Source organism: Paralichthys olivaceus, chromosome 9, assembly GCF_024713975.1.
Source record: "Paralichthys olivaceus isolate ysfri-2021 chromosome 9, ASM2471397v2, whole genome shotgun sequence".
Lineage (NCBI taxonomy): Eukaryota > Metazoa > Chordata > Actinopteri > Pleuronectiformes > Paralichthyidae > Paralichthys > Paralichthys olivaceus.
The window spans coordinates 11449737-11571632 of NC_091101.1; the positions used below are offsets into that span (position 1 = coordinate 11449737).

At 40.8% G+C, this 121896-nt stretch overlaps 8 protein-coding genes across 11 annotated transcripts; 3 read left to right on the forward strand and 5 right to left on the reverse strand.

The window, feature by feature from the left end:
* Window positions 1-70709: 70709 nt before the first annotated feature.
* atoh1b (atonal bHLH transcription factor 1b) lies at window positions 70710-72102 on the forward strand. Its single transcript, XM_020079222.2, has one exon. The coding sequence runs from the start codon at window positions 71333-71335 to the stop codon at window positions 71999-72001; it is 669 nt and encodes a 222-aa protein (XP_019934781.1). The 5' UTR covers window positions 70710-71332; the 3' UTR covers window positions 72002-72102.
* A 68-nt stretch (window positions 72103-72170) lies between these two features.
* On the reverse strand, window positions 72171-76857 carry dok3 (docking protein 3). 2 transcript variants are annotated; one of them, XM_069532074.1, is made up of 5 exons: window positions 76593-76857; window positions 75801-76103; window positions 75430-75520; window positions 74185-74372; window positions 72171-73806 (listed from the first exon to the last, which is right to left on the reverse strand). In XM_069532074.1, the coding sequence occupies exons 1-5, from the start codon at window positions 76647-76649 to the stop codon at window positions 72973-72975; spliced, it is 1473 nt and encodes a 490-aa protein (XP_069388175.1). In that variant the 5' UTR covers window positions 76650-76857; the 3' UTR covers window positions 72171-72972. The 2 variants fall into 2 exon arrangements, with proteins under 2 accessions (XP_069388175.1, XP_069388176.1); XM_069532075.1 differs by having other exon boundaries at window positions 75430-75517; window positions 76593-76826.
* Window positions 76858-76972: 115 nt separating this feature from the next.
* On the reverse strand, window positions 76973-82766 carry ddx41 (DEAD-box helicase 41). Its single transcript, XM_020080176.2, has 17 exons — window positions 82548-82766; window positions 81484-81579; window positions 81028-81178; window positions 80851-80925; window positions 80697-80757; window positions 80449-80585; window positions 80264-80336; window positions 80031-80184; window positions 79713-79849; window positions 79267-79429; window positions 78736-78867; window positions 78533-78604; window positions 78344-78440; window positions 77947-78096; window positions 77775-77846; window positions 77526-77636; window positions 76973-77350 (listed from the first exon to the last, which is right to left on the reverse strand). Exons 1-17 carry the CDS (start codon window positions 82572-82574, stop codon window positions 77214-77216), a joined length of 1845 nt encoding a protein of 614 aa, XP_019935735.1. The 5' UTR covers window positions 82575-82766; the 3' UTR covers window positions 76973-77213.
* Window positions 82767-82847: 81 nt separating this feature from the next.
* fam193b (family with sequence similarity 193 member B) lies at window positions 82848-93713 on the reverse strand. 2 transcript variants are annotated; one of them, XM_020080163.2, is made up of 10 exons: window positions 93413-93713; window positions 91594-91872; window positions 90612-90798; window positions 88299-88517; window positions 87416-87836; window positions 87103-87286; window positions 86780-87013; window positions 84900-85968; window positions 84733-84808; window positions 82848-84591 (listed from the first exon to the last, which is right to left on the reverse strand). In XM_020080163.2, exons 1-10 carry the CDS (start codon window positions 93569-93571, stop codon window positions 84495-84497), a joined length of 2925 nt encoding a protein of 974 aa, XP_019935722.1. In that variant the 5' UTR covers window positions 93572-93713; the 3' UTR covers window positions 82848-84494. The 2 variants fall into 2 exon arrangements, with proteins under 2 accessions (XP_019935722.1, XP_069388174.1); XM_069532073.1 differs by lacking the exon at window positions 93413-93713 and adding an exon at window positions 92828-92845.
* Window positions 93714-95825: 2112 nt separating this feature from the next.
* Window positions 95826-99927, forward strand: mxd3 (MAX dimerization protein 3). The gene is made up of 6 exons (XM_020080152.2): window positions 95826-96023; window positions 97028-97127; window positions 97275-97304; window positions 97421-97535; window positions 97706-97871; window positions 98553-99927. Exons 1-6 carry the CDS (start codon window positions 95954-95956, stop codon window positions 98669-98671), a joined length of 600 nt encoding a protein of 199 aa, XP_019935711.1. The 5' UTR covers window positions 95826-95953; the 3' UTR covers window positions 98672-99927.
* Window positions 99928-100603: 676 nt separating this feature from the next.
* Window positions 100604-104747, reverse strand: prelid1a (PRELI domain containing 1a). 2 transcript variants are annotated; one of them, XM_020080140.2, is made up of 7 exons: window positions 104592-104735; window positions 104184-104296; window positions 103962-104093; window positions 102974-103199; window positions 102764-102877; window positions 102414-102492; window positions 100604-101544 (listed from the first exon to the last, which is right to left on the reverse strand). In XM_020080140.2, exons 3-7 carry the CDS (start codon window positions 104051-104053, stop codon window positions 101423-101425), a joined length of 633 nt encoding a protein of 210 aa, XP_019935699.1. In that variant the 5' UTR covers window positions 104054-104093; window positions 104184-104296; window positions 104592-104735; the 3' UTR covers window positions 100604-101422. The 2 variants fall into 2 exon arrangements, with proteins under 2 accessions (XP_019935699.1, XP_019935689.1); XM_020080130.2 differs by lacking the exon at window positions 104184-104296 and having other exon boundaries at window positions 104592-104747.
* Window positions 104748-105332: 585 nt separating this feature from the next.
* Window positions 105333-111170, reverse strand: npy7r (neuropeptide Y receptor Y7). The gene is made up of 2 exons (XM_020080116.2): window positions 111009-111170; window positions 105333-107938 (listed from the first exon to the last, which is right to left on the reverse strand). Exon 2 carries the CDS (start codon window positions 107899-107901, stop codon window positions 106786-106788), a length of 1116 nt encoding a protein of 371 aa, XP_019935675.1. The 5' UTR covers window positions 107902-107938; window positions 111009-111170; the 3' UTR covers window positions 105333-106785.
* A 3436-nt stretch (window positions 111171-114606) lies between these two features.
* Window positions 114607-120801, forward strand: trim105 (tripartite motif containing 105). The gene is made up of 7 exons (XM_020081246.2): window positions 114607-114739; window positions 115143-115501; window positions 117141-117236; window positions 118517-118750; window positions 118916-118929; window positions 119057-119172; window positions 119367-120801. Exons 2-7 carry the CDS (start codon window positions 115199-115201, stop codon window positions 119924-119926), a joined length of 1323 nt encoding a protein of 440 aa, XP_019936805.1. The 5' UTR covers window positions 114607-114739; window positions 115143-115198; the 3' UTR covers window positions 119927-120801.
* Window positions 120802-121896: the final 1095 nt, after the last annotated feature.

Consider the following 121896-nt stretch of genomic DNA (forward strand, 5'->3'; position numbering starts at 1 on the left):
TTAGTGATGGAATGTCAGGGCTTCACACAAACCCAACAACCTGAAAAAAAGATCTTAATCTTGATATTATATAATTACAAATGAATCAACTATTTATAAAACTTGTAAATTAAATATATCGAAATATGTACATGGAATATAAACTTTTGCTTGAATTTAGTTAGATTTGTGTATTTCAATTGGATTTTTAAAAAATTTGTATTGTTCCACTAACATGGCGACAGTTGCTACAATGTAGTCTTATGAGGCAAGTGTCAAATTTCATAAAATGTCGACTAGAAGGGTTTTTTTCCTCGCTAAAATGTTATTCTGGGTTTTTGCTACGAGTACTTATCTCACTTAACAAGAAGTCTCACTTTAAAGTCCTGTGACAGTTGGGTTGTTGCAGTAAGACGGAGGTGAAACCAGAGTGAGTATTGAAGAGAGGAGTTTGGATTTATCTGAGAGAGAAGCTATTATAGTTGAATCTTTTTCTGATGTGGACAATGTAGATGAAGAATTTGACCTCGATGTATACAAGTATACAAAGTAAGAGCTCCAACTAATTAAAAAGTGAATGAAGAGAAAGGCAACAAGCAGATGTGGGACAATGAGGTGCTGTATGGGTCCGAACCTCTGGAATCTGGCAATTGTAGTTTCCAATCTCTTAGCAAAGACCCAGAATAACAATATGAACATTTTATTGGTGAAAAAAGCACGATAAGTGGACATTCGTGGACTGTCACAATTGCCCTGTAAGATTACATTATCACCACCATTGCTGTGTCTACCAGTCAAGGCAAAAAAAATTTGCACCATTCATTTACACGCATCCACATCTATAAACATAGGGCCCAGGTTGAAGAATAACGGGAAACCCTTTTAAATATCTTTATAACTTCTGGCCATTAGTTTTTATGTAGATGTTCATGGTACCCAGAGGATGACTCCCTCTTACTTTGGTGATCCCCTGATCTCTCCACAGGTGCCACCATAAGGTTGACATTTCGAAACTAGCAGTGTACCAGGACTCTTTATATTTTAAGAACAGCTCCTTTTTTAATGGTCACACTCCTGAATGTGATTAATCAAAGCTTAAAATTACAAAAAGAGGAATTTAAATATCCAAAATGTAACTTCGGCTACTAGGAGTCTCTCATTCAAAACAATATCCAAAGACCTAGTTTGATGACATGGTGAAGCAACGTGGAATCATGGGAGTTGAGGTCTACCTGATGTGACTCAGGTGTAAGTCATGTTCACTGATGAGGTCATATGATGTTTTATTCACGTAACTGGGCAAATTATGAGTGACCAATACAAACACTGGAAGGGAAAGACTAAGATCGATTAATCAAGTAACTGATCAGCTCAGGATCAATAAAATGTTTTGTTTTCCAGGAGTCCAGAGAAAACATGGTGAAGAGCAGCTGAGAGCAGAGCAGCCAAACATGAATCTGAACCCGACACGTTCTCAGTCAAGTCATCTGTTTAATACCAGAAAGCATTGTTTTAGTCAATGGTTGTTCGTCCAAACAGGATTTGCGCACACACACCCACACACGTCTGAAAATGGGTTTAGATTTGACCAGTGATTTCAGTGATTAACTCGCCTTTAACCACAGAGGAGGAGCTCAACAGTGAGATCACAATGTAGTTGTGTAGTGTAGTTTTTGTAGACATGTTTTTTCATTTATGGTCACTGTGACCATCAAAGTCATATAAATTACTCTGTGAGTCCATGTAAGTAGGTGGGACAAAGAATTCCTGATAAAAACAACAATCTCCAGTGGCAGCCATGTACTTTAATCCTTTGATATAAATAACGGGAAACGCCCAGTGGCAGCCTTGTACTTTAGTCCTTTGATATAAATAACCATAGATCTTTATAGTTCACTTTGTTCCTTTGATCCTGCAGTTAGGGTTAGGGTTAGACTGTAGGAGTGATGGCACAGTTTCTGAAACCTTCGACTGAGAAGACAGCAGCTTTCATTTACGAAGACACCAGCTTACCAAATCTGCTTCCTTTACAAAAATGGCCACTGTGGTAAGATTCTTTTACCAAATTTTTCAGGCTTGTGAACAAATGCAGCTCCAGAAGACAAGAGAAGACCTTATTAAAGCCATAGCTGAGACTAAGGCTATCAAACTTGATGCCCAGGCCAAACTGGCTGCAGAACACCAGAAGCTCAAGAACACTGAGGCCAGGTGTACAACTCTGGAGGCATACCTGCACCACGAGACAGCAAAGGCTGATAACTGCTGGAGCAGGGCAGAGGCTCTGGAAGAGGCAAATATTGCTCTGAAGGAGGAGGTGGAACTTTTTAAAAGTGAGAGGAGCCAGCTTCAAGACGAGCTCAAACACAAAGATGAGCTCATAATATATGCAGTTGAGACAAGGAAAGCTCGCAAAAGATCCCAGATTGACCTCATGGCCAAGCTGGCATCAAAAGAAGATGAGCTCAAGAGCACTGAGGCCAGGTGTGCAGCTCTGGAGGCAAACCTGCACCACGAGACAGCAAAGGCTGAAAGCTGCTGGAGCAGGGCAGAGGCTCTGGAAGAGGCCAATATTGCTCTGAAGAAGGAGGTGGAACTTTTTAAAAGAGAGAGGAGCCAGCTTCAAACCGAGCTCAAACGCAAGGATGAGCATGAGGACAGCGTGAGGTGGACCCAGCTTCAAGACGAGCTCAAACGCAAGGATGAGCTCATCATATATGCAGTTGAGACAAGAAAAGCTCGCAAAAGATCCCAGGTTGACCTCATGACAAAGCTGGCATCAAAAGAAGATGAGCTCAAGAGCACTGAGGCTAGGTGTGCAGCTCTGGAGGCAAACCTGCACCAGGAGTTGACCCAGGCTCAGGAAACCTGGAAAAGAAGCCTGGAGGCTCTGGAAAAGGATAATGTTGCTCTGAAGGAGAAGGTGCACCTTTTAAAAAGTGCACAGAGCCAGCTTGAGCTTGTGACAAAAAAGATTGAGGGAAGGCAAGCTCACAGCAACCAAAGTGACTCCCTGACTGAGGTAACTTCAAACAAAGAGCTGCAGAGCACAGAGGATGAGCGTGAGATCACCCTTGAAACACCAGAGGCAAGTCAGGAGCTGGCTCAGTCGGAGGAAGAGTGTGGCAGTGAGGTGGAGCTGCCTCAGTCTGAGGGAGGATGCAGCAGTGAGATGCAACAGTTGGTAAAAGTGAAGAATGTGAAGGTGGAGCACGAGACAGAGGAGAGTAAATACAAATTTTCAAACAAGAAAGCAAAGAACGATAAGCAGCTGCATCAGAAGAAGAAGAAGAGGAGTCGAAGGCCTCACAGTTTTTACTGAAAAACGTTTACCCCTTCTTACCTTACCTACTTCTTCCTTCCCCCTTCCTACCCTTTATCCACTGCCCAGTCTTACCCCTTTCTCTCCCACCCCTTACCCTTCACCTACTCCCCAAAACAAACCCTCTAACCCTCATCCCTCTGTGTGCTTTTGTAAGTAAAGATTGTGAATAAATGTAAAAAAACACATCAACCTGTGTACATATGTTTCTGAATACACAGAGACACAGGATTCATGGCTCTGATCAATTACTACACTATTACAGAGTTGTTGATGTCAAGTCAACAATACATGTCAACATTTCCTTGTGAATCATTTTGTACGCGATTCATTTTGGTGATGAAACAAATCTTAATGCTCTCAAAGATCTATAGGTCAGCACGGTTCACTCTGACAACTGAGAGGGACACAATATAAACATCATTTAGATGGTACTGTGAGTAAATTCTGTTTTAAATTAAATCAAATTTGCCAAATTGCAGAGTGAATTAGTAAAATAACTAATTGATCTCTCATCTTGTTACTTAACAACAATAAGTAGGAGTATGACACACTTAAGAAATAGAACAGTGAAATAGAGCATGGTGTGTTCTTTTATTGAACGTAGAAGCTTAAATGTTGAACTTAAATGTATGTGCACTATTGTGCTGTGTGGTGATGCAGTGACTTGAAGCCAATGACAAGTTTCCCTTTGGGACAATAACATTACATTACCTGACCTTAAATGTACTATTTCACATCTCCTCTTCATCTGGTAAATGGAAAAAGAAAACATTGCCAAATAAGATCTCTCCTTTCTCTCCGATAGTTGAACTGTTTGCTTCTGTGTATAAAATCTGCGGTGCTTGCACTGTTCAGATTCCACCTGATCTGACAGACTTTTGGTTGGATCACCTCCCCTGACAGCACCAACTCTCCCAGTCATAACTCATATAGAGGTGAATTTTATCTTAGTCAAACCGACCGAGATCTTTGCTTTCAGCTCGATATCATCTGGTTATTTCAAACACATGGGAAGTATTTGTGATTCTTTTCAATATTGTCTCTAAATCCAAAAGGAGTCATATAAATGAGTTTTTGATGCTTTTTACTGCAAACTCATACCAAGTGTGGCGTTGGTTTCTGACCTCTGACGGTGTCAGTAAACACAGCATTTAAATGATTTTCTCAGAGCTTGAATGTCACCTTTCCAGACAATGAGATGCTGCACCTTTCTTTAACATAAACATTTTGTATCTGCGGAGGAAGATGTGTTTTTTCTCAACATATGCACAATATTTGCATAGTGATCCCGCACCAAATTAAACGTAGATGATAAGCAAAAACAACCAGCAGAACATTTTTTCAGTCTGTGAAATACCAACGGCCATGAGATGTCAAAAGTTCCTAATTAACACCAAAACAAAAGGTCATACTTTCCTTTCAGAGCACAACAGTGGTACTCATTTATTAACAGTCCATTTAAATTCAAATCACAGTTCTTCCAAATTAACTTCCTTCTCTTTAACCATCTGAGATTTAATTTTGCTATTGCAAAGACAATCAGCGAGGCAGTGAAATCTAATCTATAGCATCCACAACCTGTATTAGATTTAAATGTAATATGCTGTTTGAATGTTTTAGATGGAGCCATAAGCATTTTTATAGGTTTTAAATGCCAATCTGATACTTGATTCACAATGCCATTTGTTAAACACAAACACCTAAATTATCCTCCACATCTCCGGAGAGAACAGCTCTATGCCATAAAAGATCCTGACAATAAAAGACAATGGTGCGCTGTTGTCATAATAACCTCTTAAAGTAGCCCGTCCCCTCATCACTCACCTTCCATCTTGATTTAGAGAGTCGTGATGACGCTCACCAAAGGTCAAGTGAGGAACATGGCAGAGTCCACATCGGCAGTTTGTCACATGTAAGCGCTGTAATCTGCCCATTATCTTAATGACGTTGTCAGTGGCCCCTAATGACCTGGCTTAGACGTCGCCTGCTGCACTGTATTAATTTGAGCAGGCCCCACACTGGGGAGGTTATTTTTTATTGTGTCTGTCAGAGTCAGATAAACCCCTGCACATCATCCATCCTTCGGCGAGGAAGAGAGGGGGAGGATGGAGAGACACAAGCATCTTACAACACTTTTCTCTTCCCACTCTGTTTTCTTCCTTCTCTCTGTATTTTTTCCCCTTTGTCTTTATTCCTTATGTCTCCCTCTCCTTGCCATCAGCTTATCTACCTTTTCACCCACCTCACACCAACACCCATCACATTTTCCTTTTTTTCTTCCCCTGCTCCACATGGAGGTCCTAATATTTTCCCGTGGGGCGCCTACCTCTCTCAAACGGTGATGAATGGCTCTGGCTCCCATATCGATTTCCAAACCGAAACAATTTAGGGACAAAACAAGTAGCAGTTTATCATATTGATTTTACTCTGAATTCAGTTTCTCGCTTTAAGGTGACACCGCCCATCTGAATGAATACATGAGTAAAAGCACAGATGAATGCTTAACACTCCTTTGCTGAGCAGCGACTTAAGGCCAGTTTCACACACGCCTGCAAGACTGAGCTTTCTCAAAGTGCTTTTTAAGTGAGCAGTCGATGTGGCAGCGGGAATATGTATGAAGACAGGTTGCCAAATCAGGAGTGAAGCCTCCCTTTAAGACAAATCGTTGACTGGGGCATTTGTTCCGTTCAATGTGAAATGGAGGCGTTAGAATGTGTAGTGTTGGATTTTATTCAACAGTTAAAATCAAACATCAACAAATCACACCGAGCATGCTCCCTGTGCTGTGATGCGGATTAAAAAAAGAAAGAGGATCATTTGAGGCTCCATTGAAAAGGGCTAAATTCAGTTCATGAGGTTCATGAGGTGAGCAGAGGCAGGAAAAATGTGGACTTGTCCACGGTCACATTATACACGGCAACATTCCCTGTTTTCTTTTGATGGAGTCAAGTGTCAAGATCGTCTTTTAATACCAGATTGGATTTGATTACAATCTGCTGACGCCGCAGCCTGTGACACACCTGAAAAAGCATGTGGCTCTGCCCTGAATGCATTATCGCTGACAGTGGAGACACAGGCGAGCGGACGTGCCCTTGGCCACAACGATCTTAGCCTCGCCCCAAACGGTGACCAGCACCGACAGCCACCGCTGAGCACGGAAATTGCCTCGGAATGAAAAGGCCCATTAGAGAACTTATACGACAAACAAACAAAACGACAACAAGACGAAGCCAACGACAGCTTGGTATTGCATGCACATCATGTGTTTAACCTTGTGTCCTTTCCTCATGCTGGTTCTTTCTCTCCAGCTGCTTAAATTAGCTTGACTCCTAGGAAGTCTGAAATAGAAATTGCTTTTACATGGAACGTCTGCAGGTTGGTGACAGTGGGTAGCACACGTATTCAGTCGTACATGTAGCTTAGGAGAATCTATTCCCAAAGTAATGCTCATGAAGAAAGCACATTATCGCCCTAATGATAAAAATCGCTGTGAAATCAATATCAAAGAAATGAGAAGAGGATATTGCTAAAATAGGAAACCCTCACTGTGGTATGTAAATCCCAATTAATTACACATTTTCACAATGATTAATATATATTGTACAATAGGAAAAAAATTTTTTTTTTTAAATAGACCCACATTCATTATATTGTCAGATATATTAGGCAATATAAAGCTAAAGGTTAATTAACTTATAGTACACAAAGTTATACCAAGTTTTTATTCCTGTTCTTTATTTCGCTTAATGAAATGCAGACTTTTTTTTTTCTATAAGGATGTTTGTTCAACCTTTTGCACACAAATGAATCTCAAGCAGGTGTAATGGCAGTAATAATCCTTGGCCAGAAGGCAGCACTATTAATGATTAAAATAATAATAAATCCACTGCTTTTAATAGGAGCATCATTTTCACGGTGTACCAAAAGTTCAGAGGTGGGTGATAAAACAAGAATGGAGCCAATCGGAGTTTTGGTTTATAATAGATCATCACATGTTACTGTATTAGTATAATCATATTAAAGCAGGGGGTTGTGATGTTTGTTTATGTGTGCAGTATTTTGGTATACAGTAAAATAACCCAATAACAAAATGAAAAGAAACTCTTTAGAGATGTTCATGATCCCCAGAGGATGATCCCTGCATGTTTTGACACTTAATCCTATGTTTTCTTCATCTAGCAGCAGTGGCATTGCCATTAAATTTACTGTGGATAACACAGAAGGTTCATGACTGTTCCAGTGCCATCCTTTCGATCCAGAAATTGATATCAACCACACATCAGCAGGGCTTTGGGTGCTGACATCGATATGTTATTCAGTATATATCAAACACGTTTCAAATTATACATTGGAGCCTCAGGGGTGACTGATAACACTTTTAGTCTTGCTATAAGACCCTGCAACAGAGAACAAAATATAAGTTGAAAAAATATATAATATGTTAGATTCCTCCTTGTTTGTAAATGTCTATTGACTTCGGCTGAGACAATGATCTCCAGACACATAATGGTCTGAACTATGGGATGTTCAGTGTTATGTTGCTGCTGCAACAAGTGTTTGTTGCCGTTGAAGAAAGTAATTTATGACTATTTGGTTTATTGTGCACCATCAGCATTAAATCAACCATACAGGCCCCGAGTGAAGCATCATTTCCTCAGAAGGTCTGCATACCTTGTGGTCCATTAGAAATGTCACGCAGGCATTACTCCACAGTATGTCATAGTTAGAGCTGTGCCCTGTAGGTGGCTAGCTCATCTGGAGAAGACCCTGTGCTCATTTTATAGCGTTGGACATTATCAATCTGTAATGTTCACTGCTTTCCAGTAGTTATTTAGTGTTGTAATTTACTTTTCTGTTGACCTTTTTATTTCCCTCAACATGTCATCTGCTTTAACTACAGGTACTTCTAACCTCAATATATTTCCCAGAATGCATTTCGGCTAACCCCCAATGGACAAGGTTGTCTCTGCACTGTATACTGTATGTGCAGCTGAGACACAGATAGCTTAGTGTATTACAGCCATTTGTCCACTCATGTGTGTGGAGGGAGAATGGAGGAATAGATAGTGAACAAAAGACAAAATAAATTGTTATGTATATAATAACAGATAATAGATGTATTCAAATGTATTAAAGTAAGTGAATTTAAAAAGAAATATACAATAGTACAGCAGGCTAAATAGGCACTTAAATAAATAAAATTCATCTGAAGGCCAGAGCATAAAGGGAAGTCTTGAGTTTGCTCTGATAAAAGAATAATATATAAATAAATCTAGAAATTTCAGAAATTAACACAAAGCAGAATAAAAAGTAACCATAGAAAGATGGAGCAACACTGGAAACTTGTGACCTCGGCTACAGGAGTGAAGTCAGAGCTTTGGAAGAAAGTTTTAATAGTAACATAAAGGGTTGGTTTAAAGCATAAAACATAGCTGCAACATCACGCACTAGTTTATGCGCAGTGTTCATTGATGGAGTGTGATGGCTGCACGGTCAGTACGGGATGACCTTTAGAGGAGCGCCTACAGCTGTGCCTACAGGCTGTTGTCAGGCTACTGTTGACCCAGTCTGACCTCTCAGCGCTCAGCCGCACCTCCCCACACCAATATCTCCAGGCCTCGCACCTCTGCAAGTCTTAGACCCAACGAACCATTTCTGTCATCATGAGATCAAACTGAGCAGCCAGCAAGCAGGCAGAGGAAGTCAAATGGAGCAGCCAGTGCTCTTAAGGTGCACTTTGAATGCTGAATGGGGGTTTTTGAACAGCAGCTCAATTAAGGGCTTATTTCCGGAAAGAAAATATATTTTATTTTTCAAAGCAGCTGAATGTCACTGAGGTAGCCTATGGAGTCACATAAGGGTTGAGAACATTTTTTTGAGCTTGTAAAATGGAATAATTTCACAGCTTGTAATTGTATATCACCTTTTGTGTGCAAAAATACAGCCCATATTTCATTCTTTATTCAACTGTGTAACTGAGAGATGTTTAATAAGAAATATTAAGTAATATATTCATTCACTGAGTGACATGCAGCACTGATGTCTGTGTTAAGTACACAGTAAGATGGTAAGAGCTGTATCACATCAAGTTTTGGTGGTTATGGTGGCAAAAGTTGAAAAAAAAATAACTTTCTTGGTGTAGGACAAATTATATATTGAGAATGAAACAAAAGCTGCACTGTTTGATGAAATACTGTTAATATGTTTACAATTGTCCAACAGCTAAACACTCAACAATGGGCAAATCAGGCCAAAGTTGCTTCTGACCATTTCCAGAGAACAGGGATTTGTGTGCTGGAATTCAGTCGACCTGCCTGCTTAAAAACATGCAACATACAGAGCCTAGCATGTCTGCTAATGACAACATTGTTTTGATTAATTTGTTGTCTTTAAAGGACACATTATATTTCAGTGTTTCCCCTTTACTCTTATGTGTTATCACATTTTTTGTGTATGTAAAAGGTCAACACAGTTAAAAAGCTCAAGGTCTGTGCTAAGGGCAGCTCCTCTCTCACTGCTACTAAAGCTGCTGAACCGCCTCATTAATAGCCCGACTGATACTTTCAAACCATCATTCTATCTTATGACATCACAATGCCGCGCTTGCACGATGCACACCTAACAGCTAGTCTGCATCCCCCTCATAAAAAGACATTCCCTACCCAAGGCTGTGTATAAAGATGGACAATGTGTCTCCCCTTCATTCCACTATCCAGACATGAAGCCAAGAGATCCCACATATGAATGCTGCCATTGTATGCATTTAGAGCCAGAGTATGTATAATCAAGGTTAGTAGTGAGGTCCTGCGAATAAAGGCACTTGACTTCAGTCTCAACTGTCAATCATGATATTTCCCCTTGTTTTTATAGCATCATAAAAAGAATTAAAACCAAACGTATGAGGAAAATAACACTTGAACAAACATCAGTGGGAAAAGATTAATAATAAAAATATCAGAAATATTAGAAATGACAGAAACCATTTTCGAAAAAATGTATTTGACTTGGTCTTTGACTTTTAAACCTGGACCATGTCCCGTCTGATAATATGGAGGAGGTGGGGCTTGTGTGTTATACTGTAGAGAGCCACCAGGTGGCTATTGAGATTCTTTGGCTTCATTTTTGCAGGAAACAATTGACCATCACAACAGAGTGGGCCAGCTGGCCAATCAGAACAGACTGGGCTTCATCAGGAGGAGGGTCTTAAAGAGACAGGAGTTAAAACTAAGCGCTTCAGACAGACGCTGAAAAGAGGAGCTGCAGCAATGGACAGCTTGAGGAAAGTGTTGTGATCACTGAAGATTAGAGCAGAGTAAACCTCTTCACAGAATAAAAACCTGAACCTGATCCTGAATATGAGCAAGTCTCATTTAAAGTTCTTCATGAATCCATTTGACTGCACTTTCTCCTCTGTTTTTAATTCACGTCTGATGTGTGCTGACACTATGAGTTGGATAAGCATATGTGAATGTGCCTTATAGTGTAAAATGCATTGAGCGGTTGTTAAGACTAGTGCTGTATAAATGCAGTCTATTTACTCCACTTAAAAAGTGCTGTATGTCTTCATGAGTATAAAGAAGACAAGCACAGTGTGTGGCTGTTGCAGTCAGCTAGTTGTATATAATGATCCCAGTCTAAGCTCTGGTGTCTAACTAGCTGCTTCACTGGTCTAATAATGTCAGTCCGCTGACCAGTTGGAATCGATCTGGAGTCTGAGAGTAGCCCAGCTGTAAACAGTTCTGCTCAGGGGAAAGACTTTGTTTGTCTTGGTTTTGCTGCCATGTTGACCTCTCTAGTCACAGTTTGTAGCACAGACGCCCTTCATGGCTGTGAAACGACATTAAACTTTCCAAATAAGCACTTTATAATCATTCATCCACACACAAGCACTGCGATTGCTGAGATTTAATAAGACAGATTCCCTTGATATGATATGTGCATGAACCAAACTGCCATACTTAGATATGTATCATTAAAATATCACTCTGATACAGAAAACTAGCAAAACAACCTTTTGCACATTAACAAACCTTTAAAGAGTGTTTCCAGCCTAATATTTATTTGCACTTAGTCTACTGCCAGCTTAATAGATTTGTATTCCCAGCTTTTTAGGTTTGAACCATGGGTTTAATTTCCAATCCTGAAGAACCTTTTCATTCATTACTGTGAAAGCAAATTATAATCAAACCAAACACATTGCTCAGGGAACATTTAAAGCTATGATAATGAAAAACATAAAAAAAACTGCAGCTGGTAATTTAAACATACAATACGTAACTTCGGCCTCTAGGATTCTCAATAAAAACAAAAGACCATGTTTGATGATATCGTGAAGCAGCGTGGGATCATGGGAGTTGTTGTCTTCTCCACCATTAGAGATGAAAATCTAAAGTGACCCAGGCTTAAATCGTGTTCACAGATGAGATGATGTATTAAAGTTTTATTCATGTTACACAACAAATGAATAATCATAAAAAGTGACCAATACAAACAGGGGGAGGAGAAAACAGCCAACTGGCTGGCAGTGTTTTTTTCCTTCCAGATCTCTCTGGGTTTAAACATGATGGATCAGTACACAAGTCACGTCTAGGTCTAGTTATTTTTATACATTATATCGAAGAACTGTCACATATTATATTTTTAAAGGGATTTATGTGTACCATCTTCATTTATTAATTGTTGCTTCAAAGCCAATGTTATCATTAACAGCTCATTACTTCTATCAGCAGAAATGTTATGAGTTCAGCATCAAACCTCTTTCTTTTACTCACCTGGGGTTATCTCCGGCAGTTGAAAGCAACACAATTGTTTACTCCTGATTTGCCTCTATCTTTATCTCTTCTTAAGTTCGAGTGTTGTTAGCTAACCAGGGAGCACAGCTGTCCTGTGGTCGAAGCTCCTGGCAAACCACCATCACCACCTGCTACCAGCGAGAAACCTCTTCAGGCAGCAGAGAAAAATTGCTAGTTTTCAATTTTGAGCTGCAGTGCAACATCCCCATGCAGCACAGTAAAGAAAATGACTTTTCACTCAACTCTAAATACATTTATCTAAGGATTTACTGACTGAATTTGTTCCTCTCACCTGTTTGTTGTAATCCATTTAGATGGAAATGCAGGTGGCTCATGTTCCGTGATGTGTTTCAAGTTTAAGGTGCAGCATGTGTATCCCTCACAGAGACAGAGATGGATTCCCTATGTTGCAGTGTTCGACCCCTTTGTGTCAGCCGCTGCTCAGTACCACACACACACACACACACACACACACACACACACACACACACACACACACACACACACACACACGCACTCCCTGCAGGCAGCACATACATCCTGCTGGCCTCTGTGGCCATGGGTCTGAGGTGCAGCACTGAGCTTTAAACTGAAACAATAGATTATTGTCACCTCGGCCATGTTAGAGCCAACAGTGAAGAGAGCCTTCTAAAAAGGACAATAGGGTATGAATTGATTTATGAGGGTCCAGGGGACCATAATGTGCAGTAGTAACAAGGAATCAATGGGCTAGAAAAATGCTAACAGAAGCCCTTTATGTCCTAAGCCTTTGTCTCATCCAGAATTTAATTAATTTCACTCCTTTTTGGGAGCGAGTGGAGTGGTGATGGAGAGGTGGAGCGGTCTCCTCTCATGCTGCTGCTTCAGCGCAGTTTATAAACCAGCTCAGGCTGGCCCCATGAAAAGTGAATATGACAGATGTGACGGCATTCATATGAAAATAGCTCATCCTATAAGGACTAAATAGATTTTTTTCCACTTTTGACTGCGAAGACAAAGTATAAAGGTGAGAGAGATTTCGCTGGATTTTTTTCCCTCCTCTTCCAATTGCTAACATGACCTGAGGGACCTTGCAGAAAAATCATGCTCCAGATGCTCCAGACTGCTAATTTACAGGTTCTTCGTGCGAAGCTGTGTTTTCACATTCCCTGACTCCTTTTGTTTTCAGTGGAGGACACTCATCAGTGTGTCAGGATCATTAGCCTTTATTTCATTTTGAGCAGATACTGGAGGGTAAAAAGGCACTTCAGCTGAAATTGGATATGCAGTGGTTAATCTCTGACAGTGTACAAATAGATTTTGACAGCTGAATTCCAAAACTAATAATAAACATGTTATATTTTAAAACTAAAATTTGCTTCCAGTTAATAACAAAGGGAGGTGACATAAAAACACATTATTCTGCCATGACAGCATTATAGAATAAATTCAGCTACCATTTCTCAAGAATATGCATGAGCCATAAACTCTTTGACAGTAGCTCATATTTTAACCCACAAGACAAGGAGGAGACTCAGAGGAGAAAAGAATGCACTGGTACAGTTACTTTACAATAAAAACTTTTTTTCGACAGCAAAGTGTTCGAAGCGCAGTGCAGCAATCTGCTTCACACTAATAGCACAGACTGTACAACTATGTAATACGAACAAACTGCGACTATAATAAACATTATATGCTATAGGAGTTCACTGTCATAATTAACCCAGACACTTATTTGTTCCTGCGTCTAGACATGTAGGCAACGTGACAACCACAGTTACATTTAGCAATACAAATCTCCAGCCTCACGCTTTACATAAAAAAACTATGGCTGAAGTATTGGCTTTCTGTCTGGAAGTGTTAGAGTGAAGAAGATGTGCTGTACATTAGATGATGTCCCGTATGTTGAATTAGTCGCTGAGCTGTCTGTGAATAATACACAGTATAGCCCCTGGGAAGTCATGTGATTCAGTCACAAGCGATTGTCTGAATTTCGTGACTAGTTAAAGGTGAAAATGGAAATCAAAGTTTGTGGAGCAGGCTTTGCTCTAAGTGCTCATGGCAGAACAACTAATGACTGAGTTGGACCCGCTGTCATGGCGACTTCACAGCGTGCCTATTATGTCTGGAAATCCAATAATCCTCAGCCCAGTATCCACATACAGAGCTGAGTCTTTTTTACAGATCACACAGGGAGAATTCACTTTGAACTTCTTGTCTGAGTGTGGTTACTGAGCCTCGTCCCCCTGGTTATCAGCTCACTACCTTCCTGGATGACAGTGCTAATCAAGTCTGCTCAAATAACAAAAGGTCACATTGCAAGTAATGCATTCATGGATTTGCCACCAGGCATACAAATCCTAGCTTTAGTCACTACTGTACATACTAATTTAAAGCAGGTTTAGTGTAGTGTGTTCAACAGGAAGTTGCACAGGTTCAAAAATATCAGTCCTCTAAATATGCTTAATATTTTTAATCAAGATCCATGTAATATTTCCTTGGTAAATGGAACAGATTGTCACAAAAAAACGCAAATATCTGTTTTCTGTGTCATGAAATCCTTTGGACAAGTTTTGCGTAGTTCTGCGGACAAACAAACAGACAAGGGCGAAAGCTTAAGTTTCTTAGTGTAGTTAAAAAAGAGAGAGATTTTTATTTGTTATACTTTATTATGTTTTACCCTTTTGCTAAAATGCAATAGAAAAGCAACAGCTACTCAAAGCTACAAAACATTAGACTCATGGTGGTGAGACTGCGCAAGGAAAAAAACACATTATTATATGTCATATATATAATAATCCAAATTCATTTTGTAGTTTAACCTTCTTTACCACTCAGTTGCCTTCATTTTCTGTGTTCTGGACCATTGTGATTTGATAGTGCAGTGCCTGTTTGTTAGTAATGGGCATCTGTTTGTTAGTAATGGGCGGTTTGTTTGGCCTGTGGTGATGCTGGTGAAGCTTTGTTTCTGAAACTCTAAAAGTGACTTGCAGTAAATAAGCGGTGGAAAGAAAAGACCGACTGCAGGACTGGAGAATCAAATTTGACACTGCACTTCTCTGGGCCTTTAACAATACACATGTGTGGAGCTGTTAGGATGAACAGTTCTCAAGATATGCATTCCACAGACAGATATTTAGGTTGTCAAATGCAAACTTCAGAAGTCATTATTGTTGCTTCAACATTATGAAGAAAAAGTGTGACAAACAGTATGATTATATCTTTAGTCTTGGTTCCAAAATTACTACAGTAATCACAGATGTTGCTGAGAATATATAGCTGGTGCAGGTAGTATTTGAAGTGTTCATGGAGTATTTATATTTATGTTTTTTATTACCGCACATAGACGCATCATTAAATATCATATCCCACATATAATAAAACTGTCTTTAGTGTAACAACCCCCCATTTGGCAATTGTGACATGCTGTTACTACAGACAGATACTGTCAATGCACTTTCACACGTTCTTTTCTCTGTGAGTGCAAGTTCAGTTTCCATGGAAATATGTTCGTACAGTCGAAGGGTAGAAACGCACACAGACAGCATCTCTCACCTACATCAGACCCTAAGTATATGAGGTCACAGTTGGAAAATGTGCAAATGCATTCAATATTGGAACAGACTTTAAATCAACAAGAAATGATGAAGTGAATGTTTGTCCCTAAGATTAAACTTTAAAACAGAGAATTTTTTTTCATGCTCAACTCCCATCTAACTCACGAAGGCCAGAGCAGCCCTTGATTCCCTCAAAAGATTCCCGTGCACATGTACAAACACACTTTAAAAAGGCTGATGAGCTTCGGAGGAGGGCAGATATTTGAGAACAAGGTACGGAAAATAAACATAAACAATAACAACACTTTCACTTTCTTCTCTCAAGCTGCCGCTCGACTAATGAGGATTCTCTCAGGAGAGCAATAAAGCAGGATGAAATGCAATAGTACCATTTGATACTTAACAGAGCACTATGAATTGAAAATATATGGACTGCTTGCTGTCTGATGTATGTCAGTATGTGTAATGATGCGCACCACCTGGCCTCAGAGTTGCCAAGAGCATTACCCCCCAATAGTATCCAGATATTTGTGGAAGACAGTCTGTGGGGCCATGAAACAACAGCACTGTACTGGGAAACAATTATTGTACTGGCTAATGTAATGAAAGGTGTAGCTTAATGAGGCAAACAACTGGACCCAGAAGACAATAAAATGTACTAATTTGATTTGTTTACTGATTTAAATGAGTTTTATAATGTGATATGTTACAGTTTCCTGATACATGAATGAATCAGTCTTGATGACCACTCAAAGCGCTTTGCAGGACATTTTTCACATTCACCCATTCACACACAATAATACAGTGCATCTATGTGCAGAACCTTTCTCTATCAGACGGGGCAATTTGGGTTCACTATCTTGCCCAAGCATTCAGAACGGGGAAGACTTGGATCGACCTGCCAACCTTCTGGTAAGAGGACGACCGCCCTAACCCCTGAGCCATGTAATTATTGTTCTGATTGTAACCACCAATCAGAACAATAACAAATTACTTTATTTGATCACGGGAGTTGTATTGACCACAATGGACTCAGACACACATCATGTTCATAAGGTAATGCATTTAAGTTTTATTCACGTTATGCAGCAAACAAAAATAACCAATCATGATCTATCATGTGTGACTGGCTAACTGGCTAGCAGTTTGTTTTTCCTTAATGACACATTGTTACCTGTTTACCCAGAGACACAGGTAAAGAGAATAAGATGCAATTAAAAGTTGAACAAAATGAAACGTCCTGTTTGAATACAATTGGGGATTTCACTGTTTGAACATTGTTGGAAAAGTTGTGGATAATATAAGTAAATGAGTCAACAATCACTTTAAGACATCTGAATAAGGAGTTGTTACATATTGCATCTTTAAATACATCAATTTCAGGGATGATATAGTACAAATACAGTACACGCTATTACCTAAAGAGAAGTGCTGGATGAAAATGTCTGGCCTGAAAGAGCGAAGAGAGAAAAGCTGGATGAATTTTTAAAGTATTATCCAACTGAACCAATATGCATGAGAGCAAAGCATCTAACCAGCCAGGGTTTGTTGTGGCAGGAAGACAGAGCAGCAGAGCATGTGCCCTGATCTCCCCTTCTGCTTCCATGCGGTCGCCCCTTCCTGAGGTAAATCCCACCGGGCTACCTCAAATCAAAACATGTGTGGGTAAACAACCACCAAGTCGGTTTAACAGGTGAGATCGGCCACAATTCCATTCTCATAACCACACACACACACACACACACACACACACACACACTCACAAACACACACACGTACACACACGCACACACACAAACACACACGAACACACAGAGCTACATAAACCCTGTGCTCTAGGTAGCAGGTAACCAGCCAGCCAGACAGCTAAACCATCCAGGCATGTGGAGAGGGAAGTGGTGCAGTGAGAGTGGAGATATTTCTCCTCTATTTTAGGCAGCTTCCTAATGAGCATCCTCAGACAGGGCTGTAGGGGAGCAGGGCAACTGCTGAGCCTGGCACCACTCAAAGCCCAAAACAGAGCAGCCAGCAGGGCTAACAACCATCAGCAGCCCAACCAGCTGCTGCTGAGTGCCCCAGTCCAGGCACCAACACTCCTGGGAGGACAGCGATCAATAAAACCCACAGCCCTGGAAGATATGCGGGAAGAAATGTGTTGAGGCAAAACAGGCTCATTTAAAGCTAAACTGTCTTATCAATGGGGTTGGAGGAGCATGCTGAATATCCGTCCGCAGAGCAGGGATGGATGGGATGATGCATTCACTGTATGAGGGCTTTGGATGGTCTGCGCTTTGGAAGGTCAGAGTAATTGGCCAAATGAGGGTTTGCTCAAAACCCTGAGTGGTGCCCACACGTATGTCTGTATCAGAGGACAAGAAGGAGAGAGAGGCAGAGGAGAAGTAAAGGAAGGCGCAAACATCTGTTCAGTCACATGGGTAATTTCACAACGAGAATGATAAGTCTTGCTCCCTGATGCTAAAGCATGTTGGAGAATTTCAATGTTTCAATGTGAATTGGCTGATGAATGAGCAGACTTTTAATGACTGGCCCAGAAATCTTTTCTTTATTCGTGGGCTGTTTTGCTAAACATGAAGAGCTCCTTTAGTCTATTTCTCAGCTCTGAAAAGATCAACTTTCTGCAATGTTGTAATCAGAGCTTTGCAATGTGATTACAACAAAGAAAGAACCTTTGACTAATTCTTAAAGGGTCAGATGTGATTTGGACAAAGAAGGAACCTTTGACTAATTCTTAAAGGGTCAATTCAATTATAGACTTAGAAAATATTTCAGAGTTTTCATTCATTAATCTGTCTCTGAGATGTCTGCCACCACCCCAGGACAAAGGCGAAGTACTGAGGTGAAAAAAGCAACATCTCTCTACCAACCAAGTTAATTCTGCCACAGAAATTTTTCCACAAATAAATTTCTATGAAACCTTTTGGCAGTGTTATGATGGCAAACTCCTTTTAGAAGGACATGCTGTTGATGTATTTCAGGTGTTTAAGCAGCCAAATCCATTTGCCAAATTCAAATATTGCTGTTGGAAGATCCTGCAAAGACTTACATTACATCCAGTCATTTTGTAAAAAAGAAACCTTGTTTTCTAAAATAATTGATAAAGGTAGCTATAGCAAAGAGTGTACATCTAATGATCATGGTTTAGATATGATCAGGGTTAAATAGTCAAAGCACTTGATTGAGTCATGTTAAAGATAATAGTTATGAATAATATTATGGATAATATTTAAAAAAAACATTTCAGTTTCCTGCAGGAGGGTCACATGTAATATTGGAATCGGTCCGAACCTCAAGGAAAACTGACCAAACCTGACCCAAGCCCGAAGCAGTTAATGTAAGCTGCAGTCAGTTTGTGTTATACTGCAACATTTTTTCCTGATTACAGAAATATGCAGAGCGGGCTAAATATTCTCATATATACAGTATATATATATATATATATATATTGTATATCCAGCACGGAGCTGGAGTTATATCCAGACAGTTCTAATGCATACACACTATGAAATGTTATCAGTGGTTATAAAGTTTTCCTCTTGACGATCTTCATGAATTCTTCTTGAACTCATCTTTAATAGTTGTTAAAAGAAATACAAAGTATTTACATAATCCAACCATCGTGGTTTATTTGGAGTTGCTGCATTAAGGAGTTGTCATTTCAAATAGACTAGCCCAGCTAATGTGACCAAACCCGACTGAACCCAGGTATCATTAACAATTTTGGTCTGAACTTGGCCCACTTCATGCTCTAATACACACCCACCAACTACCCTGCTCTTTACACCTTTCTCCTACTTGTTAAAAGACGCTCAAAGGTAAAGCTGCAGGACTGTCTAAGATTGAAATAATTCTCCGTGATACAAAGCTCAAGTAGCATGATTACACTCATTCACCACTATCTGCTGTTTTTAATGAGCCTGCCATGTTTTTCCCCAAGCCTTCTATTTTGTCACATAGACACTTGAAAATTTAAGCAGCCTGCTGGAACAAAAGAGTCAGACGTCCCTTGTGTTGTGAGTGTAATAAGACGACATATGGTTCTCTTTGGGTAAAAAATCGTCATGTTTGCGACTGTGTGGAGAGACTCACAAGTGTGTGTGTGTGTGTGAGATGCCACGCTCTCTTGGCACGTCTGGCAGACCACAGACCTTGTGCTGTCAGCCTCTGTTGAGGAGGCTCAACTGAGGTGGCATTCACGTCCCTGGTAATTATCAGGACTATGATGTGGGAACATTAATGATGTATGAGGGCCCAGCGAGGGGTGTGAGCCGCTGCTTCACAGGGCCTCATTACTAAGAAATACCATCAGCGAGCGAGGCTGCACAACCACACCCTTGCATGGCCTCGGCTGAGCATTCTCCCACAATTCATTGTCTCTCAGTTTTGCTCTGATTTTTTTTCCATGTTTGTCACTGTTCTTTTCACCAACATGATTCTGTGAACACATCCCACTTCTTCATCTCGAAGAGTAATCATGTGTAGTTTGTCAATACTGATTTATCTGCTCCGTACATGGAAACATATTTTGGATTAATAATGTTGTCAAATTACAGAAGTTGGAGTCAAAGTGTCAAATGGAGAACTTTGATCTAAGCAGACCTGGAGTTTGCCCTCTTGTAACTGGAATGGACAAGATGTCTGATTATCTCTAATTAAAAATGATTAAGCACCTACTTGCTGCAGTCAATGACCATTGATTGAGGGGAATGCTGATGTGGTTAGTGTGGCCCTGCTTTGGATGGTTTCCAACAGGCTTTCAAATTTCTCATTTCAAATCAGAGAAGGTGCTCATTGACAAGATTTAAATCATTAAAGCCATCCACTTCTCTCCTGTAGGGGGATTATGGATCTCTGGGCTCCCTGTGCTGTCCGCTGCATGCATGCTGAGTAGAGGGAATAGGGAATGGAGTTGGTGAATAAAGGATTTAGAAGGAGAATAAAGACAGAGGGGGGAAAGTTGATTACATCTGTAGGTTGTCAAACATTTGATCATGAAGTGAAGTCGGAGATCAACGGGAAACAAAGAAAAGTCAACATCTCCATACATCGTTGGGTGGCTGAGAGAATTAAACAGGATGAGAGGTGATTACATGTTTGCAGCCTTAAACAGAACAGTTGTCTTGATTTTCTTGTTGATGTCTTCTGAGTAGCGCCGGTTCTCAGGGAGATTCAGCTCTTCGGTCTTGTTGTCACAGTCTAGAGGGCACGTGCATGACTTCATGTCTAATCAGGTGTTGTATCCATGGAAACTGAGGTAGCGGAATGTCATGTGCTGCATGAATGCCTTGTGTTGTAACACTCTTGCCAAACAGCGAGGCTGTGGGACAGTAGCCACAGAGCTTGTTAGCTAGAACAACCAGAACAACACATCCCAACATAAACACCCCAGCAGACCCAGTTTCACATAAACTCCTAGAGACTCACATCAAATAAGAGATTCTGTATTCTTAACTACACTTTTATACCTGGCAGTGCAAGTCATCATACTAACGTCTCTTCAAATTTTGACCTGATGTCAGGGAACCATATCTGTATCAGATTTTGTGCAAATGCATCCAGTTTGCAAAACACCCTAAAGACCAGGGATCACCAGAGACAACATGAGTCATCCTCTGGGGAACATGAATATCTGTAATGAATTCCTTATCAATCCATCCTATTGTTGTGAAGATTTGGTACTTCATTATGGACCAGAGACTAGGTATAAAGACGGAGGACATGACAGCCTCACTACAGTAAAGCCTGTATAGGTCATACACGCCAAATACATATTCCCCATTTTCTGTAATTCTTATTAGTGATGTATGTCTGTGTCTGTGGCTCCACTCCACAATTACTACTGCGCTGACTCTGGTTCCAAATGATGTCACAAGCCTAACATGGCGTATCCAGGATATTTGCTTCATTTTTGTACAGTAGGAGGAAGTGGTAATTTGTCGTCCATCTTCATTTACATTCCATGTTATGGAATAAAGTGATGGACCATCTGTTTGATTGATAATGTCATCAATAAAGTCACGCAGCTAGCACCCCTTAAAGTTTGATAATTAACCAAGAAATATCAAAAATCTAAACAAGAAAAATACAAACTGAGTTTTCTTATCTGCTAAAAAATTTCAGAAAAGTTTAATTGACATGTTGGGGGATGTCGTGACCTCCTGCTGTGCTGTATATGAACAGGATCATCCCATCCTGAAGCCAGCAGCAGCTATGAGATGGGAAATATGAAATAGCCATTACCATTCACTTTTGTTTTCCGAACTTCAAACGATTGCTTTTGATATCTGGGTAAGAACTGAAATGATCAAAGACTCATCTTTCCTTGATAATTTCCCTGTCTCCACTGGTTGGTTTGTGTCCACAAACAATAATAATAACAATATTCTTCAGTTTTTTTGTAAGCAGCCATATGCAAAAGTGGTGTATTTGGATATTCATATTTGAAAAACACTTAAGAAGACATTGTCATTGTTAAAAGAACACACATTACAGAAGTGGTACCACTTTGGGTGGAATATTAGCTTTAATCTGAATGTGATCAATGCCCACGACAAATTTACTCCCAGCAACATCCAACTGTTTCATTCCACAGTCGAGTACAATTGCTTTCTGATTGTTTGTATCTGCCCAAATGAGCCAGACAAAGGTGGAAACCACAGCAGGGTTTCATTCATAAACAAAACGAGTTCTCTCTGAACACAAAATAACACCCCACTGTTCCATTTCACCAGCAAAGACTGTAAAGATAAAAGAAAAAAAAATGTAAACCTATCTTTGTACACAAGGTTATAATGGTTTTACTCTCTGTTGACACATGCGACCGAAATATAGATATTTCACACTGAAAACAATCTAGGAATAAAGGTAGTAAATGTTTCCATGTTAGCTTTCACAAAGTATTGATGATTGAAATATGAAGATTTTCATAGATATGATCATTTTAATATTCATCAGAAATAGATCTATGATTTATGCATATACACAGAACAAGTCTACGTCTTATGACTTTGCCAAAATGATGAGAAGATTCAGTGGAGTTAATTCAAATGCACTGCATGCTGGGAGATACGCCAGTGAGCATAATTAAGACGTTCTTTCAACTTACAATTACTCTCACAGCAGCTCTGAAGCTGATAACCAGCAAGGTGAAACTGGCAAAAGCAAGACGAAGAAATGAGTCATTGATTAAAGGTCAATCTTTTCTTTTCTCTATTGTTTCAGCAGCGCTTGTTGAGATTAACACAAACATACACTCACACACTTTTTTAAATCCCTCCACCATGAAATTGTGCCTGGCCAAGTGAAAAACTGTTCATTAGAGTGAAAACATGTTCATCAACCCTTTATGAAGTGCACCGTGAAAGGTAATGCCTATTCTTACAAACAACACCTTAGTGTTCCTTTTTCTGACTATCCGGTGAATGAGAGCTCAGTGGTGCACATTCAACCATGCAGCAGACAATATTGTAGACTCAAGTTAAGTTGTGTTGTAATATTTAATACACTTGTCACTTGGCATGTGTCAGTAGTATTTCAGCTTTTTTTCCCCAGCCCATACACTTCCGTTCCTCTCAATATGGAAGGTGCATTGCTGTTGTAAAATACGTATTCTGGTACCTCAAGCATAGCTATGTGCATGATTAGTATCTTCCATTGTGGGATCTGCCAATCGGGTTTGGTTGTTGTTGCCAGATCCTTCCCTCTGCATTGTTACAATAGGCCCTATCTAGCAGGAATATACTGGGAAGTAATGTCATTTTGATAGATATTTAAACTCAAGCTCAAGCTCTTCACGCAATTATGAATATTTCTCAAATAAAAAATTGTTTGTGAACTATTTTTTCTGTTGAGTGCTTACTTTATTTTCTGTTTACTGTCAGTGTCATAAATTCTGCTGAGACAACACTGCAAACTAGTCAGTCAGACTAACTTTTTTTAAAGTTAATTTGCCATGACTAGGTAAATACAACAACATTTAAGTGACATTAACAAGAAGATATAAATGAAATATGACAGTTTCCTAGACTTTTACCTCTGCTGAGGTGATGTTTTCGTCTGCATTTGTCTGTTTATGCAAAGACTACACACATTACCACAAAACTGGTGCTGATCCAGGAATGCTTTTTTTTCACTTTCTTTAGCATTGTGAGATAAAGCTTTTTTTTCAATTCTGTTGATTCCTCATAGAATAATTTAATGATTCTTTATATTAAAAAGAATCTGTCATTTTCAGAGGACTGATATTTATGAGTGTGCGCAATTTGGTGCAGATCCAAATATCTAATGAATTTAAATGTGGTTTCATATGGGGACTGTTGTGCCCTCTGAGTGCACTTCAAATTTTTAAGTAATATCAATTTGTCAGAGTGCACAGTGTGGATATATGTGCACATGAATAAGCAATGTCGATTTTCACTTAAAATTATTTTTCTTACTACTTCATGTGGATGTAATTTGCAGTAATCATGCTCAGTCTTCTTTACTTCAGAGGAATATGTTGTTGTCTCTGATCTGCTGACTGTACATTTGCTCCCTCCACTGCATCTTCTTACCCCTCCCCCCCTTCTTCCTCCCCCTCCTCTCTCTGCAGGTGTGGACTTTGCGGTTAAACGTCCTGCACCGGAGCCTCAGAATATCTAATGTAAATCACCAAGACATAACCTTGGAGAGGAAGGAAGCCTGAGCCAAATGAGTTCTAGCCCACATTTACTCTTGATTGTATCTGTTTGGACAGTATGTAAAGCCTATGGTTGGTAATGAGTCCAGTGCTACTATCAATTAGCATGCAATATCAATTAGCTACCAATCTCACAGCACATTAGTAGGGATAATGGGTTGACCCCTAATGCCACGCGTCCACTTCACTTCAGTGGGTCTTTCCAGGCTACTCCCTCACAACACTACATGCTACAATACATTAATTATTGAAATCATCTTCTCCTCGAAATTCAGGTATCAGAGAGCATCACTACAATATGGAGTGTTGCCATTCCTAATCCCCAGCTCGCTGCAGAGCCACGGTTTCGGCCCGTATAGCGTCTGAAGGGTCTATAAATGTTCTATGCTCTGCCTCATGTGAGTTACAATGCTCAGGGCAGGCAATAACTCACACCATTAAACATAACGAGGGCTTAGGCATCAGCAACAACAAAAAATAATGTCTAATCCCACAATGATATGGTATAATATTCCTCTCCGTAGTGTTATCCACCAACAGCGAATCCAGACAACCACAGAAGATGGCTGTGCCGTGCAGTGACTGATAGGTACCCTGCGAGGATGATCCATCTTGCAAGGTCAATTAATCTGATTTGTACCGAAAACAAATGCTATTATCTTAAATGATCTGCATTAGCCTGACACCATATGGTGCTACTTTTATCAATACAATTCTTGCAACAAGTGAAAATTCATCAGGAACAAAAGAAATGGCTCGATCAGATTTAAAAGTTGTGCAGTTAGTCAGCTCTTTTTGATCCAATGATCTTCAGAAACCAGATAGCATTGAGAAAAAACTGTTGAGATGAGGATTGCAAGTACTCAAGACAAAATACTGAACCTATTCTTTAAGCTTGAACTGAAAGTGTTACAAGAAATGTCAGTTCTTAAATAGTTTAAATAGTTTAGGTTTGCATGGATAAAAAGAGGTTCAGTGGTAGATGGGCATGTAACACAGGCAGGTCTTCAAAAGCCTTTAAGTTCAAATTCTTCGATTTGTTGCAACATACAGTGTAAAATGTGTTTCTTAAATCTCTGATTCATATTTTGGAGTGGGCGCTTTAAATCCCACTCGCTCACAAATATGGCAGCTGGTTTAAATTCAACATCACAAGATGAGGATGATGCGGCTCATTGACATATAAAATGCATGCAGAGTATTTGTTCAGCCAGGAGTTCATCTACTATTTTTACTCATAGATTTATGTCATTACAAACCTTTGTGATTAAACCTTCTTCACTCTTAACACAGTGGGCTGCTGAGAGCAAGACACATGCAGTCTGTTATCTAACTGTCCTGTCTGCTCCACATTTCATTCACTCTGGTACGACAATCAAAATTCAACAATTAACCTGTTCCGTCACCCCACACTGAGATGGACTGCTGGACTGAGGCTGAACTTCAGAGGTGGCAAATGAATTTAAAAAGGGATGAGGGAGTGGCGGGTGAGCTCACAAATGAAAGCTGACATCCTATGCTCAGGAGAGACGGTACATATTTTATCAGTACATGGCCGATATTTCAAAGAGGCTGTTGGATAAGAGACATCACTTCTGCTTCTTGTGCAAAACATTAATTTCATGAGTCAGAATTGTACCATAATATTTATTATCATCTACAAACAAGGTATGTCTTGATCACTTAATATTAAATTTAATGAGATCTGTCTGTCTATCCCCTTAATAGAGTAAAGTTAGAGCTTTTAATCACAGAAACTAAACGCAATGATGCATACCCAGCTTGCATCCTGCACACCAAAATAAATTGTGGTAACACACAAAGTTTGTATAACTAAAAGTTAAAATTAAATTAACGCAATTGCGAGATTTGAGAAAACAATCAATTTGTGTGATAAAAATTGAAGTACTTTTTTACGTTTATTTGTATATAATTTTCTTTATTGTAATAATGCTATTTATAATGATATCTCAATGAAATTGCAATAGAATTATGTCTATTTAATGCTACGGTCGTGTCTATATGCAGATACCCCGAACAATAAACTTAAGTTATAAATATAAATATAAGCTTTGGATCATCTCTCTGTTATTTGTAGAGATATCTTGGAAAAACTGTTTTCTGACCATTTTTTTGTTGACCTTTGACCAATCAGCCGCTGAAAGTTAATCATCTAGAGACGTCCTGCCAAGTACTATTTTCACCAAGTTTAGTGAATATTTTACACACACACACACACACATACTAACAGGTGGAGAAAATAATATTTTGCTTTATGCAGCTACTGACAGGACTTGTAGCAGCAGTTGGACAGTGTTCGAAATATGGCCGTTCCTTCTTCGAGGCTGAGTCAAATACTTCTGTGGTCTCAACATCACATTTGTTACTTCTACAATCCTGTACTCTTCATGGAACTGCAGAGCAATGCTAAGCTTGCTGCAAAAATGTAGCCTCATTGTGTTGGCAGCTTTCTTAACGTTTGCATTTGAAAAAAAATTCTACTGAATGCTCACAGATGCTTACAGTTACCAGGTGCATTGTCGAGTAAACTGTTATCTAATTAAATTGAACTAAAAAGTTGGACATCCAACATAAGGAGATCCAGCTAATGCAAGTGAAAGCAGACAGGAGCAGGCAAACATCCAAAAAACTAACAGGACAAAGCAACAAACCATCGGAGCAAAGGCTGGACAGTGATGCAAGAGATTCAATATAGCAAGAAACAAAAGAAGCAGTACAAGTGTATACACATTATTATTATTATTATATTATTATTATAATTTCTGTGTGTCTGTGTGTAACATCCATACATGTATATGCTGGTGCATTTCACCATCTCTATAATGCGCCCTTTATATAAAATAACTCCAGACCAGGTCGGTTGGTTAAAAAGTATAATCCCTTTCCTCTGTCTCAAGAAAGCAATGCATCAAAAATGTGCCTGACCACACCTCATATTTAGACCAACATGCCAGTAGACACTCAGAAGGGTTATTTAAACAATGAGGGCAAAGTCACTTGCCTTTGCTTTTCACCGGGTGTATGATCGGGCCCAAAGTTGCAATTCATTAAATCAAAACAATGACCCCAGAGACAGTAAAAATGTCTGTGGGGCCAAGAGGAATGAGATGGGTCACAATTATCTGAAGGTTCACCACTATAACATAGTCATAGTGTTGTACATTTTATTTTTATGTCTTTTGTTAGATGGTTGTTTCAGCGTGTTTCTTGAAACAAGTACAGCAGGTAAACCGTTGTCTTTTTCTGTCTTTTGCTCTAACATCGCAGCATGCAGCTGTGATGTTAACGCAGTGGATCAGCTTTCTGTCTGTGTCACAGCAGGGACTTTTTTTGTGGCTTCTTCATAACCCTGCCGGGTGGAGAGCAGTCAAGGAGGAACCTGAGACTCCAGCTTGTTCTCCAAGCAGCGTTTGAATTACATAATGTGGGTGAAATCCAATTGTCTCCAGTCATCTCAGGCTCCTGTGTTATCCATCATTTTTATTAGTGCGGCAGTGAGATAAGACTTTGTTATGTTTCACAGAGAATCCATTTTCACATGAGAAAGAAGAGAGATTAAATATGTTTTAACTGCGAGGTTACTTGAATAGCAAAGCGACTGGACCTCTGTCTAAGTTGCTTCTTCTGGCGCAGGGAAATAAAGGAAAATGCTGATTTCTTAAAGTTTGTATGTTCAAGTAACAAATCTCCCTGCATGGGAGAAATTGGGATGACTTAAAGTGCAGAGCAGGCCTGGCAAAGAGTCTGCTGTACAGCACAGGGATTTATGAAATTGAATTTCAATGGCACATTGAGCAGTTCATTGAGAGTGTGCCAAAAGTGAGAATCCTATGACGGATTGAGACAAATCACTGCCCAAATGAGCTGACAACAAGATGCCTGAGGCATTGCATTACTATTCAATTAGCATTAAAGAGTGCTTTGGGGAGAATTGTTTTGTTCTATTTTGCAGATAAAATATGAGCATCTCCCACAGATTTCTCATTAGGGCCACTTTGAGGGTAACTCTCGTCCCATTTATCTTCTCCAATGTGGACCCCTTGTGAATTGCAAAGCTTCAGATGCAGACAAGAGGAGACACTATTGAGTTATGCTCATTGAACCGCAGTGTGGTAAGTAGTTAACTACTTTCCTTTCGGTTCCTATCTGGATTGGGTGATGTTGAATGCATCGTGGGCGTCTGCAAACATGATTGTCGCAATAACAACATCCTACCGTATTCAATTTGTTGCGGTTTTGATGAGTAATCATACCTGTGTCTCTCGGTCTCCTATGAAACTCTCTGTGACATCCCAGGCTTCATCATACCATCACATTCAATTTAGACTAATATCTACCGTCTGTCATTTTGTAACATGGTTTTTTCACTTAGCCATGAAAGCGAGAACTCCATTCTGCATAAATACCCACTTTCACTTTGACATATTTCATCAATCCCCCCTCATAGTCATCAGCTAATGCCACTCAAATTGTATTTTTTCTTTATCCATTACGGAGACCTATAATGCGTGAGAAACCTTTTCTCCAGTCTCATGGTGCATTAATCACTGGCGTTCTAATATGCTTTTGTTCTGATTATGGCAGTGGCTAGCCCAGAGCTGATAAACACCCATGATGTCTGGTGAGTGTTCCTCCTGCGCTTCTGTGTGACCGAGAAGCCAAACAACAAAAGAGCCTCAATGGCGAAAAGGCCAGTTTCAAGCCTGTGACGGAGGGAGGCTACAAAGAACACAGCTCTATTCAATCTCTACCTGCATGCACCTTTTTTTCCCCTCACAATCAATTTGATTTTCTCTTTTTAATTATGGCAGGATGATGATGTATGCTGCGCTAATAAGACATGAATGGGAAATGAAAGGTCGGTGAGACCTAGATAAATGACTCCCATTATTTCACCAATCGGATAGGAGCCCCTCTATATGTTCTAATTTGAATGATAATAAAATTCTGAATTGCTTTGTCCTAGCAGGCCACTTTCTCCATGATAAGCAGCCTGGCAAGGTAACCTTGTCCTGTAACCCAGACTCCCATCGCCTTCTGAGACCTGTAATTGCTTTAAATTAAGGAACAGAAAAAAACCAGCCTGCATCTGATCCAAACATCAGGTGACTAAATTCTCTCTGGATTTAAAATGTTCCTTTTTAAACAGTAACAAAACAAAACTTTTTTGCAATAATGTGCTTTTTATTTTCAAGGGAGAGAGGAAATAGATCTGCAGTTCTCAATCAATTCTAATACAATAGATCTGGTTTAGTGTATAGCTAAAAAATATACATGCATTGCACTTCAAAGGACATTATGTCTCAGATGACAACGTCAGACTGAATAAAGCACAAAGCATCCATTATATCTGTTTAGAAGTACTAAATGAATTGTTTATTTTTAGACGGCCCATTGGCAGAGATGGATAAGGTGGCTTTGGGAGTATAAATAATAAATCACATTGTCCTTGTCTTGGAATACGTTTGAAAAGCAATGAAATGTGATAAAGTGTCTCATCCGGGTTGTCTGATATTTGTGGCAGTCACTTGTGAGTTGACATGCGGTGCTGTATAGGTTACTGATGGCACAGCAGAGCGAGTCTCAGCGGGTCTATAGCACAGGAAAGACGAAGGCAAAACAAGTCGATGTCAGTCTGTAAGTGTGGAGCACGGCTGCTTCTTGGGTTTAACACATCAAATGCCACATCACACACTTCATACAGCTTCTTGTACTACAAAGACTACTAATACTACTACTACTGCTGCTGCAGCTGCTGCTGCTCTGGAAGGACTTGCCCAATGAAATTTGACTGAGTCAGTTAAAACGTACTTCTATCAGTAAGTTTTTCCTTTTCTATCTGTTTTGAAAAGTGCTGTATAAATAAAGTTTAAGATATTGTTACTACGACTACTACTGTTACTAATCCTACTAGTTATAATAACATAATTCATCAGGATAGAAACATAATAAAGATGGATAAATGGATCCCTATCTGACTTTGACTTTTGAGGTATACTATCTATCAGTAAATCAATCAATTCACAAATAGGGTTTGTTTCATAGAGCATAACGAGGTGGGACATCCTCTGTCTCCCTGAGATGTAGTGAGGAAAAATGACCACAATGACATTTGAACTAATGTTTGTATTTTCATTTGATTTACTCTGCTACAATTACTGACGTTTGTACATTGGTTGTAAGTTAGGGACAGTATGAAAAACATCAGGATTTGAAAGGGCAGAATCTTTATTTTCGTTTGAGCCTCAATTTGTTAAGGTGAAGCCGGGTCCAACATCAGAACTTAATACAATTGCATTATATGACTATTTTGATTTTAGCCACAAAACTGGACGTTTTTAACTGGAGTATTTTTACTTTTACCTAAAGTAATTGATCTATTTTAACAATCCACAGTGAAGTGGGTACACGTACAGTAAGTAATACTGGCCTTTAGAGTATGTTACCATAGATCCAACAAATATAATGAGTCACTGTACTCACCATGTAAGATTACACAAATTAACAAATGATGCGACGCAAATTACAGCTATGCAAATAACAGCACTGTCAAAATATTTATCAATATATGACTTGGCATTTCTGCAGCATTTAGTGCAGCTGTGGAAATGACAGTGAACGCTCACATTGTTCTTCTGGAACTTGCCATTAAAAGGTTTTTGGATCAGTGTTTCAACAAGTCGTTGTTGGTTCTTTTCTTTCTCTCTCATGACATTTTTCTGTTGCTGTAGAAGTGGATTTGATATCTGCTTTAGATTAATAAAAGTGAACTAACTCTACAGGATCTAAGGCATTAGCTGCAGCCAGATTTGCGTCATGCCTGTTTAACTTGCTGTAAGAGCAGCCTGGCTGTGCGAGGTCTCAGCCAATTGGAAGGCTAAGTTGAGCATAGCTTGGTATGTCTTTTAATTAACTGGGAGTAACCGGTCAGCCCAAGGATATTGGAAAGCATTACACTGAATTGGAGAAATGTGTTTTTGTAATAAATAGCAATGATGTGGTTTTGTGGATTCATTTATTTTGATTAGGTCCAGTATTGTTCCACTTTATGAAATTAATTGAATTTCTCATGCGTTTAAGTAAACGGACAAACAAATTTATCAAGAACGGAGAAAATGGCTTTCCGTTCTGCTGTGCCTGTGTGTAGGTAGGTGTGTGTGTGTGTGTGTGTGTGTGTGTGTGTGTGTGTATGTATTGTGGAGGATGTATGGTTTTATGAGGATGTGCTTGTTTTCCTGACCCTGTCTGAAAACTTGCAGAGCTGGACTGAGTTCAGTGACAGTAGCATCAGAGAGATTATCCCACAGCAAAAATTCTTCATGTTTCTCAGACGCTGTCTTTTGAACATTTGTCATCTTTACAATATAACGGCATTTACCATGTTTAATATATTCTCTTTTTAAAGAAAGCATACTCAAGAAAAATACAGACAACAATCAAGTACCGAACATAGAGCAAAATGCTGAAAACATATAGAAGGAAAACAAATCAATAAAGAAGTCAAGAGAACACTTGTAAGTACTGACTTCACTTGATCTTCTCGAAGTGTGTATTGAAGTTATCTGCAACCATGGAATCAGCATGTTAAAAGTGAAGTAAATCCAACTCTGTCATTCTCCAACACTGTTAGCACACAGTGAACTGCAGTGAGCTGTATGTGTTTGTCTGTTTGCAGCACATCTTTGTATTTCTACTTTGCGTTATTTCTCTATTTGCAGTGAGTCACTGTGTTTTGTTTTTTTGTGTGTTTTCTGTGCTTGCTGTGCATTTCTGTGTCTGCTTGTATTGTCTGTGTTGTCAGTGTGCGTTTCCATGGTGCACATTGTGTTGTCAGATGTTAATTTGTATTTTTTTTTATTTATGTGCATAATTTTTTTAAATGCTGCGCATGTATTGTCAAATGTATGACAATATTTTTTCATCCTCTGTTATGTCTATTTGAACATGTTTTCTTATGTGACAGTGTGTTGAGCTCTCACGACCACTCTAATAGGTTGTGAACCTGTCTGAATTTTCTGAATTTTTGCAGAGCAAAACAGTTTTGCCCTAGATTTGCCCCACTAGAAACGCTTTCATCTGGCCCACATACCATGTGGAATGATGGGTCTTGGGTGGTTCATACCTGTTTGCCAGATGTAGGCCACAAAAAAGCTTCAGCATTACCGGATGTCAACCGAGAAGCTGCCACATAAACTATCAAATCTTGGCATCACTGTGTTTTAGTCTGGCCTTGATTTGGTCCACATTTTATTTTCTTATCCAGCCAACGTACTGTGTGGAATGATGGCACTGGGCGGTCTGCTCCTGTTTGCCAGACCTGGGCCACAAGTAAACCACAGCAATGCTGCATGCATCAAAAGCTTCTACCTTCCACATCTGTATATCTAATACCAGCAATATCTGAGAACCCTGCATCTTATCAGCTTAATACTTGCGTATTGTTCTGAGCCCAGTAAATTTGATGTGATCTTGACACATGACAAGTTCAATAATAATAAAATCCAAATAACAGGCAGCCAGTGCTCTGTAGCAGCAGTTACTGGAGCTCATCAACGTAAGTGACGTTGTCAGCAACGGTAACAAAAGCTGATTCTCTTGTTCGGGGTTCTGCATACTGAATTGACCTCCACTCAACTTTGAATAAACAGCTGAACAGTTCTTTGTCTAGCAGTGGTGGTTTCTGTGGTCCGAGCCCTGAAGCAGGACTTTACTCGCTGCGGCTCAATTACTACAGGTCACTTTTACATTTTCAGGAAGAAAAGCTCCAACAAGCATCACCATAGGCCAAACAAACAGCATATCCCAAACAGACAGGTTTAGTTCTGCCACTGCTCTAGCATTGTTAATGGTAATAAACTCAATGGAACAATCGAATGTCATCCATACATGTTCTGCAGCTTATTTCTGACAGAAATAGCAACAAATAAAGTCAGTGGGAAGGAAAGAAGAGGGAGAAGTGCTGTTGGAGACATCAGTGGATTTTTAACAACATCAAAGCAGGGTTGCTCTGAGGACATGATAGGGTGCTATACCTGTTTTTATCTCTGATCGCTTCCCTGATGTTTTTCTGAAGCCTGCCTACCACTGACACAGCCTTCAAACTATTATCTCTCACTGCTTCCTTCCTCTTCATCCCCCACTCCACCTCCTCCGCCCCAGATCATAAAAACACTCTCTGCAAGTCCCTGTCTCAGCAGAAAATGCTGTGAGTTCTAATGATCGTGCAACACAGCGCAGAAAGTGGTAAAAACAAAAACAAAAAAAGTATTACACTTTGTACTCCGTTGTGTATAATTTGTTAAAAACACAGATTTAAAGAAGTTTTTGTTGCTTTACTACCAATCTAAAAATAGAAACACACACTGTATGTGAGACGACGTCACCATCTCATCTCAAGTGAAGAGGAGCAGAGGTACGTTTTAATGGAGCTAAATTTAATCTCAGTAAAGTAGTGATTATGTAAATTCCTCTGCACAACAATGGGATCATCAATAAAAGCAGGATGTTCATTAAGCTCAGCAAGCTTTAATATATGGATGTTATGGCTAATACACAGAGCAGATTGGTAAGCAAGCCCACTCATGCATGATTTCTCTGTTAATCGCTCGACTCTGTATTCCAACGTGTCAGCCGCAGAGGGATGTCACATCTTCTGCTCCTCTCACAAATGATGTTAGCAGCCACAGCTTACAGAGGCAGCAAATGTCGTCGCTGCAAAAATGTACTTGGAACCTATTTTGCCCTTGTAGCCTGATGTTTTTCTTTAAGTGTTAATTTTTATGGATAAGATAAAGAACAGAAGCAATTTATCTACCTTGAAGGAAACAAAGCACCTGCTAAGCACCGTGACATTCAAGAAGTAATTGGACTAAAATTATGTCTCATTTTGTTGATGAATGCAGGATGAGGCCGGAGTCATTAAGAGATCAACATTCAAATTGCAGAAACTTACTTAACCATTGTGTTTTGGTTCAGATGTTTGTGCCACGAGGGGAAATGAGAAATTAATGTCTGTTTTCTTCCACCTCAATGGATGTTTACACAAAACTCACATATGGACACACACAAGAGGATGTGATGAATATATATAAGAGCAGGGGTTTTGTTTCTGAAGTATGGGAGGGACACAATGAATATCTTCAAAAAGGAAAAAACTGGTGAATGCTATTATTCTGTATTTGTTTGCACTTATATCAATCTGGCAAAAAACAGATTGTGATTAAAGTGGTTGTTTTTGTGACAATAAAAACTCACAATACCTGGATGCATTTATTTCAACTTAGAAAGATTGATGGCAAAGAGCCTCTTTCAGGAAAATAAAAACAGCCAACCTTCATGGTTTTTATATGAAATCGGACAGGTGTCACAACGTTTTTATGATATTTACAACAAATACAAATGCTTTGTAATTTGCTTCATTACTACGACAACAAACCCTATATTTATCTGTTCATCATGAAAAATGTTGTTGTGTTGGTATTTTTTTTACAAAGAGCATTATCTTTAACTGCGTGACAAGGAGAGTATTACCTAAAACCATTGAAAACATTAATCCATCTATTACCTGCACAGCCTATCCTCTGGGAGCCAATCCCAGCTAACCCTGGGGGCGAGGGGCGGGGCACACCGTGGACATTAAATCTCATATTCACACCTACTGTCTCCAGTAACCCCAATCTGCATGTGTTTGGACTGTGGGAGGAACCTGGGGAACCTGGAGAGAACCAACGCAGACATGGGGAGATCATGCAAACTCCACATGACAACAACAACGGCGAAATGGGATTCGACCAGTAACTTTTTTTCACTGTGAGGAACACATTATCTTTTTTAGATAATAAAAAACACACTGATGTAATCTTTCTCTGTAATCTGAAATCTTTCTCTTCATATGGCTCCAACAGCTGGCACTAATAAGACTGGGTTGGCAGTCTGAGGTGGATTAAGTCCTCACTGCTTCTCTTTTCTCATCTTGATTTCGTTTAGAGATATTTCTTACGAGCAAATCAATCAAAGGGAAACAGTAAAGCAGGATTTTGAAGTGTGAGGCTGATGCTGTATATGTCCCCCCCCCCATCTCCTCAGAGAGGAAATTGCACCCTTGAGTCAGTGTCATAAGAACTTCAATAAAATGTTAATGTCATCCATTTTTTTCTCTCCACGATAATTGATCCCTATAGGAAAATTCTACAGCTGGCAATGAACAACATTTTTATTAATCACACAATATACACTAATCAGCCATAACATCAAAACCAGTAAGTGCTGGGGCTGTATTAGATGTTACCAAAAAGTACCTAGGTAACATGATTAGAAGATGCAATACGTAACAATTCATCCTAAAAATGTCCAGACCTATGTAATTGACTTGTGTACTTACATGACAATGTGCAAAAATCCCAGCTTTATACAAGGTAACAGGACGTTTCATTTTGGTCATCTTTTATTTGTCCATCTCTGCTGTAACTTTCAGGGCAAATGATGTATGACAAAGGAAAAACACACTGCTAGCCAGTTAACCAGTCGGCTGTTCATTCCTTCCTCTGTTTGTATTGGTCACTCATAATTGATCACGATTATTTACATTCATTTGCTGCCTTACGTGAATAAAACGTTTATTATCTCATCAGCAAACAGGATTTGCGACAGGTAGATTTTCATGATCCCACACTGCATCACGATGTTATAGGTCTTTTGTTATTGTTTTGATTGAGGGACCCCTAGTGGCAGAAGTTACACATTGTGTGTATAAATATAGTAGCAGTGATTTTCATATTGAGATTAAAAGTACCCTGAAAAACTGCAGCACTAAGAGCTTTTGACAATGTGTATTACATATCTGTAGCAATTCTGAAAGTGACACAACTTTTAGGTTTATCTGTCTCCTCCATTGTTTGATGGCTGAATGCAGCAGAAAATAAAGAAGTAGCTGCCTCTTCTCGGTCAGAAGTCACTGTAGAGGCAGAAGTAAAGCAGGCAGGCTGAGGGGAAGTGGTGCACCACAAAAGTAAATTACAACACTTCGGTCATGTAGCAGTGAGAGTATCCAAGCTGGGTTTTTTGTCCTCATCCAATGTATTGGTTTTACTCACCAAGTCAATGATTTTTTTAGTAGTGTGAAGTCTGTGCACTTGAACCGTGGATGATTTTCAAGCTAGGATACATCCTGTAGTGTCCAGGCTGTGTTTTTGAGAGGAGGGAGAAAGATACTTGTGCACGGTGAGAGCATGATACAGTATGTTTCTGAAGTTGTTCAAACACATCTAAAAATTCCCTCACAGTTAACGGAGTCTGAGGGTGCACTGTCAACGGCAACTTATCACCGAGTGTCACTAACTACTGTCTAATGAGACCGCTGACCCCACTGGCTGGAGGCAGCTCACCCAGCAGAGCGTGAGCAGTAATTCAAAACTGAGACAGTAATCGGTTAATGGGGAAAAAAAATCAATACGGACAATTTGGGAGGGCTTTAAGAGACAAGAGTGCAGAGTGCTCTGGTGGCTCAACGGTTACAGCACATGCCACATAACCACAATATCCACATTTTTTTCCAATCATGGACCTTTGTTGCTTGTCATATTCCTTCTCCCACTGCTGCTTGTTTCCTGTCTGCTTCTCCACCGTCAGAGATGCCAACATAACTAATTTTAAATAAAAAAGAATAAACATGAGATTGAGGAAATCTGTTCTTGAGTTTCTGTTCTAAGTTTATTAAAGCTTGCTACAGGGCATATTTTATTTTTTCACTCGTGAGATGATCAGCAGTGTCATTGCAAAATTACCCCTCTGCGTTGTCTCACTGACCTCTCTCTAAACTCAACAGCGGTGGTGACGCGTCCTCTGTTTATTTATTGTCACAAACGGCAACAGATCTCTCTCCGGTGGCATTTGAGATCTTTTGAGGAAAAAACGGGTGGGATGAAAGAGACAAGTGAATTCATCGAGTGGCCCGCAGCATCCAGCAGCGCCTCCGCTGCTGTCTTCATTTCTGACTAGCGTCTGACGGTCACGTGTGCAAATAAGCAGCGAGTAAAAGTACAGCGAGGGGGGTTGTGAACTTTCTCACTCTGTTTTTGAGTGGCAGTACGTCCCCCCTCCAATGAATACCAAGGGCAATCTGCTTCCATAATTCATAACCCAGCTGTTCTAAGGTGCCTATATTTACACTTATATTGCAGAACCAGCAAGTGGCCCTTTTCCCTTTTTAATACTGTGGCTGCCAGCCTCTCTCCGACTTCTGCAGCAGGAGGCCCAGTCCGAGTCGCTCTGGGGCAAAAAGAGCGCACTGATGGGTGGCAGGCTGGCGAATTTATAAACAATGCCTGGTAAGATCATATTTGCTCTGTGAATTATTGAACAGAGTTTTATGATGCTTTTTAAACTCCATGAGAATTTGATTATAATTTGATTATAAGCCAGCTAGTTCCTGAGGATGTCGACTTGATTAGGTTATTCATATGGTTTAAACCGCAGCTCTGTGCCTCGCTCGGGGACGTCTGAGGAATAATGAACAGCAGAATTTACCAGGGCAAAAATCTCAATGCAGTATACAACTGCAGTGATCAACAGTCATTACGTGGCCACCGGCCAGCAGCCCAGGCAAATGAATAACACATGAATCCCTGTTGATGAAACATTGGAGAGTAGTTACCAGTACCCAGCTGTCTCATTGAGATTGTACTCATCGCCAAGTGGAGCAGATCTGGTCAGAATACAAGCTAAGCAGGTGGTATGGAGGCCTCATGACACCATGGGGGCGACTGCTAACAGGTTTGAAAATGACCCGGCCCGGCAGCTACAGGCAGATTGTTTCACTTTCTCCATTTCCCTAATAATCCCTCACAAGGACACAGGCAGTTTGCCGGTGTCTCTTACACAGAGCGAGTCGGCTGATCACAGATATGAACCAGATACGCTCACGCTGGATGACTCCAGAGGATGCTGTTGCAGAGCTAGTCCCAGATGGCTTCAAAAATCTATGGCCGGCCACTGCAGCTGAAGCTAGTTTGTCATCTGCAACGGTCAGCCTGCCCGTGACTTTGGATTACACCTCCCCAATCCTGTTCCACCTTCCTCCCCCCACCCCCGGGATGAGAACACGGTCGAGAGCGGAGACAGGATGAAGTTACTGAGCGAGACACAAATCTTGTTTATTGTATGTGGTCAGACTGCACAGGAGGTTTGGGCTTAGCTGGAAATAGCCATTTGTTGCTGTTGTTTTTCATCATTTTCCACCAGGGACACCTTCAGCTGACACCATCTGAGAGACTGTAAACACATTTTGATGTGAATTATACACCTATAACACAGGGAAGGATCCTGCGCTCCCTGTTACATTAGGTTTATATGTTACGTGGAAACAGCACTTTTGACGTCAAAGTGAGCAGCATGCAGGGACTAATAAGGCAATTTTTATAGACTGTTTGGAAGTTGTAACAAATGTGATGCATTGTCTGAAGTTGCAACTAATATAATCTTTATAGATCAGTCTTCTGCTTATTACTCATCTTAATAAGACAACATGTGGATTGTGAACACTCCCTTCCACTCTGTGGGTCTGTGTTTTTTTTTAGGAAACAAATTTGGACCAGAATTCATAAATAAAAAACATCTTATTAACATTCATAGCTGTAGGCTTGATGATTTATCATAAAGTGAGAAACTCATGAGCATTTATTTGTGGATTTCCAACATTTCATCACTGTCCTGTATCTCTGAAACTTCTTCTGAGCCTAGATTTGTGACACTGCATTTTTCATCTAATTTTTTTCATTATTTATTTAATTAGTGGAACATATTTATCATCCCATAAAAGAAAACTCCCACAAAACATTCAGAACTTTCAATTAATAAATTATGAGTTTATGATTTGATGACTGCAGGATTACAAAACAAAAGGATAAGTGTATGTGATCTTTCCAACATGGCAACCCGATCTTTGTCTTTATCATTGGTTTATGAAGCTTTTGGAAACTTGTCAACAACTGAATTATTACATTAGATATTTACTGTTACAAAAGGCTTCTAATTAGAAAGTAGCAGCTCAATGTTATTTACATATTTAAAACATATCCAGCCAGAGTGGCACTCAGTGCATATCTCCGCCAAGGAACCATATTTAAATTTACAAGATTTGTTTTTTTATTTGGATCCGGACCTCATAAATATCAGTTCCCTACATTTTCTTGAGTTATTCTCGGAGAAATCAATAAAAATGTTGAAAGCCGTCTGTTTCGCAATGTTAAAGAGAGTGAAATTTTTTTTCCTGGATCCGCCCCTGATCTGGATCTGCACCAAAATGTAATTGCTTCTTCCTTGGGTCATGTCCCACCCCTCCACTAAATGTCATGGAAATCGATTGAGTAATTTTAGCATTTTCCTGCTCAATAACAAACAAACAGACAAAATCATAACCTCCTTGGCTGAGGTAAAAATTCATGCTTTGATGTCAATGCTTTTCTTCCTTTGCAGAAGTTGCTGCAGTGCTAACAGATCTCCTGTGGGAGTAGACAGCTGTGCATCAACACTGCACAGGTAAAACCAAGATTCTGATACATCAGAGGTAAAATGGGTCACGACTTCTCAGGGGGTGAGACGGAGAAACAGACAAAGATGCAGAGATGGGGGTACAGTGGGGGAAAGGAGGCGTTGGGAAGGTGCAGCACATCATTTGCATGGTGCTGGCTTAAGTTCTGTAGTTGTAATTGTTGTTGTCAGTGCTGTTGAGTCACAAGAGAGCGGTGTAGGTGATAATGTCACGGATGCTGGCTGGCATGTCGGGCAGCAGCTGCCTCATTTCTGAGGTGTTCCACATTTTTGCACATCGTTGTGAAGGAGATGTCATCTGAGCAGAAACCTATCCGACAGCTGAGAGTGAAATGAGGTGAGAAATCAAAGTCATATTCTATTTGGGAACGTCTCCGCTACGCCTATCTGCAGGCTGAGATCACCAACAGCATCCTCGTCTCCCACTCCCCCCCACACTGCCTTCTCTCTCTTCCACTCTGTCCCTGTGGTTCCACTCAGGATGGGCCCCTATTCCAGCTCTGTGAAATAACATGTTATTACAGATCTGTACACATGCAGCACGTACAGGCACTTACCCTGAGATAATGTATATGTGGGAAATACGTACATTTTCCAATGTCTGGTGAAAATACAAGAAAAACAATGTAGTCTAACAAAGCAGGTAAAGTTATTATTTCTCACTCCTCAGGCCGCCTCTCCACAATATGATAAGTAGATAGTAAATCTCATTATTAATTAACACTGGCTGTTATCTATGTCTATATTTAGGTGACGTTAATAGTTAAAGAAGCTTCGTTTTGAGCTTGTTTACTTTTAACATGACTTCGCCCCAGAGGAACTTGCATGTAAACACATTACAGCACCAATGGGGAAGTAACGCGTTGTTGGGCGGGGAAACCAGCAGGATGGATAGCTCCTTTCACAGTCTGACTATTAGTTTTCATTAGGCGACCCAGGAAACCCCGAGATTTATAGTGCACATTTGCTTTAAATTCAGCCCTGCAGGGTTTCACCTGATTGCTGCATGGAACAGACAATGATCATCTCCCATCCATCTCAACACTTCGCCTCCATTTCCATAAATTCTCACTGTCTGTGGGAGAACAGGAGCCTGTCACAGTCTACAATGTCACAGCGAAAGACATCCGCCCCAGCTGGACTTCTAGTTGCTCCAATCCCCCAGTTTATTCTGCCGGGGCTTAGCATGGAACACCGATGACAGATCTGCACCTCGAGTTGTTCACATCCAAAGACATGTCGATCACGACCGTTCAAGGACCTCGTTGAAACAAAAAGGACTTATTTTTTTCTCAGCCCTTATTCCTTTGGTCCAGGCAATATCCGGACAATTTTCTAACATCAATGTTGCAAGCCATTGATTTGCTGGATGGCCAAGCCAGCGGGTCAATCAGAGATGTTTGTCACAGAGGAAAAAGGGTCATTTTCTCTGAATAAAAATAATCAAGCCCCTCGCTGCATTCGCAGGAACATATTACACATTGTTCCAGCCACCATCGACACCGATTGGCCATTATTCAATGGTGAGATGAAATAGAGGTGAGAAACTCTTGGAATAATGTGATTAGATTTCTCTTCTTCACAGTGACCAGTTAACATGTTTTCATCGATATATATGTTGTTTTCCGACGTTGAGTAATCATTCCACTCATCGTTATTCAAAAGTTTTCTCAGATGGGGTGTGATTCTTGCTGTTATGCAAAGCGATGTCATACAGCAAGTCCAGTGATTAATTTGAACTGGCATGGCGATATAGGATTTCCTCCCCCACAGTGGGATCAATAGCTTCTTCCTCAGCTGGGTAAAGTCAGAGATTTCATTAACCCATTTAGAAAGACTTGAACATCTTCTGTGAGTTATTATGAAAGGGTAAGAAGGCCAAACGCATTCTTTAGCCGAGACGACGTCCTCGCAGGCATTTTTTCCTCATTGGCTTCTACAGAATAGAAATGATGACCAAGATTTATATGCATTTCAGTCAATGGCAGATAAATCCCTGTGTTTAACCGATCAATAACGTTGCAATCCATCAATTGTATTTCACTATTCCTGTCAGAGACGCTCTCCTCCCTTAAACAATATTTTGTATTCACCGCACAGGCCATGAATAAATGTTTTGCTTAGAAATTCCAAACCTCCCGTTTGGTTGGTAGCCATGTTGCCTCTGACCATCTGCATGTTTTATTCATACTTCCTTCGTCCACACAGCCAAACTTAAAAGCAGCAGACGTGATGTATCTGATTCCTCTGATCACTGATACTCCAAAGCATGTTTTCCACATCTCCTTCTACTGTTTCATTCAACCCTGATGACTGGACTCCATCTTTTTCCACAACATTAGGCTATAGCCCATTAGCATCAGAGGGATCTGTGCATTGGAGCCAAGCAGCCTGTTGTGGCTGTGAATGAGGCAGGCTGCAGCCGTCATCACGTGTGTCTGAATGGCCTTGTCTTTGAGTCATTCCGCCCAGTGAGCTGCTTTTTACAGCCTGTTTTCGGGGTGAGCAGCTCTGCTTCTCCGTCTGATTGTTGCTCCTCTGGAGCTGAACCGCCTGCTGTTCCCATTCCTGAGGGACAGCCTGCTTCATCCAAGAAAATAGGAGAGAGTCAGAGATGGAGAAGGAGTGGAAATCAATTTCTCATTAAACAAATTTGTAAAAGCTGCATCAAAAGGTGGTCAACATTTGCTTTGGCGGAGCTGTCGGTTTGATGTGACCTTGAGAATCCGATGCATCGCCTGACAAATAGCATGCACGCCTGTTGAGGATGAATGTGTTGCTTTTGTCTCATTCCTATAGCTGGGTCAAGCACCCCCTTCATTCTCCAACATGCTAGACCAACAGCTCGGCGGCTCACAAGTCAGACGCCAAGTCGATAGGAGGGCGTGTTTCCATGTGACTCAAATCGGATGTGAATTAAATCCAAAGAGTGAAAAAGAAATAGGAAGTGTAAGGAAGGAAAATCCAGGGGAAACTCTGAAGTCCTGTCACAGGCCAGAGGAGGGAATGTCATCTTCTCCACGTCCTCTCTTGGCAGAGGAGTGAAATTATCCATCCCAATGTGCTCATACATCTTTTCTTTTACAGATGACCAGCTTTCCCCTTTGGAATTGACAACCTCAATTTATACTCATTTCACTTTCTCTCCACAGGCCACACAAGGGCTCCCTCCTGAGGTGTACCTGCCACGGCTATCAATAGAGTGAGTCGTCATGGGCTAGCTAATGCAGCCCACTCCCACTGAGGTAATCCTTCAGAGGCGTCCCGCGGCCTGAGAGAAATGTCAGAGCGCTGCTGCAAAGATCCGTCTACCCTTGCATACAGAGACGTAGATATATCTTATTTAAGCCTGATTTAATTTGGGCTTCTTGGCACCGGCGAGGGGAAGTGTTGTGTGTGTGGAACAGAGGGTGGGCGCTGGGGATGCAAAAAGTCTGTCTTTATTTAGAGGCACGGGCCAGATGCACCACAAACTGGACTGACAGATGTAGTGGCCACAGATATTTCCGTACCAGAGTGTCGGCCATAACGCAGCTTCCACGACTGACTTTATTCCGCCATGTTGTATAGAGGTAGCTGGCAGTGTTTGAAAGTGTTACATTGATAATTCATCATGCTCAGTGGGGGCTCGGCTCTAAACTTATGAATAAAACTTTGTGAAACATCTACTTTCGTAACCTGTAATTTCTGGTTTCCTGTGGTGAGAAGGTTCCAGGGGGATCCAAAGCTCTTTCACATTACAGTAGAGTCGTTTCTTGGGTTGAACAACCCGCTGGTGGAAAACAAAACGGATACCAAGGGTTTTAAATCTTTTACCTCATTAACTCCAAATTGAGATGATCCTAACTATATATTCGTATGCATGAATCAGGTTGTTGGATGTATTTGTTTTACCTGTTGAGCAGCCAGATGGTTTCCATTTATTAGACGTAAACTATCAGAGCGAACAATGTCTCACCTAAACATTGTTGTTACTGTTGTACTGAGGAGGAATTTTTCTTGGTGATGCCACAAGAGAACACAAATGCGTAATCAGCTGCCAAAAACTATTGAGCTGTCAGTAAATGAATCCCCATACCAGTGAACATGGCTCTGGCCATATTTGTCTGTTACCACTGAAGAGAGATTATCATTTCAACTTTTTTTTAGATTACATTAAGTATATTATTAAACACTCTATGTTGGATGGATTGGCTGTCTTCAAGGTTGTCAATTTAAAAACTCCAACCCACATATAAGTGGTTTGTGTCCATATCAGCAGCAGGCTTAGAGGACCTCCATCGTCATAGTAACGATAACAGGACCTGTAGGGGCTTACCACCAGCAGGCACATCAGTTATCAGGTATCATTTATCACCATGGTAACAATAATAAACACAAAGTTAAGGCTTGGGAACTATCTTGTCAAGGTTCAGGAAGAAAATTAGTTTGCATTATGTTGCAAAATAAATACTTCATTAGCTCTAAATGGCCTTTGTTGCCATGGTTACGGTGATGAACTATAATGACACTGAATGCTGATGCAGGTAGGGCTTGAAAACACTCAAGGGAAATGAACAATGGTCCCCTGTGTGTCCATCCTGTGTTTTGTTAGTCAATCAATCTCAACCATCATATACACTACACTCACTATAGGTCGCCAGACAAGAAAAACCTTGCGTCGTAATAAGCTTTTTGCACCACAGAGTGTATATTAAGATGAACGCAGTACCGGTTCACCCAATATGCACACTACGCACGTTGCGTAGGGCCCCGTGAAAAAATAAAAAATAAAAATGGCGACGTGACCGTCAACTATTCTGTTGTCGCAAGAAAAGCTGTATTTTCGTTTCAAAATATACATATTATTTTAAAATGGTCCCGAACACCTGCTACCCCTATCAAGTCTTTTTATTTTGTTAGATTTTTTTTGTTGTTTATGTTGTACTTTTTACTATTCTTAAACTGCATTTGTGATGCTGGAACATTACACAAGAAGCCTGCAGTTTGATAGTACGACTTTGTACAATACACACATTGCTTTCATCTACTTAACAGCACACCTTGTTCCATCTGGTGGTAACACTAAGATACCAAATTTCACACATCAATAACAAGAAAGCTAATCCATCTGTGTTAATTCAACTTTTTTCCTAAACACTTCTTCACTTTTTTGTCTATACATTTTCAGTCTCTTCTTCAGGCTTGACAAATCAGGTTAAACCATTTGTCTTGCGCCGACACCGATTTTAACAGAAACCTTCAAAACACAATTCACATATCAGTGCACACCTCAGTGTCATTAAATATGTATAACTAATATCGAAAGTAAAGTTTTATCTGTTGCACGCATGGCTGCGGACACTTCATGAGTTGGGAGAGGAATGGGGAGGTGTTGTTTGGTTTCTGATGTTTTCACAGCTCACTACTTTCTAATCCATACTGACAGAGGAAGCTCGGCAGGAAGGCAGCACAACAGAAGCTCAGTCCTCTGTACTCTGCAGAGCAAGGATCTTCCCTCGAACATTATAATGCCTCAGCAAAGAAAAGAAATCTTTCTTACTGAAAGAATACGTCAATCAAATAAACAAATTAATTCTTTGCTGATCCCTACTTTCCTTGTTATGTATTTATGCAGTGGGATGTGTAGTGTTAATGCTCAGAGGTCACTAAGAGCTTGATCTGTCTATGTCTCATGTCCTCTTAATGAAAGTGCAAAGGCATTCACCCTCTCTATTGACCTCTCTGTCTGGCAGATGGCTTCATAGCTGCTCACACACGTCTGCTGGGAGGAGAGATGATGCCTCAACGCAAACAACACTCACAATCAGCTCTTTAATAGCTTTTTTTTCCCTCCACTGAGTCGGCCATAGTAACAATCCTGTGTAATAACTAAAGATACGTTAGAGAGAGCAGGAGGGGGAGAAAATTTCCAGCAAAACAAAGAGACCCTGTCGGCTGATACAGTCATCTACAGGAGGGAGCGTGGGTCAATAACAGACGGACAGATGAATTGTTGGCCCTGTTAACCGTGAGTGGATCTCAGAGAGGGATGAGCGTTCTCAGCGATGGTAACACATTCCGGTCCACATCTCGCAAAAATACTATTTGTATCTCACAGTGAGTGCTGCATGGTGGGGATGAAAAGGATCCAGTGTGAATGCTCTGGCATGTTCCTCCTCCTGGAGAGGATCAGCGATTCAGAGCAGGCAGAGCCTTGACTAAACAGAAAATCGCATTATTCTATTACATCTCCATTGTGAGTGTGTGCGTAATGTACAGAGAGGTAAATAGATCAATCGACACATGCAGTTGTGGTCTCGCAGGAACAAAATTCAACAGGAGAAGAAGGAGAAGAAGAAACATGAAATAATCTTTTCCTCTCACCTCATTGCTCACACACACACACTGAGATATTTGCGGTACTTTCAGACGTGTTGTCTGGGAGACCATTCCTTGTTTAGATGTGTTGTCAAGGAAACAAAGATGGAGAGAAAAGCTGTTCGGAGAATTTTTTTAAAAATCCATCTGCTCAGTTGGAACAGGGAGAAAAGTAACGCTGCAGCCTAGTTGAACGAGTGCTTCTAATAAAATACAACTTCCAAAGAGAGCAGGTTTTTTTGTTATTGATTTTGCTCCTGTGTTATTAATATAAAAATTGAGCCTTATTGTAAATAATCCCAGCGACTTCCTTTTATTGCAGTCCAACTGAACCTTTTACATATTGAGCTGAAAACTGCATGGGACCAAAAATCTACTGCACAGGTCAGGTATCCCTCTGTAGTATAATTACTGTCTTACTGGCCACCCCTCTCTGTAATTCTGAATAACAGGACGTCCAAATGTTTATAATTGCCGATGATTACCAGTGAAAGGTTAAACTGCTTCAATCCCTCAGTCCGCTTTACAACAAAACCCGAGAAAATACTACAGAGACTGGGGGATTTGTGAGCCAGCTCGTTAGGGAGGCTGAATGATCAGATAGTTGCTTTGGGAGAATAATAGCATGTTCTGCATAAGGACTCACAGCGCTGCTTTATTCCAGTTGTATTACCCAGGAGAGTGACAGCAGCTGGACATCTGAGGTAGAGACATAGCACATATTGTTCAAGCAATAAAAAAAATAAAAAACTCGGTGTGGCCTAAATATCCTCTGCAGCCTGGTTTCCTCTCTTTTCACACTTCCCCTGATTCTGTCACATCTTCACTGTTCTACTCCACTGCCTCGATCCCCTCCCTCGCTCTCTATCTCCCCATTCCACAGTGTATGTTCAGATATGTATGATGCAGTCATTCAATAATCATATCCTTCCGCTGATAAACCTGGCAAACACAAGTTTCCATCTTCCTCCTACAATCACAAGTTTTTACCGTGGATGAATCATTCATTCAACATGAGAATTGACTGGCCCCGGGGTTCAGGAGGTTGCATGCTTGGGATTCGGGCACCGCCGGGACTCCCTGGTGTCACCCGGCGCTGATCTTTGCCGATCGGGGCTGACAGCGGCAATCAGATGTAGAGAAACCTGCACACGGGGGATCTTAGACTAAATCACAGTGCTCTGGTATGAACACATCCCACCTCATCAACACAGCAGCAGTAATTGTGCAGGTATTATTTGAGGAGCCTCTCCAGAGGTTTCTGTTGGGAGCAAGAGGCTGAGGTGCCATCACGTGCCGTCATGCCTCAGCGTGGACCGGGACATCTCGCCTTCCCCGCAGGTAGCATTCGTGTGAGAACGCCCTGTCAACACGCCCAACACGAGGGGCTCGTCTTAAGGGGGTAGAGGGAGACAGAGCAGAGAGGTGGAGGATGACAGAGGGAGGAAGGAGGCAGGAAGCAGCAGACGTCCAGGTCATAGTGGGTTCTGACAGTGGAGGGCAATGCTAAGCCTCATTTAGAATTCACTCCCTGAGAAGCAGCTGATGCATCTTTTATTAAAGGAACAAAGGAATGGCGTGCTATGTTCATACGAATGTTTTTAAGAGTTGCATCTAAGGGACAAAAGGGAAACAGGACTGTGTGTGGGAAAAACAAAATCCTCATTTCAGGGCCACAAAGATTTTTTCTTTTCTTTCATTATTCACTGCTTGCTGCTCGCTGCTTGTTGTCTCCAGTGCAGGTTCTCACCCTGTCATCGTTTGGGTCAAAAGCCACCTCAGATGGATGGCCAGGAGAGTTGTCTCCAACACTTCCAGACAAATCAATACCTGAGATCCTGTTTTATTTCTGCTGTAGCCCTCTCTCTTTGAAAATACATACTTTTGCCACTTTTGTTCAATCTTAGATTCACTTGATTAAAACAAGAATTTGCTCAAGTGTTAATTCTAATAACTGTGAAACAATATCTTAGATGCACACACCAAATGCATATAAGTGTAAAGCAGAGAGGTCCTTTATCTCAGTCCCTGGGAATGAAAATGGAAATTGCAGTTGCAGCCTCCCATTTTTAGGCAGCCACCGTGATTCAAAATCTCATTATGATTTCCTTGCTTGGCATTTTAATGCACTGTAAGGGTAAATAACAAGATGGACCACCACTATTCAGAAGGCTTGTGAGCAAATGTGCCTCTTTAGAGCCGGGCAGATTCACACAAAATCAAACAACAAATGAATAAAAGAGAGGAAATCAAGGAGCTGCCAGTTTCTGTATCCAGCAACAAGCTGTTACAACTTACTGTGCTGATCACAGTAATAATGCTGCAGTTTTTCACTAGATTCAGACTGAAGTTGAATAAACTAAAACTCTACTCAGTCTTGTTGCCTGGTTCTGAATCATGTTTACATGCTGCATTGTCAATGAGCTTTTTAATAGAAGCTGTTTAATCTTGTTGCTGTGTCTTGGTTCGACACTTTACTCACGTGTTAATTCTAAAAGGTACAATGCATGCTAAACAAAATATTTTATCATTAGTATTTGAGAGCTGTATTTCACAACTGTCTCCTTTATTTTACGCACATGAAGAATCCTAAAGAGAAAGATATACGAGAGGGAAAAATGTAGGAAAGGGCTTCTTTCCCTCAGGGGAAGTATTTTGACTTTTTGGGTTCATGAAGGAAGAGGATGAGAAATATAATAAAAAAAGCACCACATTCCCCTAGCATGGGTCTAGACATTTTAATGACTAATTGTTACATGTTATATCCTTCAATGATCAAAATTTAAAAACATTGCTCCTACATTACCCACAATGCAACTTTGCCACTAACAGGTATAGTTTGGTCAGCGATGGAGGTGTGTTCCTCTATAGCAGCTAATGTACCCTAGAATTTAGCCTCAAGCTGAAATCAAAAGGAGGCTGCAGATATGTGGTGAACCACCCATCAACTGTTAACAGATTTCATGATTTAAACTGATGTAGAAAATGAGTGGAGATCCCCTCGAGTCTACTTATTCTATTTAAAGTTTTCTCTTCAGTCTTGGAGATATTAAAATGGGATTTACATTAGATTTTTCCACAAAAACAAAAAGACTGTGTCTGTTTTGTAGATGCATTGTTAATGTGTGAGCATGGTTATCTCTAACTGCAGTGACTACAACATTGAATTTGACTGCTGCAAAATTAAATCCACCCTGTGTTTCACCACCTGCCCTTTTAATATGAACAATGTGTGTAGTGGGAAACGTTCAGTTTGCATTAGCAATAATTTAATACAGCTCTGAGACGGCATTAGACGAGAGGCTGGTATCAGTAAGATAACATTAAAAGACAGTGACGCTGGATTACATTCATGTATAACAATTCCTCGTGTGTAGGTGGTTATAATTTGAACCTCGCAATGGACATGATGGTGGACAAAGACACTGCTATACAGAATGCAAATGTGTCGCATGGCTTTTGCAGGAAAGTTTGATTTCATGTAAATCAATTTTAAAGAGAGAGATATTTTTAATTTTGTTTGTAAAGTGTCTTTCAAAAGTTTGATAGGAGTATCACGTAACAAGCGTAATACTTCACTCAGGGAGCAATTCATTAAATCGAAACAGCCAATAAGTATTTCACAAGTTTCTTTCACTGACGGTATCAAGCTTAATGCTAATGCTGCTGCAAAACACACAAACACACACACACACACACTTAATGAGATGTGTTCTTGTTGGCTCAGTCTTTACAGAGTGGCAAAGCCTGCGGATGTCCACAGGTTCAAAGGCAAAGCTAGTTAGCCTTTCTCACAGTAGGACGAGCAAGATCAATAGGAAAGTAATCTGAGAAATGTCAACCTCCTATTTTGTTTTGACCCAACAAAGGCTGCGCAGAGAGGAGAGGAATCATCACCGTTAATTATGAGGCCCATTAAGTTTTGATCCGTGTGAAAGCCCTGTCAGTAGAAAGGTGCTATTATCACCCACCCATAGCCTGTTTCTCTTGAATTAATTTCTTGGAATCTGTTATAGTCGGTGAATAACAACCACCATGACAACAGCGGTGCCGCTGCCACACATATGGCAGAGGAATAAACAAATATTAAAGGACACTTTAGGCCGTTGTCATTGTTTGTTTTGTGGCTGATGATAGAATAGAAATAGCTGCCTGTCAGGCAGTGTGATTACAGAGGGCTGTTGGTTAGAACATCTCCACAGGGCATATTTCAGACATGTTTCATGTTTCATTCCAACAGTAAATCATAATTTAAGCAGCATCACTGGTATTATATAGTTTTCTTCAGTTGCGCTGAAGGATGAAATATGTTCCTGAGACTGGAACACAGAAGAAATTATTCACAGGAAATGGAAATTGAGTGTTAATGTGATAATATTTCTCCTCCTCTCACAACTAAAAGATACGGCGATACATCACCCTCATCCGTGCGGCACCTTGAATCTTCTGCTAGGTCAGAAAAACAGAGCGGAGAGTGATGATTTTCTTTGTTTGTGCGGCAGAGGAAAGGGGGATTTACATTTGTCACCTAGTGCAATAACAAGATTATGTTTTATGATTAGATTTTTCCCAAGTGGTGTCAACTGCTTCCATGATCATGATGAAAAATAGGTGGATTAGTACATTTGGACTCTGGAGAGGTGGCGAGTTGGCAGGGAGGTAAAGAGGTCACCCAATTACCAGTGTTGTCAGTTTGATCCCTGCCATTTGGAGCTGAGAGCTCTCCAGCTGCCTGCTAGTTACTGGAGGTTAGCTGGAGTCAAATCTGTAGCTACAGCACGCTCACCCCATCACCACAGCAGGAAGGTCCTTGGGCAAGGCACCAGACTCCACAGTGCCCTCTGAAGCAGAGTAAATAGTGTCTGGCAAGTATGAACGCAGCTGAGACATAAACAAGACTGGAACTGAGATGACTCAGTAAATGGACTCAGCCTGCAGTTTATTAGGAACAGCTACCTAACTGTAGCTTAAGTCTAATAAAACAGTCCTACACAAGTTCGACCTTAATGATGAAGGTTCATTTTTTAAAGGAAGCATATTTTTTCATTTTTTCTTTCGTATATAGTGTATTTTACATTGTTTGTGGATATAAAAGTTCTGCAAAATTAAAAAAGTTAAAAGTGAATACTTACTAATACATGCTATGATACAATACTTCCAGGGTATCGTGATGTCATGATGACATCACAACAACCCACATTTGCATATTGCACGCCTAGTGGCTAGTCCGACACGCACCCCCAAACAAAGCCAGGCAAAACGAGGCCAGAGGTCGACATTTCCTACATGTGGGCCACTAATCACAACAGAGTGAACCAGCTGGCTTTATCAAACAGTGTTTCAGTCAGAGCCTGAAAAGAGGAGCTGCAGCAGTGAACAGTGTGAGGAGACTGATGTGATTTCTGAACATTACAGCATGGAAATCTTTTCTAGTAATGACCCAAATTAAAATTAGGAATCTGACTATGAGCTCAATATGTCTCCTTTTAATTCATTTTAGATAGTTGTTGATTAAACTGTATAATTTTAGAGGATATAGCTTGTAGAGCTGTTGTTGCATTTAGCCCTCGATGATACAAATGAGTGTGTTTTAAGAATATCTGTGCCAAGGCCGGCAGTGTGAGCAGTTTCTTTCCCACCATTTGTACACATAATTTGTACCTGTCATTGTGTTGTATTTTTTTCACCAGCACTGGAAAAATGTCCATTTGAAGAGTCTCTTCGAGTTTTGAGGGAAGGTAGCAGTGCTAATGGCTACATTGTTCTCCATTTCGACTCATATCTCAAAAACCATTGGATGCCATACACTCATACCCCTCTGGATGTATTGTTATTTGGTATTACCTGTAAAACTATTGACATTTTAAGACTATGTTAATATTGTCACAGTAAACATTGTAAAAGCCACTCTAATGTGTAAAATAATATTTGTCTGGTAATATAGGCGATGTTGTGCTGACAAAAAGGTATCAAATAATGGCATAGTATATGTGATGTATAAAGGCAAATTCAAAAGCATTTAAAAAACGTCAAAAAGAATCAGGTCTTTTAAGGGTTGATGAACACACGATTCTTGGTGGAGCTCACATGCAGGCAGCCATACCAAAAAGCTTGAAGTAGAACAGAAACATCTCAGTGTTACACCATACGGGAGGGAACTGATGATAAGTTTAGGTCACTACAATTCATGTCAGGATTGTCATTATCTCTGTGAGAGCAGAGTCTCTCTCAAGGTTCATCTTATCTCCATCACACTAAACATAAAACATCCTAATCTAAAGTGTTCCTGCTGAGGCCTTATGAGCTCTCAGGTCAGCCACCTGTGAAACCACTCTAACCCTGCTCAGGCAGAATAAAAAAGATGCATTAAGTCACAAAGTCCCTGACACCTTTTACACTCTGTTGTTACTTTATTGGTTTGGCCTCTGGCACCTCTGTTGAACTCAAACATGTCTGATCATTCTCTTGTAATTTGTCACTTGGTACCTGTTGGATGATTTTGGTTTAACTGCATCTTTCTTTGCTGTCATAATGCAACACTTCCCTGCTTCAAGTAACACAAATACCATTGTGTGTACTCTCATAGTAACATGAAGATATACTGTTTTTAATCAGAGAGGCTAAGCAAACCCATGGTCCTGAAAAAACTTTTATATTAAGCAGAATCCAGACTTGGTTGCGTATCAACAATTGTATGAAGCAACAGTGAAATACGGTTTATTAACTGATGATCTGTTAAGTGTAAACTGATCACATAAAGTCATGGGAACTTGATTCATTGTTGAGCAACAAGGAATTCATGATGCATCTTGTAATAATAAAAGCATTAAATCCTTATGAGTTAGGCATTAACTTGAGTAAGATTACCCCGGCAGATTATTACACTAAATAAAATTCTTCTTTGTTTCTCAAACTTACATATTCAAAATATTTGTCTTGAAACCAAAAAATCCCCTCAATGCTTTAAAATTACTTAAACATAACTCTCCTTCCTGCTGGGGAGCCCACTGAGCCCCAGAGGATTGGTTTCTTAGGTTTATGGGATCACAAACCCTGGCTGTCTGAATCATAGGCTGTAGATAAGGAACACATCTCCTCTTCTTCCCAGATACAAACACCACTATCTTCTGCATTTGGGGCCAGAGTCTGCACCGTAGCAATCAGGGGATGGACTGCGGTAGTGCGGCACTCCCGATACATGCGCTCGACCAATCACAAGTCAGTTTCAACTGTCAATCAAGATGATTCACCCTTTATCCATTAACATGCAGGAAGCAGGATTTATGACCTATACTGCTGCCAGCCACTAGGTGGCTATGAAGAGGTTATATCCTCAGTTTTGGGGAGTCGTCATGTCGTCCATTTTTGTATACAATCTGGTCAGAATACTTTTTTGTTTGTTAGTTTTTTGTTTACTGCAGTGTTAGGGTGGAAATACTCAACCATGGTGCTGTCGTACAAGGGGGATGTTAACATGGACGTTTTTAAAAATGTCACTGGAGGGGTACTTTAAACTGTATTACTAAACATGAGAACTGGGGGAATGAGGGCCTTGTAAAAAGTTGAAGACCTCCAGGTGGTATATGGCCCACAAGGTGATTCATAAATCAGATATATGGAAAAACTTCTTCCATATGTCTGACTCATTTTTTTCTGCAATAAAAAGATAATCGCATAACATAGTGGAGTACCATGTCCTTCAGGGGGGTCCCATCTGGCTGTGTGACTGTCAGGTCACAGTCAGGGTGAAGGAAATGCATCAACACTGACAAGCATCATGGCAACTGTCAAGAAAAGTAGATTAGAAATGCTGCACTTTCCAAGAGAAATGGACAAACAATTTATTTTGTTGGAGTAACAGATAAACCAGTGTTTGTAGTTTGTAATGATGAAAAAGGCAAATCTTAAGTGTCATTCCAGCTGGAAACATGCAGCTAACCTGGATGAGTTAAAAGAACAAATGCTCTTAAGCTTTCATAAGACTGACTCTGACAGGGACTATGATAAGCATATCATAGTTGTTTTGGTGAGTGAACTGATAGCGAAAACGTGAAGAGTTTGTGAAGGAGCTGCTGCACCCAAAACATTGTTCATTGTGTGCAAATACAAAATCTTCTCTGCATGACCAAAAGCCTGCTATGACAACTGACTATTATGCCGGTGAGTTTGCAGGACTCCTTCAGGCATTCAGGGGAAATTTCAGGACATGAAAAGTAAATAAAAGCAACTGGACACATTTGCTGAACCATTTAATGATGTGTCTGAAAACCTACAACATGAAATCACTGAGTTATAGCAACAATGAGCTCAAAGCTACAACAACCTTCCCCTGCTGGAGCTCTATAAACTTTTTGTTCTGAGGAGACATCGCTGGAGTTTGATTTTCTGTTTGGGAAAACTTGCAACTGTGAGCAGCTCATTTCAAAAGTGAGAGAAGAGAAGCAGATCCAGTCATGGCAATATTAATTTTGTAAGCCTATGGCCCTCATAGGATGTTGTAAGAATTTAAATGGCTCTGGTTCCTCACCCCTGTTGCAGCCCCGGGGCCCATGGTTCTTTCATGGGACTTTGAGTATGCTTGCATTTTTCTGATGTTACAGGTCAATTGACTTTTGTCACACACACCTAAAAACATTTTTTGACATATAAAAATTGACTTTAATGAAAAACCTTTAAACTCATTTACAGCAGCTGTTATTGACATGAGAGATTTAGAGTGTTTTCAACTCAAAATGTAAGACTCAGCCTCTGCAGCCCAGGGAGGAGTGGTTCAGGGAGGAAAGGCTCAGAGCGCTGATCATAAAAGGCCTTTTCACAAAAATGTTGTACATGATGAACACAGCAGAGCTTCATCTACATTTGAATGCTGTTGTTGAAGGTCTCTCTCATCCCAGATGAGCAGACAACAACATCTGGAGTCTTATGAAAAGGAAAAGCTCTGAGGACCAAGAGCCCTTCTCCGCACACGCACACATGAGTATAATGTGTCTGAGGTCATTAAAAGGTAAAGCCCTCTCCATCTCAGACCATGTACACATCACAGCACATCCCCATCACTGTCTGACGAGAAAGTTTTCTGCTGCTCCCGTATTAAACTGATAATCAGATTCGGAAAAAAGAAAGAAAAATCATTTAAAACAAATCACTTTTCAGACCGACAGGATATTATACTGCATGAGTACTCAGACAGCGTTATGCAAAGGCAGAGGGTCAGAATGACACTCCATTATACCCCCAGTCTGAGCAAACTGTTGAGAAACACAAATGTTTATGGTTCACGGCACAGGCAAATAGAAACGCAGACCACGCTCTTTGTCTTTTAAGTGCATTACAATTCAAAGCTGTTCAAATGAAAGGGTCTTTAAAATGTTATCTCTTCATTGCGCCGTTCACGAAGAGACTACAGAAAGTGTTTATCTCATCCGCTGTATCTAATTAAACTGCATTTCCCCTGTGAGTAAAATGTATAAAATGTCAAGTTGTTTGATTATGATGTCTCATATTACAGAATACATACATACACACACACACACACACTGGTTGGGAATTGTGATTTGGAGTTGTAAAGACAAAAGGCAATATAAGTAGATACTTTAGGGGAGTTATTGGTGTAACTTTATGGCTATAGTGGTTTCAGGGCTGTTTAAAGGGACCTGGGGGGTCATTACTGTAGTTCTTATAACTGGATTATGTTTTCGATTCATTAATTCAATGAGAATATATTAGTTTACATATTTAATGAGTTGCAAATATGTTCATACTGAATGTGAAAGTGAAATATTCACAGAAAGTATATTGCTGTTTTTATGGTTATGTGTGGTTAAGGTTGTAGAGAGATCGTGGTCTGATTTGCTAAAGAAAAAAAGTCCTCATTGACAAAAACCATGATCTTGCCAGATTAGATCTTTGTACAGCTGACATCCACTTCTTAGGCTGTTTTCAGACATGCACTCCAGGAAATGTCCATCAAATTGGGTGAAGACATTTTCTGGAGTTTGCCCTTCATATATGAAGAATGCAGCAGATTGTCCAGATCAGATGTGCTGGTTCACATCAACAGGAATGTCAAGTGAGGAGTGGCGCCTGGGTAAAACATGGAGGACATGACATGTTAATTCTGCTTTGGAAAACACAGACATCTGCTTCAGCGCCCTCTACATGTGCAGCAGGGCTATTTCATCCTGAGATGTTTGTATTCTTTGGGGACTGTTTTCAGTTTGAGATCTTTTATGTGTCAGAAATGTCATCAACATGGCCACTTGCTCCCTGTGAATCTTCCTGCTGCATTCTCACAAGTGTTCACAAGGACTGGGGCTGGCAGAAAAAAATCCTGTGCAACTAACTCGGACATTTATGTTCTCACCCCTTTGGAAAAATGCAAGAAAATATCCGGACTTCAGTGCATGTCTGAAAACTTTAGTGACTCAGCTGTATCACGTATTTGTCTTTGCTTGTAATTAAACCAGTGGTTGGTTGCTTTATCTACAAAATGAATTCAGTGTTGTAATTTGCATGCTGTGCAGAAATGACACCCTTTCGGCTTTCGACTAAACATCACCACTGAACATAACCCAGCCACTATTACAGTTCTTGCAAAATGTATTGCAGCAAACCTACAGGCAGAACACATGTTGGAGATAGAGGATTGTCTTGTCTAACACTCACACAAGACGCAAATGGGAAGATTTCCAAAAAATGTCTGACTCTTATTTTGACCATATGTTGAGGGGGCCTCATTTAATGTTGGGCAAAAGGTGTTTATGGTTTCCTGTCACTTAAATGTCATGTTGACTCAGTTTATTTATATCTTGATCAGTTTGTGTGTGTGTGTGTGTGTGTGTGTGTGTGTGTAGGAGAGAGAGGTAGAGAGGGTGAGTGAGAGCTACCATGATGACAGCCAATTAATTCAGCTCTTTGGGACACGGTGAGGAGAAACAGTGACTCGCGGGCTGCATTAGTCATGCAGCATGGCAGCGCTGGCATCAGGGAGCTCTCATACACTTTAAAGGTGACTCTGTCTCCATGTGTGTGTGTGTGTCTGCACATATGAGTGTGTGTATGCCCGCAGTAGTTGTTTGCCTCTTCTGCTATCCTGTCATCCCTCCCTCACCCAAGGGGGCCCAGCATGAAACAGCCTCATGACTTAAGGATACCGTTGGCGGCAGCGAGTGCAGCCTGAGAAGTGTCAAACTTCCAACAAAGCATTTAACAAGCACAACAGTGCACAGCACTAAGAGCTCATTCAAAGACTATCGCAGAGTTTACCCCCCGCCAGCGTGTAAACAAACAACTTTATTATTGTTGATGTAATGCAGAGTCCAAGTGTGAGTTAGGGGAGTTGTGTTTTTTTTTCAAAAAGAGGTGCTCTGCAGAAAGCAGCAGTGTAGTGATATAATAATCACAGTGAGCTGGGTCACAGAGCTTGTATAAGTAATTAAAGGCTCAACTCCATGCTTGCTGTTACTGAATGCGACCACAGTTGAAGAATAGCAAGGATGTTCATGAAGGGATTTTCACTGAAACAAATTTACACTTAGTGCAAATGTGAAGGACACACACACACTACACACACAAATATACTGCAGCGCTCATTGAATACATTCGCTACTCAGTCAATGCTGACCATGAACTGCCTGCGCAACGGCTTGAAATGCTCTATTTAATGCCAGAACAGAGCACAGGTCTCTCAGCTCAAGGTTGAACAAAGTAGGGAAGACCTTACATAAGTGTAGTTAAAGAAGTGAACAGGAACGTAGATACCAAATGACAACAGAAACCAAATGACAACAGAAACCAAATGACAACAGAAACCAAACGACAACAGAAACCAAACGACAACAGAAACCAAATGACAACAGAAACCAAATGACAACAGAAACCAAACGACAACAGAAACCAAATGCTGTTGAAGCCATGGGCAAGAGGGAGAGCTTATATACTGCAGCCAGCCCAGCTGAGGCCAATCTCCCATCAGGCTCCTGCAGGAAGAGGCGTGCTTTCAGAGGGTCCTCACATTAGGTAAATTATTCAAACCTGTGTGGAGTCAGAGCAGCAGATTTTTCTTCAGAGGTCAAAAGTGAAGGCATCAATGCTCATCTGAGTTTCCCATCATACAACTATATGAACCGCATGACATCCGTGTGTCACATGTGGGAATTAACTGCTGCATAAAATAAATTAATACATAAATCTGGGTCTTTGCTTTTGTTTCTACATGAATGCATGTTACAGTGCACATAATTTTTTGTAAAATAGTTAGTGAGAGATTGTATGTTCAATGTGTATGTTGGTTTTCATTCGGAAAAAGATTTAGGTTAAATGTACAGTGTGTAGAATTTTGTGATATCTAGTGTTGAAATTGCATGTTGCAGCTGAACACCCCTCACCTCACCCTCCCCTTCTAAAAATGAAAAATAAACCTGTGGCAGCCTTCAGTTGTCATTAAAACTCAAAAGGTGTTTAGTTTGTCCAGTCTGGACTAATGTAAAAAACATGGCAGCCTCTGTAGAAAGGGTCCCCTCAATGTAAATATAAAGTATTTCAATATAAAGGGTCTTTTCTGGGTTAAAGAAAACTACAATTCATACAATTTAGATGAAACGAACTAGTAAAAACATCATGAGGATTATTCTACATAAGATTTCTGCCAATAGATCCCTTTCACCTAAATTAAGATTCAAAATGTACACAGCAAATTGTAACTGCGCACATTAAATCTTTATTTTAATTTATTAGGTTTACTTTATTTATTTGTTTTGTGTAATTTAGTTGTATGATGTGCTAGATTAAAATTTTTAGGCGGGACAGTTAAACTGTTGCAGAGTTAAGTTTTATCTTTATTAATCCTGAATTTATTATTAATTCATAACATACAGTGAGGTTGCACAGTGGATTAGTCATCACCACACAGGCAAGAAGGTTCTTGGTTCAAGTCCAGCTTCAGCTGTGGAATTTCTGCACTTGTTGCAGGAGCAGATACTCAAAAACAAGGTGGATGTGAAAGTACATGTGAAAGTCAAATAACACAGCTTTTAGTGCAACAGTAATGGGTGCAGCAAGAAGTGATGTGAGCCTTGAGAAACTGTTTACTCAGCGTTAAGTATGTCAGCCTCACTTATTAAACACTTTATAATATGTGACTTCATTAATGTTCCAAACATTGTAAGAAGCCATGTTTATGGTAAAGCTTTGGGTTGCCAGGTTGTTAATGTAATGTAGTTGCACTTTAGATGGTTTAACAACTTAACCCTCCAGAAAAGAGCTGCAGCACATCTGGACCAACGTTCATCAGATAACAACTTTACGATATACAGAACTGCAAACCTAATATAAAGTGAGAGTCCAATAAACCTGTAATTAATTACACACTTACATTAGTTAAGTTGTGATGTCGTATTTAAATAGAAATGTACCGGGAGAGATGCTACACCTGCACTATACACAGTCTGAAATATGATCTATGTGCTGCATTGTTCAAATGTTTAAGTATTAAAGTTTTAACTTTTAAAACAATGGTTGATGTTATTGATTGACAAACTGATGAAATTATTATAACTTGAAAATGATAAATAAAGAATTATACATTGTATGAGCATAATATATTTATTTTGTGGGTATGTGTGTGATGCAGCTATTAATATAAATGCTCTAGAACAACATGTATAATTAAACCTGCAAGTAGCAATACATGGGTTCTAACCTTTAGACTCAACACAATCTCAGTTGGCATAAATAAAATCAGTGAGCACATATGAGCAGGGTTCAGGCCGCCCTCGATGGAAAATGGATGGGTGGGTTCTGAGCCACATATTTTTGGTATGTCTTTTGCCCCCCATAGGTCAGGCTGAAAATACTTTGGTAGGTCAATTGCAAACCAGGGCCTGAAGATATGTACCAAGTTTTATGATGATTTGACAAATTTGAAATCTCAAAGACATCTAGAGTCTAGACTTGTTAATCCAACTTGCTTCCACTTATCCTTCTGAGAAGTTGGACATCGACCACACAGAGCTGTGCACGACCACCCACAGAACCGAGAAAGAGCTGGAGTAAAACTGTGCCTAAATGTGACTAGTGCAAGTATCATTTGAAGGAGTTTTCCTAATTGTTACAGAGAACAACAAGGATGCTCTTGTACAGTGCATGCCTACAGCTGAGAGAGGTGCTGGCCCTCCAGGTTAGAGGTGGGACGTCTCAGTGAACAACAAATGATGAGGACGACCAGTAGGTGGCGGATGTGCTGCCTCCACCAGTGCTCTGCCTACTAAGGGCCATTAGCCAGGGTCTGTGGCTGACAGATGAAGCCCTCCTAATGGTGCAGGACCACGCTGTGATTTACAATATTTATATTTAACTACAGAGAGATAAATTATCGCTGCCAAATTGACAGGTCTGCAGAGGTGAGGGAGGTCTCTGTCTGACATTGTCATTCCTCACAGCGCTTCCTGCCATAGGGCACTGCTCCTGACCTTGGGATGCCTGGCGTGTTGGGCACCCCCCGTCCTTTCAGCAACACCTCCCTGGATCTTTATTCTATCATCCTTTATTCTTAGCAGGGATGCCACTCACCCTGCACAATTGTCAAAGTAGAGCTGAGAATACAGCATCCAACAGAATCCTTATATGGTTTTGATCCTGGATGCTTTGTTATATGTGAGAATGAGTGAGTGAGTGTGAGAGAAAACAAGTCTCGCCCCAAGCGCGGAAACAAAAGAGCCACGATTCCACTCTGTGCTTTTCCACCTTCCTGGTTTACTGATGCCCTGCAGATGTCCTCGGACACTTATTGTATCTAGAGTTTGTAGCTTGTGTGACATGTCCTGCTCTGTGTTTGGGTTTCTGTTTGGTCTGTGATTGTTCATGAAAAGCTCTGTCATTTCTCTGTGGTGCTGACTTAATAGCAGAATGCAAAATAAAATGTCCGCTGTGGGGACAATAAAAAGCCATAGATGTGTTTGAGTGAAAGTAATAAAACAGTCCACATTGTACACTCAAAAAGAAAATGATAAATTGAGACTGTGGAAGCCTTTGTGTTGCCACATACACTGCTACAGTTACACTGTTTTTTATTTTCAATAAACATCCATCAACTGTACAGCTTATCCTTTCAGGGTAGCAGGGGCCTGGGGCAAATCCCAGCTGACATTGGGGGCGGGGTTTATTCTGGACAGGTTGCCAGTGCATGGAAAAATGTGTTCCTCACTGGGAAATTGAAGATCTATCTACCAACATCATCACCAACTGACACATACATTTAAACTCAACTCTAAATAGTAGTTTCTAATGACAACTTATCAAAAGCTGGAGTACCTGGAGAAAACCCACACAGACAAGGGGAGAACATGTAAACTCCACACAGAAAGGTTGTGACCAAATCAGGATCATAGAACCAAAAACCTTCTTGCAATGACGCAATAGTGTTAACCACTGTTCTGCCTTATTTCCAATGTTTGATTTGTCTCATTCGGTCCTTAAGTAATTATGACCATTTATCTCAAGTAACATGTTATATTTTATTTGTCAAATCTCAGCCGATGGATATTTGCACCAAGACTCAGCAAGATTCTTGGTTCAGCAACATTTCTCGACACAAAACAGAAACAGCGATACTTTTTGCACGTTTTTCTTGTCTGCATATTCAAATGCAGAAACTGTTCATATAGATTAAATCCATGTGAAAGTATGAAAGTAAAACAACAGTTTCACCTTTGGACAGAACCTAGCTGCACAACAGAAAGACAAGGGTTACTGAGCTTCTCATCTCTCCTTGGCAACAGAGAGAAAAAGCTAAATATCCAGGGAACTGAGTTTGATTTCTATCAGCAACTTCAACCCACTCACAGGCATGTTACAATTCACACCAGTGTTACCTGTCTGTCAGTTTACCTTCAACTGAATAAACAATACAAACATAATTTGGCTTGGTAAGTACCAGGAATATGAATGCAGTAGGACTCTGACTCTGAAATTCCCTTTTGATGATGAATAAATAACATTAAAAACAAGATTCAGACTGGGTGCGATTCTGGCTGCGCTTCAAGACTGTGGAGAGGGGTGTTCATGTTTGTTTAATGTCTCCTCTACACCTCTCATGCTATACAACAGCTCTCGAGCACACACTTCAGTATCTACCACTCTCCTCCACTTTCTTACTTTTTTTCCTCACCCCTCACCTTTTGCCTCTCTAGCCTCATCCATCTCTGTTCACTACTTCCCACAGCCAAGACGCTCACCCATGGCACCCTCCCCTGACACCCTCACTTGCACTTTGCAGGCCGAGGATCACAGTGAAGGACGAGGTGCTAATGATTTCCATTCAGTTTAGCCCCGGGGCCCGGGAAAATACGTCCCGGATAAACCCTAAGATTTATGACATTAACATTTTATCTTCGTCTACGTGCCCTGCGACAAAGAAGGGGGCAGCGAGGATGGACAGGGAGTGCCATGCAGGGACCATAACCACCTTTACTAATCCTTTGACACCCCAACGCCAGCTCAAATTATGGATGGAAATCGCTGGACGACTGTAACATTTTAAGATGCAGCTCAGCTTCACCACTCTCACCTGTCTCTCTTTACCTCCACCTCCCTCCATTTCTCTCTCCTTACCACCCTTACATCATCCCCCACCCTCACGCCTCTCTCTCTAACTAAAGGGAGCACTTTAAAAGGAGTGATAACACCAATCCAGAGTGTCGGCATGGGAACAATTAGCAGGCAGGTGCAGAAAATTGCTCTTTTCATAATGAAGGTTATTTATACATGACCCCTCACTGCGCTGGACACGCTGCCTCATGTCACCTGGTAAACATTGAAAGCTCCTTTACGCTGACTTTCTGCTTTTGTTGCACACACAAACACACACACATACACACTTTACCCATGCACACACACACGTACACACACACAGACGTGTCTCCATGAATTCAGAGGTCATTACATTGACTTCATTGATTTCCTGGAGACTTTCTCCAGCCTTAACCATAGTTACCACTTAGTTAAACTTAACCTAATCTTAAGCCTACACCAAACGTTAACCCTAACCTTAGAACATGTCTGCACCTTAGAGCGTAAGGTGAATTATGTCCCCATAATGTGACTGTGTAAACAGATTTAGGTCCCCACAACATGAGTAATACTTGGACCACACACACACACACACACGCAGACAGCCATAATTCAAAAGCCACATATATAAAGTTGGAGCCTGTTGCTGTAGAATCTGACATGAGCTCAGACGTCAGTTCAGACTGAGACATCAGTGCTTCTCAATCCAATTACATTAATCAACCATAGAAAATCCATACTGAAGGTTGATGAACAATCTTTACTGCCAAATTACAGGGATGGCACCATTATAATTGAAGCTGGTTGTGGCTGTCACTATCCGCCTAATGAAATAATTTTGTTGAACTAACCCTCTGACCGTGATCATGACAGACATAATTATCTGTCTCCTTTTTTTTTTCGCTAGATATTGTACTTTATCCCCTGGATCTTCCCACTCTCTTATCAGCATGGCATTTCTCAGTTAAACGTGGGAAACTCACTTAGTTTCAAAAAGCTTTTTGCAGACAATAGAGAGGGTGGGAGACTGAGTCAAAGAGGCTGACAAGAAGAAGATGTGAGGAGCCGTCGGCCATGATTTCCAAGGCAGTTCACTGACTCCACGGACACTGAAGACGTTGAAGGTCACACTTTTCCAGCGGATCATTATTGATAACTACTTCATAACATCTATTCTTCATAACAGCTCTCACTCTGTGCAGCACATTTAATTCAGCCCACAAGGTCAGAGAGGTCAGTGGACAAAGTGTTGCTCATCTGATGTGACTAAACAGGCCGCATGGTGCTCCACATGCAGCCCGTCTCCCCAACACAGAGCGCTACTGCTCTCTACTGACAGCTGCCTGACACTGGCCGGCTGAGAGGACGCTCCCTTATCCGGGTTTACTTTATCACTGATAATAGAAATGACAGGAATTGACCGGTGAGACCATGATTCGTCCCTGTGTGTCACACTGGTTTGTTTTTTTATCAATGCAGAAGGTTCAGAGTTGCAGCTGCTGCACCGACGATACAATCCCATGCTGTCATTGTCCATATCATGAGGGATGTAATCCCAAGTGAACTGAGCAGAGTCTTATTATTATAAGATACACATCATGCTCACAGTAAATGGCTTTCTGATAGTTGACCATCACTGCAGCCCCCCCGCCCATCTCAGACAACTGTGTATCTGTGTCTGGTAGATAACTGATAAATAAACCTGTCAGCTCTTAAAGGATAATTTATCTTCTGGTGTCTGATATATTATGTTTGTCTCATTTTTCTACTTGATGAATAAAACCTTCCTCAATATTCAAGTAACTCACGACTAGAAAGTATATAGTGTTGTCTCCATCTGGTGGTATCGGGTGATATTACATTGTTTTCGTTTATTTATGTGGCCTTTTTATGTCAGTTTGGTCAGGTTCATTCCTTTATATATAGTATTTGTTACTCAACTGGCCAAACATGTCATAAAATGTAAGAAAAGTCACTATAGGGTTGAAAATTAAATATATATTCCATATATATTATTCCACTCACTATTTAACTGTTACATATTGAGATCATGTTATAAAACATTGCATTAATACAGAGGATCAGGGTTCTGGTTGTCAAGTGTCCTTTTAGACAATGGTTGAATCAGTATTGATGAAGTAATTCAAGGTTTAAAATGAAGCTTTTATACAATGTAAAATATAAGCTATATAAGAAGGAGGTTCTTGCTTCAGTATCCATGTAAAGAATAAAGACAGACGACAACACTAAGCAAGGCTTAAGCTAAACTAAATTAAGCTAAACTAAACTTAACTAAGCTAAGCTAAGCAAAGTGAACATAAACTGATTCAATAGATAAGAAGTCTAATAGTTTAAGGTCAAACACAAAAGTTTGATTTAATACAGGACTATCAAATTGCATTGCACATACAATATTGATAGATTTCTATCTGTATATGATGATATGGTGTGTATATGATTTTATCTTAATAATATATTTTTTTGCATTGAGTAAAGACCACACAGCCACATGTTTTATTATGTATTCCTTTGTGGTAAAAATGAAGATATTTTTAGTTGACATGAATGTGATTTTCTGTGGATCATGTAACGATGTTATCAGAAACACAACAACTACTTGAGCATCCATTACACTCTTTAGTGTTCATCCGCTGCTGACAGAGGATGAACACTAAGGAGGCCCTGATGGAAGCCTTTTCTCTCCCTTTGATGGACTGGCTCCATACAGCCCACTTCATATCTGCCATATGGTGCGCTGGTACAAGAAAAGAGCGTTCTGAATGAAGGAGGGGGGACCATTAGAACTAACCACTTCTCTTTCAGGCTTGAACAAGCACTCTGAAGGTTTACTTGAAGGCCACACCACTGATGAGCAATAAGTTCATTTTACAAGGAGAAACTGTGTATGTATAGAAGGACACTATAGACCACATGCTGTGCTGGAAGCACAGCAGTTACTGTCAATACCACACTTTACATTTACTCTGTTAGTAACAGTCCTGCATTTAAAATGAAAAAAGCACAAGCTATCAGCATATAGTATTAAAATCACGGTCACATATAGATCCCATTCACATCGTTGTTGGCTATTATGGTATAAATTGTATATATTTTGAATTATACATGAAATTTTATACTTGCCACCAGTCTAGTCTTATAATAGGTGAGAAAAGAAGAAATTAAATGTAATAAATATTATTGAACATAATTAGGACAAAATCCAACACACTTTAAATGTTTTAGGTTGAATAAGCCTAATTGCCTCTACTTTACTAAAAGTATCAATTTAAATGAAAAATTAATAAACTAAAAATGTTGATAAACTAAATGAAAGTATATTTGTTCAGAGGCATAATCGCTTTTGATTTAAGTACAAAATCACTGATATGACTCCAGCCATAAATTTGATTATAGGATATTGTATGTTTTCATTTGTAAGACTTGGTGCTACAGATGGTAAGTTTACAGTAACTTGTGATCAGTGGTGCACGTTTTCCTATAGACTGATTAAAGACCTGCTTGACTGTCCCCTTTAAGCTGTGTGGACCCTTGAGGGGCCCCTTCTCTTCCCTTTACATCATGTGTTTAAAAAATGGCCCCCAGCTGACACTTTATTTCAAGCATGGTGACACTTCCCTCCACTTTAGCGCAGTGCTGTGCAGATATTTTCCTATAGAAAGACATTACATGTTCAAAGCGGGACCAGCTCAGTGCTGCTCTACTGTAAGAGAGAAGTCATCTCCGCTCATTGTCCCTCCCTAGGAGTTCATCAATTAGCCTGTTAGCATAGATAACATTACCCCTAATGAACCATTACTTTAACTAGAATATTACTTCCCTTTTCCCAATTTAATGAGGCTGCTAATTGTCCTAATTTGCGTCTGAAACCCCGGCTTTAAGATTTCTCTCTTTGCTCTCTAGAACCACCTCCATTGCTCGGGGTGTGTGGGGGTAATTACAGAGTAGACCGCTACCAACTTCAAGGGGTTCACTGTTGCTGGTGCACGATGGTGTGACAAAGAAAGGAAACACTCTATTGTTAGGAAATGAATGGGCCTTTAATTACAACACAGGTGGATCACTAGATGATCCACTCAGGCCTGCAGTGGATCAGTGGAGAAGGAAAAGTCTCCCAAAGAGTCATGGGGTTAAAATCATGTGTAGCTGTTCATTTGTTGTATAGGCTATTTTATATGGGATTAAAAACATCTAACCAGTCTACTAAGTTTCCTCATAATTAGTGCCAATTTATCTCTCTCCAATAAAAATTACAGACCCATAAATGAAAGCGTTATAATGTCACAGCCATATGTAGCGTGCAGGGATGTCTAATAGTCGTAGTAAGGTGTTACGATACTGAACAGGTGGACAATGAAACAGAGATACAATACTTCAAAGTGAGGCTTCAGAAAATAGTGTTGAATTAATTATAGATTGCTCGAGGCCATGGTTTCCCCGACTGTGGCTCCCCAGGGATATAAAGTGAGGAGGTTTTAAGGCGTCCCCAGTGGAAAGAGCGACGGTTTAATTTCACGATTAGGTCTGCTTCATTTACTAGAAATTAGAACAATGACACAATGTATTGTTATTGGAACGACTCTGTCTCTCTCCTTCTCTAGCTCTCACACTTTTATCAGCCTGCTCATAATGAGGAAAAATGGAACAGGAAACGTTGCCAAAATAAAATAAGTGCTTCTTACGGCGTCCAGCTGCAAACCAATCGTATGATTGGTTGAGAGGCATCAAAGCCACACCAGTGTGTGGTGTAAAATGAATACGTTTATTAACAGTTGAATAGCAGTGGTCAGTGCTGTGGTTTGCTGGTTGTGTTTGAGTTTTGAATGGTTGCAGGTCAAGATAAACAGTTGCCAAGTTAATGTTACATGTTATGAAACCATATTGATTAATATATATATATATATAAATATTTATATGAATAATATAGCCTACAGAAAATTCATAATTTGACAATACACAGGACATTCTGGTCATCACGCATACAGAGTCATCCAAAACAGAGTCCAGGAGCTTGTTCCAAAACCCATAAATCAGGTCTTGCTCAGTTTCTGAGAGGGTTCTGGGTTTTATTCAAAATGATTGTTCAGATAATTCAGTAAACCTATACCTCAGGGGCCAAAGCAAATACTCTTGCTGGCAATAACTTGACAGGTATTTAATTTCTCTTACCGACTTATGTGAACCTAAATGTTGTTAACATTTTCACATTGCAAAGTTCACAGTTGTTTAACACTAATCTCAGGGGAAACATCAAATTAGTTACAACAGCATAATTCTAAGTGCTAGCATTAATACCATGATATGGAAAACTTAGAACCATCATAAATTCTTCTTTGTTGCAACGTTTTATCACCTCTCCACAGTGATGGATGGTAACTAAAAGTACATTTACTCATTTATCTTTGTCATATTTGTACTTTACTGCAACTTATACCTCAACCCCGTTTGTGATGGATATACTGCACTGTCTTCCATTAGATTTATTTGTGTGTGAGTCAGTAGTTACAAGTTACATTGCAAGTTTAACAGCGCTGTAAATAGAACGGTGCTGCTTGCAAAACTTAAGGATTCAACCATTTTCAGAGCTGTTAAATATATTGGCACTAACATTAAATTGCTATGTACACATTGAGGCATCAGGATCCACCCAACGACCATAACACTCAGAGGGTGCAAGGCTTTTTACTTTTCATATCTGCAATACATTTAGCTGAAATGCAGATTTTTGTACTTGCAAGCTGTTGCATTTTAGGATTGTGTGCTGCAGGCTGAATCTTCCACCACTGCCCAGCAGTAATTACAATCACTTAACTCAACTCTTTGATTTGTAATGGAGGCCACCATTACAAATGGATTTCATGGCCCTCAAGAATACCAGGAACGAAAGTTGCCATAACTTGCCCGTTGACAGTTATTGTGTGTGTGCGTGTGTTTGCATGTGACAGGGAGACACAGCCATGCACACACCAGTCCCTCCCTCTCTTGCAGGAGGTCAGCGGAGGTTGACCTCACATGTTCCCTCACACCTCCTCACCACGCCCCCCGCTCACGCCCCGCAGCAGATGGGAAGTGTGGCCGCATTTTTAAAGCGCGTACGCAGGGATGCAGGCTGTTGCGCTGGCACTGGTGCTGGAGGAATGAAATATTCATGTAGCCCCCCCACCCAAAAGAAAAAAGAAGATGAATGGACACCCCGGGACGAAGAGCGTGTGCCGATTTATTCAAGTGAAGAGCAGGCCTCATTAAACTGCTGGCGGAGGGGCGGGTCACGGTGATTTTCTTTATCAGACTGTCACACACACACAAACATGGAGACTGGACAGGAGGAGGAGGAGGAGGAGGAGGAGGTGGTGATGGTGCGCGATGCACAAACTTGTCCGAGTCTCCATCGCCACTACTGCCTCAGATCTCAGTCAGGTCCGCTGGTGCTGAGGAGAAGCGCTCCTGTAATTGATGATCTAATGAGTGATTAGCGTCAGAGCGTCACCGTGCGTCAGGAGGCTGCGCGCCGCGGCATATGGGAGACGTGCATGGCTGACACTGCTCGTGACAGAGGTGCGCAGTTTGTGTGGGGTGCCAGGGGACACCAGCTGATAGGCATAGGCCAGGGGCCCACGTGACCATTAATAACTGTAGTCTAATTTATCTTTGTTCATTTAGGTACTTATATAGGAGAGGAAAGCTCAATCTCTAACTACAACAATACAACTAAAAATAATAATAATAATCATCGTCTTAACGATAATCATAATGAAAGATTCACATGATCTGTTACTATTGCTACTCTTACTTCTAATAATAATAATAAAAACTATCATCACAATAATAATAGCCTATCTATTATTCATGTGTATAAAGTGAAATATTCACATTTTACAGTATTTGTAATACTGAGAGAAGATGTATGTGTTTGTATTAGGGTGATTTTATTACTCCACTAAGGGATGAGCCAACTGCATTGGCATGAAACAGAAATAAATGTTATGATAATTATTATATTTTATAATAACAATTGAGTATTCATATTATTCATGTAAAGTGGAATATTTCGATTATGTACTATATACTACTACTAATACTGGATACCAATTTGTATATTTTGACTCATACCAGAAGAAGATGTATGCGTTTATGAATGAGGGAAGTCATAATTCTAAAAAGTGATGTATGAAATATATATGAAAAGTTTGTATGTATAATCCTGTAATGATATGGATGGTTGAATGTCTTCCATTGTGGATCATGTATGTTTTGAAGCTTGCTTCTCTCTAAATGATTCATAAACTGCCTTCAGACAACAGTTATCAGTTATGGAGCTCCGCCACAGACAGGTGTGTCTCCAGCCTGGTCTCCCACCTGTTCTTTTTATTATTCTTCTGCAAATAATCTGAGAAATATCCTCCACCTTTTACTGTTTGTTTGAGAACAAGCCTCAGCCCATGCCAAATCCTTCAAGGGTGAGACCCAATGAAGAAGTCAGGCTCCTTAGCTCATGAGAAACATGGTCATGTCCTTTTTCCATGAACTGAGAGCAGGGCGGAGGTCCATGATCATGATGATGATGATGATGATGATGATGATGATGTTCAAGCCTTGAACGATAGTGTGCATAAGAGTTGGGGAGGAGAAAATAGATAAGAACAACATGTTTGAAATATTCTTAAAAGTTGTTGAATGTACTAATAAGTGTAAAAGCATTTTTGGTGTGCGCACTTGTTACCTTATTGTGGCTATTTCAAGAGAAGTGTGTAAGATTTAGGTGAATCTATTGGCAGAAATTGAATGTAAAATAATCCTCAGGATGTTTTCACTAGTTCATTTCATCTAAATTGTATGAATTGTAGTTTTCTTTACCCCAGAAAAGGCCCTTTATATTTAAATACTTTATTTACATCAGGGGTCCCTCTCTACAGAGGCCGTCATGTTTTTACAGACTGGACAAACTAAACACCTTTTGAGTTTTTATGACAACTGAAGCTACCACAGGTTCTTTTTCATGTTTGGAAGGAGAGGGTGGGGTGAGGGGTGTTCAGCTGCAACATGCAACTTCAACACTAGATATCACAAAATTCTACACACTGAACCTTTAAGCCAAAAGACGCAGCTCAGTCTTTTTACTGAATAAGTTCATCAGATCATCTTTTAGCTTTAGAAACACATAAACCAAGCTCTTGAATGATTAATACTGCCGGCTCCCCGCTGTGTGGGGATAATAACAAGGTCGTGATTGAGTTACAAAGCACAATGGGAGAAGAAAAGTCAGCATTGTCTAATTGTTCTTTGACAGGGTCAGAGGGGACTGTGCGATTGGCTGCTGCCTCCTGAGGCTGCAGGGCTGTCAGGCTGTCTGTGGGCTGCATGGGAGTGACACCAAGGTGACTGAGGGGAGGCTGTATAAAATGCTGCAGCGGTGCAACCCACTCCAGAGACGAGGACACCACCACAGTCTTCTGTGTGACCTTCCCCTGTAGCGCACAACCACAGGCCCTTTACAGCGATGACCGCAAACGCAGAGAGTTCCAGCTGGCCAGAGTACCCCGAGGATTTCAGCCTGGCCCACATCAACTCCAAAAGTTGGATTGGTTCAAGCGCTGTCCGTGCGTACTCGAGGAGGGACGCGCTCGGAGCTCCAGACGCAGGCATCTCACTGGAGAGACTCGTGCCAATGACGAGTGAAGTGGCTGAGTGCGTGTCCTCTGCAGAGACGGACTGTGAGAGGGAAGCAGAGGGAGGCAAGATGAACCACTGCGGCCCCCAGAAGCACCGGCGCGTCGCAGCCAACGCCAGGGAGAGGAGGAGGATGCACGGCCTGAACAAAGCGTTCGACGAGCTGAGGAGTGTCATCCCTTCACTGGAGAATGAGAGGAAGCTGTCCAAGTATGACACCCTGCAAATGGCGCAGATCTACATCACTGAGCTGTCGGAGCTCCTGGTCGGCGTGGTTCAGTCGGAGTGCATGGGTCCGCGTCCAGGCTCAGCGGACAAGACCTCCATGAGGAGTCTCATCCACTCCCAGCGGGACAACACTGCCTCCCTGGGTCACCTCATCATACTCGGACCTTCATCCGAGCGGGGGTCAAATAAATCCACGACCTCTTCCCACAGCAGTGATGGAGAATCCTCGCACCTCAGTGACATGGAAGAAAGTCAGAGTGGGAGACAGTGACAGAACATTCTCCACCAGCGGTTTACACACAGTGTCTGTGGGGGAACCAAATATCACAGCTTGTAGAAATGTTGATCATATGATTGAAGTACATATATTCTCCTGTCATGATTTATAGCTTAGATGTTGCACAGCCAAATGAAAGAAAAGTACAGGTAAAAGTCAAAAACACTTTCTAAGACCTTTAATTTTTTACTTCCTGAGGCCATCATGAACTTCCAAAGGCCTTTTAATGCACTTTATATGCTCTGAACATCACTGGTGACGTTTCCGGTGTCATTGGTGACATTTGTACAAATTAAAAACAATTATTTTGATATTTATGTTTAGCTATGGGGTATTTTATAAGGATTGTTTTGCTACAATAAAGATATCTTTAAGAAAGCAGTGTGCATTTTCAGCTGTTTTTGTGTATCGCATGTACAACACATGGTTTTACATTGAGTAAGTGACTTTTCAATATCTCTACCATGTGAAGCAGAGTAAAATATCTAGATGCAAAAAGTAATTTCCACACAATTATTATCTCCATGAGGCAAAACTGTTATACTTATATGCAGCAATTGAGAAAAAGGAAATAGAACAAACACAATCTAGAGGAAGTGAGTCCCAAAAGATGATGTGTGACTCACTGACTGTCAAAAGGAAACACTTTTTTCCTCCATAATTAAACCGTCCAATAATCACACGTTCTTTCAGCTTATCAACTAATGGCAATGTCACAGGGACCCGCAGCGTCTCAAACATTCCAGCAGTGAAGAACAACACTAATTAAATCCTGTTTTTCAAAAAAACAAGCCCCAGAATAAAACAACAGTCTATAGTCTATAGATAAACATAATGAAAGTCTGGAAGCAAAAAAATTGACACATAATGTTTCAGGATGGAGATTTGAAAGACAAAAAAATACGCCTCATGACTATTCATCATGGTTAAAATTGCTCCTCCTCGTCTGCCTGGTAAATAATAGCCTAGTGAGAAAATGAGGGGCTGCCCACTCCGGAGGGAAGAGGTGGCTGGATCTTTGCCAGCTCCTTAGCAAAGAGTCCTGCCAGTTTGTGTTTAAAACTGCCAGGGGTCTCTGAGGGGGTGACATGGGCGGGGGAGCTTATGGCCTCCTCCGTCTCCTTCATGCCGTCCGCCTCATGTGCCTGAGTATTGAACCCTGCCTGGTTGACAATACTCACAGCGGGCTGACGCTGGTATCTGGGATTGACGTGGAGGGTGGAGAGATCAGGCAGGGGAAGGGTGCAGGGACGAGGCTTGAGAACAGGTTGGTGGAGCGGTGAGGAGAAAGGCTGCAGCTGGGAGTTTGAGGGAGAATCCTCTTCTTTCGTGTACGAGTAGACGCACTCCGAGTCATCTGTCACAGGATCCTCTCTGATCAGAGGAGGAGTGGATCTCCTCCAGTTGGAGTAAATGTTGTCGTCCAGGTCAACATCCAGGCTTACAGAGCCCAGGGAGTAATGCTGCTCATCCTCACCTACATCTCCAACATCCTCCTTGCTGTTAGACGGATGATGTTTGACCAGATTTAGCCCAGAGGTGTCATTAATGGAAGAGTAGTGGATGGCAGAGTCTGATGGATTGTAGACTGGAGGATCAGCGGGTGTAGGTGGGAAGGTACAAGGGGACTGGTCACATGACCATCTTTTGCTGATGCTGAACGCCTCAGCGGAGGAAGTCCTCCCCGCAGAGCACTGCCCCATTAAGACCTGAAAGATCTCAGGTCCATAAGGGGAAAGGAAGATGAACATGCCTTCTCCTGACTGACAGCGACGTCCGGCTTCAATGCTGAATCCACCCTGTAAACACAACTATTAATATAGGGAAAAAAAGCTGTTGTGTTGCTTTAAAGAAGTAAAATATCAGGTCCCTCATAGTGATGGTATTTGAATGAACCAGATGTGTTTGTTAACAGTGTAGAATTGTTGGTCTTCAGAGCATAACTTTGGGTGGAATAGGTCAGATGCTCTAATAACTATTTCTAAAGTATTTTTTTTTTTACTAATGAAATACTCACAATTTGTACTTCATACATGTCAGATAAGACCAACTAGTTAGTAGCCAAAGTAGGTGGTTGGTGTGTGAAAAAAGTTGTTGTTAAAATCACATTATCATGTTGTATAACAGGGTTGTACAGGTGGGTTTTGATTATTGAAAGGATTCAAACTGCCCTTTACCTCAGTTTGACCAAATTTGCGTAAGAGTCTGTACGGCCAGCGGTAGATGACGTGACCGGTGTTGCAGGCGAGCAGAGTCACAGCTTCTTCTCCTGGGGAGAGCAGATACTCTCCGGCCAGTCTGCACCTCTGGGATGCTTCTGTGCTCTGGATAGTCACTTGGTACTGGTTCGGTGGAAGGGTCGGATCTAAACACGAAGAGATGATATTAAAATATTCCTTTAACATCTCAGCAGCACAGACCGATCCATACGAGCAGGTCTGAGCAGCAATACATATAAAGTAAATGTACGGCTAATTTACACAGAGAACAGCAGGTTTAAAGTTGCTGATATTCTTCTAATCACTTCATTAGGAAATCAAAAGAATTACTGTACATGTGTATAAACCTGAGCTTGCTGGTGCTAATACACTCAAGTCAATTTAAGTTGAACGTAAAGAGGAAATTAAATTTTAAACGGTCTGATCGCACCCTGTGTGACTTGTTTTTAGTGGCTGTACAAAAACTATGTGGGTGGTGAGGGAAGTAAAACCTTATTTTTTTCATACTAAAAAAAACCCTGAAGCCCTACCAAGAGTTATGACTGTTTTATTTTAAACATTGTCTGTGAAGATAAAACTGCTAACACCTTCCCATTGAATGTCAAAATGATACAATCAGACAAAGATGCGTCATATTCTAAAGTCATTGCCAGTTTCTGTATTGGTTCTAAGATTCAATCAGTCTTACACCATATGTCACATACACAGTGTACGAATAAGATACAAAGATGTGCTTCGAGCTGCTGGAACAATCAGCACACAGCACCCTGAAGTGTACAAATCTTTAAAGTATCTCTTTATCCTTTTGAACAAGTATGGTTTATAGAGATTATATTCATGCATCTAGGTTTAAAATTATATTCCATCTTATTTGTATGTTAATATTGTTAGTGTTTTGATTCCATTTTATTTACTTTCATGTCTTATATTTATTGCACTTATTTAAAACTATATCTAATGTTAAGCATTTTTATTTATTTTGTGTATTCTTGGCTCATCAGTCAATTGTGAAGCACTGAACTGCATAAATGAATTGATTGACTAATTGATGTTTCATCATGTTTTTTGTTTCAAATCGTACTATTTTCTAATTTGAACCAATATTAATATTTAAAAAGAATAAAACTAAAGAACAACCACTGAAGCATCACTTTAGCACTGTTATATTTGATTGTTTAATGATCGATCAGCTGTCCGTCTTACTGGTTTTCCATGATGAGTAAAGGTCATTGTTCTCCATGGTGAGGCCATTTCCTCTCTCCAAATCCCCTTTGTCTGATTCTTCTGGATCCTTCTGTAAACACAGTAACATGGTCAATATTGAACAGAGCGTAAATCACCCTCTTATCATCGTTTTACGACGTCAAATTGGTAAGATGCAAGAAGGAGCATAGCTTGTGCAAGCACAAGAATTGGAGAAGTGAAGTGGCAGAAGTTGCAGGTACCGCATCAACTTCCTCATTGTGCTCTCTATCTCGGACCATGGATAAGGTCTGTTCCCACCTTTCCCAAATTATAACACAAACTCTGATAAGGGGAAAGTTGTGCGTGTAGAGAGGAGACATGTATTATACCTGGAAGGCCAGAAGACAGAGGGCACTCAGCCAGTCCTGGCTTGTGGTAGAGGCCAGGGTGTAGGTGCACTGTGTGGTGTTCAAGTAGAAGGCCGTGCACCCTTTGGGGCAAGACTCGTCTGGAGCAGGGGTGACACTGAGGCAGTCGCGAAGACGCACAGATTTCCCGTCTGGCCTCTTCTGCCAACCGGACCTCTTCTGGTCAGCAACATTGTTTTTGTCAAATACAGTATAAAGCTCCAACCGGCCGACCCCTGTGGAACTGGGTTTGTAGAGCACCATCCATATTTTCCGCCATGTTCTCTGTTGTATAACAGGTTACAATGTTTGTAAAAAAGAGTTTAAATTAAAGTAAATATATATAATGTAAAATGTAAAATATAAATAGGACAGCTTCATAAGTTGCTATCAATTAAAAATCCTTGAGAAACAGTTTGGATTAAACTCCCTGCTAATCTCAATTAAATATAGAAAATATAACATTGTGTTTCATTGGACAAAGAAAGTTTAAACTCCACTGCATTATTCACTAAAGCCTAATGAGCCGAACTGAGCAGAGTTAAACATCCATCTTTGCATTCACTGACTTCACATGATTCTCCACATCAAGACTTTAAACCTCTGACAAATATATCCATCACCAACTGAGCCTTTACTCATTTGACTTAAACAGTCTGTAAAAACCACGCAAGTTGTTCAGTTACCACTTGATTTAAAATAACACAAATGAACATGAACCACAATCTTCTCTTTCTCACAAATATGCTGAATGAAAAAATCCTTAATACTTACTTTTCCAAACTTGACTCCCTGCAGGTACAGCAGTCCCTCCTTGAAGATGACATTCATGCTTGTAAGCTTCAAATATTACACTTCAGCACAACACTGGTTGCTCTGTGTTAAAAGCACATTTCCAAAACCACTCGAATAAGTTTCCTCTACGTCACAGGCAGCGGTCATTGTCATCTGCTAGAGATCATTCACCACAGATCAGTCAACAACCTCTCTCATCTGAAATGTTACTGTTGCCAGAGAAGGGATACACAAATGGTGTGTTGCTATTCTCTTGAGTCACACTTCCCTTTGCATTATTCTGCTTGTTTTAGCAACTTCCTCACCGTACAAAACCACCAGCACACCTTTTGGTGAGAACAGAAAAGATCAACAGCCCGTACATTATAAGGTTTTATTTACAATTATCAGTATCAAGAATGTATCTTACAAAGCCTACACATACACAACAAGAAAGAAATGAGGGGAAAAAAGGTGCAAGAAACTGCAAGGAAATGGTTTTATCAAACAGACCTGCGGATAACGGTAACTGATGATAAAAATACACTTCCTTCCTATATTCACTGCCAACATCTTTCAGTTTCTTTCAGCTTGAGCATATCAACTCTGATAAAAATTATCTTAGAAGTCCATGGAGCTATGAGCCAGGTAGTCTTTGCGCCCGATGTTGGTGACCTGCTTGGTCTGCATGACCTCCAACTTCGGACAGTCTGTGATACGATGACCAAGACCCCCGCAGAATGTACAACCCCTCTCTCCTGTGAAAACACAAAAATCAGCTACATTAGAAATGGTCTGCTAACACTCCACGCTTGCTTCTGTGAATTTGAGATGGTTGTTCTAATCGCACATATGTACATCTGTATAATTGGCGATTAGGGAAGAGCACTGTGGACAGAAAGAAGAGAACTAGATTCGGTGTGACAGACTCACCTCCGATGTCCAGCATGGTCTCGTCTCCTGTCTGGAGAACCTGGAGAACAGGTGGAACTTTCTGCTTGGCTTCAACCAGCAGGGCTTTCAGGTCCATCAACACAGACTCATCTATGGGGAATGGAAAAACATACTTACTAATAACGTACTGTCACTTACTTCACCTGATTTCACTTTAATACAAGGCAAATATTCTGACAATTACTGCGTCTATACACAAACAATTTAGATTTTTGTAGTTTCTCTCACCGCAGCCTTTATTGATGAATGTAGTAGCGATACCAGTCTTGCCTGATCGTCCAGTTCTTCCAATTCTGTGGACTGAAATGAGAGAATTTCAACAAAGCAGCTCAAACTATTTAATAAAAGGCTTCAATTCTTCTGATTTTAAAGAGTCAAGGTCATAGATGTATCCTCTTACCATAGTTCTCTATCTCCTCAGGCATGTCATAGTTCACTACGTGCTGAATAGCTGGGAAATCCAGACCTTTGGAAGCGACGTCCGTGGCAACTAAGACGTCTTTCTTTCCTTCTTTGAAAGATTCGATGGCTTTTGTTCTTTCCTCTTGATCTGAAAGAAAAAACAATCAGCGCACACAAAGATTAATGGAAAATGTGAGGGAAGTGTCTGCAGTTCTTTCTATTCTGTAAAAGGCAGAATTGAGACATTTGGAAGCAGGATGCCATCTTTTGGTCAAGATGAGCAACTACATCAAAGCTGAAGGTAAAGCTTGGTTGAACCAACTTCCATATACAATGATCCTCCTATGATGATGTTGTGAGCTGTGTATGTTAATGACTAGAATAAAGTTAAAAACCTTTTCCTCCATGGATGGCCACCGCCTCCACTCCTTTTAGCAGCAGATACTCATGGATAGCATCTACATCAGCCTTCTTCTCAGCGAATATCAGCACCTGCCGTACCAAGACAACAATAACAATATTTAGTGTCTTTTGACAGGTTAGGGTTGTGTATTTCAGGTATGTATCAGTGTAATAAAACTGACAGGAGGTGGTGTTTTCTGAAGGCACTCCAGCAGGTACACCATCTTGGCTTCCTCTTTGACGTATTCCACTTCCTGCATACACACAAAAACACAACACAAAGACCAGTTCATTCTGTTTTCTCATCAGTTTTATTTCTAATTTGAATGGAATAAATGCTCCTGAATGAGAGGCACTATAGTGTTAGAGAGAAAGATGAACATACCTGGATAACGTCCAAGCTGGCAGCACCGGCCCTACCCACATTAATGGTGATGGGTTTGACCAGCGCACTCTTGGCAAAATTCTGGATCTTTTTGGGCATAGTGGCGCTGAACAGCAGGGTCTGTCTCTGTCCCTGAAAAGGAAAAAAAAAGACATTTTAGGGCTGTTCCTGCCTCATTAACCCACAAATCTGGGAATACATTTCTCAAAGTTTTACCAAAGTTTGGTCTGAAAAAAAACAAAACATTCAACTTAATGCAGTAGCTGTAATACAGACGTGGTGGACAACCATGAACATGTTTAGATGGTGATTTGCTGTTTGCTGTTTTTCTAAACCGGCAAAGAAGAAATGCATGTTCATGTCTAAATGTAGCTGATCTTTTTTCAATTACCTACAGAAACATCTTCTTGAAATGATCTCTCTGACCATTATTATCCCGTTGGGCACTGCCAGGCTGGTTTAATTAATCTGCTGCATTGATGTAACTAGATGCTGTCATTGTGTGATAATGCCATAAAAGGGGGACCTCACCTTGAAATAGGAGAAGATTGTCCTGATGTCTTCCTCAAAGCCCATGTCAATCATCCTGTCAGCCTCGTCCAGAGCCAAGTAGCGACAGATGTCCAGACTCACCATCTTCTTCTGCAGCAAGTCCATGAGTCTGCCGGGGGTAGCGACCATCATGTGGACACCACTGTAATAAGGAGGAAACAGAGATTCAGAGGAACAATCAACCCAAGGCTTTATTTACCACTCGTGTATTAAAATGCCTGAGTCTTAAGGTGGCCATGCTAAATTGTCTGTGTACTGTCTCTAACACAGCAGGACTGAGAGCTTGAATCTTTCCTGGATAATGTTCCTTGCTGAATATTTGAATGCAGATGAATCATTCCTTTTGTTTAACTCTACTTTTAATTGCAGATTCTGAATAAAACACAAGCACTAAATATTTCACACAGACTTTTCCTCTTACTTACTGTTTTACTACCTCCATCTGCTCCTTGACAGACATTCCTCCGATGCAGAGGGCAGTGCGCAGCTGAGGAGCTCCCTCCTCCTCCAGCAGTTTACAGTAATACTCGATGATGCCGTGCGTCTGTCTCGCCAACTCTCGCTGGGGTCACAAGACACAAGTTAAAATCCGATATGCATTGTCACAAAAAAAAAAATCAAGTAACAATACAGTTTTCACAGTAATTGTCGTCTGCTTAGAGCGCTACTGAAAAGATTTTTATGTGACCACAAAAAAGACTCCATAATGAATTTGTGTTATCAGTGTAACGGGTTTGTCTTACTGAAGGACAGATGATGAGTCCGTAAGGTCCCTCTCTTTTAAAGAAGGGTAGTCTTTTTTCCTGCTCCAGTGCAAACATCATGATGGGCAGAGTAAAAACCAAAGTCTTTCCTGATCCAGTGAAAGCAATGCCAATCATGTCCCGACCTGACAGACTGTGGACAAACAAGATCAGTTCCGGTATATGTATTTAACCTTACCATAGAAATACAGTGTTTAATATAAACCACTTACACGGTGGGAATTCCTTGGATTTGAATTGGTGTGGGATGCACGATGCCCTTCTTTTTCAAACCCTTTAGAATTGCTGCAAACAAAAAAGATTTGTTGCCAGTTGTTGAACACGTTTCACCATTAAAGGCCTCATACAGAAAGACAAAGCAAGATTTCCATGTGTGGGAGAGGGAGTGTGTTGTAACCTGGCGGTAACTTCATCTCTCTAAAGCTTTTGATTGGAGCAGGGATTCTGTCTCCATCAACCAGGATGTGAAACTTCTTCCTGACCCGCTCATGTCGGGTGTCTGGCATGTTCAGGATGTAGCGCGGTGCCTTCCAGCTGAAAATATAACCAGGTAAAATGAAAGGTAAGAGAAAGAAAACCCCACAAAACACATATTTACATTCACATATTATATTACTTTATAGCATTCCCTTATGAAAACCTCACCTTGTTTTTATTGGATCATCATATATGATACCTTTGGCCATTTCCTTCACAGACATCAGAGCTAAGGGAGGAGAGTTAAAATAATTTTGAATCAACAGTTTTGTCAAAGTTCATTCGATTCATAGGAACTATGACAGTCTTATAATTTTTTTACCTCTGCCCTCTGCAACGCTCTCAAGAATCTTCTCTTCCTCTTTCAGCTGCTTCTCCTTAGCAGACTCCTTTCGGGCTGTAGAAACACATCACAAAACCAATGCCGTCATGGTAAACAAAATGAAAACAATTAAAAACAGACAACTTTAGAAATGCAGATTAGGCCTTGCTTAGATACCTTCTGCTTTTTCCTTGAGGTGCTGATGCTGATCAAGGAGACTGACATTAGAGCGAGGGCCGAGACCCTCCTCCTCATCCCTCTGATCCTCCCCGCTGTCCTTTTGGTCCTCGTCCACCGCCTTCCCTCGCAGTCGTAACATTTTCTGTAGCTGTGGGAGAAATATAAAGAAAACATGCATTTAATCCCATCATGTGGTAACTGTGTGGGACATTGATACAAAAAGCATATGGAAAAAATAAAATACAATCCTATTTTATTATTTGTGCCTTAATAAATGTGCCAAATAGAATGTCATTGACAAAGAAAATTGTATTCACTACATATTGAAATTCAATATGTTCAATTCTGGATCCACCTAATAAGGTCAGTTCTGGCCCCAACAATCAACCAACAGATTATATCATTCGCAAGTCATCCATGAAGTTTCAAACAAGAGAGTGCAGAACCACTTACTATTTGTTGTTTTCTAATTTTGACTGGAACGTAGGGAACATAATCATCGTCTTCTGATCTTTCGGAGCCAGACCCTTCATCCTCCCCATGGGATCTCTGCACAAACACATCACCATTGTCAGTTGCATCCCCTCAGGGGTGAACACTTTGCTTTCTGCAGTACAAAAAGTGCTTTGAATGAAACAAGGCCATGTACTAAACCATGGAGCAAACACCAGCTGGTAAAGAAGCACATACAGGGACATTAATCAAATGTGAGTGTGGAAGCCAGGGTCATACGCTGGTGTAAGCACATATGAAACACAGTTGTTTAGCTTTATATACACTTCTGTAAGAGGTTGTCCCTCACTGGACAACATGGCAAAAAAAGTATGTCAATGTAAGAATATTCACATCAGTCGATATTAATAATTATCACAAAAATGTCATTATTTATTTTACGTTTAAAGACTGATTTTTTGCCTCTGGTGAAGATTGTGGTGCATTTATACAAAGTCACATTTATGTTTCGAACTCAAAGTGTTTTAATGAAACCGAAGACTTTTCCTTTCCCCAATTGTCAACACAGACTAACCAGTGAAAGGTTTTCTTGTCTTGAGTCACGAACCTTTATATATCGAGTTTCAACACAATCCTGAATCACAACACTTGGGTTCAAATCAGAAACCATAGAAAATACATCATTCTGTTTTAAGCTGCTCGGCTTTTAAGTTGTAAATTCACATTATGAACAGAAATGTAAAAATCTGAAACAAACGCAGTTCGTTATATTTCCAGAGTTTCTTCTTTTAATGGTAAACGTTGTCTGGTCTTCTTCGATCTGAGGCTTGTTCATCGCGGAGCTTTACACGTTAATTACAGCCCCAGACCAAAACTCCCACACGGTCAGACCCATCAGCTCAACTTCATTTAAGGAAGGTTTTGTTCTGGTGAATTACCTGCACAATAGAAAATATAACCTGTGTGTAGAACAGATCAAAATGTTACAACGGGTAGCTAGCTAACTTTAGCTACCGCTAGCTTGTGTAGCCTCTTGATAAAGTGAATGAACATGCGTAACTCACCTTTTTGGGTCTATTTTCGGTTTCCATTTTCCTTAGAATACAGTTTAGTTCCCTGATTACCTGAGATACTGAGTTATTTATCGAATAGTCTTATCACAGTCTAATAAATAAAGCTAATCCACGTTTACACAACAACACCGGAAGCTGTTCTGAGGCTCTACGGATCGCTACAAGGGTCAAACCTCATCGGGACGCTGCGTCCGAAGCGCGATTCCGTCTGGTGCTGCAGGAACGGGAGGAGCAATGAAGCGTCATGGAAACGAAAACTGAAGTTATCTTAGAAAACAAACACCACACTTCTTTTTGTCAAAACTGTATTGTTTTTAATCTTTCTGAATGAAAGATTCTTCACAGTATCAAAAGTGAAATTTTTAAAAAACAGAAACAAGCCAACATACACTTGGCTATTATTGGAATAGTATAAATCTACATTCGAAACATTAAGATAATCTTCTCTAATTGAGTATAACCTGAAAAGCATCAGAGATGTTATATGAAAACATAATCTCAGAACACAGATTCAGGAAAGAAATCATCCATCTCAGTGAAAGTCATCAGCTAAAACGTGGTTACTGGTGTCAATCCCAAGGCCCTTGTTCCCAAAGGCATCAAGTCTTCTGGGATATTTGTCAATCAGAGATCATCAAGGGTTGGACTTGAGCTTGGCTGGCTGAGGTGGAGGGTGCCAACAGGGTCACAGTACAGAAAATAAAAAGAGTAGTATGGTTGAAAACATATCATAGACACACAACCTCGGGGAAACATATGAAAGGCTCAAAAGGGCCCAAAATAATCACTCAATATGTACAAGCATTGAAAAACTGTGTCAAACAAGGAGTGATGGTTCCAACGTTAAAATGAACATTGCACTCTGGTGTACCTGTCACTGCTGGGATATAGGGGGTTGAGAGTGAGGAACCCGTGGTAAAGAACCTTTCTCCTACAGATGGCAGAGTGTATATTGGTTATCACTAAAAGATATTTGCTCAAGCTTAACACCAAGGGAGGATTGATATTGAAGCAACAGACACATTGAATTTCGCCCGATAATAGGACTAGGGGACAGGATTTAGATTTTTCTCTTCTACACTTCATGCATGGGTATCTAATTGGAGTTACATATTTTTTTTATAGATGCATCCCGGGAGCCAAGTGTTATACACAGCATTTTTTCCCCACAAGGTTATATTAGTGTTTGTGAACTGAAAACTGTCAAACATTTCATGTTTTTTTTCCCACAATTCATGAGTTTGTACAAAAGGTAACAGTGTGGAGGGAAGGTCATCAAGTGCTCGTCTGTAAAATTTTCTGTCACTGATTCCACAACAATTTGATAAAAATCTACGTAATCCAATTGAAATCTATGAACAACCACTAATGCCTGTGAGTAAAACCAATGCAGTTGTTGCTCTCTGCAGAAGAGAAGTGTTTTTTGCCCCTAAAACAAGGTCAAAGTGTTGTTTTGTGCTCCTTTTTGTCAGTTGCACTGTATTAGACAAATAGTCTGTAGTGTCTACAGAGCCTTGCGTAATAGGTTAAAATGCCAAGCACTCAGAGCGATTGGTTTTCAGAAGTTTAACAACGTTAAAATGTCTCAGCTTTTGTAATAAAAACATTTATTTCATGTAAGGTAATTGTTTACATACTACATACGTGAGCACATAGATGCAGTGGAGTCAGACTTTTTTCCATTTTTGCATCTCTCATTTAGTGAACATTGCAATAAGAGCAGAGGGTCGAGTCGGCCTCGAGACAGATCCCTGGCTACTTAGCCACAAGTTATGTTTCAGTCTTCTGAATGAATGGAGTTTGATTTTGAACCAGGGCCCCTTGGCTTAGTAAGGATGAGAAGAAAACGGGGAATGAGAGAAAGCCTTAGGCCAAATAACGGTCTACTGAAAGACTGTGTGGTGAGTTTTTTTTTTTTATCTCTGGCACTCATCCAAGTTATTGAGCTGCATTGGAAGGAACCTTTTTGAGGCTGAAGTTGGACCAATTCACTGCTACCTTCTGGCGAGTTTGTTTTGCAGAATCAAGGCAAAACCTATAGGGAACAAAGACAGACAAACAGGAAGAGGAAAAAAATAATACATAGATTTAGTGATGCTTTCAATATTTATCAACAGAACAGCTAAGCTCTTATTCCTTTCCTGACCCATTGTTGTGTTGCCGTTGTATAGTTTACCTTTTGAAGTATTCCACTTCCCTATCGATCTCATCCAATTGTGTTGGATCCACATCTTTAGGGAGAAATACATCATCTAAAGAAACAAAAACAATATTAAAACAATTAGAAACAGTGACAACGATACACACATTGTTGTGATAGTAAATATGAACATCTTCTCGTACCAATATTACTGCTGGATTTTTCACCCTTGTTCTTGTTCTTCTTATTCTTCCCCTTGGATTGCTGCTGCAGCTGTTGTTGCCCATTTGCTGTAACAGTGGGTTGAGCTTTGCTTTCTGCATCTGACTCAGCTCGACTTCCCCGTGTGTCTGTGTCACCTTTCCCCCTTTGTGCATTCGAGAGGCCACTGTTTGCTCCATTTGCTGCCTGTTTGGATGATCTGCCCTCCTCGACCTTCTTAGGTCCGTTCCTCAGGTTGTCTGCAGAGTGCTGCAGTTGTTTGCTCCCGACTTTTGAGCCATTCAAAGCCATTTCTTTAAACTCGCTAGGTTTCTGTGTTTCAGTCCCGGTGGAAGCTTTGATTGGTTTGCTGGAATTTTGCTCCGACAGAGATTGCTCCTGTCTTTGCTGTTGCTTTTTATTCTTCTTCGACTTTGCACCACCGTTCCCAACAGCTGCGTTCTTGGGATCAGACGTGTCCTCCTTTGATTTCGCCGTTGCTAGGGCTGGCACCTGAGGCAAATTGTCAGATCCAGTAGACGTGCATCTTTCTGGAGAGCGAACCCTTATGAGTTTTGAGAGACTGGGGGTTGTGTGCAACCGCTGGATGTCCTTTGACCCAACAGTGACTCCTGACGCTGTAGTGATGGTAGTATTAGGAGATGAGACAGCACTTGTGTCCTCCCAGCCATTAACCAAATCAAGGTGGCTCTTAAACGATCCCAGTGAAAGAGGAGCAAGGTCGAGGTCTATCTGCTGCAGGTCCGAGGAACCATTGAGATGGGACAGTAAATGGTTGCCCTCCAACGTGGCTGCCTTTTTTGGGAAGTCATTGACATCCAGATTGAGGTCATACATGCTAAAAGAGGCCCGGATTGAGTCTTTGATGGTGTTCTTAATCTCTTCCAGCCGACTGGTGAGAAAACTGTTGACACGCTCAAGCTCCAGCTGAGGCCAGTCCAGCAACCGGCTGGCTTCAGAACCATCAGGAATGGGCTCGTCGACAGGCTCAGATGGATCGGAGTGGGGGTCACTGCCTGCAGCACCCATGTTGCCCTGCTGAGCTTTTTCCTGAAATAGATGTGGTACAGACATGAGACCACAGGCATACACACATAAAATGTAATGTTACCAAGACAATACATTATTCAATTTATGTATTGATACTTTGTACTTTTTGTGGCATTGACCAAAATCTGTCTAAGGCCTTGTCGACTCAACTGTGGATATTTTCCCCATCTCTGTCCACTTGATCTTTGTTTTGTCTCTGTCCAGGCCAGAACACCAAAACAACCACTAAGCCTCAAACAAGCATGCCAGGCCAGTAGGTGGTGATCAAGTTTACATTAATGACCCCTCAGATACCAGTGAAGAAGATTGTGAACATGCTCAGTGATCTTATTCTCCTGCCAACAGCTAAGTGTACTTCAAAAATACCTTAATTGACAATATTTTATATACTGATCAAATTCTTCATCCTCATTACAATTCTTTATTAAGTTAGTTCCTAAGGTAAAATAATAATCCTTTGAGTTTTAAATGAAATAAATTCTTAATGTTTAATTGAACCATGGGAGACATTTTTAGCAGTTGTGCTTCAATGAATTTACATAATGTAATGAAAAGCAGTTTCAGTTTGACTACCGACACATGAGGGACTTACAGGAGACAATGCGTGCATGTAATCTTGTGTAGCTGTTCTTAATATGAAACCAGAGCTGTAGTAAGTTTATGCATACTTTGAATTGAGGTGCTCGTGTTTAGGCAACGTTTACCACTGCAGAATGTTGCTGTCTTTGGTTAAAAGAAAGGAAAACCTCACACAGTGGCACTCGTAACAACGTCTTAAATCTTACCAAAAGTTGTTTCTAGAGTTTCATACCTTCTTCTTTTGTTTATGTCGAGCCCGTTTGGCAGCCTTGGCACTGTTCACAGGTTTGGGCTCAGAACTGTTTATGAAGTCTAGCAGCTCGTCCACGTCTCTGTTGTCGATGACATCGGGCACCGTCAGTTCAGAATCTTGACGCTGAGGCAGCTCCTCTTTACGTCGGGTCAGACGTGAGCGGAGTTTCTCTCGGATCTCAGCATAGTTTCTGCTCGTTGGTGCAGCTGGAGGCTGTGACCGAATAATATATTAGAATATTGATACGGTTTTAAATGAATAAAGGGAACTCAACTATGTTAAAATAAAATGTTTCCATGTACCGCATTGTGTCCAAAGAACTCGCAGTAGCAGCAGTCGCAGTACTTCCCGTCCTTCTGGTTGGTGGAAGAGGAAGCGCAGGAGCTCCTCTCAGAGCTGCTGTCTTCATCTTCCCCCTCCTCTAGCTCGGACGGAGGATGACACAGCGTCCCATTAGTCATTTTGTGCCCCTTACATGCCTGGTCCCTACAAATAAGAAAGAATTGACATTATATCAAGAGCCAGAGGATCTTGTATTTTGAACCAACACAAACACAAAGGCAGTTGCTGTCTTTTATATCCTCCAAAAAGAAATGTCCAGACATCAGTGCTCACCTGCAGGCCCCAGCTGTCAGATGACCTACATTGGAAGTGGCCACCGTTCCCTGACTGTGTCCATTACAGGGGTGGTTACAGCCTACTAAAGACGTGCCCAGTTTGTTGTGTTGCGTGTTCACAGCAGGAATGTGGGAGTTTTTGCACGAGCTGGGCTTGTGGACAGGTGTTGGGCTGTCCGGACTGGGAGAATTAAGTTTGGCTGTAGGGCCGTGGAGATTCGGTACCAGCGGGGAGAAGGGAGCGTGCGCTGCATGGGCGGCCAGACTGGTGCCAGACGAGGAGGTTACGTGACCGTGCTGCCCAGAGTTCGGCTTTGGGGACAGGAGGGAGGAATGCTGGGACGACAGGCCGGTGGGACTGTTGGGGGGTACCGACAAGTCTGTGTGTTGATGGTGGTCACTGGGGTGGAAGGCTTCACCTGGACAACGGAAAATATAAATAAAATGACTTGGAGTTCAAAAATGCTGAATGATCTATTCACAATGTGTTTGTTTTACTCAGCTTATCCAATTGGATTTCTTATTATCTGCATGGGTCACTTTTCTATTGATTAACAATTTTTTTTTTGAGTTGTCTAGTGACATTTTTTTTAAATTATGCTTTCCACTACAGTTATAGTAAAATTAAAGAGTACATTCGTGAGTACTTACGTTGAACAATTTGAGCAGATTCTTCAGGCTGCAGGGTTCCAGTTGTTATAAAAGCCTATTGGGTTGTTCTGTGTCGAATCATCACACTTTTGTGCCGCACTCACTTGAGTTTGCAAGCTTTTAAAACTATTGTGGTTAAATAAGATAATAACTAAAAGCCTGAGAAACAGAAGAGGAGTGATTTGGCACAGAACAACCCAATTGAACACTAGGAGTCAGGGGGAAATTACCTGGTGGCGTTGGTCGCCGGCACATGGTCTTGAAGTGCTTAGGAGTGGTTTTACAAAGGTCTGCTGAGGTAGAGAGGGGGTTCCCAGCAGAGGATCCACTGGAATTTTGGGATGACGGATGACTGTAGGGACAGACTTTGGTCCCTGATGATTTCGCAGATTTCCCAGGTGCTTCATGAAGCCCTCTTTTCTCGTGAAAGGCTGATCCCGGTGTTAAACCTGTAGATGGAGAAGATTCAATGGATGAAAGAGGGCACTGATGAAGGTAATGTGATTATGATTACAGGAAAGGAAAATACTCCTTTTGTATTACAGACATTATTTTTATCTTGCTGATAATAAAACATTGTTCAAAACATCGATAACAAATTATTTAGTTGATACATTGCATTATAAAACTGTGTTAAGCTTTAGAGGAGCAGTACGAAATATTATTTTCTGGCCATGTCACAAAAATCACCATGTCTGGGAAAGTTTGACTATTTCAATTATCTCCGCTATGAGAAAGAAACAAGCAGTGCAAGTTATTTGTAACCCTGAAGGGTAAAATGCTTTTTGCTGATTGAAATAAAGAAAGTGGTGCTATAATATCTGAATTAAAAGATATTAACATGTAAATGACCCATCATTTTCAGTAGACACAGCTACAGGTTACAGTAATGTCCCCTTTAACATTTACCATGATTTATAATAAAGTACATGAAGTTCCTAAGTTCACATCAAACTCAAGACAACTTTGAAAAAAAGTTGTCCACAAGCACAATTCCCAGCTAAAAGTCCATTGTTTCAGTCCGCACCAAAACAAGTCTTCGAAATTAGATTAATTGAAGTTGTTTATGCATGTGCACAGGTGCCATCACTAAAGATTTACACACAATTTAGCAAAATTAACCATTTGAGCAGTTGCTAAACTGGAAATACAACCACACGTGCAGTTTGTGCACCAGGTAGGTTTGAAAAGTGGTTTGATAAAATCCAGAAGAAATCAAAGCAACAAAACAACAGTATTTCCCTGTTCTATGAGAGACACGTTTCACTTTCACTATCAACTCGCTGCTCACGATACATCTTTCATTTTCTAGCTAGACACATTTTCTAGGACTCCACCCGAGGTGTATTGCAGTCAAAGGGCAGAAAAAGAAGTTATTTGAAAAGACAGCCTTTATCAAATGTTCGGTTATCTGTTAAATGTAATGTCTCAGAATGTGCTCCGAAAACCAGGCTAGTAAAATCAATGATCATATTTAAACCTAACTTGCATGATTCGATTACAAAACAATTCTTGATGCTTAATGTATCTCAATTATAGGTTTTCAAAGTAATTCTGTTGATATGACAACAATCCTAACTGGATAATCACTTATATAACTCACAGAGAGGATTAGCTCCCATTTTCATTTCTGAATTATAGAGCAGCTGTACTGTACTGTATGATTTTTCAGCACATGAGAACCATTGTTGAACCTGTGTCCATTACGTAGCTTTTAAAGTAATGAGAGCAACAGGAAGTTAGTTTTAAGATATTCTCTGTTCTCCTCTAGGTACAGTTTCGTTGTCTGTGCATTAGAAAAACAAATCAAATGGTGAACTTGTTAATCGTTAGCTATAATTAACATTTCACACTTGAAATGTTTGCACCATGTTGCTTGTTATTCTTTATTTTTAACACTACAGTTACTCCATTGTAGTGTACAAGTATATTAGTGAAAGAAAACATAATAAAACCCTCAATTCCACTGATTTCTACATGAATGCTTAATCAAATTGAACAGCTGCAACTCAAAGTAAGTAATAAATGTTAAGTACGGTAGTTTCTGTGACTCCTGGTTTTGTTGAAATTGAATAATAAGATGGAATTAAATAAACAATCAGGTTAACACAATCAGCTATAGACATTTTCTAACCGCTGATCAAAGTCATATTATCTGATTTAGTTAGATCACCTCCATTTGAAATAGTGTTAGCTTTATCTCATCAATGCTAGTGCACTTCATAGTTGTGACAGAAATCTTAAAATATCATTGCACGTTTCATAATGCTGAGCTCGAAGCGCCTCAGGAGGAAAAGCATCATAAGCTTTTACAAGGTGCCTCTTTGTTCCTCTAAGACATCGTAGACCAGCACAGGAACAAAGAAGCCAGAAATGTATCACGCATTTATTGCTGGAGGTACCTGAACAAACCATTCCTGGAGCTCAGATTCTAAACAACATTTGTGTCCATTTCACGAAACTGAATCTTACAACACAAGCCTGAAATGAGTAACTGTCCCTGTCATTAAAGGTTGTGTGGAGTCGTCTCTGTGATCACAGACCTTGTTGTGAGTGTGAAGAAGCATTGTGGTTGCAGTGTTCCCCTCCATTGGTGTGGGCAGAGTTCCAGAGACCTGACAGTTTGTGGGCTGACAGGAAGGAACTCGGGTCCCAGTCTACAGTACTTTGCTCCGGGTAACCATTCCCACAGCTCTGGGACTTACAAGAGGAAGAGTGTGACAATGGTACCTGAAGGAAAAAAACACTGAATTAGTTGATCATCAGGAGATCGACACAAACACACAGTTTGGCACACGTAGGGCCCAGAACAACAGCTTCTATATGATGGTTACACAACTGCCTCTGGTCTGTCTCCCCTCTCTCCCCCTGTCTCTTCTCTCCCCTCTTTTCAACCCAACTCTCCTCTTTCCCATTTTTCTCCTCTCACCCCAACCAGTGGAGGCAAATGGTCGCCCACACTGAGTCAGGTTCTACTAGAGGTTTCTTACAGTTAATTAGAGGTTTTTTTTCTCTCCGCGGTCGCCAAAGTGATTGCTCCTTGTGGGAATTATTAAATCATTTTTAAGGTCTCCACCTTACTACAGTATGCAAAGTGCCTTGCGACTGAATTGAACTCATCATGGTAGCAAAAAAAGGGAGTGTAACAGGTTTGGGCAAAATATGATTTAATCTTAAACACTATGGTCACCTTTCGCCAAAGACAATACAGTAAGTGTCCAACATTTGCATTTCATCTTTAGTATTTTTTGTAAAAACATAAAGCAAAGCCATCAACTCTTGTTGCCCTACATATGCTACCAAGCCACAAAACAAGCTGTGCTGAAACTAATTGAATCCAAGGTGACATTCAGACTGACAGATTTGTTTGGTGAGTAAGAACATGCAGATACATTGCTCTGTATGATGAATAAAGATGAGATTATGCCAGTCGACAGACACAAAGAGAGATGAACTTAAATGTAGTAAAAAAAGAAGTGGTGAAAAGGACCCAGACGTGACCCAAATCAGTCCCCTTTTATTTACCGGCGTCGGATGCTCCTGGCTGCTCCGCCTCTCTTCCTCTTCCACACTCTTGCAGCAGCTCTGACAGATCCACAGAGGCACCTCTCCCAGCAGGGACTGAGACAGCGAGGGCACGGCATCTGCGAGCTTACGCCCCGGCGCCTCCCGCAATAAGGCCTGGGAGAGCGCAGGTACAGCGTCAGCCAACTTGGTCCCGTGGCCCCCAGGGAGTCCGTTTGTGGAGCTTGCTCCCCAGTCCTTGAATTCACGGTGGCACAGGAGGCAGCAGGTGTGCATAGGCTAGGTGGAGAAAAAGAGGTGGTTTAATACTCTGAATAACAGTTAAACTGAGATGTGTCACACGTTATTTTGTAGGTTAATTTACACTAGAAGGAAAAGGCAGAGTCTGTTAGGTTATGTCTCTCGGAATAATTAATAATATATTATGGAAAATACCAACTGAACAGAGTAGAAAATAACAACATTATTGTGTTCAAACTCTTTGAGTTACTTCCGTCTGGCAGGAGGCTGCGGACCATCAGGACCAAATCACTAATACAGCAGCCTTATCCATAAGGCCCTGGACCCCATCATCACACTGCCTAAATATCCTCGACTGTGGTGGAACTCTCTGTGGTCACTAATGGTCATGGTGTACAAATATGCATATATCTAACATTCATAATATACATATTTTTCTATTGTTTGGCATTGTTCTATACTGTCCCCTATTTATATATTTGTGTTTATGCACAAACATCACAAAATAATCCTTGTTTGTATAAAACTACTTGGCAATAAATCCCTGACTCTGAGTGCATGGACAGTGAAAAATGAATTAGATGTATGAGCAAGAAGAATTTAAAGAGTGACACAAAACATAATGCAACTTAGAACAGGGTCTATCAACTCTGTAAAACAGTTTAAATGAAAATTTGATGGCATTCGTTTTACCTCTGTGTATCAAATAAACTGGGGTAGTTGTTCCTAAATTACACATTTATTGTTGTGCCATGTCAAGACGAGCATGTTACACGTGGTATAAACTGTCGTAAAGTCAGTCCCACCAGGGGTCAGAGGTCACGTGTAAGGTTAGCTGAGCCTGCAGCAGCCCCTCATCTCAACTTCTCCAGTGTTCCCGACTCGGGTGCAGCCACCGACGAGCATCACTAGCATCACAAAAAACTACACACTACCGTGCACTGAAACTTCTGACATTGGCTGCTGTCAACACCGCAATGGCAGGTTAGCTTACAGAGCAGAATAAACCCTCGTTGTGAACCCGCAATCGACTTTAGCTGTGTGGCTAGTAGCTGTTAGCCGCCACCGCCGCCTGGCTGGTTCATGCGGATGGGCTCGAGTGTAGCACGTTTGCAGCACGCTAGCTGTAGCCCGGCTAGCCTCCTGGCTAACGTTAGCTGGGGCGGATGAGGAGTTGTGAAAGCTGGAAACGAGACGACCTGTCCGAGGCACAATGTCACCTGTCCGGGCAAAGGGATGCGGGCTGCAGCGCTAGCCACACTTGCCCTCCGAAACCCGGCTGGCTGGGTGGGCGATCCTGCTCGTCAAGTTGAGCGGATTATTTATTTATTTACAAATCGAACGACGTACCCCCCCCCCCCCCCCCCCCCCAGACACACACACACACACACATCCAGCCCCACTACTACGTTAGGACTAATATAACCTCCCACCAAGCAGCGTGTGTGTGTGTGTACCTTCACCTCTGCAGGAGCTAGCTACACGGAATAAAAACACAATGGAGGATGCCTGGGTTAGCAGAGTGGTGCTAGCTAGCCTATTTTAAAACAGAGGCATCGATTGACTTGCTGCTAGCTACCTGGTTCGCCCTGGTGGTGGCCAGCCGATCCAGCCCAGCATCTCCACCGCCACCGCCAGCTGCATCGCCGGGAGAGACGGGGCTCTTCGGTGCGGTCTGCTCTCCGGGCGCCAGCTCTTTCTGAGCGACCCCTTGCTGCTTGCTTTTCTTCCTCGCCATTGCCGCGGTGTTTACGGTGCGCTTTGGCCAAGTTTGCACCAGTTTCGGTGGTTTTTGGGGCACACTTTCGTTTCTTCTCGGACCTCAAAATGTTCTCTATCTCCTCCAGTCAAGACAACAGTCAATATGGCGGAGGACTGGCACACTCGGGAGTTCATAGGTTAAAGATACTGCTGGCAAAGAGGCTTCACTCCCACACGGGGAATACAACTAAAGCCATGCGCAGACAGTGAAGCCGGATGCCGCCATATTTAGTGAGGTCAAGCCTTTCCTCCCACTTTGCTCTGAATGCAGTTAACAGCTCAGTTATTCAAACCTGTTTTCTGCGTCTTAAGTAATGTACTGAGAATGCAATTGAAAAATAATGCTTATTTATGTGCAATTATACTTAAAATACATTTTATAATGCAAAAATAATATTATAGATAAAACTAGAATGGCACCCAGTCTCCTTAAGCTGCACCAAATTTCACACACTAATATACACTCCCATTTTTATTTTTTAATCAAGATCCATCAGTTATTCCTTCAAAAAACAATGGAAACAAACAAACAAACAATAAAACCCACCCTATCTCACAATGTTATAAAATGTAAAGAAAACATGGATTCTGCACCCTGATCCAGATCTGCACCAAAATCTAATGGGTCCTTTCCTGAATTGTCCCAAATCCTTTCACCAAGTCTTGCAGTAATCCATCCAGTAGTATTTGCATAACCATGTTACAAACATTCATAACAGCCAACAAACAAATAGACGTGTGAAAACATAATTGGTAAAAACTGAGTGTAACCATTCAGATACATGTTTACATTAATTGGCTGTGTTTCAACATTTAGTATATTAAAATACAGCAACTGAAATGCTTTTAAAACAAGTTGAGACAATATGCAGCCATATCTGAAAAACTCACCGTTAAACTATTTATTGCATACTTTTTCCAGGTTCCTTGCTGAGAAATATCATATAATGTACAATATGATTATGAAAAGTTAACATAAAATAAACTTTTATTAAGTTCCACTACAGGTAAAAGGGGATAGTAAAGATAAGAAACATCCATTAAGAATAATTAAGAAGTAAACATGCATTATAAGCATAATGAAATATAAAGATGAGAGCAATATAATCATAAGGAAATATGTAAAATAGCAATAATATATTCAGAATGTATACAGTGTAAACAGGATTGGGTTTATAATATATTGAACTTGCACAGACAAATGAGTGTTTCACACTTAAATGAAAGGATGATACTGACATTATGATAACTATGACAGGAATGTCCCATTAGTGCCACCAGCAACACCATGACAAAGAATTATTCATAGATCAGTGTCTGCACACAGATGTTTTATTTAATTTACAGTATTGATGCAGGGGAAATGTTTCTGTGCAGGGGAAGTGATAATCTAAGAATGTGTGTTAGACTGTGCAATATGTGTATCCAAGATGTTATTCTGAAGGTGAAGCCATTTTGTGTACTATTTGAATGCAAGAGATCTCTGAAATCTCAGTTTCTGTCCTCACATTCATTACAATAAAAGACAGAGGCCTCACATTTGTTCATTTTCAACATAAACTTAAAGTGCTTGGATTACTGACACGAAACATTACATTCTGGCTCAACGTGAGGAGAAAGAGACAAAGTTAAGAAAACTAATGTTAACCTCAAACAAGAAGTTTCTGTCACCTCAGGTTTAACAAACCCAGAGTTGTCAGGAGTAAATTAAAGTGTCAGATAAAACATACATGGGTTTAACATATATGTTTAAGGTTTTGATTTAATGGGGACAATTACATAAACTCATGTCAATAAATGTCTGAAAATAGAGGTGCTGTGGAGGGGAGGGGCTGGGGGCTTGACAGTGACGTATTACGTCTTTTGTCGGTGCATTCAATAAATTAGGGAAATCTAAAATTTTTGTTAAATTTATTGATTCATAAGAACAACACACACTAATAAGCATTTATGTGAATATGTCTGCTGGTTAATGTTAAACTGCTGTTTTAAGGTCAGGTTTCACTGAGAAACATGTTTACTTTGACAGTGTTTATGACTTTGTGCTTGATAGAAATGTGTCATTTCCCACTTTGATGATTGATTTTATACAAAAAGTGGGCTACTGTCATATAAACCCGGCGGTGACCCGATCGCGTCAGCTTTTCTAGGAGCAAATACTTGTATGCATGTAAGGGCAGTGTGCGGAAGACGTTCTAATATCTGAGTTTAGGAGGGGTGCGTGAACGCAGCACCAGTGTTGGGGCTGTGAGGCTTGAGGACGGAGCACAGACACAGCTTCATCTACAGACTGCAGAGCCGCAGGGAGGTTGTTTACTCCGGTCTACTTCTTATTTACTTCGGAAATAACACAACAACAATGGAAGGACAAGTGTGCAACATCCAGGTGCTTCTCCGGGCCGCCGAGTTCCTGGAGAGGAGGGAGAGAGGTATGTTTTTAACCGAGGACTGTCAGTCTGCAGGGGGGGAGGAAGTTGCTTATTGTTAAACAACAAAATGCACAACGGAGACACAGAAACTATGCGATCGGAACACGTCAGGCACACGACACGCAGCAGAGGATCGAGATTAGAGGGAGATGTTTTTTTGCCGGGACTTTATTACAAGCGATCTTCCCCGTTTGACTCAGTGACCTACATATCCGAGGCATCATTGTACTCGAAGGCGCCAATCTGCTCCCGGTTTGAAAAGCAGCCCGAGCGCTCAGAGCAGTGACTGAAAGTCAAGCAGGGAATTAACCAAATGACCAAGTTTCATTCGTCCGCCTCGTTCTGTAGACACCGTGTGAGCTTCTTCCATGGATGGAAGAGATTTGATCACAGTGAAGAATCAGTGGGTGATGGCGCCAAATCCAAAACCAAACCGCCCGGCCGGCAGATGATGCTGATGACAGCAGCACAAAGTCTTTGTCCTCATCTCACCTCAGTCACTTCAAACCTGACGACGATGATCATTATAACAGAATAACAATGAATCATGAATCACAACACTGGAGCTCAGTCATATGAATCCTAAAATATCTTTTGTATTTAGCACAAGATAATAAAATTAACCTTTATCAGTCCAACAATGGGGGAGTTAGCAATTCTACAGTCAGAAAACAGACATCAGCAAAAGTAAGAATAAGTAAACGTGCAATATAATATAATAATTCTATGTTTTTACTTGTGTTTTTTGTTATTTGTGAAGCACTTTGTTTTGAGATTTGCTATATTATTACAATTGTTATGTTTACCTGTGAACAAAATGAAACACATGAGACTATATTTATAAAAAAGAAAAAAAGGGTTGGGTATTATTCCGATGTTCAAACCAACACCTCGAACCAAACAGACACTTGTAGTCGATCATCGTGGGCTAAAAACAGTGGCCACACCCTCTGAAAGTGTTTGTTTCCTCACACGAGCTGTGATGTGATTTGTTTTTTGCACAGAAGCAGAACATGGATATGCCTCAGTCCTGCCTCTCAGCCCAGGTCACTCCGATAAGAAGAGCAAACAGAAGAGCAGGAAAATATCTGCTGGTGGCAATAGGTGAATACATGATCCAATATAACTGACAGGAGGGTGTGGCTGTGAAGGACTTCCAGCTTTGATAAAACGCTCTCTTTCAAACTTACATACAACAGTGTGTATATTTCTCGACCTAACCATTTTGTCTCCTCCTGTCTCTCCCTGCAGGTCGGTTCACAACGAGCTGGAAAAAAACAGGTACTTCAAGTTATTTTTTTGTGATAACGTCACTTCAAGGCCACACTTATCTTTAAACACCCTGCTGGCACACACAAACCTCATGAGTCGCTGCTTGTTGTTGTTGTGCTCTGCAGACGAGCCCAACTGAGGCAATGCCTGGACCAGCTCAAGCAACAAGTCCCCCTCTCATCTGACTCCGTGAGGAACACCACCCTCAACCTGCTGAGACATGCCCAGCTCCACATAAAGGTGCACACAGATGCCCTGCACTGTCCGCATATGCAGTTTTAGGTGGTTAGGATGTTAAGATAACTTTTAGGGACCATGTTCCCGTGGCTTCCAGGTTCCAGCTTCTTTGTGTCTCATGATTTTTTCCACAGCTCACTCCTTTCTCTCTCCACTCCGCCTCCTCCTTTCAGAAGCTGCAGGTTGAGGACGAGTGTGCGGAGCAGCTGAAGGGTCGCCTACGCTGGGAGCAGAGGGAGCTGCGGGTGCGGCTGGAGCAGCTGCAGAGGGGCACAGAGAGGATGAGGAACAACAGCCATGGGTCAACCATGTCCTCCGAGAGGTCGGACTCTGACAGAGGTTGGTCTCACCTCCGCCTATTGGGCTGAACAATGCCAAGTCGTAGCAGAGAGTTTTGTTTTAAGTCTGTGTGAGTACAATTGTCAAGTGGCCCTAAGGGAGATTTGGATTACTGTAATCATTCTTAAAAAGGTGCTCCAAATGGCAGTGAAGGGGAAAAATCCACAGATGTAATTCTGTGCAAACAATATTTTAAAGTTTACTGAAGCATATAATTGGATAGAGAAGCTGGGAGGCAGTTTGTTAGCTCCCTACAGAGCCAGGCTGTTTACTTTGTTTCCACTATTTATATTAAGCTAAGCTAATTGGCAGCTAGCTTCATGCTTACTGTCATAATGTCAAGTTCATTTACATAACAAATGTCACATAGCTCAATGTGCTTCAAGAAGTTAACACATTCTATTTCAAATCAATGTAGTATTATATTATTATTATTATTGGAAAGATTTTTATTTATATTGGTCTGACTGGAGCTGAGCTATAATTCAGATTGAATTAAGCTTAACATGACATGGTCTCAATTTTACACTTCCAAATTCTTTTGTCTAAATGCAAAAATGTAATCAACAGCTTCATTGTGTTATTTCACACTCCTGAAGACTTGTGTGTACATACCACTCAACATGAGGATTTCTTCATATTTCCTCCCACTGATGATTTGATGTTTGATTTTTGTTACAGAGGACGTGGAGGTTGATGTGGAGAGCATTGTGTTTGACTGTGTGGACTCTGACGGACTGAGCATTACACACGCTGACGCAGACCACTGTTACTCCAGCATGGACAAAGCCTGGCTATGACGGCTGTAAACCTACAGTAACTTAGCTCGCTGTCACCGGTTTGAAGAGGAAAATGCGAAATCATGAAAACATTCCAAAAATCAAGCAAATGGAGAACAAGAGACGATGGGAAGGGACGTTACTGTACAGCTGAACACTTTGTTCTCTTTTTAAACAGGAGGAGCAACTTTTCCTCTCAAATGATGTCAGACTACAAGCTAAACAATAATGTCAGTTATGAATGAGCTGTGTCCATTTGCACTGAATAGCAGTTTAAATCACTGGGCTGGGATGGATGTAACATTGCGCATATGTATTTTTCGGCATCAACCACTGATGGCATTTTGATTTTATTTTCAAAGCCATGAGGTGTTTGTTACCCACAAGGATTCAAACAGATTATTCATCTTTTTAAGGGCTTTCCTAAACCAGATAAGGGCTTTTTACTCAAAACTCTTAACTTATTCTTAACTCCAGTATGTCTGTCCTGAATTCTGCCTTAAATCAGATTTGGTCTAGTATTCTATACAGCTTCTCTTTAGCACTAAGTTTATATTTCAGTAAAGACATGTGTAGCATGCACTTAAACATTAATCCGTGCTATGTTTTGTATTATTGTCCGACTATGTTACGCTCAGTCATTGTATTGTTCTTTTTTTTTTCTGTTGCACAAAACGATCACACGTTGCACTTGTTTTTATCTCAGAAAGATTGTGGTTGTATCCAACAGGAAAACAGCGAGGAGACATTGACTGGTCATATTTGCACAATGATATCCGGCAGTTAACGTAACCATGCAGAATATTAATTTGGTGTATTTCCTACTACATGATCGGTCTGCGATGAAGTGCGAGAATTCCCTATGTGAAAGAGACACTGTGAGCATTAAGGTGACTCTTTGCACATATCTAATGATAGTTACTGTTTGATTCACTGCAAATATTAACTGATGTTTCCATTTTCACCACTGTACACTTCGCTGCTTGCGCATGTCATTTAAAATGTTGATTATGCATGCAACAAGTACACCACTCAGGCAGGTAGTTTCCACTTGTAATGATGATGCAGTTAATGCTGTGTTACAAGTATCTATTCTATTCATTGCTATATATTTAATAATTGAAGGTGCTATTTCTTCCTTTCACTTTTGTATATGCAAGATGCCTTATTAGCTTTTAATAGTACGTATGCATTCATCTGTCTCTCCGCCCAGTAATATTATGTAGCATTTTGTACTGATGTAATCTTTTTTTATGAATAAATATTTTCTATATTTATGTTGTTTATAGTTATTTTTTACAAGAGTTGTGAAGGTCATTGAATGATGTCGCCACACTTAAACACGCAAGTAAAATACCAAAAAGCATGAGGAGTTGGAAAAAGAAAAATGAGAGCAGACATGTCCTGAAAGAAGGGAAAGTTTTGCTTTTTGAAATTGGTTTCACCATATATTTCAGACAAAACCCCCAAATTTCTGAAAGAGCTGAATATTTAAAGTATGAAGAGTTGGAAAAAGGAAAATGGGAGCTGTATGTCGTGAACGAACCGAACATTTCAGTGGTTGTATGGCTGAAATTGGTTTAAGTATGGAGGAATCATTGCCGACCCAATCCCAGATATAACAGAAAAAGGTGAAATTTTCAAACTACTTGATTTGTAAGAAGAAATATGAGAGCAGACATGTCCTGAACAAGCTGAATGTTTGAAAGTGGATTAAGTATGTGGGAGGAGTTTGTGACCAAAGCCTCAAATCTACAGGAAAAGCTGAATATTTCAGAAAGTATAAGGAGTTGGAAAACGGAACATTTTGATGTTTGAAATCGGTATTAGAGGTATGTGGGAGTTGTTGGTGACCAAAGTCCGATAATAATAGAATAATAAAAAGAAAAACTACAGTGTTATGTCGTTATTACACATAGATAACAAGTGTACAAAGTCATCACAGCACGCTGCTTACAAATAAACTGTCCTTTTATTGACAAGTTGATATTGAGTTGATACAGTAAGAGCATACTGTTATATGGGTTGTATCATCAGATCTGAGTTGGGTGTACAAGGTGTCATCGTTTCCTTTTGTACACACATTATGAATTGAATATACTGATCACCATGGCAACCAGATTGTACGACAATATCAGTGCTATGTTCTTCGTATAAAGTTACTGCTGCCAACAGAATGGACCCTTTTCAGTCAATTAACTTCAACCTGGTAAAATTATTAAGGTGGGTGGCTGAACGGATCTAAAATAAAACCACAACTTAGCGAAATCACAAACATTTGCATGAATTGGATATTCAGTGGCATGTTCTTTTTAGACAAGAGGCTGGTAATATAGTGAAACTATTACAAAACAACATGGTGTACCTCTAAAGGAAGAATAAAACTTTGATGGGCACAGTGGTTGAACAAAGGTCTGAGGAACTGTGTCAGGGTTGACAAAGTGCTGTTGTCATTTTATGGCAACTCCAGCCATATTGCTGTCCCTTTCTATGATCTCTATCTCTGGTTAATACTGAGATGATCTGGTATTATAAAGGAACAACATGATTCAGCATGGCACGCACAGGGAGGCTGGAACAGGCTCTTGAACCCAGCTCAGGCCTTTTATGGTCCACCCACCATTTTCATTTGGATGCTTCCTCACAGAGGTGTCGTACCCATGACCGGGATCAGTCTGTCTTACCCTGATGCTTGTCTGAACAATGAGAGGGGGGTAAAGATGAATCTGTCCCAGTGTCAGTGTCTACACAACCCATGATTCAAGTAGATCATCACACATATTGTTTCTTCTGGGCTTGTGAGGCGAAGTCTTTGGCTTTCTCCTTAGCTGCCAGTGCTGTCTCCCTCGCTCGCTCTGTGGCCGTTTCTGCCAAGGTTCTGGATGGAGTTTCACCTACAGAGGAAATAAAATGTTGACCTTAATTTGGCTGAACAATTTATATATGTTGTTCAAGAATACAGGTGCTATACCCTAAAATTCTTTAGCTGTCTGTGTAAGTCTGCTCTCCACACCAAACCCCATGACACATTTTCCAGAGGGGCTGTATGTGAGAATGCATAATGTACGAGTCTGGAACTCATCATGCCCCGCCTCCCACACACTCTAGTCAGAAGCCACCCTTCACCTGAATGTGCCAGATATTTGTCTGTTGTTGTGAAAGTGTCTGACCTGGAAAATAACTGGCTGCATTCGGAATATGTGAAAGACAAACAGGAAAATATCCAGTCCCAATTTTCCAGAGTTCAGCTCTAAAAACACACTTAAGTCGGCCACTGCAGTTTCAGGTGGTGGCAGACAAATACTTTAACTTTCTATGAAGTTGTAAGAGAGGCAACACTTACAAGCTGAAAAAGCTGATATAAACAAAACTTAGAAAATAATCTCGAGAGCAATGGTTTCTCTCCTTTTTTTGCCACACCCTTCTTTAGAAGCTGCTGCCCAAGTTTTCCACACACAAAGAACAAAGAGGTCTTGTGTTAAACAGAGTGAACTCGAGAACATCATGCGTCATATTTTAGATTTGACTGATGTGTAAGATGTCAACCATCAGTTCATCTTGTACTTTAAATCTGCTGACCTGAATGTTTACAGCCTATCTACCATCAGAGCCCTTGTTTCCTTTTCATAGCAAATTCTAGCCATAAGTGCAATGCACCAATTATATTTGTTACTAGTTATACCACATTCACATTTTAACTACATCAGATCAACATGTAAATGTCAATAGAGATGAATAAGCTGGTAAATGAATGAGAACTTACCTTGCATTCTGGACAGTACATATTCAAACCCCTTCATGGTCTTAGTAACACTGGTCTTGAACCTTGCGAGGCCAAATTCCTGGAAAGAGAAGACACACATCAACCAAGACAGAAAATAGCTCTTGGAGATTAATGTGTCTGCAATCTGTAACTCACATCCCATGTTTATTTATGTGCACTCTCAGCGCTGGAAAACATTTAATAAATCACTCAGATAACTCAGCTGTTGCATCTTAACACAGAATATTATGCTACAGATTCTAAATGACAGATCAGTGGTTGAGTCTTCTTGTCAGACTCCACTGTTCTGTGCCGTTACGTAGCGCTGAGCTCCACTTTACTCTACTGACCTGAACAGCTCTAGAAAGCCCATAGACATTGGAGGAGATCCAAGCTTCTCTATTCAACTGTGTCCAGCCGCTGTTGTCAGGGTTAATTCGATACTCGCACCGCTCTTCTACAGACTGGGGCAGAGAGAAAACAAACAAACAAGGACAACGTGAGGCCGTGCTACGACTATATGTGACACTATGCACATGTAAGTTCAAGCACCAGGTTACCATGAGGCGAGCGTGGCTGATGTTCCATGTGAGTGTGGTCATGGTCCTTTTGTGAGGGTCCACGATGGAGTCCTCGATGATGTACGCTGAGCTGGCCATGTGCTTTGGGAGGTACCGTTCCATCCAGCGAGGCGCTCGACTGACTTTGGTCAACAGACGTCTGGAAATCAGGCAGTTGGATGGAGTAACCTCTCTGAATATTATGTCTTCAGTCAAAACATGGTTACTGTGGGAGAGAAGGAAATGGTATGGATTAAGACATGTAGGGGTGCAACTAATTATTATTGATATTCTAAATTTCTTTGTTGAATACTAAAGTCTTAAAATTGATTTTGTCTAATAAAAGTCCAAAACAAAGATATTTAGTTTCAAATAACCAAAGAACAAACAAAAAACAGTGTTAGGGTGTTAGCTAGTGGAGGTAAAGAAGCTTCAAGTTTTCTCTGTTACAGTGTCACATTATCAGTTCATAAATTAAAGGTTCAGTGAGCAGAATTTAGTGATATCTAGTGGTGACGTTGCAAGTTGCAGCAGAATACCCCTCACTTCACCCTCCCCTTCCAAACATGAAGGAGAACTTCTGTTGTCATAAAAACTCAAAAGGTGTTTAGTTCGTCCAGTTTGGTCTACTGCAAAAAACATGGCAGCCTCTGTAGAGAGGACCTGCAGTATTTGAATATAAAGGGCCCATTCTAGGATAAAGAAAACAATTCGTACAATTTGCATGATTACACATGAGTGAAAACATGTGTAGGACTATTTAATATCTGCCCTTAGACCCCTTTCACCTAAATCTTCCACACTGAACCTTTAAGTGTGTGAAATGGTACACTACAAAATAAGCTATTGACAATTAAATGTAATAAAAAGAACAATATGTGCATCTGAACTACAGTGGTACTTTCTGAGGTACAGCATAGAATTGAAACAAGTGAGTGCAGCCACACTTTCCACAGACACAATGAGAGCCAACACGCTGCACACACACCTGTAGGGGTTGGGATATCGCTGCCAGAAGGCGATACAGACTTGGTCCCAGGTATTTTTGAGTAAACCTGCGCAGGAGAAGTATTTCACCATTGTTCCCTCGGTTTATTCTGGCAGCAGCAGCAGCAGCAGTCTGTGTCAATACAGAGCCAACACAACAGGTCATCAGTTTACTACGTTACTTCAGCCTGTTCAGAGTTTACGTAGACAAAATGTGACTCACAGAAAGGTGTCAACGACTGTCATGAGGATTCAGGCTTTTGTTAGAATGTGCACACACATGTGGAATCAGTCAAAGCCATCGACAGACACGTTCAGGAACTTTCCAGCTAACAGCTACACGACAGCAAAACAAATTCAAGTAAAACACGTTTAAAAAAAAAAAGTTCACTAGTGTTGCTCTGATCAGCCTGTGTTCCAACGTTACACATCACACACTAAAACTCAAATATATTGAGGTCAAGTCAAATATAACGATACTGTCCCATCTGTCACGTCCGCACCGCTTAGCTTCCTGTTTAGCATGAGCTAGCCTAGCATGAGATATGAATTAAAAAGCTCGGACCTGGAAGTTCCCTTCGCGTCGCCATTCAACGGCATCGAACCTCCGGCGGCAGAGGCAGTTAGTTACCTGTGTGGGGACATCGACGTTCAGGACATACGTGTCAGCATGTCTCACTGCTGCCGGGACGAAGCTCGCCGTGCTGCCCGGCCACAAGTCCTATCACACCGAGGCTCAGGAGGCTGGAAGTAGAGGGAAGGTCACGCTGCACCACACTTCCGGTATGTGGTGCAGCTGTAAGGTTCAGTTCGAACACTAGGGGGCGCCACACGCCTGTATAAATGCCACACAGTGTCCATCAGAGCAGCTGTTCTCCAAAGAGTTCACTTCATGCACTTTGGATCGAATGTCTTTTAATGTAGAAACAAATAATGACTGCATCTGTAAGGCTCCAACAAAAGAACATCACCCAGGAAACCTAATATTTCCCTTCACAACATTAGCATAATCATGGCTAATCTGCCCTCGCCTTGCTATTTTTGGACATGCACCCCTTAAGCACAATGTGGTGGAAAACAGATGGAACATTTATCCTGCACAACTAAATCAGCCCTGAAACCATCTCTTGTCTGCAGCAACAATCTTCACACATCAGCCGTAATGCCTAATGGGTCCAAACTTAATGTTGTGGTCTGCTGGTATGGTCCCAATAAAAGGCTTGCAGTTTTTATTATAATCCAAAGCACACAGGGGAATATAGGCTAAGCCGTGAAATCAATAATGTGGGTGTCGAGAAGAAACCAGCAATGCAATATTTTTCTATTTATTTTCTCTGTTGAAAAATGAATCACACAGCACATGCAGGCAACATTTGTCTGCTTCATTAAATCATTTATTGGATGTTGGCTGAAAGTTTATGTGAAGTAGAAAAAATGCTATGATCTATTTTTCCTCGATTTAGACAATCTATAGAATTTTACAGCTGTCACATTATTTTTCACTCAACAAAAATAATTCTCCCTAAAACTGTGACTTTATGTGTTTTCGCTTAAATATTAAATTTCCATGTACCTTTATTACATAATTTCAATGTAAAGGGTCTCATTTAATGACGTGTTTTCTGTCATGTTGAATTAGTGTAAATAAATCAAATCACTTCAGAGTGAAAAGTGAAAGTTGTGTGTTTAATGTATATATTTATGTGTAAGTTTAATTTAATTTAATCACAGCGCTATTTTTTAAATATGACCCTTTTTATTGATACTATAAAGATACATGGAAATGTAATATGTAGTTGAAATACATATCAATTCACTGCATTTTTTGAGTGTACATTACCTTCAGTCTGCAGGCTACATGCACCGCAGCACATGCACTAACTACCCCCAAGAGTTTTGAGTAGTGTTAGTAAAGGCTGTAAGTGGTTCACACCTTTTTGTAAAATGCTTTAATGCCACAATCTGACTTCATTTGAAGCCTATGTCTGTTTATTTCACATGGAGGCACGGAACAGAGCTTCTTAATGCCTGAACGTCAAATGAATGGTCATTTGTTTTCTCATTCAAAGACCACGAACAAAGGACACTTTATGGGTGAAATAAATCCAGAACAGGTTTTCACTTCTTCCAAGTCCCCTCTTTTTTTTTTTACATACCCTCAAAGCAGCCACCCCCCATTCACTATTAAAGACATCAAGAACTTGTTGCTGTCGCTTCGCACGGTTCAGCAGCTTCCAATCCCATTTATCTGTACAGAGACTCCCACTGCTCCGTCTGATCAGGAGCAGCTGGTTGTGAACACAATTAACTTCCTGGTTGGCGAGAAAAATCAGCAGTGTCAGCCACTGGTAACTTGGATGAGGATTAAATATTGCACATCGGCAGTTAATCCAAAATGGATTCATTAATTCAATTTAAATTCATCCAAATGTTTTGAGCAGCTGACAAAAAAAGTGTGAAATATGAAACATCAATAGCCTCAGCTTACGCAGGGTATGCAGCTGAGCATAATAAATTGGACACGAGCAACCAACAGAACACATTTTACATTGTACCAAGTTACTTAACACCTTAGCAAACATCTTCCACATATATTTGAACAGGTTCAACAAATGTATTTTCACAAGTACCACTCACAAAGTAAACAATAGTCTTACATAACGAGATTTACACACAAAGCTTTGAGCCCTCTTCAGTGACAAGGATACTCAGGATCAATTCAAGTCAAAATGTTACTTCTGAACCACATGCACCACAAAGGAGAGGTGTGTTCAGTGTGTTCAATCATATCCTACTGGCTTTAAAAAAAATAAGTTATGTTAAACTCATACAGCGGTGGGAGGGTGCCCACCATTACGACCATTGAGAGTCAGGCCTCGTATGGAGCGGGTCCTTAGTGAGCCCTCGGGGTGGAAAGACTCTGGCTTATCCTCACAGCGAAAGACCATGAGGAAGCCATTCCGGTAGTTTTTATTCATCCACCCGTACAGTAGAGGGTTGGTAAAAGTTGAACACATTGCCACGATATGGAACACCGTGTATATCAGTTTGTACTCCTTAAACCGAAGCACCAGGTCCAGATCGCTGGCCAGCTGGAACACATGGAACGGCAGCCAGCAGAAAGCAAACACCACCACTACAAGCGCCAACATCTTGGTGGTCTTTTTGCGGCGGTTGATGCTGTCGTTGCGGCTGGATGGGCTGATGTGATTCTTCAGCTTGACCCAGATGCAGATGTAGGCATAGCTAATGATGGCTAAAGGAATAATGTACTGCAGGAGCAGCACCGAGAGGCTGTAGATGACTCCACCCCTGCTGGTCTCGTGGGGCCACTTCTCCGAGCAGACATCGATGCGCAGGTTGATGGAAGGTATCTCTTCGTTGCGGTACTCTCTGAAGATGGCCAAGGGCGCTGCCAGGATGGCAGACGTAGTCCAGGTGATCGCCATGATGAGGAAGCTGGAGTTCCACGTGAGGCGTCGACCGAGGTGGAAAACGATACAGCGGTAACGTTCCAGAGCGATGACGGTCATCGTAAGGATGGAGACATGCACACTCAGGGCCTGGGCAAAGGGTACCATGTGGCACAGCACGGCCCCAAACTTCCACTCATCTAACAGAGTGTAGACCAGAGTGAAGGGCAAGCACAGAGTGTCCACTAACAAGTCGGCCAGGGCCAGGTTGGCGATGAAGAAGTTGGTCACTGTTCGCATGGTTCTGTAGCGAATGATCATGTAGATGACGAGAGAGTTGCCCAGCAGCCCCAGCAGAATGATGAGGGAGTATGCCATTATCAACGTGATCTGAACTCCAAGGTGCTTGGTGATGTCACTGTGGAAACCAGGTGGGTGTAAACCCATGCTGTCGTTAAACAGAATAAAGGCATCACTACCAGCTTCTCCTTCATCCTCTGTGTTGTTGGATGAGTCTTGGGGACTCATTTTAGTGGAAGATGCCAGGTCGAGGCCGTGCTGGCTCCTGAAGAGAGAACACATGAAATAAAATCACTGTTTGAGACAGACCAGGAAGAATATTGTTCATACAAGAAATGGTAGTCGTTCTGAAAAATAATAAAAGTTTGAAGCTGTTTATTTATTTATTTTTATTTATCTATACCACTTGTACTTTTTGAGTGTCGCAGGGGGTGCTGTAGCCAATCTCAGCGGACATTTTGCGAGAAGCAGGGTACACCCTGGACAGGTCAGCAGTGTATCGCAAGGCCGACATACAGAGATAAACAACCATTCACACTCACATTCACACCTACAATCAATTTATAGTCAATTTAGGTTCTCCCTAACACCAATCGTGTTTGGATCGAGAAAGGAAGTCCGAGCACCAGGAGAAAAACCCACAGAGACACAGGTAGAAAATGCAAACTTCACACAGAAGGACCCCTGCCAAACGGAACCCTTATTTTCACCCCCGATCTGCATTGTCATGTCGCTGCCATCTGTCGCTTGTCTTCACCAGAAGAGCAAATCATGTGCTTCATGATCCGCCCACATCTAAATATGTATCAAAAGCAACCAGTCCGAGTTATGAGTGCAGTTCATGTCATGAGGGACACAATCTCTCACTGGCTTCCCATTGCCAAAGATTAACTGTGTTTGCACAAATACTTTACTAAACCCTGGGGCTCTCTGGTGGTTGACCCTGCTCAGGGTTTTTATTTAATGTACAACCTTCTCTTACATTATCCTCCATCATTCAAAACTAACTAGACAATATTGGAATAGTACCTAAAACCATATTGTTTATTTTCAGGGTCTTTTTCCCCTCACAAGCACTAAATGAACTGCAAGAGCTTTGACTAAATCCAACTTCTAATGAAACCGGATTAAACAGAAGTGATACACAACTATTTCATTATTCTCCTCATATCATCTGAAAAAGGGCAGTTTGCATTGTAAAGGACACACTGTTATTAAAGTCATGTAGTAATTAACTTGAGAGCAATGACACAGTGCTGTTTGGAAGAGAAGAGAGTTCTCTATGTAATTACAACAATCGCACAAGATGGCATTAAGGAAGAAATGAAGAAAATGGAATATACATTTCAGTTAGATGATAATCAATATAAAAAAACAGCTTTTGCTCTATACACTTGTTCCAGACCATATTTCTAACCTTGAGATATTCATATTAATATAGCACGCCTGGGGCTGAGGTACATGCATTCATTTGGCGGCCGAGAGCAGCGCTCTCAAGAAATATGAACACCTGTGCCATGACAAAGGCTGGGGGGAGTGAGTCAGTTCAAAAATTCATCATTAGAGCTGTAGACTGCTCACACATGCACGCAGCCATTTCATAAATGGAATATTGTGAGGTAAGCCTTATTTCTGACAGAGAGAGAGAGAGAGACCGGCACTGGCCCATGTTACACAACAATGTCTATTTTTGAAAAGTCATTTTCTCCATGTATAGTTTCTTTTACTCATTATCTTGTCTCTCCTGTCAATTTACCTGTGCAAGGCTGAGTGCTCTTGAAGAATATAGAGTGTCTTGTCACACATACAAAAACTTAATGTCAAAGTTGACCTTTGAATAATAGTTGAGATTCTAACAGAGCAGATTAATGCTAATTACATTTAATGATATTAGACCCAGCAAATGGCTTTTCAACAAATCCAGAATCTAATTTGATGATGAAGGTGGACGAGTTAGAGGAATATAAATGGGACACTGTTGTAGCTACTTTGTGTGCCTATGGCCCAAAATCCAATTTGGATATTTTTGCGGCTAACACTCAAGTCCTTCTGTTTTGACACAAACAGGAGAACATTTAATGAGAGGCCATTGCTTTGGTGACAGACACACTTTGTCGGCCTGGGTCTGTTCCTGTAGACGGTTTCTCTGCAGATCTCTGAACTGACTGCAGTTTACTGCTGCAATTGCTTTTTTTCAAAAATGTGTTATAATGAAAGCTGATGGAAAAAAATATTGAAGTTATCAATAAAATGGAGAGTAAATGCTGTTTTGTGGCATGATTGTGTTGCTTTATTTTCTTGTATGCATCAGTAACTGGATTCAGGCAACAAATAGTCGAGGCGACAAGTGTGCATGCGTGCGTGTAAGTGTACGTGTGGTGTATATGTTTGTGTGTGTGTGTGTGTGTGTGTGTGCGCGCGCGCTCGCGTGTGGAGTATATGTGTGTGGTATGTAGTGTATATGTGTGTGCGTAGTGTGCATATGTATGTATGTATTCATGCTGTGTTTGTGTCTGTGGAATTAAAAACATTAATTAAGGCTTTTGGTTCCTTAAGATTTAAGTACACAACACACACACACACACACACTCACACACACACACACAAACAAACACACACTCACACACACACACACAAACACACACACCAGGAGCCCTTAAAAACGAGCTCATACAAACATTATTACACTGCCAATAAAGTAAAAAGCGTGAACATGTACAGGCTGCCTGTAACCCCCTGTCACCAGAGAACGCACAGCCACGCACGGACCCGCTGCATGGATTTACCAACAGACTGCAGGCGTCATGTGCACTTTACAAAGGATCAGTAATTTGTGAAGGCGCCCGGTTCCTCTGATCAGAGATGGTAATCCTGCACTTGAGGCGGGCTTGTGTGATATGAAGAATACACCTGCTGGAGCAGAAAGAAGCTAAAACCGGATTCTAATCATCTCCATGCACCGTCGTCAGATTATGATGAGCTGCCTCACTCCCAATCAAACGCTCATTGATGCTTCGTTCGTGCGTAATTTGTCGCCATTTGTGTAACTCACTAAAAAGTGCGCAATCAATATCTCCACTTGAGCCATCAAAGCTTATTCAGCCGCGCAGACAGGTGCGCAAACAACGCCAACACTCTGCTGTGGCAAATAATGTTTTCCATGATCCTTTTCAAATGGTTTTTCCTCGTATCCAAATTACGCACATGTAGTTTCAGTAACTACAGGTTACACTGTCACAGAGGAACAGAGACATTAATACCTTTAAGCATTTCTGCCATCAAACTAATCTCGCAATAAGCACTTAAAGTCGAAATCTACATATTAATGGACTCACCTTTTCCCCTCTATATCTCCTTTCGCATGCGCGTCTTCAGTCGAGACTGGCGTGAGACATTGAGGTGGGAAAATCCCGAAGCTCCTCCCAAGCTGTGGCAGCACACAGTGCGCATCTTGTGGCTCGACCGTGCGTTCCTGAGGCTGCGGGTCTGTACGACTCAGTGTGAGTCTGTGAGCGTCTACACCAGCAGCGCCAGGCAGGGTCTGTCCGTGGGAGATGTGCGCAATGGATGCGCTCTATGGATCCACATTTTTGTTCTGCATGTGTGTTATCTCTATTCCACTCCATTATTCAGCAAAGAAACACGTAAAAAATGCAGTTTGAGTAGCTCAACACGTCACTAAGTTTATTACATTTTATATTTTGATATGTGTTTATGTTTATCCTTCCTTGAAGGCTTCTTCCCTGTTATTTCTCCCCTTTTCTTTATGAGAACAATTGCAAATGAACTTTGGAACAATCATGGGTTGTAAACAACACATCATCATATTGCTTTATTCCAGGCTCCATCATTTCACTGTCTCAACTGATCTAATTTCTGCAATCAGATAAAGAGTGGGCTGGCACAACACTGTGCTGCATGTGACACAATTTCACATTGTTGTGCAACATGCAATTGTTGGTTAACGCATAAAACCTACTGTCAGATTTAGCTGATATGCCTCAGAGACAATGAACACACAAATCCCTCACACAAGCTCATTTTTGTGAGCTCCCATGACTTCCTAAAAGAGATTTAAGTTTCTGCTGAGTGCATATTGTTATTTTTAGTTGGAGCAATAGACACGTGCAAAGGCAGTATTTTAGTGCCAAGATGATGAAAGAAGAACTGTTGTTGAATTGTATGGATTTCAATCAACATTTTAGTATTCAGAGAGAATCTTTTACCTAAATGACATTAAACACATGATGTTTTACTGTTGACTGGCTTGTGCCGACTTTCTTTTCATGGAAATGCTTGGAGCAGTGTATGAAAAGATGGAGTCTTCAGGTTACGTCTCATGGCTGTTTTTGTATGTTGATAAACTTGTGTATATATATGTACATCTGCAATATATTGAATTTACAGTGAAGAACATTTTCTATGCTTGAAATTAAAATAAAACTCAACCCACCTTGAAAACGTTTATCTTGAAATAACTTGGATTTAGAGTGATGGAACTGAGTCACATACTTGCAGCTCCCATGACTCTGTTTGAAAAGAGTTCAGCTTATCAGACCTGTGGCACAGAGACAAATTAAGAATGTCATTAAAGAATTTAGGAAAGGACTTGAAAACAGATGCCACTTGAAAGAAGACAAAGTAGATAAAGGAGCATAAGCCGAGTTGAAAACCATCCCTACCTTCTGCGAGTGAGGATCACCAGAGGTGTTTTCTCCTGAGCGTTGTTTCTATATTTCCCTGGAGCTGCTAAGAGTCGGCTCTCATCGTCCCAGCTGAGATTTATTGTTGAAGGAGCAACACGAGATTCTCCAATGCTCTTTGTGGTATTCAATAATTCAATGATTGGAGATTGACTCAACAACAGAGATTCAACTTATTGATTAGGGCAGGCTGCTCCTCCGCCTCAATTTATTCTTTCAATTATGAGGGCTGTTCTCCTTCCCCCCCACACGCACTGGGTCACTCTGCAGTCAAGTTTGTCAGTCCACATGCATCACTGGTAAAGGATTTCTGTCATGGCCACAAACAACAAATCTGCAACAGGTCCCAAAGCAGCATTATCAGTTTACCTGGGCTCATATCTGCATGCACCTATATTGAGTGAGCTGTGACTCCCCTCCATATGGCTGGGGATCCTGTTTGAACAGTCCACTGTTCTCAATCTGTTCACTGCCTCAGTCCAGCTCCTCTGAGAGCACTGGTGCCACTAATCCTATACATGATCAGAGACGGTGTGTGTACACTGGGGTTGTTGTGCCTGTCTCTTGTGGGCTGTGTGAATTATTGAATGTGGGAGAGGAGGACGCACGAACACACACATCCCAATGACACCTCCGCCATTTCCCTTTCTCTCTCAGTGTTGCTCAGATGAGGCCAAACTTGACAGGTAGAGACTGCTGTCTATTCAAAGACAAGCCTTTAACGATTAAAAACATTGAGTTGAAAGGATGGCGAGTCTGTGAAGAGTGCAAATCGGATTATTTTGCGTGTGATGCTCCAATTATACCTCCTGCTGTGCTTTTCCTTTATTCTACTCAGGTCAATGTATCTGGGAAAGTAAAAATTGATCTAGGGCGTAATCCTCTGTCTCCCATCAAGCCTCTGATGTCCATTTGTATGTAAATATAAACAGGAGTTCAATTAAATGAACTTGAATGTTAAATAGTTTTCCTGTGGTGCTTAATAGTGTTTCTGCTAAACAAGTTGGGTTGTAACAACTTGAAATCATCAGTTGTCAGCAAGAATCAGTCCATGGGGGTGGATTATCTTAAATAATAAATGAAAAAATAAATAACATTTTTTTCTCTCTCAGCTTGCTGTAGAAAGTGTGAGTTACAAATAACTGTGTGTTTGTAAGATGGGCACCTGGAGATCTGATGATGGGAAATGTATTTTTCAGTCTTTTGAGGGTTTGAGACTTAAAGTCGTGACTCTCTGTTAAATGTTAACCATATTTATTGAAGTGGAGTCCTGCCAGTCCCAAAATCCTGGCTGCTGGGCTGCTTGTGTTAAGATGTAATTAAGTCAATTGAAAAATGCCCAATCACAAAGCCATTGAGGTTGCTCTGCAGAATTATAATATTGTGAGATGCAGATTATGTGTTTCAATGCAGGACCTTCCCAAAATGAAACAGAAGATAAGTGCATTGAAGTAGGAAATGTTTTTGCATCAGTTTCCCAAAAGGACATAATTTATGGCCTCGTCATGGATAATTGCAAAGATGACGTTCTGGTTAATATCGTTCTGGTATTTGGGAAATCTTATGTTCACAAACCTATAAACCTGAGAGTTAAACCTATAGATTGAATGTGTTTCACAGTTGTAGTCGTTTTAATTTAACTTTATAATGATTTATTTCGTTGATTTATGATTTCTTCCATTGCCTTTTCTCTTGCTTATCATTTATGAATATAGATGTACTGGTTGTTTTTTGTAAAGCTTTTATTTACTAATTAAATATATCTATTATTCAGTATCTGATTTAGGTGCCACATTGTTTGCACGTTTGAAAAGTGTCTTCATCACCCTGCTGTTTGCTGTGAGACTTAAATAAGATTTAATGTAAAAGAAAAATGCAATGGACATAACTCAACTTTATAGCAGAATGGTTCAGAAAAAAGCCCTAGTCTTTTTAATTAAATGATTAATTTTATTTACTCATGATTTATGTATTTCTGTTTTGATTTCTTTCATGTTTTCTTTCCTTCTCTCTTATGTAATACAATATTTTTGTCTCATATCCATCTTTTCTCTTGCTTATCATGTATGTATATAGATGCACCTGCTTAGTTTTAACATTCATATGATCATGTTTTACTATTTATTGTTCAGCATCTGATTTTAGCTCCATATTGTTTGCACGTTTGAAAATGATCTCATAATAATAATGAAAGTGTCTTTCTCATCGCACATCCGGCTGTTTGCTGTGGGACGCGTTGACCAATCAGAGGAGCGGGCTGTGGTGGACGCATGCGCAGTGCGCGTGTACGTGTTGTTCCCAACAGCAGCCCGGAGGAGCAGAGTCCGGCTCTGAGAGACGTCTCTCCGAAATACTGACGAAGCGTGAGTTTGTTAAAGCGGTAACTTAGCGCTGAATGTTGTCTCGGTGTTTACCTTTTACTTTGGCTTGTTTACTGTTTTTGAAAAGGTTGTTTACAGGCTGTTGTACGTCGCAAACAAACCATCTCCTGTACAAACAGCGAGCTAACACTGTCCCATGATGGATCACCTGCTTCTCAACTGCTGGTGACACTTGACTCGAGGGTTTGGGTGGAGAGCTGTTGTTGTTGTTGTTGTTGTTGTTGTTGTTGTTGTTGTTGTTGTTGTTGTTGTTGTTGTTGTTGTTTTGTGTCTGTCTCAGAGGCTGCTGCTCTGTAGGATCCAGACTCACACAGTGGTTCAGCTCATGTTACAGTAGTGAAGTAAAGTAGTGAAGTGTCAACTGTGTGTTTCTCTCCTCCTCCAGGCTTTTGCTTTCATTTCCTCAGTTTGGACTCACTGCAGAGGGAAGGAGCCCTCATCATGGCCACTGCTGCTTCTGCTGCGCCTCCTGCTGTTCCTCCTTCCACCAAAGGCAGCCTGAGAGAGGATCTGACCTGTGCAATATGCTGCGACTTGTTCCGTGACCCCGTCATGCTGGACTGCATGCACCACTTCTGCAGACCCTGCATCTCCAGGTACTGGAGGGGAACCCAGGGGCCTGTGACCTGCCCGCAGTGCCGCAAGGTGTTCACCTGCAGGCAGTTTCAGACCAACTACCTGGTCACTGCCATGGTGGAGAAGGTCAGGGCCACCACCTCGCACTCCTACATACAGAACCTGGAGGTGAGTTCACCCATCTAAACCGGAATCATCCGGCTGGCACCCGTCCACCACTTTATTCTTGGTCACCTGGAGAGTGGTAATCTTAAACAAATACCTTTTCCCTTATCTCAAAACATATCTCGCTTGAATTGCTCAGGACAAAGTTCACTCGACACGCCCACATTAGTAATTCTAGTAATTCTTGCTAGGTTTACCTGTTGTTTACAAAATGTACAGATAAGTCATTATTCAACTTTAAAGTTATTCTTTTAAGGATTAGTTTGATGTTTTCAGAAATGTGCTCTCTCAGTTATTTTCAGAGTGAAACTGATAAAACTCATGTATTACCATTCACTATATGCATGGCTGAAACCAGCAGCTGCTTAGCTTAGCATAAAGACAGGGAACTCCTGGCCTGGCTCTGATCAAAGGTAATAGAATCCACTTACAAGCACCATGAAAGTTTAATAATTAACAAGATATATCGATAATAACAATTTTTTCAGCGTTAGGCCATTTCTTGGTTGGACACAGTTGCTTCCTGTAGTCACTGGATTTTGGCATACTCTTCACTACGGCCTTCGCATCACTGTTCATCACTGGACAACCTTGCACAACTATGTTATCGCCAAATCTCCATTTCATGCAGAACTTTCTTCTGGCAGGTGTTTCGTCCTCCTTTTCCTCAGTGGGTTGTTATTTGTTTTAAAGTTCACCATATCTCTCCTAATTAGCCCCTACCTCTGATTGGCTACTGTTCCCTGTTTGGTTATGGTTTTTGGTTATGATTATGATTTTTGGAAAAGCTCTGACAAACAAGACCAGGTCAATACTTAGCACATGGCTGGACCATATAGTATATGTTATGGGACAGTATGACACTAAGTAAAATATAAATTACGTAATTTTCTGTTTGCACTTCGGCTACATTACACAGACTTTTTATGAGGGTGGGGGCTGGTTAAAGTGCGTTGAATGTGCGGTTCAGCCTATTCAGACATTTTCCTTCACAAATATAGCTCCTCCAGGTAATATTTTAGAAACTGTTAGGGCCAATTCATTTTTTTAAATAGTAAAATCAGAAATCAAAGTTTGGTTGGCCGGCCAATGGTGTAACTTGATCATTTTTTCCACACACATATTGCAGTGCCCATTGTCCAGCAAAAACATCGCTTGTTATGTGCAGGTCGATCCAAAAAACAAACAATAACCCACAAATAAAATTTTACACAACATTTTAGTAATAAACTCACTGTTTGGTGTCCTGCATTGACAAGCAGGCCCTAAAAAGTTGGAGCTGCTTGTTGTTCAGTTGCAGTCTGTAGAGTGCAGTGCAGTGTTTCCCTCAATTGCCTAGATGGTCCAATATAATAATCATAATGAACCAAATTAAAATGTGCTGTTGCGAGCATAGATTCACTCAGCCCCTCCTTATCTGTCTCTTTGTCTCTCTCTCTCTCTCATTATCTTGCTCTCTCTTTCTCTCTCCCCCCTCTGCTTTTCAACACAACAACAATATACACATCTCTGTTAAGGTATTATCATATTTTTATATATATAGTTATGTACACTACATTGTTTTATAGTTATTGACTGATATTTATTATTTATTTATTTTATCTGCCATTGTTTGATTTGTTTTTACATAATTCTTGTCTAGAAACAGCTGAAAGAGACGTTGGAGAGCCACCGCTTGCGGAGGGAGGACTACATTAACAGCATTCACAGAGAAAGAGACAAGATGGAAACAATAAAGGTACAACACTCCTCCGGGAGGGAGACTGGAGGGATGGCAGCACTTAACAGATAAGAACGCACATGTTCCTGTCTAATGTCTGTTTGCAATACGTCGTTGTGCATGTTTAGTTGTGTTTGCAGATGTGGAAAGTCACAGTTTGAGCTTTGATATGTAAAACATATTGGTTTTGTGCTTGTGTGCATGAATACCTTTCTAACCTTTGACTCTTTTAGTGTCAGTTATGCAAAGGAAATCCATACATCATAATGATTCTGTCAAATTTGCATTCGGAGAAAAACCCGTTGCGTTAAACCACCCACAATTTTTCAAACATGAAATTGTACAAGGAGAGGGGACCAAAAGAAAACCATAGCTAATTTATTTAAGGCAGATGGATGATGAAGAGCTTGAGTTTATCTGTGCTCGCTGTGATGAGATGATGGACAGGAAATCCTTCCTCTCGTTGTTCAACATTTTGATGTCTTTGCTGCAATCTGTTTCTTGTTAGTTTCTATTTAGAAAAGTATTCTCAAGTGGGAGTAATTGGGTGTTTCTAAAACCGAACCCTCCTCACTCCCTCTCCGTGATGGAGCATCAATCTTATTCATAGTTTCTCTAGCGCCTGAATGAAGCCTCCTGCTTTTATTATAACCATGGTTATTCCCAAATAAATGCAAAGAAAACAGTATTCAAATCTTAATATTATTAATTGATTATATTCCCATTCTGCCTTGCTGGTGGTTTTCTATTGTTTTTAATGCTGATGTATACAAGATACTCTGTTTCTGCAACAGTCCCTGTTAATATATGCTTAAATACAATAACATTTAGTCATCCACCATTTTCCAGTATGGGTTTATTTGATTTTAAATAAAACATCATCTTTATGTTGTTAATGTCTGTACGACAATATTAAATGTCTTAATTTAAGCAGTTTATGAGTAAATGTTTATATGAGTAGTCGGAGGGAACTAACATTTACAGAGCCTGTTTCATTAGGAACATAACACAGGCATCGCACATGGTCAGTAAATCGGCATTAATGCAGCCTCACTGTTGCAGAGTTTATGATTTATTGTCAGTCCCTGCTGTTAAGATTAGGAACCCTCCTTGCGAACAAACAAAACAGATTTGAAGTGGATAGTGAGAGGATGCACGCACTGATTTGTAAAAAAAAAAAAAAAAAAAAAAACACTTGGCACCTTATCTAACTCCTTGCAGTTTCTAAGCGGTTGTGGAAAAATTACAGCACTGCACAAAAAATTATTTGCTTTAACATCACTGAATCCTCCCTTCAGAGATTTGGAGCAGATCTGCAGGTCCGTGTCAAAGCGGAATTCAGAGCTCTCCATCAGATACTGGACGATGAGGAGTCGTGTATGCTGGAGCAGTTGAGGAGGGAGCAGGAGGATGAGCTGGAAAAGGTCCAGCGCCACCTGGAGGCTGTCAAACTGACCGTGAGGGAGCTGGAGGAGAACATGAGAGTGCTGCAGCAGGCTAGTGCTTCCACTGAAAACATCGTACTGACCGAGGTGAGGGCCTTAGTTAGGACAAAAAGTCTAAATAAGTATGAAAGTTTGTTTTTCTCAAAGTAGCTGCCGAGCCATGAATTCAACATATCTAAATCTGTCATGTAATTTGATTTCTTTGAAACAATCCTTTTTTCAACACAATTTTTCTTTCATTTCCTGCTGTAGCTCCCAAAGCTAAGGTAAGTGTTCATTTTAGTGTTATGACTGATTGCCTTCGGCACTTTCTACCTGCCATGTGCTTATTTGATTTCTAACTCCCTTTGTGCAGAGAATAAATGGTTTGAAAAGTATGTTTTTTCCCCACAGACCATGTGCACAGGTGGATGCTGCCCCAGAGTTCGATACAAACACTTTCAGCAACAAATACATGGCCCCCTTACAGTACATCACATGGAGAAAGATATTCAAGTCATTGAAGCCAGGTAATTTCCCCTCTAATGTGCTTCACAGGGAAAAGATTTTAGCCGAGAACCAGTTCTGCCTCATGAAGGGGAGTAATTAAGGAAAAATTACATAAAGATGTTAAAGTGCTAACAGAATGACAGTAATGACACCATTGTTCCAGTGATAAGAAAATCATCGCTATTGTCGTTTAATGAATTGTTTCATCCCAAAGGTCCGTCCCCACTGATGTTTGATGTGGACACGGCGCACCCGAGCGTCAGAGTCTCCAGGGATAAAACCGTGGCGGTCGAATGTGACGGCATGACATGGCACTCTGACAACAGCAAGCGCTTCCTCCAGTGTGTTAATATTCTTGCTGCCCAGGGCTTCCACTCAGGGCGCCACTACTGGGAGGTAGAAGTGGGCTCCAAATCCAAATGGGACCTGGGCGTGGCCTCGGAGGCTGTGGACAGACACTCGCGGATCAAGCTGTGTCCAGAAAGCGGCTACTGGACTCTGCGGTTGCGTAACAGGAACCAGTACTCCGCCGGCACCCAGCCCTGGACCAGGCTGCAGCTCGGGTCGTCCCCTCAGAGGCTCGGTGTTTTCTTGGACTGCGAGGAGAGGAGGGTGTCCTTCTACAATGCAGACGATATGAGTCTGCTCTACTCGTTCACCAATGGGCCGAGGGGCAAAGTGTTCCCCTTCTTCAGCCCGTGCATCAGTGGCAGCAGTCAGGAACCTCAGCCTATCAAACTCCTCCACTACCCGCCTCTTGCGCTGTCCGGCTAACATGGCCGCAATCATTTCACCACAAGCTTTTTAATTTGTAAGAGCTGTCAATTCACTAAAGCCTGTTCTCCCTCAGTGATTTGAGGACATTATTGCCATAGTTTGCATTACGGTGCCAAGAAGATTGTACTTGCTGTTATGACTGGTTATTACCAGATTCTTCTATTTCCTATCCAAAAAAAAACTTAAAGACCTTGAAATGTTATGAAAATCTCCACTTAAACAAAATTCCATTCTACTGTAGTCATTCTAAAGAGGTTCATCCAGAAGGTCGGAGCGGTCAGCAGAAACACATTAAAGCACCCCATCATTTGGGTTGAATGTAGTGAAGCTGAGATGCATCTAATTATATTTCAGTACTGTTCAACCAATGATCAGCTATAGATGTATATTTGATGATTATTTCTGTCTGTCGGCTCACTTCTAATGTTTCTTTTAAAGCTTTGAGTTAAATCATAAGAGAATCATATTGAATTTTACTTTGAGATTCTGTTTGATTAAAATAGTTTAACCTGATTTATACATTAGTATGAAATGAAAATTCAGTGTGTTTTTATTTGAGATGTTTCTTGATGTAACTTTATAGCACTTTATGAGTTCTTATGCTGATTGAGCTTCTGTTGATCTGTCATTGCACATTCATTTATATACATTACATGTGCCTAGAATGCGTGGTATCATGAACTTGATTGTTTATTAGTTATAGTGGCTGAGAGAGCGACAGGATTCAGTCCATACAGTACATTTTGCATTGTTGTCATGTCAGTTAGATGCTCGATGATGTACAAGATCAAAGACCCATAACAGTTATTGTAAAAAAAAAAAAAGTGCTGATACAAATAATAAACCGGATCACTTTTTCTTTCTTAAATAAACACTGTCTCCGATTCTTTTTCTGCAGCTGTGACACTGCACACTCTAATGACCTCACTTGAAATAATCAAGGATGTTATTAAGCATCATCAAAGCAGAGTACACCACTGAGAACGCAACACTTGATGGGAATCCACAGCCATTCGGCAAGAGCGACAGGCAGAGGGTTGACTCCCCTGCACCTGGACTGGAGCGTTTGAACACACAGGCAATCTCTGACACTCCAAACAGCGAGAATAGGCGGGCTCTCGGTTATCTTCGCAAACACACGAGAGCACTGCCGTCCTGTTTCCTGCTGTCAGGTGAAAGGTCAGATAAACAGAGTGACAGTGGTGACTGCTCTGGACTGCCGGGATGGGCCTCAGGGGCACGCCGGAGCCGGATGCTGTTGCCTCCTCTGCTGACTGGAAAAGTGGCACAATGAACTGCACCAGAGGGGACCCATGCTTTTCCTGCACAGCGGCTACATGGGTATGGGTGCACCGACAGCTCAAATATCACACACTACTTCCACTGGTCGAGACCAGAACTAACTCAAGCTCCTGAATTGAACAGAGCTTTAGTAGTAAAACAATTATCTCCAAATACATAATCCTCTCTGCTTAACCCAACTATATTGTGCTAAAAAACCTCCTCAGTGTCCAGTGGTCAATTTTGAACTGTATAGCGTGCAACCTCTGCCAAGGTCCAACAGTCCCCCTCCTCCACTCCAATCAAACTGCACCAAAATGTTCAAACCTATAGATATTAGTTCTGTAAATAACAAAATAACTAATAACTAATGAACCAACAGACAGGGGAAAGCACAACCTCCTGTCTGAGGTAATAAATAACATTTCTCCATATGTACTTAAAGTGTAAATACTCAACTATTTACTAACACGTTCTGGGATCTCCTCGAGAATTAGTTGATACATCTAAAGGGGTTCATCCCATGACCATAACATTTTTAATGTTTGCTGTATCAACTTTATAAAGTGGCCATTTAAGCCAGAGTAAAGTTAGCATTAGAACAAAAGTTGTGTTTAAATGAAAGAACTCCAACTCATACATTTGCTTGGAGCTGCAAGGATTCATCGACCAGCCCCCTACCACTT

What these genes read in the sequence shown, in the direction of transcription:
- mxd3 (XM_020080152.2), top strand. Translation starts at nt 95,954, where the DNA reads ATGGAAGGACAAGTGTGCAACATCCAGGTGCTTCTCCGGGCCGCCGAG. An exon ending in ATGCCCAGCTCCACATAAAG is followed by an intron (nt 97,536 to 97,705) that starts GTGCACACAGAT and finishes TCCTCCTTTCAG; the next exon opens with AAGCTGCAGGTTGAGGACGA. An exon ending in GAGGTCGGACTCTGACAGAG is followed by an intron (nt 97,872 to 98,552) that starts GTTGGTCTCACC and finishes TTTTTGTTACAG; the next exon opens with AGGACGTGGAGGTTGATGTG.
- ddx41 (XM_020080176.2), bottom strand. Translation starts at nt 82,574, where the DNA reads ATGGAAACCGAAAATAGACCCAAAAAG. An exon ending in CCTCAAGGAAAAAGCAGAAG is followed by an intron (nt 80,926 to 81,027) that starts GTATCTAAGCAA and finishes GTGTTTCTACAG; the next exon opens with CCCGAAAGGAGTCTGCTAAG. An exon ending in CAATCTTCTCCTATTTCAAG is followed by an intron (nt 78,868 to 79,266) that starts GTGAGGTCCCCC and finishes TTTCCTTTTCAG; the next exon opens with GGACAGAGACAGACCCTGCT.
- trim105 (XM_020081246.2), top strand. Translation starts at nt 115,199, where the DNA reads ATGGCCACTGCTGCTTCTGCTGCGCCTCCTGCTGTTCCTCCTTCCACC. An exon ending in CCTACATACAGAACCTGGAG is followed by an intron (nt 115,502 to 117,140) that starts GTGAGTTCACCC and finishes ATTCTTGTCTAG; the next exon opens with AAACAGCTGAAAGAGACGTT. An exon ending in ACAAGATGGAAACAATAAAG is followed by an intron (nt 117,237 to 118,516) that starts GTACAACACTCC and finishes TCCTCCCTTCAG; the next exon opens with AGATTTGGAGCAGATCTGCA.
- atoh1b (XM_020079222.2), top strand. Translation starts at nt 71,333, where the DNA reads ATGACCGCAAACGCAGAGAGTTCCAGCTGGCCAGAGTACCCCGAGGAT.
- npy7r (XM_020080116.2), bottom strand. Translation starts at nt 107,901, where the DNA reads ATGAGTCCCCAAGACTCATCCAACAACACAGAGGATGAAGGAGAAGCT.
- fam193b (XM_020080163.2), bottom strand. Translation starts at nt 93,571, where the DNA reads ATGGCGAGGAAGAAAAGCAAGCAGCAAGGGGTCGCTCAGAAAGAGCTG. An exon ending in GCCAGGAGCATCCGACGCCG is followed by an intron (nt 90,799 to 91,593) that starts GTAAATAAAAGG and finishes TTTTTCCTTCAG; the next exon opens with GTACCATTGTCACACTCTTC. An exon ending in GACATAAACAAAAGAAGAAG is followed by an intron (nt 85,969 to 86,779) that starts GTATGAAACTCT and finishes CATCTATTTCAG; the next exon opens with GAAAAAGCTCAGCAGGGCAA.
- dok3 (XM_069532074.1), bottom strand. Translation starts at nt 76,649, where the DNA reads ATGAATGTCATCTTCAAGGAGGGACTGCTGTACCTGCAGGGAGTCAAG. An exon ending in TCTGTCTTCTGGCCTTCCAG is followed by an intron (nt 75,521 to 75,800) that starts GTATAATACATG and finishes CTGTGTTTACAG; the next exon opens with AAGGATCCAGAAGAATCAGA. An exon ending in TTACTCATCATGGAAAACCA is followed by an intron (nt 74,373 to 75,429) that starts GTAAGACGGACA and finishes CTTCGTGTTTAG; the next exon opens with ATCCGACCCTTCCACCGAAC.
- prelid1a (XM_020080130.2), bottom strand. Translation starts at nt 104,053, where the DNA reads ATGGTGAAATACTTCTCCTGCGCAGGTTTACTCAAAAATACCTGGGAC. An exon ending in TCAGCCACGCTCGCCTCATG is followed by an intron (nt 102,878 to 102,973) that starts GTAACCTGGTGC and finishes TCTCTGCCCCAG; the next exon opens with TCTGTAGAAGAGCGGTGCGA. An exon ending in TGTACTGTCCAGAATGCAAG is followed by an intron (nt 101,545 to 102,413) that starts GTAAGTTCTCAT and finishes TTTCCTCTGTAG; the next exon opens with GTGAAACTCCATCCAGAACC.